The sequence below is a fragment of the Mytilus trossulus genome, chromosome 1 (assembly GCF_036588685.1).
Source record: "Mytilus trossulus isolate FHL-02 chromosome 1, PNRI_Mtr1.1.1.hap1, whole genome shotgun sequence".
NCBI classification, from domain to species: Eukaryota; Metazoa; Mollusca; class Bivalvia; order Mytilida; family Mytilidae; genus Mytilus; species Mytilus trossulus.
Genome location: NC_086373.1, coordinates 20,955,397 through 21,081,163, shown reverse-complemented (window position 1 = coordinate 21,081,163; position 125,767 = coordinate 20,955,397). Strand labels below are relative to the sequence as shown.

At 31.7% G+C, this 125,767-nt stretch overlaps 2 protein-coding genes and 1 long non-coding RNA gene across 6 annotated transcripts; 1 reads left to right on the top strand and 2 right to left on the bottom strand.

Moving 5' to 3' along the window:
* Nucleotides 1–11,942: 11,942 nt before the first annotated feature.
* On the bottom strand, nt 11,943–31,983 carry LOC134718487 (uncharacterized). Its single transcript, XR_010107391.1, has 4 exons — nt 31,894–31,983; nt 25,673–25,745; nt 20,159–20,215; nt 11,943–11,966 (listed from the first exon to the last, which is right to left on the bottom strand). It is a non-coding gene; the product is annotated as an uncharacterized LOC134718487 (long non-coding RNA).
* Nucleotides 31,984–37,104: 5,121 nt separating this feature from the next.
* On the bottom strand, nt 37,105–78,937 carry LOC134704665 (germinal-center associated nuclear protein-like). Its single transcript, XM_063563578.1, has 32 exons — nt 78,768–78,937; nt 74,838–75,588; nt 73,791–74,738; nt 72,684–72,845; nt 72,110–72,208; nt 69,246–69,314; nt 68,751–68,837; nt 67,119–67,324; nt 58,996–59,134; nt 58,096–58,335; nt 57,368–57,457; nt 56,614–56,750; nt 56,102–56,161; nt 54,529–54,678; nt 53,057–53,328; nt 52,371–52,520; nt 50,854–50,920; nt 49,760–49,960; nt 49,369–49,471; nt 48,875–49,005; nt 48,572–48,729; nt 47,764–47,919; nt 46,890–47,419; nt 45,950–46,110; nt 45,576–45,749; nt 44,597–44,845; nt 42,569–42,730; nt 41,695–41,824; nt 41,013–41,211; nt 40,264–40,438; nt 38,803–38,899; nt 37,105–37,931 (listed from the first exon to the last, which is right to left on the bottom strand). The coding sequence occupies exons 2-32, from the start codon at nt 75,532–75,534 to the stop codon at nt 37,453–37,455; spliced, it is 6,678 nt and encodes a 2,225-aa protein (XP_063419648.1). The 5' UTR covers nt 75,535–75,588; nt 78,768–78,937; the 3' UTR covers nt 37,105–37,452.
* Nucleotides 78,938–79,075: 138 nt separating this feature from the next.
* LOC134718400 (suppressor of tumorigenicity 7 protein homolog) lies at nt 79,076–124,475 on the top strand. 4 transcript variants are annotated; one of them, XM_063580903.1, is made up of 15 exons: nt 79,076–79,233; nt 105,953–106,035; nt 109,342–109,525; nt 111,742–111,912; nt 113,796–113,874; nt 114,351–114,405; nt 114,943–115,042; nt 115,738–115,835; nt 116,699–116,813; nt 117,175–117,247; nt 117,828–117,930; nt 118,773–118,923; nt 119,623–119,715; nt 120,719–120,858; nt 121,715–124,475. In XM_063580903.1, the coding sequence occupies exons 1-15, from the start codon at nt 79,083–79,085 to the stop codon at nt 121,808–121,810; spliced, it is 1,692 nt and encodes a 563-aa protein (XP_063436973.1). In that variant the 5' UTR covers nt 79,076–79,082; the 3' UTR covers nt 121,811–124,475. The 4 variants fall into 4 exon arrangements, with proteins under 4 accessions (XP_063436973.1, XP_063436979.1, XP_063436984.1 ...); XM_063580909.1 differs by lacking the exon at nt 79,076–79,233 and adding an exon at nt 91,018–91,636; XM_063580914.1 differs by lacking the exon at nt 79,076–79,233 and adding an exon at nt 101,156–101,180.
* Nucleotides 124,476–125,767: the final 1,292 nt, after the last annotated feature.

Genomic DNA, 125,767 nt, shown 5'->3' with positions numbered 1-125,767 from the left:
GTTTGCATCCATCTGATGAGTTGAGCCCTTTTTAATTTATTTTACATCACTGTCCCAGGTTAAGGCAAGGTTGATGTCTACAAACTAGTTACCCTGCAATATTCGACATATTCCTGTCCCAAGTCAGGAGCTTGTAACTGAGAAGTTGTTGTTTTTGTTGTTTCTCATTTTTTTTACGTTTATTGTTTTGCATTGTTTGTTCTAATAGTGTTGTGCTGTAACGTCACTGTCACAGGTTAGGTTTGGAGGGTTTGTCACCAACAAACTAGTTTAACACTCGCCTATATTCTGTTTGTACCTGTCCCAAGCCTGGAGTACAGACTACTACTATATTTGGAAAAAATAGAGCTACCCATAAAATATTGTATCAAAAGGCAACATTGGAAGTTAGCTACATTCCATATGCAGCATATGCTTTCATCTAAATTTTAAATAGTAATTGAACAAGTTAAACAGAAACAAGAATTGCATGGCAGAATTCTGTCTGAAAAATTGGGTCAAGGGCCATATGGACACTATTACCATATCCCCACCCTCCTCACCATGGACATGATGGGTGCAGTAGACTATAACACTCTGATATTAAAACTTGAACTTAATCTACAAACATATTTGATTATTGTATTCCACATTTACATAAAATCATTTGCTAATAATTTCTTTATCATACATAAATAATTTTTTGAAGCTATGTTCATATACAACTTTAATGGTTCTAATTAAGTCCAAGTAAAAAATGTAGACCTAGTTTGCCACATAAGAAATTGTTTTTCGCTTCAACAAAGATGTTATCTATATTTCAATCACAATGATCACTTATCTATGTAATTAATATTTTATAAATAAGATTTTTAGCACTATAGATAAATGTTTTAGTTAATATAATAAAGGTTCTATTAATGACCAAGCTGTAAAAGATAAATTAATTAGTTCTATCTACAGATTTTTCATTACATGACATTATACTAAAGGTTGAATAACATGCAAACCTTAGAAAATCTCAGCAAATTTTATATATCAGTAGGTAGGAACTCTGTTGTAGCCACTAAACAATGTCAACATCCTTATGTATAGAACCATCAATGTATAGGGGAAAGAAATTACAAATCAGTGTTTGTCCTTTCAAGTTTGAAGGAGACCAGATTTATATCTATTTTTTTAGCAATGATCTCTAAAAAACCCACCAAAGTTTATTTATCTCTATTTAAGCACATGATAAAACAAAATGGTTGAGTCTTTAAAGGACTTTTGATATAAATAACATTTCAAAGGGACATAATTCCTGTCAAAATATTTGGTTTTGACTGTTTTTTGATTTGTAGAAGATATCACTGAAATAATAATTTCACATACATTTCATAAAAAAACAAACATGAAATGTTAAGGTTGACAGCAATTTTTAATAGAAATTTATACCTCCAAGGAACATGTCCTGTTAAAATAACTGACAATCACTGATTCTCAACACAACAAATGTTATCAACTGTCCCACTATGGTATGTCCATAAGTATATTAAATTCTTTTCATTATCTATTTGTAGTACATAACAAAACTTATGAGTCAACTATTTATTGCTCATTTGTGTATTGTTGTGCAGTTGTAATGCTATCTGTAGCTATCAGGTATGGTGTTTTATTATCATTTATGGCTTAGCTACCATATATAATTCATATTGACAGCATAAAGTTTCTACCATAAAATTTAGCTTAATGAACTGTACCAAGGTTTATATTATGTCAGTACTTAAATAGGAGCACATCAAAATTTATTCAGATGGATGGATATACACACTTTATTAATGAAAAGCTGACCTACTTGTGAAACTTTGATCTTTTTTTTATTGATAATTAGTTCCATCTTTATTACCAATGACAATTGCTTATGATGAGGATGGATGAATTGGTGTTTAATATCCAGTGGCAAATATTACATGTATATCAGGACTAAAACATGTTAACATGTATTGAATATGATTCACAAGGTCAAAGTCTGGATACCTAATCCTGACTTTTAAAGTTCACCAGTCTTGGCTCTTACTTCTCAATGCTGTATGCTTAATAACGGAGAAGCAGCAAATACTAAAATCAAAGACTTTGGTTTGAGTGGCTTGATAATAAACCCACACCCTCCCTTCACTCAAGGTAAATTATATAATACAGACCACAAACCATATAAATATAAATTTTCTTTGCATTTTTATGCAAAAAAATAATACTTAAGCTTATTGACTGGCATGTTTTTTTTACCCATCCTTTAATCTATATTATATATCAGGAAAAGTGAAACTCACCTAAAAATCTATGTCATTGTCTACATGAACCTTTTCTCAGGTAATCCTAGGTTTACAATCACACAAGATCTGAAACAGGAAACCAGTAATATAAAAATTGTCTCAAGCTCTACTGACCATCAAATAGATTGAGAATCTGTGATAAACAGAAAATAATTTATACATTGTCAACAATAGAGTATATATATGTATTGTACTTAAACTCTCTAACCATAGCTTATATTTTTCATTACTACAAGGTCCAAAATTACATTCATAATGCTCAACTTTTTTCCAATGCATACAAATAAATAAATATTTATCAAACATTTTAGACACAATCTAACTTTTTGAAGAAGTAAAAGATGAATTGCAGGTTTGTAAAATGTACATAAAATTTTTATTTTTAACCAGTATAAGTTCTGCCATTCCAGCAAGAGTTTTATAAATTCACATTTTTTTCTTTCTAAATAGGAAAGATCTGATATCTGTGACAGTTATTGTACCTGCTTAAGCAATGGATATTCCTAGCTATGACAGTGCAATCAATGAGCCAGACGATTTCTTGACATGACACTATATAGTAATGTCCTTGTGTATATGTGTAAAAATACAATTAATGATAACCATAATTATGTATAACTGAATATAGAAATATATTATTCACATAATGCATGTATAATATTTCCATCTGCTGAACAAGCACTTAGTCAAATCCAACACCCAAAAATTCATGAAAACAGAATTGACATATTTCAATATCAAAACAAATCTTTACAAATTTTTAAAAAGCAAACTCATGTTTAATTCACATATATAGCTCATATTATAAACACATATATAAGAGACCTCAGACTAAAGATGTGCACTTTTATACAAACTTAACAGTACATAACAGAGTAATGTTGTATACATTTACTACCTTCATCGACCTTTTAATAATAGGGGCAAATATCAATGTTACTACCAGTATAGACTCAAACTGTTAAAAATATAACTACAGTTTACGAGGGTCAGATGTACTTATGATTGTGAAGAGTATATCATATTTAAAAAAAAAATCAAAATCATATCCATCAACTTTTTGACTGCTGCATGCATCATAATTTATAAGCTTAAATCTTAAACTTCTACCAGGATCCAAACTGCAACTTTGCCAGACACCTTACATGACATAGTTTAACTCATCCGAAGCACCAAAAAGCCTAATATCGTACCTGGTCAACATACTTAGAAAGAGACTCAAGGAAAATCATTATTTGGTAGAAGATTAATGAACATTTTCTGTACCCAAATTCCAGTTCCTCCGTTAATTACATGATTATATAACATGCAGTAAGAATATTGTCATCCTAATCATTATTCATACAGATCATCAGAGATTGTAAAGCCTGACAAGACAACGCTGGGTAATAAAGTATATAAGCATTCTAATGAGAACTGTTTGATGTATCCCTCCCTTTTGAATATAACAAATGATTTATTCATTGAATTTTCAATTTTATAAAATCTTGCCGATTTTCCATTATTCTGTTCATTGAAGTATACACTTCCTGCACTTTATTAGCTTTATAGACGTAATTCTGTTATGCAGTCTTAAATCATTCTTAGCTAAGCAAGTCATTTCCTGTGTTAGCTATTCAGGGATACAAAAAACTTTAAAACTTGTCAATATGCACTAACAGCATTTAATGTTCCCCTCATGTGAAGATTAGAAAGTGACAATGCATCAGATTATGGTCTAACTGCTTCTTTATGAATTTGTTTCCTTTTTCATACAATGGCAAATATTTTTTATAAGCTCAGTATCTGATTAATCTACTTTTAATATAAAGCAACGCTTAAAACCCTTTATTGGTAATTTTCCTTTACAGACCCCGTTAAAGATAGGCTTGGGGAGACCACTTCAAGATGATAGGATGTGCCACTGGATTAGGTCACCTTTTCAAGCTTGAAACTATTTGAATATGTCAGGGAAAATTATCAGAAATATATTCTAAGCTCAATCTTTCTTGGTGTTCCCAGCTGTGTTTGTATGTCTAATTTTACCAATAGTTCAAAGAGATGAAATAACTTTTACGGCTCCAAAATTTTTGATGAAATATCACAGAAACAGGTATGCATTATGAAATCTGGATATAAACTTAATTCAGTTACGTAATTTTTAATTGAATATCTAGTTGGTATGCTAACAGATGATTAGAGAACATCAATTGGCAAAAGTTCCAGTACAGAGAGTCTAGACTTATATGTATATGCATTTCATTCAGATTGATATTACATCCAAAACTGATTTGAAACAGGGCTGAATTACAACTGTTTATAAAATTGTCAAGTAAAGTTGTCTCCCCAATATAAATGCATGCAAATATCGAAAGAAAAAATAGTGTAAGATATCTACTTTGATTTAGTTTTACAGGGAATCTCAATGTGGCAAATCTATCCTACCGTTATCAAACATGAAAGAAATGGAAAAAAAATAGAAAAGGAACTTGAAAAAAGAGGAGTCATTATAATATTGAGATGTGGAATGATTGTCATTAGACAGCTATCCAACAGAGACAAAAAGAAGAAGATGTAAACTACTGCAGATGAGTAAGGTGGAGTGATTTTGATTTTTATACAGTACAGTATAAAGAATGCATCTCTCATTCAAGACCTAGCTGTTTAACTGTACCACTTTATGATTTCCCAAACTTAATCTGAAATTAACAAAGCTATCACTAATATATTTTTTTTTCAGTTTTTCTGTTCAGTTAAAAATTGGTTTTCAATGACTATAAATTGTCAACTGGAAAACTTATTATATTCCCTTTTCACTGTATTGAGTAATAATAAGTGACTATATTTAAAGCTGTTACTCAATAACTCTCAAAGTATTAGAATAATAAACCAATCTAAGTTTTAGGCCAAAAGGACCTAGAAGTGTCAGTATGCAAAGCTGTTATCTGACTCTAAGGCATTTCAATTAATGAAAAAAATAAATGAAAAGTTGAAGACCATGGCCATAGGAGAACTAGATGTGCAGATATAACACAACTGCCACCATTTGCAGCATATACAATATGAAAAAGGCAATTATTATTTATGGGGCAACCAAGAGGAAACTTAAAATTAACTGTTTTTCAGTTACTTTACGTGAAATAAAATCATTTCATTAATAACAAAAAAAAGTGCAGAAAAATACATTTTTTATGCAAGTTGAAGGTCAATAATTTTGCACAAAGAAGGTCAACCATGATGACAACATGCTTTTTTGATTTATAAGTCATGATTACACAACAACATAACAAATTGGTCTTCGTTATGATATATTTCATCTGATACGGTCATTCATTTTAGTCAGTACATACTTCAACTGTTATTGTGACAAAGGACTCATAACAGCCCAAATACTTTCAGGTTGAGAAAATATTTCCTTTCCTTTAAAATGATTTGTCCTAAATTCCAATGCAAATCATTGATAAACTACATAACCTATACATCAAGGCCATGAATACAGCAGTAACAAAATCAAGAAAAAGATATGAACCACTCAAAGTTCTGGTTATTCAAAATTGGCAGGATTTTAATAAAATCCTGGGTATGAGGGTGAAATTCTTGGGTGTGACCTGCAGGATACGAGTCAGTTGACAGGTATATCATTAGGATCAGTAAAAACGAGTTTTTGCTGTTGCATTAACTCCTTTTTGATTCATTACAGAGTCAATGACCATAATTCTCTCTAAACATTTTCCTTTAATATATAAGGGTTTATACTGAATAACCGACAACCGAGGAATGATTCAGAGTGATAGTAATAGCATTATTAACTCAAAAAAGGGACTATGGACAGGTAGAAAAAGAAGGCTGTTGTTTTGTTTTAGATTAAGAGTTTTGAAAATGGAATTTACCATGTACAAGCTTCTTGAAAACCATCAAATTAATTGATTAAAAACTCCCTTTGGAAGACCTCTACCAATATATGGTAACAGCAGTTTTTGGTTTTAGGGTTCCACATTCTATATTTAATGAACTATGCCATAGTCTCTAACTTGCTATAGCAAACTGGAGTAAGAAACCAATACTATGTCTTTTAAATAAGTACAAGCCTTGAGGAACATGGGTAGCAATAAAAACAATGATATTAGCAAAGACCAATACACAATACCCTGACCATACAATAGTAATAAAACGATAAGAGTATTAAGTATAACTGTGGTATGTTGATAACTGGATTAAACTATCAGATAATCAATTAAATACCCTTAAAGGAGACTGTAATACTAGGGCAATGACACCGTGACATCTATAGATAAATAACGGTATCTTTAAATAAATTTAATTATCTTTTTTTATTGATTTTGATTGCTTATCAGAAATTTGAGAACTTTACCAACTGTCGGGAATGCTTATGTACTCAAAATTAAGGCAAAGACTTTAAAAAACATTCACATTTTTGAGACATATATTTTTCAATAGGACATCAACCTACTTGTGTTATCAAAACTAGGTATCAGGGACTCTGAAACTAAACAAAAGTACATAGTTGTCCAGGATTTAAAGGAGAGGTGAATTCAAACTCATAAGTCTATGAAAAACTGACAACATGGCAGAAAAAACAAAATGACAAAAAAAAACACACAAGAGAAAACTTAAGACCTTATCAAAACCAGGGGTAATCTCAAGATGCTATGAAATTGTTAGCAGATCCTGCTCCACATGTCATGAAGACATTTTTAAGGTTGTTCTTGATATCATTCATTGACCTCTTGCAATGCAATGTATTATAAATGTATAATAAGTCTTCCTGGTTTTTTTATTCAAACATTCTAAATACCTGCCTAAGACTTGAAATCTTGTCAAATATCTTTCAATTTTTATCTTCTGACCCCCTACAAAATTCTATTCGATATATTGTAAAATGCAAAAGATTGTGTTTTTTTATTAACCGGATTCACTCAATGTTTCAAATTTTTGAGAAAAGAAGATATTTTTATATTCTACCAAAGCTGGTAACAGTATTATTGAATTCATTATTGAAATGCACTATTACTGATCAAAATTTTTGTCTGAGTTTTTTTATAAGATGATTTACTACACCCTGATATTAATAATTTGTCCAACATCTAGATTTATAGCGTCTTAATCTAAATCAAGTTAAAAGCAAGCTGGGGAGTAATTGTAGGGTAGATTAGTAAACCAAAATATTTATAGCTTTAATATACAAACATTTCTTACTTTATGATCAAATTTGATCACAAGTATATTGAATGCAAATATATGACAAGTAGTTCTGTAGTTTATCTAAACCAAATTTAACATCCAAATCTATTTGAGTGATCTTTGAGTTTATTGCTGTGTACTAGTACATTTGTACTTCTCCCCAGCAAGGGAGATAATTTGCTACAAATATCAATTTATAGTTCTATTCATGATTCAAGCCATGTGTCTTGAAAATGCTCTATATAAAGGTTTACCTAGCTTGTGTCCATGATGAGAGATTAACCTAGCTTTCAAGGTATAAGATATCATGAGATGTTCTTCAACACAATTGCAACACCTTTCCAATTTTTGGTAGGGTGCTTACCCGACTGCAGAAGATATCCCTTGATTCCCAACCAATCAAATCAAACTGCAATATGGTATTGACAGCTGTGTCATCTTGCAACTAAGGAGTATTTAAGAGCAATTGTACAATTTGGTTGTTTCAGATTAATAACAATATTACTAATATGAATGAGATAGTACAGACAATGTAATATCCAAGTAGGATAACATGCCTTTCTAAATGCTGATACCTTGTGAGCATACCAACAAATGTTAAAATTGACTCTTCATGTTTAAGCTCTTGTCAAAAGTACTCTATACAAATATAAAGTCGTTATCATGCTTTCATCCTGGATATGTTTTTTTGTTTTTGTTTGTATGTATATATATGTCAGAACTATTTCTCATTCTTGTTAATGGGCCAACAGAAGCTCCACCTCTGGCTGTAGGACACTGTTTTTTTGCTCTTTGTTTGGGTTGTTGTCTCTTGGACACATTGAAATTTTCCCCATTTCTATTTTCAATTTTGTTTTATATTGGACCCTTGCTGTTCAGCAGCCTCCAATCAATTAAACAATAAAATAATCTTTTTTTTTTCTTTTTTTCTTGGAATAACATACATTTGGGCCAACAAAAAAAGCCAATTAAGTGCATATCATAAGAATTTGCACTAGACTTATGTGGACCTTATAATGCAATGATATTGACTGCAAGCCTTTAAACACTACTTGAGGTAACATGTGTACCATAAATAGACAAGAAAAGCAGATCTTTGGAAATAAATGTACTAGGTATATCAAACAACCAAAAAGAGGAACAGTACAACATTTTATGATACACAAAATTTCAATCCAACTAATTTCAAAATACACCTGTTATTTAATTTACAAAATGTAATTATAAACTAGTATCTCAATTGTTTGTAAAACAATTGAAAGGTCTTTCCTGTAAAAGTGACGTTTTTGTAATGTACTTTGTACGACCTTTCGTTTGATATACGACAAGCATACCTTCTCAAACTTTTCGCTTTTAACACTTAATGACCTCATCCGCCTACATTTTTGAGATTGGAAGTATGATATATGTAACATAGAGTAGATGAGCTTTCATTTGATATGCGACAACGCCATGTTCTAGAAAGTTTGAGTTTTGCACTAAATAACCCTATCCAACTAATTTTTGGAGGTCAGGAATTTGATATTTCAAATGTTCACATCATGACCTTTCATTTGATATACAACAACCCTACCTTAAAAGAAAATTTATTTTTGCACTCAATAACCCCATCCAACCCATTTTTTGGAAACCTCAGTTTGAAATTTGAAATGTACGCTTTATGTTCATTCATTTGATATGCGACAACCTTACCATCTGAGAAATTTGAATGTTTGCACTTAATGACCCCACCCGTCCCCCTGGGATGACAAAGGGGTTTTAAATTTTCATTTTTAAGTAGAGTTTATAAAGACCTTCAATTTGATAAATCAAATGACCCCATTTGACAAAGTACAAATAATGATGCAATATCAACTATATAAATAGAACTTATGAAACTTACAAAGTCAATGCAAAACTTGAAAATTTCAAATTGAATTTTTGGTGTTTTTTTACATGGAATGTTTTTAGTATTTGGTCAAACATATAACTAAGTTAATCTCTTCAATTTATAAAACATTTTAAGTGGTAAGCTCTTGTTAATTCAGAAATACATGCCTCCTCTCGCAAAATTTCAAACTGCATTATCTCTAAAACGATAAAAGATATCTCAAATCTGTTAAATGATAAATGATCTACAGTTGAAGGAAAACATTATAGGAAAGAATTGGGACAATTTCAAAGTTCACCAAGGTCACAATTATTCATCAAATATATGATGCAATACCAAACTTGAGAACCGGAAGTCGTGGAGACATGGGACTACCACCATTCAACTCAGCACCACTTGACCTTTCAAATATCTCAAGGTCAAGGTCATAGTATACTGTGAAGGTCAAGGTGAAATTTCATCATGACCTGACATTGACCTCAAATTGACGGTCTTGAATTATTGATCATCTTTAAAGTTTATAGTAGGTTGGTATCTGTTACCTTTAAAAAGATATACACACAATACTATACTTTTAAGAATCATCCCGTCGTAACTTTTGAACAGACAGTCGGACATTTTTGGACTTATCATATAAAATGTAGAGCTTGTCGAGAGGAACATTTTATACGCTGTATGTATAGAGCAAAGTCTTATCGTTTTCCTAATATTTAAGCTTGAAATTGCAGCGTAATTTGTTTTTGCACTCAGTGACCTTTGACCTTGACTGCATATTAAAGGTCACATGAATTAAAGATTATTGGTGGAGGTCCCAAGTCTCTACGACTACTGGTTCTCGAAATACAATTTTTCTAAAATTATGTACAATTTTTCAAGGGGAATAACTCCTTATAATAGTTAACAACAAAATGATCGTACATGTTCATTAACATTGCCATCTGTTCCTGTACATGTTGCTGTTTTCAAATCGATACTAGCTTGAATACTTTTTGAGAAAAATGTAAAAGAAAGAAATTGCTTCAAGGGGACATTACTCTCATAGGGAATGATGAAATCCTTAGCAGCCTCATATGGTAACACATCATGATGAGATCTAACTATTGTCTAAATAAAGTCATGATATCTTTAAAAACAACGAGGGGGGGCCATGTTGAAAAAAATCAATAAAAGGGAGATAACTTCTAAAGGGGATGATGAAATCCTACACAGCCTCATCTGGTAATACTTCATAATGAGGTCTACCGATGGTCCATATTTGGGTTTGATAACTCCAATAGAAACGAGGGGAGGCCATGTCAAACAAATGCTGGATGAAAAAAAAAAAAAAAAAAAAACATGCGAAAAACAATAAGGTCTTTCCTCACGGAGAGGAAAGACCTTAATGAGACAAAAACAGGGTGCAAAATGAAACTGAAGTATCGCTTTTTTGCCTGTTGCGAAACAAAGTATTATTTTAGTTCATGCTCATTATTCATTTATCAAATGGTTAACCTTTTTAATTAAAGTGACTTAAATAAATAATGTATTAGGTCATTTAAAAACAAATTAAAAATTTAAAACTGAAATAACATTCCATACCCAACAGACAGACAATAAATGTCTGACCCAGAACCGAATTCATTCAGAACTGGAGTTTATAAGTTCATCAGATAACAGTTCATACTCGGTGAAACATATAATAACCAAGATCAACTATTATATTAAAAAATCTTCAGGTTGAGTGCATGAAATCAAACATAATAGGTATACAATAAAACTTTATGAAAGATGAACTGGTAAACAATCAATCTATTTATTAGGTTTTTAACTGACATACATCTTAAACAATTAAGAGTGTCATTTCTTTTTAAGTAGGATCGTCATGCAAAGGAACAACTGTCAAAAGAAAAAGGTTACAAAGTACATAAGTCAGTACAAGGAATTTACTATGTGGCTAACTCAATAAAAGCTTTATTATGAAGTGAAAGGAAAACAACAAATAAGCATTTTACTTCCTTGAATTTTTGTGCTTGCTTTTTTCTTGTAAAAATTGTTGGAGTTTCAACTTCCTTGGGCAAAGTTGACTGTAGAAGGATTGTTCTATTGTTTTAGGTTCTTTTTGTTCATATAGCTCTTTACATGCTTAGATTCATATGCATCCTTGACTTTTAAATATTCATATTTGAGTGTTCCTGATGAATGTAAATCCAGAAAAGTGCTTCAGATGCTTCAAATTCATAAGTGGTAGTTTTTATTTTTTCCCATCCCAAACCAAGAACCTCTTCAGCGGTTGTAGTTTTTTTTAATAAAAATGTTTTCATTATTTAGATGCTTTTTAATAACATTTGTTCAATCAGTTACAATTTTTGTAGAAGCAAAATAGCGAAACTGTAGCTCTTGTGTCCTTTTGAAATTTTTTAACAAGTTGCAGACCATAGATCAACAAAATCAAAAAAATATATTACATACCATAAGAGTTACTATTCCACAGCTAAGTAATTTAGGGCTTGACATATAAATGTTTTAAAGAGATTTTTGACACAGAATTTTTTTATAAAGTGTTTGCATACAATTGCTGTATGTTAAACTTAGAATAAGCATTAGAGTACTGCATATATATACACAGAAAAGTCTTCAGATGCCTGAAATTCATAAATGTTGTTAATTTATTTCCCATCAAAAACCAAGAACTTCTTTAGAGGTTGTAAGTTTTATATTTTAAATGTTTTCATGATTTGGTGAATTTTAAATTGACTTCAGGGAGCTTATTCACAAAGCATCCGTTAGCTAACGGACCCGTTAACATTTCCGTTAAATATCCGCTAATTTTATTTTGTATTCACAAAGCCTCCGTTAATTAACGCACCCGTTAACGTCTCCGTTAAATGTTCCGTTAAACCCGATAACTAACGGGTACGTCAACGTATCCGTTAAACGAGCACTATGCATATGAATACGGAATTTTTCAATTAAATCTCAGTGAAGAGCCACCATAAAATATTCAATGTTGATTAGGGAAAAACCCCAGGCGTTAGCAATTTCTTTTGTTATTTATAAAGCAAAACTGTTAGTTGGATGCATATGGCAATTCGTCTAGACCTAACAATTATTTTTCACTCGTTAAGCTAGATTCACACTGCCGTCCAGACAAGCTCGATCAATCTCGATCAAGACAAATTAAGCGATCGGGAGACTGGTCTGACTCAATCGACAAGAATGTTCGGGATAGTCTACCTTGCTCGTCATCGACCTGACTTTTTATTCGAGTAAGGATCGAGAAGCCAGACACTCGAGAAGAGATCGTGAATTCGTCGAGTATAGGGATCTAATTGATCGGGAAAGGATCGTATAGAGACCGAGTTTGATCGGAATACAAATAGTTTACCGATCTGTATTCGATTATTTCGATATTTGCTGGACTAATATCCGATCATTTCCCGATCAACGACAACCTATATATACGATATATGGTCCAACTTAATTCGACCAATGCCCGATCGCTTCATGATCACTACGACTTCTTTATTTTTTTCATCCCAGACTAACTCGATCAATACCCGATCTCTACGCGACCACATTCGACAACTCTTGGATCTCTTCTCGGTCATACACTTCATGATCACTGCGACTTCTCTATTTTTTTTCACCCCAGACTAATTCGACCAATACCAGATCACTACGCGACCACATTCGACAACTCTTGAATCTCTTCTCGACCATACACGAGTATACATGACTGCTACACGATTCCCTTTAAAATGTGTGCAGCTTTGATTAACTCTCATGACTTTGCTTTTGCAAAAATATATTGTTACTATTCATTTTAAACTTTTGCAAGGAGGTGTAAAATTCTAAAAGAGATAACAAAGATACAAAAGGAACATTCAAACTCAAAAGTCAAAAACAAATCAACACAGCCATAGCGAAAAACGAAAGCCGACGAGAAAACAAACAGAAGTCTACATAACACAACATAGAAAACTAAAAATTAAACTTAGCAAAACGATACCCAATAAAACCTTTGATGATCTGAGGTGTTTCGGAAGGGGAGTAGATCCTGCATTTTAGATGACTAATTTATCCTTCAAAGTTAGTTTTTAAGAACATGAATATTATATTTTACCTGTTTAATGGTCATTTTTAGTTTGACTGTCCATATTTTCCATATGTACAGATTTTTTGGCAGTACAAAAAAAGGTGTAGTATTATTGCCAACAAGACAACTCTCCACAGGAAACCGAATGACACAGAAATTAACAACTATATGTCACCGTAAGGACGAATGTTTACCAACTTTTTTCTTTTTGAAACAGTTTTATAAAAGAAAATAACACGAAAGACAAATGATTTTTATTTTTATTTTTAGTTAGTGATAGATAACAGTTTCAATAAAGGTATTTTTGGGAAAATATGTGACAACTTTACCCCCTTTTTGTAATATTATTAGTAAAAACAAGCAGTTTGTTGCCATGGATACACCAAACAGAAATATCTTGAACCATTCAACTACTTGGTATCAAATCTATATAAAAAAAATACTGATTGCATACATATGCACATATATGACAAAAACAGTAGGCTTAATTTGTAAGGAAGCAAGGAAAAGGCGATTGCAAAATGTATTTTATAATGCTATCTATAACATCAGTAATAATCCAGTAACAAATCTCATTTTGAAAAAAAGAGCAGTAAAACTCCCATAACCATTTGGATCCTCTTTGTTCAGCTCCTGCAAGGTTTAGTATCTCATACTTTTGATTTTGCCATTTGATTAGGGACTTTCCGTTTTGAATTTTTCCTTTGAGTTCAGTATTTTTATGATTAAAATTTATACTACACACACAATAGTCGCCGTGTCAGCGACTGCATCACCTAGAATTCTTGGCACCCTCTGCTGTCTCCCCCTTTTTGTTCGTCTTCTACGCTCTCTGCAAGTTCCGTCACAGCTGTCTGTCTGCGCTCTAACCACATTGCAAAACATTCCAACTGCTTTAATTCCATGTACATGTAGATATTTTAAATGTACTCAGACCGTCTGTGAACTACCGAATCAAACCAAATAAATGGGGAACGTGTTCATTGGACACAGAAAATGCACCGGCTTGCATATAACGTTATGGATAGTCATTACCCAAGAACGGATAAAGTGACACAACCCAAATTCGCACTTGATCTGTATTTTATTGTTTTACGTTTGATAAAATTTGACTTTGAGGCAAAATAAAATTAGGGAACGGAAACTAATTGTTGGGACGTACGTATACGTACTTACGCACGGACAAGGGTAACACTTTAAAATGACTCTTCCGCTGCAGCGGGTGATATAAAAACATCATTTGTTTTAAAATAAAATTGTACATACCCGATCAATGCCCGACTATCCCTACGACCCCTATACGATCAAATCGATCTGGTCTAGCAGAGATCAGGCTGTGGTCGAGTATAGATGATTTGGTCTAGCTAGTCGAGTAAAGATAGTGTAGAGATCGTGAATTGGTCGGAATAATAGAATATGTATTCAATATTATGAGTGCCGGATTGAAGTCGTAATGGAATCATCAAGGAGTCTTGAATGGTCGAGGTAAGCTCGTGTACAGTCGGATAGAAGTCTGGTAGAATTCGTAAACAGGCCCGTTCAAAATTTTGGTCACTCTTGGTCGTGGAAATGTGGACAATCGGGATAATCGAGTTGGTATGATGTATATGTGATGTGAACTTAGCTTTAGGCAAAGCTGTTAACTTTTTTCTCAAACCCCTTCTCTAATCATTGATCAAATGCAATACAATTATATTTCTGTTAACAGTTATATAAATATGATTAAAAAAATAACTTATACAGGAACTTTACAGCATTTTTTAAAAGGTTTTATAAATAAACAAAAAATATTAATACATATATTTGTGGAAATAAAAAATGATTTTTCATCAATTTTTTATAGGTGCACCTGAGACATACATTGTGTGTGTGTGTGTTTCCCCCCTATGACAACGACAATGTCCATGTGACGAAATTTAACCTTCGCTCAGGGAAACGTTTTCTTTTAGAACCAAAATGTGTCTTGAAAGTAATATACAGAATATATAGCGAATTTCTGAACAAAAAATAATATTTGTGTTTATCTTGTGAAAAAATAAAAATGATCCACAAAAGAAACATATATATAACCAAATAAACAAATAAACTTGTGACAATTCTGCTTTTATTGGTACAAAGTTGCTTAAAACCAAACCAAAAATGGCCCCAAAATATATTTTTGCAAAATTTAGTTTTATATACAATATATAGGGAAAAATCTCAACTGACGAATACTTATGGCCCCACTCTGTGGTTATAAGCCTTTCTATCAGTACGGCCGTGCATTTAGCGACCCCACTGATCCTCGTACAGTACTGATACATAATTTGTTTTGTATATTTTTTTACTAATAATTGATCGTAGAAGCTAAACAGCAATATTTTTTTCATCAAATATAAAATCAATGCAGATCAAAACCTTTTAAATATTTATTCTCATTTTCCCGTAGTGCTCTTTTGTCTGGTTATTGTCCCTTTGACATATTCCCTATTTCGATTCTCGTTGCTTAAGTATGTCCTTTAGTTATTTTTTGCTGTTGAGTTGTTGTATCATTGGCGTATACTCCTTATCCCATATTGTTCATACAATTCAAATTCCGTTTGCTGTACCATTTAAAATCGGATCACCAAAAATATTAACCCAAATGGTTATGGAAACTACCTCAAGAGCTTTTCTTTCGGTCAAAAAATGTGCAAAGGAGGGGATGACTCAAACCTGTTGGACAAAGTAAAAAAAAAAAAAAAAACGTAATATTCTGTTTTTTTTTATTTTTTCAACACCATCCATTATATTTCAAGTGCATTCAGCTTTCAAATTTGAAGACATTTTTCATTCATATGAAGAGATTTATCTTTATTGTTTAGGCAAAATATGCTTCCTATTTGGTCTCCGGTGGAGAGTTGTTTCATTTGCAATTCATCCGCATCTTCTTATTTTTTTTATCCTAATTAAATTTAGTTCCAGGAAAAGGCCACGAACAGGACTAAATATTTAAAACGAGAATGTGTACAAAGTACACGGATGCCCCTCTCGCGCTGTCATTGTATCTCTTAAATTTGCCGTGAAATTTGGATAAGAACTCTTATTTGGCATTAAAATTAAAACGGACGAACGAAAATGGGGCATATAAACAACTTGATCAATATCATTTATATATATAGCACACATCATTTTTCAAAGATAACAAGGCATAATTATCTAGTTTGATTTTAGGAAACTGACACTTTTTATTATCTTCGTCGATGTAGGAAGAAGCTTGATGTTTGCTTCACGTCCAGTGGCAAATATTTAATAAATATCCAATGAATGAGAACAAATATATCTAATAAAAACGCAGTCAAAGTAGTACTTTGTCAAGGATGAAGGGCTAGAAACTAATTGTATTTGTATTCATATTACATATGTTTCTCTGTAAACTTGAACTTAGTTTTCAGAGAGTTCAATAACTATCTCTCTAATTTGCATGGAGCAAAACACTTTCCATACATGAAGCATCAGGTTTACTGCCCAAATTTTGACAGGATATTTTTGTGAGCGTATATATTCATCAAACTACGAAAAACGGATGACAAACTTACATTTTTTTTGTATGTAGGGGGTCATACCCAGCACAGAGACACTTGGATTATTTGAATACACCTGTCGGATACTCCAAGTGGATAAGTTTGAAGTCCATCTAATGCCCTTCAACATCCTTATACATATATACAATAGATTCATAGCTTATGGCTAATGTCAGAGATAGGTTAAGCTTGAATTAATGACACGTACAATATTTAGAGTTGTCAATACAGTAGAAAAGTAAACACATAACAATACGCACATTAAAATTCAGTTCAAGAGAAGTCCGATTCTGATGTCAGAAGATGTAACCAAAGAAAATAAACAAAATGACAATAATACATAAATAACAACAGACTACAGCAGTTAACTGACATGCCAGCTCCAAACTTCAATTAAACTGACTGAAAGATTATGATTTCATCATATGAACATCAGGCACAATCCTTCCCGTTAGGGGTTTAGTATCATACCATCATAACATATATGAGAAGAACATAACCCGTGTCATGCCAACAACTGTTTTTAGAATACATGTGTTTAGTTCCGACGCAAAGACCTTATCAGTGACTCAATATTAACGCCAAAATATGCATCCTTCTGTAATAATTCGATCTTTCTAATAGATTGGATCTGAGAAGGCATTCATATTTTCTCGCAAAACTTTCCTGTGATATTCTTCATCATGCGTAAACACAATCTTTCGGTAATTTGGATTTGTTATAAATTGATATATATATGTCGTGTACAAGTTGCGATTTTGTACAGGTTATAACATGTACAAATATATTGTACATGTTATAACTTGTATAATGCTAAAATACAAGTTATAACATGTACAAAAGTACCTCATACATGTTATAACCTGTACAAAATATTGCTTAAAACTGGTGTTAACTTGTACAAAATATAAGATACATCTTAATGGAGTAAAATATACATTTAAATTCACCAAGGCATAAAGAAAAACAATAAAAAGGCCAAAACGTGTCTTTTTCTGTAGAGGACAATGATCACATAGTTTCAGAAATATATGTTTGATAACTAATGTTGGCAAAATAGGTTTTCATGTATTGTATGTTTTATGTAGTCCATCATAAGTTTGACACTATTTACTAAAAGCTTTTATTTCCTCAATGACAACTACATTATATACTAGTAATCAAATTCTTCCAAAACCTTTGAGAGCGATGCCTAATAATTTTGGGTAATACTCCTCCTTCTCTTTTTATAGCATGCAAAGACTAAAACAATGTCTTGTATGCTAACTCTGTAAAAGCAAGTGAGAGCTGAAATAGTTTTCATTGCACCACACTTTATTATCAATATCTTTGGATCTACTCTTCAACATTTTTTGGCCTTCAGCAGGACTTATGTAAATTTACAACTCATTTTTTTTCATAAACTATGAGATCATTGCATGAGGCGAAAGTTATTTTAATGTTTTAAATATATTATCCTCTACTTTGAAAGCATGTATGTGTGTCCTTTGGATGTTGTCTGCTCAATGGGCTTGTTTTTGTCTTTTAGACACATACATGTACCCATTTCCATTCCCAGTTTTATTTGTAGAAACATCTGTCCTGGCTATCCTCTTATGTCTTTTAGCGTGAAAAGTATTTTACTATTGCCTTCAAAGTGGACACTCACAATTATAATTCATCAAATAAAGATATTTCCATAGATAGGAATAAGAGGATCATAAGAGATGTCCTAAGATATATCGTATGACAAGTCTTAGGAATGCTTCGTAATACCGACCCCTGGACATTAACTGTATCAAAAAAGGACAAAACACACTAACATGAAGGAATAATAATAAAGTTATGAAAATATTATTGAGGTCAATAACATCTATTGCGATAATAGAAATATATCCTTATTTTTCGATTTTGTACAAGTTAAAACCATTTTGAAGCAATATTTTGTACAGGTTATAACATGTTTGAGGTACTTTTGTACATGCTATAACTTGTATTTTTGCATTATACAAGTTATAACATGTACAATATTTTTGTACATGTTATAACCTGTACAAAATCGTAACTTGTACACGACATATACATGTATTTCCCACGACAATTAACACATTTTCAAATTATTTATCTATGTTCTCAAAAATAATGTTCATGCATATTTTTGGGTGAAATCGATGTACATAACAAACGATAAGGAATGTTATTTTGCGTTTAGTTATCAGTTAAACACAAAAGCCACGTGGGTAGAAATGTTTGTGGCAACAATACACTGAAATACCCTCACGGTCATTTGATGTAAAAATCGATTTTACTTAAAGTACTATTTGCACCATTTACTTGAGTGTACTTTTTTTGTGTTTTTTTTATTGCTCAGTGGCATACCGGTATGTTGTTCATATTCGTTAAATCGAGAGCAAAAGAAGAAAAACATACTACCGTTGGTAGGTTTTGCATCAGAGTTGACCGAACGGTATAAAGGGCGAATCAGTGAACTCCCTAAAAATAATAGCGTATCCACGTGGATAAGAGGAGACATTTTTTTTTGTAATAGGCATCTTTCAGACCACTCGTGCAGGGTGTGTACGCTACTTATATCACAAGCCTATTAAATTAAATAAAACATATAAAAAAAATAGTTAAATGAACAAATTAAACCTAAACAAGTTTGTTTTCGATTGAGGTTTTCGACGTATTGTAGCATATTGTCTTGAATGCACAACCGCTGGAAAAAGTTAACACTATTATTATAAAAATGTAAATAAACTTTTTGATCATTGTAGTGTCGAGTCGATTTATAAACCAATGAAAACACCCGACATATCAATTACGTCTAATGTGCATATTAACGCACCCGTTAATAGCGCACCCGTTATCTCAATGTTAACGGACACGTTTGTGAATACCACGTTAATTTTTAACGGACGTACCCGTTAACGTCTCCGTTAAGTTAACGGGTCCGTTAGTTAACGGATGCTTCGTGAATAAGCTCCCTGATCTTTTATAGACTCAATTATGTAGTTTACAATTTTTTTCTAGAATTTAGAGCACCTCATGTAATTGAAAAGAGGGTTTTGACACGATTTGTTTATGTTTTTACATACAATTGCTATATGTTAAACTTTGAATAAGCATTAGAGTACTGCATATAGAAACTACCCATAGTGATTTGTCATAAACATTTTTTTAAAAGAAGTCCAGAATGTAGTTTAAACTAATTTACCTAGAGACCTTCTATTTCTTTTCTTTTTTCTGCTGCGGTATAGAATATTCTTTACATCTGAAAAATGAAATTGATTTTCTTATTAGACAGAGAACATTTAGATTTTTTAAAGATAATTCTTAAGACTTCTAAAACAATTTAATCATTAAATATATATTTTATGGTTATGAAGGTATTTACGAAGTTTTAGTAGTTAAGAAATCTTTATTTTGTTGATAGGCCAATATTATCAACATTTTTATAGCAGCGAATATTATTTGATCTATAAACTAAATATCACCACAATCTACAAGTTACAATCATAGTAAAGTATTACATCATCACTGCTGTGCTCCCACTACTTTTAAAAGTTTTGCACCTGAATCACAAAATGTAAGAACAACAAAAGTCTGTACATTTCACCATAAATACTTTTTTTCAAAATCTTATTCCTGGTTCAACAAATGGCTCATTATATAAATTTTTGTTTAAATGTTCAAAATATTACAAAATTATTTTGAAGTAAATGGATAAGCAGTGAAACATGATATCTTCCTATATATTTCTACTGTATAAGACTATCCCTAGTCGCAAATAACCAAAAGTCAAAACGCTTGCAAAGTGCCACAGAAGAAACTGCTCTAAAGGGATAAAGGAAGATGTGGTGTGAGTGCCAATGAGACAACTCTCCATCCAAATAAAAATTTAAAAAAGTAAACCATTATAAAGGTATATTTTTTGCCTTTGTAGTTTGTTTTCTTCAGATAAAAACTTGATAAAATTAGAATGGAAATGGGGCATGTGTCAAAAAGACAACAACCCAACCAAACTGCAGAAAATCTGATGGTCACAAATGGGCCTTTAACACAGCAAGAAGAACTTTCACTAGGAGGCATGCTTAAGAACATATTAATCAACTAGCTTTTTTTAAGGTACATATGGTAAGCAAATTTTTGTTTCATTTTCTTGAGAAATTCTAAAGAATTGAAATGAACAACAGATAAGGGGTTTATACAGAGAAGTATAGCATAATCCATGGAAAAAATAAGTGTCCATTACAAAAACTTTACAATACATGTGACATTGAAAATTTTGTGGCCATGTGAAGAAAAACATTCTACATCATGTCCCTTTGTAAATCAAATGCTGGCAATGTATTTCAAGCAAAGTAAATACCACAAAAAAAGCCATATTTTTTTCAGATGTCCAATTTCCTGTTATAAATATACTCGATGATGAATTATGTCTGTTTCTTGACAAATTTTGATGAGGATAAAAGATATAAGGTTAAAAACTGTTATCAAAACATCAAATAGATATACACTAAAACTGGACATGGTCAGTTGTTTGACCAGAAGGTTGGTCAATTTGATTTATGTATCAGACACATTAATGTCCATCAGGTTTTATTACCTGTATCTCACCTGGACAGGTAGTTAACGACTTATTTTATGTTAAGTTTATTGACACACCTCTGTTCAACAGATTAGTTCCCTGTGGTCCTGTCATTAAATCATGATAGTACTGACCAACTCACCAAACAGATGCTTTACAACAAGTATTAATAACCAATGCAACATAATCTTAAAAACCATGTTTGGTTAGAAAGTATGGTGTAAAATTGTAGGATAAACAGAACTTTTATTTCTGGCAAAAGTTCAATGAGCCTCACAGATCCTTGCATCCATTGAATTCAGATAAGCAATTGTCAAGTGCGAGGTTTAGCATAAAACCAGGGTCAATCCATCTTTTTCTAGAGCTTTTGATTTTGACATTTGATTAGTATGATTATAGGGACTTTCCTTTTTAAACTTTCTCTGAGTTCGGTATTTTCATGATTTTACTTTTCAAACAAATTTTATATTTTTGTTGGACAAGGGCATCATCCATGTTTATTCTGTTCAAAGAAAAACGCAAAGTTGATTTTTGTTTTTAATTTCAATGTATGGTTTCAATAACTGCAATACCTTTCATAAGTTTTGAAAAGAATTGATTTTAGTATGTTTACTAATAATTAATTTGACTTCACAAAAAATTGTCAACCCCTTGGTGGGAAAAAAAAGGTCCTTTAAGGTGGTACCTAACACTACAGGGAGATAACTCTGTAAAAACAGCTGAACGTTTTAATTACGTGGTGTTGTAAAAGGAATATTAAGCTTCTCAATGATCAAAATTGGTAATTGTCAAACTGCTATATAACCAGTGTATTTTTTTCTGACAAAACAGTTGGTTCAAAATTTTTGATTTTTTTTATATTTTTGTTAAAGGGTCAAAGTAAGTACTTTGATAAAATTTTATGAAAATTAAACGAGCCAAATTAATTTTAGTCCAAGTGTTGGGTACCACCTTAAAAGTTAATGGAATTTCCCTGCTAATTATCAGAATAGATAAACCGTAAATCCTTAACCCATTAACTTTTGAAAAATGATTAAATCAACCTTAGTGACCAACCATTATTTAACATGTACTGTGGATTCATTTATTTTCGTGGGTACCAATTTTCGTGGATTGAGGAAAACTTACATGTTCATGGATATTTGATTTCGTGGTTTTGCCGAAGTCAGCATAAAAGCCATGAGAAAATTGTCATTCGTTGAGCATTTAATTTCGTGGTTCAACTGTTTCCACGAAATCCACGAAAACTGGTATCCAACGAATAATAATGAATCCACAGTAAATGATCTGATCATTGGTCTCATGCTGTAACATATGACATTAACCCAATTTTTATTATAATCTTTGTCTTATGTCAGACAAGACTTCAAACAGAAAATCACTAGTAAATAGAGTGTCCTTGTCAATAAACCTAATTAAACCAACACTTTACTTGCAAAAAACTAATTCTAGGTTTATGAATTCATATTAGAGCTTTTAACATTGAAAAAATGTGAATAATTTGTTTCAAAAGTGTGCAATATTCTAGACTTCTGTGATAAGTATTGGGTTGATGATATCAAATAACTTTTTATTCAGTTATCTTTCATGATGAAACTTTTCTCTAAGAACTCTAAGTGTCAACTCAAAGGTATTGTATGTTTTGTTCCTAGTGACAAGCTTAGTACTCAAGCTTTTCTACTCTTTCAACTTTGATAACACTTCAATTAACAATTGACTCAAGAATTTGCACCAAGCATGTCAAATGTGGAACAATATTCTACAAGAATCCAGCAAGAAATAATGTAAAAAGAAACCTTACAAACTTATTAGGATGGTCAACAGGCAAAACCACATATTTGATTATAAAATAATTTTATCAAGTCAAATTAAAGGGTACAATACTGTGGATGACACGAGTGGTCACTTTTAACTTAAAATTTGTTTATGGCACCTTCAATAATCTGGTCAAAACCACAAATAACAACAATATCACTAATAACCATAACATGAAGAACAACAAGTAGCAAAAGAGGTGGAGAAGTAATTACTGACTTTTTGTATCTTCAAATTTTATACAGTCATAGGGCAGGAAATAATAATGAACTGCTCACCTTTCAATAATGTTGGTTTCAGTTTTTTGTGTATTGGATAAAATTTCATCTTTATATATATTTAATAGGTAGAAAACAAGTTAAATTAGGTGTAAATTGTAATAACAACAAATGGGATGTCTACTTCAATTATGATACAAATGGGATGTCTACTTCAATTATGATACAATATATCATCACTGAGGACACGTAAGGGGAACATAATAACACTGAAGGATAATCTATTTGTCCATTCATATAAAAATTGTCCAAGAATGTGTATTGAGTCTTGACCGAATTACTGCTAGGGAAAACAAGGTTAACTTCAATGATTATAAGTACATGGTCAATTGCTTAAGACTTAATCATCAAGTCAGCCATGTTCTTGTGGGTGTCAAAAGTCAATTTTCAGACACTAACAGACCTAGCTTACTTGTTTTTTTTTCTCATTGTTAAAGGTCGTTTGGTGACTGTAATGGTAATTAATACCTATGACCATTTAATTTCTAGTTTAGAGGTGTCATATTGGCAAAAAATTTCCTATGTGTATTTCAATAATAATAATGATCAGTAGTTATATGGCCGTGGGTTTGCACTATCTTTGCCAGTTTTATGCCTCTGAACGTCTTGTGTAAGATACAGATGTGAAGCCTACCCCTCCAGAAAACCGAGTTTTAGCCAATTTCAATTTTCCAAGTCCGTATTTGTGCTCAAAATGCTTCTTATACATGAGAAACATGAATATGGATAGCCTCAGGTTGACGGAACATGCATAACTTTTAAAATAAGTATTATAAAGTGAACTTCTAAAAGTATGGAACGCCATTGGAGCCAAATAACGATTATTAGGGTCCGCCCGTCAAATGACGATCACCGCATGGTAAGGGTTAATTGTATTTTGATGAAAACCTAAGTTTGCACTATACCCTTACTGAGGCAATCTACAACAATGAGTTTCATTTGACCTTCATCATACTAAAAAGAATATATGATTGCCAATGAGACCAAATACGGTAATATTGAAGTAAGCAATTATAGTTTAGATCAATGTACAACCTTTTGAACAATGAGCAAAAGCTACACCATGCAGTAAGCTATTGTATGCTTTAATGCTAACTGTAGTCGCCCTATGTCCCCCTTGGGACTAAGTGGATTAAGTCAAGTTATGTCAATGCTTTGCATAAGTTCATTTCTTCAGATTTATATGCATTTTGTATAGGTATCTAAATTTCCATTTTTTTTTACAGGTAAGTGGAAGTTAGTTCATATGTTTTGACTCTCAGCAATGGAGTAAAATAATTGGTTCAACTATGTTTTTTAAACGATGAACAGATGCAGACATGAATATGGACCTTCTAAAAATTACTTAAACCTGTCTTTTGCCCTGTGGTCTTTATTTTTCACATTGAAGATTTTTTTCTATACAAAATAAAATAGTAAAAACATAACAATGTTTAACCCTGCCACATGTTCATGTGCCCATCCCCAAACAAGAATGTCTCCAGTGGTAGTCATGGCTGGCATCTGTTTTATTCATTCAGGGGCATGCATAATTACCCTACAGTATGTGGCACAATTTTCTGTTAGTTTACTGAAGGTCATGGATTAAATACAAAGTACGTTGGTGTCTATCACCATGTAAACTGATCTTAACTAGGTGCAAATTCAGATTGAGCAAAGCAGCATACCGTGTCCCCCTCCACCTAATAAAGAATCATATGAATAGAGCCTCCAGGTGCTGGATTTTCTTACTGTGTTGAAGACTTACCGGTGGCCTTGGGCTGTTTTCTACTCTTTGGTTGGGTTGTTGTCTCTTTGACAAGTTCATTTGTCCATTCTTAATTTAAATAAAGTAGAAAAATAGTCAAAATAAGGTCCTTTTTAAGTTTTTAATTTCAGGAGCTTCAGCTGGAAGTTTCTTTAAAAGTATTGCAGGAGGCATAAAATAAAGATATGAAAGTATCATAGAGGTGTCAATAAGTCCATCTGTCTATGAAGTTCCTACAATACATCAGTCAACAACTGAATACAAAACCATGTAACCAAGTCTGATAAACACAATACTTACTGGTTTTACACATACATATACCAATATTTCTTCTTTTGCTACTGAGGTTATTGGCAATATTCAACTCTGCCAACTACAATAAGAAAAAGTTTTATTTTAAATGTTTGTCTTAAGGAGGTCACATATAAATATATTTAGTTCAATATCAGTCAACCACCTCCTCCTGGAGGGTTGGGTGCCCTCATGTTTAACCCCCGCCACATTTTATATGTGCCTCTCCCAAGTCAGGAGCCTGTATGTCAGTGGTGTTGTTTGCTGTGCTACACATATACTTTTATACATTGTTTTGTACATAAAGTTGGTTATTATTTTCTTGTTAGAAATGTTTTGTGCTTCACAGTTTGTACTTTCTGGGCCTTTTAGCTTAATATGCGATATGGGCTTGGCTCATTGTTGAAGCTGTACAGGGACTTATTTCTGAATATTCTAGTCTCTTGAGGAGAATTGTCTCATTAGCAATCATACCACAGCTTTTATTTTTTATCCAAAACAAGAATTTTGCTTTCATTCATGCCCAATAAAATGTTGCTTTCATTCATGCCCAATAAATTGTTGCTTTCATTCATGCCCAATAAAACGTTGCTTTCATTCCTGCCCAATAAAATGTTAAGTGTATTATACTACTTTTTACTGGAACAAAACCATGCTTTACCTATTATCATGTAGAAGTAAATGGGGATGGTGTATAAAACTAATTATATACTTTCCACACTTTGGACTACAATTGTAGACAACTATCAAATGGCATACAATCCTCATCTAGTTACATTCTCTCCTGACACTGTTTTTTTCAACCAATAAACCCTGGACACCACAATATAGACAACCTTTCATAATTTGGGATTGTAATGGTCTTTGTAAGATTTGTTGGACTGTGACAAAAAGAATTATTATTGGCCTTATTACAGCTCTCATCAACATCATATTTGTTCTTCGTTATTATTCAATATCAACTACAAATTCTTTTCATCTTGAAATATAATCTAAAGCTACTATTACACAGACAATATCATTTATCAAAGAAAAAAATATATTAACCAAATTTATAGGATTTAATATCTGATAAGCAATAATTGAGGGTAGTAGAGTGGCATCAAATTAAGCATACCAAAAAGTAATAACTTTCATGACATTATAATGGATGGGGGCTGGTATATCTATGAAAAAATAAAATCTTATTAAATTCCTTAGTTCTTAACACTTGCCAAATTGTAAGAAATTTGGTTTATGAAATAATAAGCTGTTTAATATGTAGGTTGTGTAGGTTGTTTTTAATATGTTGCAAAATTATTGCTATGTCTTTATCAATGAGAGTAATGCTGAGATTGGGAATGCATATCTACAATGTATCAGCAGATTTTCCTGAAAAAATACAATAATTTAGCCTGCATATTAGTCCATTCTCCAAAAATTGTAAAAATAGATGCACAACATTATAATTTCGAAATTTACAGTACTTTAATCTTGTTTCATTCCTAGTGTTTTTTCAGATATTATGTTAAACAAAATATAGTATGATTGCTATTGAGACAACTTTCCACCATTGAACGTGATTTTTAGCAAATTATAGGTCACAAACATATATGTTTATTGCTTTTATCTTTAATAGATTAATATAGCTAAATTAATGTTAAATGAAAAGATATCTTTACCAATAACATATGTTAATCATTTTAGAAACTTTGTCATTGAAGTGAATAGGTTAAGAGTGTATATTAAAGTGTAGATTAACTAAAAGTCCTTCAAAGTGCTTAAAACTCTTATTGGTATATTATTCATTCCTTTATTTTCTTTTACATAACTTTTAATTTTAAAGTCATGAAAATTTTCCCTAGCATATTGAATTTTCACTGAACTGTGTCATTTCAAGAATTCTGTAATTTTAGCACTTGTCAACACTTAAACACACATTTTAATTGTTAAAAGAAAGCCAGAATATAGTTTAGACTATAGTTTATCAAACTTTAAAAGATTTTTAAAGTAAAGCAATTAAGGCAGTCTGGTATAGACTTAAGTGAAATGTAATAAATTGCAAGTTCTATTTTTTTAGGTGGAGAGGAGGGGGGTTCTCGCATAGTATAAAACAAGTTAAAAGGAATTAATTGATGGTTGTTTGAACACATAACAAGTTACATTTTAGAAATATCAGTTTCATTATCTAAGGGGAATAACTCAAAGGATACTATTGGACTATTTACAAACAGTCAAGAATTATAAAGGGTAAAATAAAGTTGATATTTTTATACAATTGTATTTATTATAATATTGGTCAACAAATCTTTAGACTTAATACAATTTTTCCTGTATAGTACTTTCTTAACTTTCCATAAAACAAGCATTCTGTGAGTACTGTGGATTCATTTATTTTCGTGGGTATCATTTTTCGTGGATTGCTTAAAACTTGAATATTCGTGTATAATTGATTTCGTTGTTTTGCCAAGCTCGGTATACAAAGTATACTGAAAATATGATATTGTTGAACATTTGAATTTGTGGTTTACCTGTACCCACGAAAATTGGTATCCTACGAATAATAATGAATCCACAGTATTAACTTGCATAACATAATCCTCTACTAGTTAAAAATTTTATTGTAATGGAATTAAGTTCTTACTACATCTATAACTTTTCATGGTGTAAACTAAATAACAAATATCAAGTCAATTTATTCAAGCATGATGGGTAAACATTGTGGAAAATTCATAATCAAAGGGAATTTTCTAAGTCCAAAGACCATAACTCTGCGCAAAATCATCATACCCGAACAAAATTTCGACTTGACCGGTAACTTGTCATGATAAATCTATATACCAACGATCAATAAATCTATATACCAACGATCAAATCAATATCTTCAAGCATGACGAAAAAAAGTGAGGAAACTCATTATGGGAGTGAATTTTCCAAGTCCAAGGATCATAAATCTGCACAAAATCTCAGACTGGCCCAAAATTCCAATAGGTCTGTAACTTGTCATGATAAAACAATATACTAGTATACCAAATATCAAATCAATCTCTTCAATTGAGAAGAAAACAATTGTGGAAAACTGATTTGCCAGACTGACAAATGGTCAGACATACAGACAAACAGACAGAATGAGTGCAAAAACAAGAGGAAACTGGCAATCATAGCTTAAACTACACATTCTGACCTAAATACAAGAACATTGTATTTAAAGTGTCATATAAAAATATTAACATTCTAGGTCACATATAATTTCCCCTGCTACAGGATAAAATGTTTCGTTTGTCTACCTGTATTGTAAATTCTGAAAATTTTACAAATTATTCATTATCACAAAAATATAAGATTGTATTAGTGATGGGGGATAGGAACTTTATCAGGACTCTAGGATTCAGTGTTTTTAAGCTTCGGATCTGGGAATTCTTTTTTCCAATCTGGGGATGCTGGATTTAGATTTGTTTAAATTCAGGACCTCAGGATATCGTGCCTACAAGCCTAGACTTGGGGATCAGGAACCCTCCAAATATAACAAAATGAATGAGGGTGGTAATGGGGGTACCTTCATGACGAACAACGGTATAAAAATCTTTAAACATTACGTCAACACTAATTTTTAGTGCATGACGATTTACACTTTCTTTTAGACGGTAAAAAATCAATTGATTTTGCCAAATCATGATAAATTCTTTCCAAAAATAACGGTTACGATAATTATTTGAGACCTCTGGAGAATGAAGACACGAGTGCACACACTGAAATGTCTCGCCTTCTTTACAAATCATTGATATGATGTTGATAGTCCTAAGTATAAAGCTTAAAGAAATGAGGTCAAAGTCAGATGAACCATGCCAGGCAGACATGTACAGCTAACAATGCTTACATACAACAAATATAGTAGACCTATTACTTATAGTTAAAGAACAACAGACCAAAACACAAACATTTAACACTGAGCAATGAACCGTGAATTTGAGGTCGAGGTCATATTAAAACCTGCGAGACTGACATATAGATCATAAAATATTTCCATACACCAAATGTAGTTGAGCTATGGCATATAGATTAGATAAAAAGACCAAAACTCAAAAACTTAACTTTGACCACTCAACCATGAAAATGAGATCAAGGTCAGATGACATCTGCCCGCTAGACTTGTACACCTTACAATCATTCCATACAACAAATATAGTAGATCTATTGCATAAAGTATGAGAAAAACAGACCAAAACACAAAAACCTAACTATATAAACCACTCAACCATGAAAATCAGGTCAAGGTCAGATGACATCTCCCCGCTAACATGTACACCTTACAATCATTCCATACAACAAATATAGATTTATTGCTTAAAGTATGAGAAAAACAGACCAAAACACAAAAACTTAACTATAACCACTGAACCATGAAAATGAGGTCAAGGTCAGATGACACCTGCCAGTTGGACATGTACACCTTACAATCATTCCATACAAGGAATTTACTAGCCCTATTGCTTATAGTATCTGAGATATGGAATTGACCACCAAAACTTAACCTTGTTCACTGATCCATGAAATGAAGTCAAGGTCAAGTGAAAACTGTCTGACGAGCATGAGGACCTTGCAAGGTACGCACATACCAAATATAATTATCCTATTACTTATAATAAGAGAGAATTCAACATTACAAAAAATCTGAACTTTTTTTCAAGTGGTCACTGAACCATGAAAATGAGGTGAAGGACATTTGACATGTGATTGACGGAAACTTCATAACATGAGGCATCTATATATACAAAGTATGAAGCTTCCAGGACTTCCACCTTCTAAAATGAAAAGCTTTTAAAAAGTTAGCTTAAGCCAACGCCGGATCACTATCCCTATGTCTAGCTTTCTGCAACAAAAGTTGCAGGCTCGACAAAAATTCAACACTGAGCAATGAACTGTGAAAATGAGGTCAAGGTCAAATAAAACCTGCGCGACTAACATATAGATCATAAAATATTTCCATACACTTAATATAGTTGACCTATGGCGTATAGTATTTGATAAAAAGACCAAAACTGAAAAAATTAACTTTGACCACTGAACCATGAAAATGAGGACAAGGTCAGATAACATCTGTCCGCTAGACATGTTCACCTTACAATAATTCCATACAACAAATATAGTAGACCTATTGCTTAAAGTATGAGAAAAACAGACCAAAACACAAAAACTTAACTATAACCACTGAACCATGAAAATCAGGTCAAGGTCAGATGACACCTGCCAGTTGGACATGTACACCATCCAGTCCTTCCATACAACGAATATACTAGCCCTATTGCTTATAGTATCTGAGATATGGACTTGACCACCATAACTTAACCTTGTTCACTTAGCCATGAAATGAGGTCGAGGTCAAGTGAAAACTGTCTGACAGGCATGAGGACCTTGCAAGGTATGCACATACCAAATAGAGTTATCCTATTACTCATAATTAGAGAGAATTCAACATTACAAAAAATCTGAACTTTTTTTTCAAGTGGTCACTGAACCATGAAAATGAGGTCAAGGATATTGGACATGTGACTGACGGAAACTTCGTAACATGGGGCATCTATATACAAAGTATGAAGCATCCAGGTCTTCCACCTTCTAAAATATAAAGCTTTTAAGAACTGAGCTAACACCGCCGCCTGATCACTATCCCTATGTCAAGCTTTCTTCAAGTTGCAGGCTCGACAATAAAATTATTAGAAGAACCACGGTAAAATTTTATCCAATTTGACGCTAACGATAGGCGAAAATGACCATTTGATGCCTGACAGTAAAGGGCATTACTCTGTTAACTACTACCCTCAGTAAAAAATATATACAAAACACAGGCACTTGTTTCTATCCATACGAAGGTCGACTATCCATACTTCTATTTATATGGATAGTCGACCTTCGTATGGATAGAAACAAGTGCCTGTGATACAAAATATCAAATGGGAAGGTTCTGCCAAGCTTGTATTTCAAAATAAAGCATGGAAAACTTGACTGTCACTTGGAAAAATTACTCTGGGTACAGAGTCGAGACCCTTACTTGTTAAACATTGACAGTGAATACATATTTATTTTACTTTTTAAAAATTTTAGTTTTTTTCACTTTTTCATTCAAATGTTATGGCTTACAATATACTAATTATAATCTAGGTGTTTTTATAAGGAGCATCTTTTGTTACAAGCATATTTTTATATAACAGCAACAACTGTTTTCAAAGTTTTAAAACAAAACGGGAGCAAACCTCGTTGACTCAGGGTTTCTGAACAGTGAGAAATCACTCGCGTGTTCTAGTTTCACTTTCACAATCACATGGCCAATCGTCGTTTTCCGGTAATTTCCGTAGACATTTTCCCGCGCTAATCATAGACTGGTAATAAAAAGCTCCACAGGGCGCAGCTTTATACGGCCGCAGAGGTCGAACTCTGAACAATTTGAGTCAGTATGCCATATGGTCTATATGGACACAATATTCAAGCTTGATACAGCTCTAAATTTGGATTGTGATTAAATATTTGACACAGAAAGGTTTTTGACACAAAATAAATGTGGTTTTATGAACTTAAAATTATTTTTTTACCTTTTATGGTCCAATATTCAAAAAAATAAATACATGAATTCATTTTTTTTTATGAAATCTTACAAAGTTTAATTTTGGACCCTTTTGACCTCAATGTGAACCAATTTGATAACAGGGCCTAAAAATCAAAAATCGAAATTCTTGGTTTGATTCAGCATATATCAATGAACCCCAAATATTCAAATTTTGTTAAAATCAAACCTGAGACTACTCTCAGATCAAACTTAGTTTAATTTTGGACCCTTTGGACCTTGATGTAGACCAATTTAAAAAACGGACCTAAATTACAAAACAACTTAATACACAGTTAGATTCAGCATATCAAAGAAGCCCAAGAATAAAACAACCATTGAAATTGGTTAAGAAATAAGCAATTAATACAAAATAATAGAAAAGTATTGTTTTTGGTCCCTTTTTGGCCCCTGATTCTTAACAGTTCGGACCATAACCCCCATAATCAATCCCAACTTTTCTTTTTATTTTTGGTCTGGAACCTTGTGGCACAATTTCAGAAAGATCTATCACTTACACACAAGTTATTGAATTTGTCGGGAAACTAGAAAAAACCTTATTTTGACCCCTTTTGAGCTCCTTATTCCTACAGATCATGGCATATCTGTAGCCAGGGGGGTTCAGGTGGTTTGGACGAACATCCCCCCTTTGGAAATCAAATAAGCACTGTTAAATCCAACGTTCTGTGACTGTTAAAGTCGAGTTTGTGAGTCCAAATAACCCCTATTAAATATTCCTGGCTAGGGGCCTGCTTGGATTGTTCTATCGTTGTACACACTCAGTCTGGTAATTTGCCCAAATCTGCAAATTTGTAGACAAATGTGCAATTTTATTGGTTATACTGTTTATTTTTATGAGAAAAACTGGCTGATTTATTGCATGATCTAAAATATTTTAAACAAATACCAAAAATTTGTGTTTCAGAATCATTTTTTCCCCCAAATAAGCCATTTTAAGGGGAGATAACTCTTTTAGTAAAAATATAATTTGGACTGATAGGGAATTTTTTAATTTTTTACTTGTAGCAAAGAAACAAGCTCGGTGACACCATTTTTTATTTTTATTTTTTAAACAATTTTAAAACCTATCTTCTCACAATTCATTTCAAAATTCAATCTTATAGATTTCTTTTTGTGAACAAAAATGTTTTTTCATGATCACTCTTAAGAAAATTTAGGCAATTTTCAAAGACTCATTGCTTGAAAAAAAAGCATGATGACCCATCCTTTTTTATAATATATTTGAAAAGAGCATAGTAAAATCTTCATTTTGGTTAAGTATCAGAAAATTCTATCTCTGTAAAAATATACTGATGATATACCTTAAAAGCACAAAGTTTTGTAAGATCCTAAAGTCAATAATATTTGACACAACTGGTCTCTTTTTGTGGAATTTGTTTCTTATCCTGGTGCTATAATTTCTCTGAGTATTGTCACACTGTACATATTTGGTACAATCTAATAAATTATTTATTGCATGTGTCCAAGGATAGTACTATACAAATCCTTGATTTGTTCAAAAAAAAGGAAAAAATAGATGAAGTTAAAATACTTCACAGAATGACAACATTGATATGGAGACTTGTGGCTTTTTTTCTATCTCTAGTTTTTACTTTTTTTTTCTCATTTATTGTTTTCCTTCAATTTTTCTTTTAAACATATTTTATTTGAAAGCAAAGCCTTTCAATATTTTTAGGTTCTCAATTCTGTTTCTATTTGAGTGATTAAGTACTATATTTTAGTTCTATTTGAATGCATATTTATATAGGATAAAACATGTAAATCATTGTACTAATGGGTCCATGTAGATTGAATCAGTCAATCAAATGGTTTACCCTTTTTTTATACCCTCAATGTTGACTTTGATTTTCTTTTAATAGCAAAACACATAGATCATATGCAACCATGCATCTCTAACTTAGGAGTTTAAAAATGGAGGCCACATGAATACGGATTCAATGAGGTAAAATTATTCACTTGCTAGTGAATATTTCATCAGCAATGTTTGTTGACCTATTTTGGAAAATTTGAACCAAATTGACTGCTTGAAGTGAATTATTAATTCACTATTTCACTCATTTCATAAATGATTGAGAAAAAAAATCATCTTTTTCATATTTCGCAGCATATTGCTACTTCAACAAGAGTGCACAAGCTGAAATATCTCGCCTTCTTTACTAATCATTGATATTGTGTTGATAGACCAAAATATAAAGCTCTATTACAACTGTCACATAAACTCAACATTAACCAAGAAAACTAAACATTGATCAATGAACAATGAAAATGTGGTCATGGTCAGATGAACCATGGCAGGCAGACATGTACAGCTAACAATTCTTCAATTCAACAAATATAGTTGACTTATTGCTTATAAATTAAGAAAAACAGACCAAAACACTAACACTTAACACTTAGCAATGGACTGTGAAAATGAGGTCAAGGTCAAATAAAACCTGCATAACAGACATATAGATCATAAAATATTTCCATACACCAAATATAGTTGACCTAATGCATAAAGTATTAGAAAAATACACCAAAACTAAAAAACTTAAATTTGACCACTGAACCATGAAAATGAGGTCAAGGTCAGATGAAACCTGTCAGCTAGACATGTACACCTTACAATCATGCCATACACCAAATATAGTAGACCTATTGCATATAGTATAAGAAAAACAGACCAAAACATAAAAACTTAACTATAACCACTGAACCATGAAAATGAGGTCAAGGTCAGATGACACTTGCCAGTTGGACATGTACACCTTACAGTCCTTCCATACACCGAATATACTAGACCTATTGCTTATATTATCTGAGATATGGACTTGACCACCAAAACTTAACCTTGTTCATTGATCCATGAAATGGGGTCGAGGTCAATTGAAAACTGTCTGACAGCATGAGGACCTTGCAAGGTTCACACAAACCAAATATAGTTATCCAATTACTTATAATAAGAGAGAATTAAACATTACAAAATATGTTTACTTTTTTTTCAAGTAGTCACTGAACCATGAAAATGAGGTCAAGGACATTGGACATGTGACTGAAGGAAAGTTCATAACATGAGGCATCTATATACAAAGAATGAAGCATCCAGGTCTTCTACCTTCTAAAATATAAAGCTTTTAAGAAGTTAGCTAACGACGCCGATGTCTAGTTTGTCTCATAAATGTGCTGGTACTCCACTGTTCCATGTTAGGGGAAGGTTGAGTGCTTACACACATGGTTAACACTGTCATCTTCTAATTGTCCCAGTGGACTGTTGAACAATGGTTGTTGTTGGTTCATGTCAAACTGACTTATTTTTTGCTTGTTTTGTAATAAATAAGGATGCTAATTTTCACATCTTAAATGTTTTACATTTTTCATGTTGTTATTTTTAAAGTAGATTATACTCTTTGGATTGTTCTTATTGTTATAACTGCTAACTTCTACTTAATTATACTCTGGTGGATAGTTGTCTCTTTGTCTATCATATCCTGTGGATTCATTATTATTCGTTGGATACTAATTTTCGTGGGTACAAGTAAACCAAGAATTCAAATGTTCAATGAATAACATATTTTCTATAGGCTTTGTAAACAGAGATTAGCAAATCCACAAAATTAAATATATATATATGATGAGTTTATAATTATACACGAATATGCAAGTTTTCAGCTATCCACAAAAATTGATACACACGAAAATAAATGAATCCACAGTAAGACTAATGTGTTAAATTGATTAATTTTTAAAGCCAGAAAGGGTATTGTTGGTTAGTGCAAATTTATTTCTCAAGTATTATTTGGCCAATTTGCTCAGAATTTATAGTTTCAAGTTGTCATGAGAAAAAGAGGAATAAACAAGTTCTGTAAGATACAAGATTTATTTTCTCTGGTGGCCATGCATTCTATCTAAATGGAATTCCTTAGAAGGGGACCTTCTGTGATTCCTGTGAACTCTAGGTAAACTTGGCTCAGGCTGAGTAAAATAGGAGATGAAAATGTGATTTATTATAGGGTTCTACAGGTAACTCAGTGTCATAAATGCTGCCCTGTTGCCATCCAGTCAACATCATAATATTATGAATTGTAGTTTAAAGAGATTTTTTAAATCAACTAATCAGAATTAAAGATTTCATCCACAGTTTTTCATTCAAATCAATCAAATGAAAAGTATATGTAAAATATATCTTAAAATTAAAATTGGATAAAGTGGTTTAAAAAGAAATAAAAAAGGGGAAGAACAGTACAAAGATAATAAGTGATAATTGATGCCAAATGATGAAAAAACTTACATAACACATTTGGTCAGGTAAATAGGAGTGAGACAAGTGACACTTTTTTTCTGTTCATGAACTTTTTATCTTCACAATTTTTTTTATATTAGTAGATCTTGTATACAGGAACAAAGAAAAACAATGCTATATATGTATAGTTTATTACAACAAATCATTATGGCATACATTATAGGATGATTCCACTAAGTAAACACATTTACTTTTCACAAATCTTCATGATATTTGCTTTTGACAGCATACCAGCAACTGTGGATCAACAAATATTTCACAGATAGATATCTCTGCATCAAATATATTAAGTAGATCCAATGATGCATAGCAGATTAAAAAGTAACTAACTCTGAGCTTTGTTGACATTTTTGAACTTGTTATAGACAAAATTCCTCTCATGATTTTTTTTTTAAATCATGTGCTAATTAAATAAAATATATACACATTCATGATCTACTTAATATATTAAGTAGATCATAATATATCAAGTAGATCCAATGGTGCATAGCAGATTAAAAAGTAACTAACTCTGAGCTTTGTTGACATTTTTGAACTTGTTATAGACAAAATTCCTTTTTTTTAAATCATGTGCTAATTAAATAAAATATATACACCTTCATGATCTTCATTATTTATCTGGTTTTGGCCTTATTTAGTGTTTATTAAGTTCATCAAACCCACTTGTTCTTTGGTGTTTGTTACAATCATAAATAAATAACAGAATTAACTGTTTTTTGGTATAGCACTATTGTTAAAGTATAAACACTTAATACATGATTCAATAACAGTAACACAATGTATTTTCAGTCCTTTACACAAATTGCAATGTATCATTAATTGTAAAACAAGTATAATGATGGTTCACAAACATGAATTACATGAATATATATTAACAATGCCCTTGAGTTAATGAAGAAGTTCAACATATCATACAGGACTACCTAACCATTGTTTTAACCGACTTTCAAACAAATCACTAGCTCTTCTGTTTGTATCTATTTCTTTTTTCAGTTTGTCGACTTCATCGGTTATTAAAGGTTCACTTAAACTTTCCAGGAGTGTATGATCACCTGACACAGTTTTCTCCGGAGAATCAAACACACTCCAGGGTGGTAGAGCTGAGATATCAGGCATTGTTGTATTGTTCATGTCTCCATTCAACAATGCATTCTTTAGAAACTCGTCATATTTGTTTGACTCTCGCTGTTCCTTTTTAAGATCAGATGTCAGTGATATTGATATTTTACGAGCAGCCTGAACACACTCAGGTTCTATTTCTAGAATGATGTTAGCATTGTTTTGTGTTTTGTTCACATGATCAGGTTCATATGATAAGCTCTCTTCTGCTTTCTTTGCTTTTGACTTTATTTTTGCTATCTGCATTGAAGATTTCATTGATGTAGTCACTGAAATAAAATAAATGTTAATCAAATATTAGACTTAAATTTAATTTGAATCAATTTTAACTAAAATGTTGTGTTTTAAAAAAAAAAATATATATTTTCAATCAAATATCCGTGTTATATTGTTACATCAAGAATCCAAGCATTTCTTGGTGTATCCTGTAATATTCCACTGATTACCCATGTAAGTAATAAGCTGTTGATAAACCTATGTCTGCCAAAGAGTAGAGAAAACTGAAAATTCATACCTTGTCCATTGGATTTCTCATGATTAAGAAATACCAGGCATTAGAATATCTATAAAATGCCTACAAAATTAGCCGAACAATGTTAGATCTGATTCTTTACTTCTTCCCCGAATCAGAACCTGTACTATTACAAAGGTAATTTGTTGTATATTGTGTGAGATATTAAATCTCAGCAATGTTACAAATATTAATGTATACATACCAAAATAGATGCAATGGCATCAATTCACTGTAAAAATATAATTTAAATAATAGGAGAATGTGTTGAACTTGGTCTGTGTTTTAGGGTAAGAAGCATGTGTATAAGTATCTTAACATTTGGTTGAGGCAAACTAAAGATAGAGAACTGAAACTTATTTTGGGATGCACATATGAATGCACATATGAATGAACGGACAAGGGTAACAATTTATGCCCACACTACTGAAGGGGCGGCATAAAACCTTTGGTTTTAATTACAAAGCAAGTTACTTATCCACACATGCTCAAAAACTCAACACAGCACATATTATATGAAAACATTCATGTTAAAAACTTATCAATATACATAGTTGAATTCCTACAAAGAAAATAAAATGCAGTGTTGCATCAATGGAAATTAAAAGAAAATCAGAGAAATACCATACCATTAAAATCTTTGACAGATTCCATGAATTTCCAGCTATCAGGTGGACGGTAATCATCTAGTTCTTTCTTTAGGTACACTGCCAATAGTTCATACTTCTGTAAACATACAAAATATATCTGAAATTGGTGTCAGTATTCCTTTAAACATTATGATTGTCAGGAACAAATACCATTTGTTCAAAAGAAAAAATATGTACAAAGCTACTATTGAATTGATTCGAATTGAAGAAAAACATCTAAAGCATTTTATAATATAATAAGAATATATATTATAAGTGAAATATCTTCAGTACACCAAAAAAATTGACATATCCATATCCAAAGTCACTGTAGCATGAAGTTGATCCAAAAAATAGTTATTTTGTTGAACATGAAAAAAAAAAAGACTGTGGTAGGGATTTTCAATAGATCACAACATGCACTATAGGACTCTGAAATACAGATTTGAATGCAAACATAAAACCTATTTCAAATTTTACTTCCATTAAACCATGGTCTATAGCATATCTTAACAGTTTTAGTAAACGACAATAGCCAAATTTCATATTTGCTAATAACTTTTTTTTAAAAGCTTTGTACAAAGATCCTCAGGAACAAAACATTTATGTCAAGTTTGTTATATTGTTTGCAACTGCTTCAACAGTATGTGCTTGTGAGGTTTGAGAATTTATGATGGACCTGCATCTGATAAATGGAAATACAGAGAACAGAACATGGGTACAAAAAGAGAATATCTGAAGTTTATAGTGTTAAGAATTGGGCATCCAAACATAAATTTTATTTGAGGATGTCAACTTATCAAACATGATACTCATATGTTGGGTAACAGAAAAGCTCAACTTATGATGATCAGCAGCAAATTTCAGCTGTTAAAAACAAGTGAAACTGCAAGCTACTGCTCACTGATGATAACACCGCCGCAAGTGGATAATATTAATAGTGTAAAAATATGCAAGTGTTCGGTAAACAGGAAGTTGTCGAGTGATGAATCTGATAACGCATCACACAGTATAGCTGACTTATATAAATCCTGAAACCAAATTTCAGAAATCCTTGTATTGTAGTTCCTCAGAAAAATGTGACGAAAATTTTCAACTTGGCTATCATGTGTAAAATCATACAAGTGTTCGGTAAACAGGAAGTTGTCAAGTGATCAATCTGAAAACGCATCACACGGTATAGCTGACTTAGATAAACCCTAAAAACCAAATTTCAGAAATCCTTGTATTGTAGTTCCTGAGAAAAATGTGACGAAAAATATTCATGGGACGGACTGACTGACAGACAGAGGTAAAACAGTATACCCCCCCTTTTTGAAAGCGGGGGTATAATGACAGACAGAGGTAAAACAGTATACCCCCCCTTTTTTGAAAGCGGGGGTATAATTAGGATTGATTATTTTCCCCCAACAATTTCAATTCTAGAAACTCAATGGTATTGATATTGATAACTTATCCTACATCATTCAGCTGTGTATCATTAAACTTGGTAACAGTTAGTTTATAGTCTATACAAGCTGATATGACATCTGACCAGGGAATATTTTCATATGAAGGTTCACATCTTGTCTCCTTCTCTAGTAAGTAACAAATATCTTCAAAATCTCTCTCTGTGTTCTTCAAAATTAATCTTATCCTATAAAGAAAATTACAAAATGATTAAATGTGAGTGTTTACAGTTAAAGTCTGAAATATATATATAATGATATAGTCTACCATATGTTTCATTTTTCAAATTGTATACATCAAAGGTACAAAATTTAATATCAAGATTCAGTGTTCTATTCTATTTACAAATCCTTTTTGATTTTTTGTTCGTTTTGTAACCTTAACTTCATCCTTCTGGCATTAGACCATATGGGGACCCATTTCTATGCATAGGTTTAAAACTATTCTCAAACTGGCCATTGAAATAATATCCTTTTTTATTTACAAGACATGAAGTTGCTCAGTAAAATTTCAATAGGATTGATGGAACAGGCAAATAAGAAAGAATGAATTAAAAGATATATTTGCTCTTCAAATACTCTTCGTGCCAGAAAAAGAGGAACACACTCACATCATTGGTAAACTTTTGGTATTATGAATTAAAGAAAACAAATGTAACATATTATTAATTTTAGCTTCCAACTGACATATTTCATTGTGTTATTTTTCCAGGCTTTTTGAAGTGTGAAAGTAATAGATAAAAGATTGATGACATTTCATACTTAGATGATAGGTCTATTTTGGCCTGTCCTGAATGGTCATCTATGACTTTGTCAATATAAATCCACAATACTTCACATATTTCTGACCAATCATCTTTCTCAAAATCATCATTCAGAAACCATGGTAACTGCAGTGATTCTATTAATTGTTCTATACAATATAAATGATCTTCAGTGTTCCAATGGGAAGCAGGTATACCTGAAATATATACACACCTATGTACTTTAAAATTTCATATGCATTATAATTATAATTTAAAAAACAAAAAAACAAGAAGCTTTGGAATTATTTTTGCTGCTATAATATTACTCTTTAATTTCGCAACTCTCAAATTTACTTGATATAGTTAAGTTAGGAAACATCCTAGTCTAACATATTCACAAAACTTTTTCTACTTGTGAAAGTCTCAAAAATAAATCGCTTGCCAAGATCAGTTGGAGTTGTCTCATTGACCCTCATACCACATCTTCTTTTTTTATATTTACAGTATGTCTCAGGCGAGAACGAAAAACTAAAATTCTATAGATTCATCTGCTTGATCTCAGTGTGTATTGCTGATTAAATATCTCATTTATTGTAAAATTTCATTGAAGATAAAGTCACTAGAGTAGTTGACCAATTATTAAAGAGGACAGGTAGAAAAAAACACTGACAACAAATACAAAATATACACCAACTTACAAAGAGTGGGGCTCTTTGTTGAAAAGAATTCTGCAACTGGCCAAGACTGGTCCTTCAATGTTTCTGATGCTAAGACTTTGGACATGTGACTAATCACATGGTTATATAATATAACCAACTGTTCTGGCATCTGAAATAAGATAGATATATTAATTTGATCTTCTATGACAGTTAGAAAGTAAATGCAAAAGTAAAATAGACTCAATTTATCTTAAAACCTAATTTACTAATTACAATTTTTAATTTTGTATGTACCTTCATTACCATATAAAATTGAGAATAGAAACCTGGGAATGAGTCAAAGAGACAACATATGCAGCAGTATTAATGAATGACTAAATAAAGATGTTGTCTCGACACTTTTCCCCATTTCCATTCTCAATTTTATGTGAGCTATAACAACTTCTCGCAACTGCGCCGAACAGCATAGAAGATTATCTTATATTTCAATGTATGTTAAAATCACAAAATTTTTCCACACACATTGTAGATATGAATTGACTACACCTACAATAAGATTCCAGGCTGCTCTATTCACACACTTTTTCTTTTTTATGCTATAGATTAGTAATAAATGTGGCTTTCTGAACTTTTGTAGAAGGTTGGTACCCTTTAGTTTTGTCCAGCTTCCTCCACCAATAAAAACTGGTCCCCATGAAATAGTCAAACATTCTGAAATGGTGCTAAGCACCAACAATCAATCAATCCATCCAATCTTAGTCTCTAGTGTGCCTAATGATTATTTCAGAAAAATATGTGACTGGATTGGTATCAGTATCACACAGACTAACCTTCATGATATATGAAATGTAATGCACAAAGATTATCCCAAAATAACTAAAATGACCTGATTATATATGTAATGCATTTATACCTGATGCAGAAAACCATTCTGCTTCCTTTGTTTAAGGTTATGTAAAACTGGACTAAAGAATTTCTTTAGTATGTAATCATCTATAAAATCTTTTAAATATTTGACTTTGATGTCTGGCTGTGGTGGGTAAGCTTCTGCTAAAAACTGGACACATTCTTGTAACTGTAAGAAAAATCACATAGTAAGCTAAACCAGATGCTCCGCAGGGCGTAGCTTTATACGACCGCAGAGGTTGAACCCTGAACAGTTGGGGCAAGTATGGACTCAACATTCAAGCTGGAGTCCGCTCTAAATTTGGATTGTGATTAAATAGTTGACACAGCATAGGTTTCTGACACAGAATGAATGTATTCAAATGAACTTAAAATTTTTGTTTTCTCTTAGAGCAATTCACTATGCTGTTGAATATTAATCCTCTCAAATAAATGTTTGAAGAAATTTTCTTTTTGTTTATGAAATTTCAAATGAGAAAAATTGAACCCAATTTTTTAATCACATCCCCCTTTCCCTTATTCCAAAACTAATTTCAATTAAGATATTCTAATGGAGTTTGCAACAATTACTACTCATTTAAATACATCATAAAATATTAAGATGTAAAAAAAACTGCTTGTTATCACTGAATTTTTAAGATAATTTAAATTTATCAGTTGGTAGTAAAAAGTGAATATACATTGTATATTGTATATAACGAAGATTTAAGTTGATTCTGGACAAAGAAAGATAACTCCAATTAAAAAAAATTCTTGCAGATATTTCTTGCTTACTTTACTGGACAAAGAAAGATAACTCTTAATTAAAAAAAAATTTGCTATTTCACAATATTGTGAAATAAGATATTTCTTGCCATTGCACAATACTGTGCATTTGAAAAGACTTGCTATTGCACAATACTTAATATAATAATTTTAGATCCTGATTTGGACCAACTTGAAAACTGGGCCCATAATCAAAAATCTAAGTACATGTTTAGATTCAGCATATCAAAGAGGCCCAAGAATTTGATTTTTGTTAAAATCAAACTTAGTTTAATTTTGGACCCTTTGTTCTTTAATTTAGACCAATTTTAAAACTGGACCAAAAATTAAGAATCTACATACACAGTTAGATTTGGCATATCAAAGAACCCCAATTATTCAATTTTTGATGAAATCAAACAATGTTTAATTTTGGACCTTGATTTGGGCCAACTTGAAAACTGGGCCAATAATCAAAAATCTAAGTACATTTTTAGATTCAGCATATCAAAGAACCCCAAGGTTTCAATTTTTGTTAAAATCAAACTTAGTTTAATTTTGGACCCTTTGGACCTTAATGTAGACCAATTTGAAAACGGGACCAAAAATTAAGAATCTACATACACAGTTAGATTCGGCATATTAAAGAACCCCAATTATTCAATTTTGATGAAATCAAACAAAGTTTAATTTTGGACCCTTTGGGCCCCTTTTTCCTTAACTGTTGGGACCAAAACTCCCAAAATCAATACCAACCTTCCTTTTATAGTCATAAACCTTGTGTTTAAATTTCATAGATTTCTATTTACTTATACTAACGCTATGGTGCGAAAACCAAGAAAAATGCTTATTTGGGTCCCTTTTTGGCCCCTAATTCCTAAACTGTTGGGACCGAAACTCCTAAAATCAATACGTATAAAAAAAAATAAGTAATACATGTACCTTAGATATATTAAGGATAAGTGGCTATAATGAATAAAACAATCAATAAATCGTTTTGTGCATATATCCAAAAATTTAATAAAAAAAAAGACAACGAAATGAATATTCTGTCCTGCAAAATAAAATCGAACTCATAGTTTTAAGAGCATTGGCCTTCAGTCATAGGGCATTTTCTTCATATATGGCCAAAACTATAGCAGTTTTACAACAGTGTGCAAATAATGTTTTGTGTAGCTTCCGACAGGATTACTCTGACCAGTTTTCCCTTTTCAATCTGTAATTGTTTTACTTATTTATAACTTCTGTCATCATTCTTGTATTTATAATTTATGATATATAATAAACTTACTTCTTGGTTGAGTTCTGGTTGTGTTACATCCAATGAACGCCCATAATCTTGTAGATCAACAGGTCGAAGGTATATAGTGGACACAAACTCTTCGTCTGTAAATGATGGTAAATCTAGACCAGTATAAACTAAATCATCTAAATCATCACTGATTAACAGTGGAATCATTATCACCAAGGGTACAGGTGGATATAATGGCTTCAACTGTAATAATGTCTGTAGCCGACTTCTTGCATCCTCCCAGTATTCCTGTTAATGTAACAATATAGGCATTAGCAAATTAGATTCTGACCTTATCACTTAAGGTAGATAGGATGTTGTTTGTGAGCATTCTCCCAGGAAAAATCACTAAATTCCCTTCTTTATCATAATTTAATTTGTTCATATATCATTTATTATATACAACACAAACCTATAAAATTTGAAATCAAAAGATTTAACTATAAAAAATTAAGTGTCAAGAGTGCTTTTTTTTTTTCAAGAAAAAAAAAATCTTTTCCTAAATCAAGGGCAGATAATTATATTGAATTTGAGAGGACAATTTGATTTCTTTTAAATTTTCAAACAAATTAAGCCTGTGACCCCCTATTTTTATTTGATATTGAAAGAGGCATAACTCATGTACAGTATAAGTGACACAACAAAAATTCAAACATGATTTGTGTTTTGTTATAATAAGCATTGTGCATAAGTTTCACAACATTTGGTTGAGGCAGACTCAAGTTAGAGAATGGAAACTAAAATTTTATAATTTTTCCCTTATAAAGGGGCATAACTCTAACAGTTAGAATGATGCTACTAAAATTCAAACTTGATCTGCATTTTGTGGTAATAAGCATTGTGTAAAAGTTTCATAACATTTGGTTGAGGCAAAATTAAGTTAGAGAAGGGAAACCAATTTTAGGACAAACAAGTAGAAACGGACAAGGGTAAAACTTAATACCCCATCCACTACGGCATGGGCATAAAAAGAACTTACTGCAGATAAATCATCAGTTACGCCAGGAGGGAGAACAAAAATTATTCCATTTGTTCCAAGGAGGTCACTGTGACCTAATTCTTTATCTTTCACTGCTTTAATGCAAACTCCTAAATCTTTCACTATACTGTTGTGACTATATTGGATCTCAGTTCTGTACAAGCTTAACATATCCTATAAATATAAATCAAGATGGATGTGAATCTGTCAATAAAAAAGTAACAATTAGCTGTTTTTAAGAACATACCTTTCCACTGATATTCATATAAAGGGATTCAAATATTTCAGAGTATATGATAATTATAACTTTTTCTGAATGCATTTCTTTTTAACTTATTTAAACACTCACAATATTTCATTTATTTTGTTCATACCTTATCTTTATCACTTGATGTTTCATCTTTCCCTTTAGTGAACTTTGACCTCAACCATTTTTCCAGCAGTCCTCCAACATCTTTTTCTTCCTGACCTCCACATAGCCTCAAATCAGGGAGTGATAGTATCAACTTCCAATAAAATGTCCTAGATTTACATACTGAAATAAATCAAGGCTATGTAATATCTACTACAGGGTTTCCAACCAGATCAACTTGTTTGTAGTCTAGTGTTTTCCCTTATACTATTGATTCATTTATTTTCGTGGGTAAAGGAAAACTTGTATGTTCGAGGATATTTAATTTCGTGGTTTTTCTGAGGTTTAAATACAAGCCTATAGAAAAAAAATTGTCGTTTGTAGAACATTTAATTTGATGGATTACCAGTTCCTACGAGATCCACGAAAAATTGGTATCCAATGAACAGTAATTCAATGGCGCATATGCTTTAATGTCAACTTGGCTTTAAATTTTAGACTTTTATCAATTAAAGAGATCTGATAGACAGAAATATCTCATCTACTACAGAATAATTCCAAAGTGCATTGAACTAAGTAACAAACTAATGATCGGCTGTCTGTTCTAGACTGGTCAGAAGAACAGTCACTTGCCAAAATCAATCTAAATACCAACTATCGTTTGTTTACCATGAACAATTTCTGACAAACGGAACTTAATCTGAAAAATTTACTCTGAAACTAAGGTCAAAGTCACATGACAATGACATAAAGAGGAGGTTTCATAATAAACACCTTTATAGAATGTTTTTTAACCTAAATGAGAGTGATAAGATATGAATGCATTTACAAATGGTCACATCTGCCCCTGCACAAGAAAATTTAAAGAAAGTTTAGCTGACATCAAATTAACTTTGGGTACATGGAGACAAAACTAAGGCATATATATATTAATTTTACATCCAATAATATAATAGTCTTACTTTTAAAATGTTTCTGGAGCTGTGGACCAGCTGTGGTTACAATGTCAAGTGGCTGCCATGACTTTAGGTGGCAAATCTTTCTGTATAACTCATGAGCACTTAACATTAGATCAACTGCCCACCTATTGGTTAAATCTCGTTCAGGAGTGTCTATCTTTAACTTAGCAAGTTTATTAACATAAAACCCATTGTTATCACAAACATCATTTTGTCTTTCAGGAATTAACTTCTGCACTGTATCATAACTATTGTCCATGGCCACAGCAGGAGGGAAGTCTAACATTGACCGTTTCAGTTTAATTCTGGCCAAGTACTCCTTTTTCCATCTTTGAAGAAATCTGCCAGCTCTCTGAAGTTCAATACAGTGACAAATATCATCTAACTCCTCTAGTCGTTCTACAACATCCTTCTGATACACTTCCTCAGCAACCTCTTCACACATCTCACTCATAACAAGGTCAACAAGTTCATCTGATATTTCAATAGCACCTCTGTCTATCTGTTCTCTCTTTAGTTGTGCCTTGACTTCCCTGTAATTAAAGAAATGCAGAAATATTACAAAGAGGCCCACTTACACACATTTTGTGTGAGACACAGAAACAGACAAAGAAATACATGTTCAAAAGGTATTAATTTGAAAGGATTTTTATTACAATCCACATGAAATTTAGAATCTATCAAAATCAATTTTAAGTATAAAATTCTACCAAGATATAAAATTTAGTTGAAAATGTAAGCTCTTTGAAAATTTGCATATTATTTATAAAAAAAAGTGGCAGCTGAATATATATTTCTAGCACAAATAGATGTTTTACAAAAAAAAAATTGTAAATCAAAAGGATTGATAGGGTGTAAATTTAACATAACAACCAACCTTATTTCTGCTGTTGCCAGGTTTAAGACTTCTTGATCAACAACATCTTTTATAATCACAGAAGTAAAATGGACAGCAGAACTCTGTATCAGTGTCTCTTTATCTTTCTTCTGTTTTAATAAAGTCACCTCAGTGTGGTATGACTGTGACAATGACCTAAAAACATAAATTCAAACTTGACACCAGATACATTTTGAAATCTGACCACACTGGTCAGTAGATAATCACAAGGATGATCACATCATTAAAACCATCCCTTCCCCAAATACATATTAATTTACTGTTACAAGGATTCATGCAATATTATACTTTTTCCTAAGTTTATTATTCTTCTTCTCTATGGATAAAAATTATGACGCCCCTAATATATTATTTCAATTTTCTACGTTTTACAAATGTTTAAATAAAAAAAAAACAATTGTAACTTTTTATCTAAATCTTAGCTAATGCTTCTTTAAAGTAATTTGAAAAGTTCCTAAACATCAATAACCTTTTATTTTAAACAATTGGTGTTTAACTTTAAAATTTAAAGACATTCATAGGCCATTATTGCAGCTTCTGGTATTAATCCATGCAAAATAGGACTTACACTGTTACTATATTATTGGCAAAAAATCGGACATTCAATGGCCAACACTATAGCTTCTCGTACCTAACATGCCTTTTAGATATAATCAGTCACAACATATTCTGTTATACAATCAAAGATATTCTCTTTTTTTGAAGCTCAACACATGAAAGATTTTAACGACCTTGACTGGCTATATAGCCCTCGCAAGGTCAGAACTTTTGTAGCTCCTATACATACCCAACATATTCTGTGACCACTTCCTCTACAATGATGTCACAAACATCCTGTGTTCCATTGGATATCATCATAGCTCCTTGTATCAGATCTTCTGATACTTCTTTTGCCATGTCCCCAATTACCTCCCAGAATAAATGTTTGGCTAAATCCTTCACATCCTAAAATACAAAGGTCTTATACACTTTCTTATTTCATGAAATTATAAGTGTGGTGTAGTACTTTATATATGATGAATCTTTCTGGAACACCATCCAGAACAAATTAGCAGTTGTTTTCAAGGAACCATTTATTAGTTATACTTACATCATTAGTGTATTGCAGTTTCTGTGGTCCACTGTCTGGTTTGACTTCAGGTTTGACCTCTTGAACTACCTCTGGTTGAGGTACAGAAGGTTTATCCTGAACTACAGGCTTTGTTTGTATCTCTGATATATCTGAAATATAAGAAACATCGTTTTGATCTGTGAAAATAATAAAACAAAAAAACACAAAGTAAAATTTGCTATAGAAATGCTTTGAAAAATATCAAAATCAAAATATATCCTCAGCAGACTGCATGATTAGATTAAATACAACTGAGGCAACAAGCAATGAATTAGAATACAAACTCAATGAAAGCTCAGTATATATATATTCATTGATATCTTATGTATGACTTTCCTCTTTCTTTTTAAACTTTAAATCTGTTTATTATCATCCTCTTGTAATCCAATTTCACAATCTGGCCGTTATTTCATAATTACAAAAGTTGGTGATAATGATTTTGCTTGTAAGATACAATAACTTTTATTACATACCAGAAACATTAACATCTAGTTTACCAACAAATCTAAGGTTGTCATCAAAACTATTTATAGGTGTTGGTAAACTTAAAGGTAACAAAGGCTCTCCATTCATTACCTGTAATAAAAAAAAAGGAACAATGTAAAGCTTTTGCCTATGTATCAACCTGAAATTAAAACTGATTGAGCTATGTCATAAACTTTTTAGCTTCAATCTAAAGATTGATATATTTGATCTTTATCTGTTGTTGGCATTAATTAAATTCAATTTTACTCATTAGTGGCAGTCTATCAGATATAAATACAAACTTTTTTTTTTTTGTGTCACCTTCAAAAAGTATAATCTATAGAAAGTAATGCAATAAATTATTTTCCATTTTTTGACAATGTAATTTGTGATACTCACCTCACCAATACGACAACTAAGTTTACTTTCTATTATATTCTGAGATCTTCTAGGCAGCCATGATTCTTCTGGCTCTACATAAGATGTCCTATCTAAGACAACAATCTCCTCAGTCACATTCAATCCATGGAATTTACAGAAGTATCTGGCTTCTATCCTGCTCTCAAATCCTAGACATCTCACCATTTCATTTAGAGAATACTACAAATATACATTTGTCCTCCTTTTATTCATATAAAGTAACAACAAATACTGTAAATTCATTTGTTTTCTTTTGTACTGTTTTTCGTTGATTAAAAAAATATTGTATTACATTGATACCTAATTTTGTGGTTTTGCCAAAGTTTGTATGCATGCCTACAGAAAAATGTATTTTGGTAGAGCATTTATATTCATGGTTGTCCTTAACCTATGAAATCAACAATACTATTGTGCCCAACAAATAATACTGAATCCACAGAAGTTAGTTCAAGCCTTATATTTCTGTCAATAATATTATAGTTTATTATATACTTAGTAGTAAATACAGATAAATTGTATGTGTAATACAATCATTGGCAAGCTTGCTGTATCAGCCACCCGTGATGATATCGATATCAGCACGGTTGCAAAAGCTTTATCACACATTTGATCTGTATGACGTCATGTTAAACCTATAATCTGTATGACGTCATTTCAAACCTCCTTATCTGTATGACGTCATGTCACATAAAAAACATCTTCTTAAGATATATGTATATAATAAAGTGTATATGATATGGCTTTTCAATGTCACACACCGTATCAACCCTCAACCAATATAATCCCTCGAGCAGAGCTCTTGGAATTATATTGATGTCTTGGGTTGATACGGATGCAATATTGAAAACGCCATATGATATTCTCTATATATTTTCTATTGTGGACCAGGAATATTGTTTTTTTCCCGTCTATATAAAGCCTGTTTTCTTCAGGAAAACATTGGCCTTAGGTGTTTGGACCAAAATAAAAATTTATTTAAAAAAAGCTGTTATACATAAAAATATTTTGAAGAGCTATCTTTATATAAGATTCACAAAATATCATTATCAATTGTCTAAGGAATTAAAACTTACGTGTGATTTAGGTCTGTAAGCCTTTATGAGTGTCAGCAGAGCTCTAGATCTAACTTGGGTGTAATATCTATAGTAATAAATGTTTCATAATCATCAGAGGGAAAGATTCTTTTTAATGAACAACAACTTAAAGAAGAAGTAAAATAGAATGGATATTTATAGAATAAATAATCGAAGAATTCAAATAGAGAAAAATATTCAACGAGTGACTGAACAACACATTAATTCCCTTATGTGCGTAGCGCATAAGTTATTTTTCAGTGTTGTTTGGTCACCAGTTGACTATTTTTCGATATTTGAATTCTTTAATTAGTTATTCTTTTTATTACATTGGTAAATGTCTTTTTTTTTAAAGAAATTTATGTTAAACATGTAAGGAACTATATCTTTTTTCTACGCATTCACAATTTGTTTTGAGCCACTGTTATTGACTTCTTGATAACGCCTATTGTTGTATGACATCAGAGAGTGAAATAACCACATTCACATGTGAAATTATCGATTTTTTATTAACTAAGATCAATGTAATTCATTGCAAACATCATCATGTGTCTCTCATTTATTAGTTTTCTACTAAACAAGCAATGCATTTTTGTACATATATCAACAAAATATAAATAATGACTGATCTACAAAAAAAAATTTTGTTGTACAACTGTTTGTGAATTATCTAAGATATTTACTTGTTATTCTTTGACCTTTTAAAAAAACATTTGGACATTGAAATACATTCTATGTTGCAGCTCCTTATAAATCTAGATTGTAAATAAACTGTGTAATTTTGAATTTAACAAGAATGTGTCCAAAGTACATGAATGCCCCACTCGCACTATCATTTTCCATGTTCAATGGACCATGAAATTGGATAAAAAATATAATAAGGCATTTAAATTAGAAAGATAATATCATAAAGAACATGTGTACTAAGTTTCAAGTTGATTGGACTTCAACTTCCTCAAAAACTACCTTGACCAAAAACTTTAACCTGAAACATGCACTTTCATTTTCTATGTTCAGTGGACCGTGAAATTGGGGTCAAAAGGTTAATTTGGTTTAAAAATTAGAAAGATCATATCCTAAGGAACATGTGTACTAAGTTTCAAGTTGATTGGACTTCAACTTCATCAAAAACTACCTTGACCAAAAACTTTAACCCTAAGCGGGACAGACGGACGAACGAACGGACGGACGGACGCACAGACCAGAAAACATAATGCCCCTCTACTATCGTAGGTTGGGCATAAAAATGTCTTAGTATTTTATTTTATTATATTATACAGTTGCTTCGGCTGTTTGGATGGTAGAGTCACCTGTCATATTTTGAAAGGAATAACCTTAGGAGCATTTTAAGAATTCTAGGTTTTAACAGAATAATTGAGCCTAGAGCTGGTTCTGCTGTTAGATTATTAATTATGACAACCAATACTAAGAGTTTAATCTTAAAACTGACACTTAAATTTTGGGCAGACCACCTACTTACTTAATCAAATAGGATAATTAAACATTTAATGACCAACCTGTGCATTATACAAGCTTGAAGAAATGATGCCTTTTTAACCAACTTGAAGAATCGTACAAAGTTGTTACTGTTTAAGGCAGAATGAACTTGGACAGCAAAATTGATGAACTGTGTATTCCTCACTGCTGGTCTTAATTGTTGAGTTTCTCTGGAAAGTAAGTAAAACTTTTTTTTAATTAAATTAAGTTTTGTCATTTACACAGTTTTATTTTTTTTCTATGAAAAAGATACATCATCTTAATCAATTTATTGAAATAGCAAATTTCAACATACAGGTTTTTGATTCACTCATTGAGATTAAAAAGTCCTAAAGCTACATTAACACTATCATTTGTTAAGGTGGTGTCTAAAATGAGGAAAACTGTCAATCATTGTTTTTCTTTATATCTTGCATTTTTTTGTCTTGTTTGGAATTCAGCAGATCTTTTATATTGTCCATATGTCTGGATTATTTTCAGTCATAGGGTTGTATCTCACAGATGAAACATAACATAAAAATAACATTTTTTTAGCATTCAAAACTTCACAAGATAAATATAGGAAGATGTGGTATGAGTGCCAATGAGACAACTCTCCATCCAAGTAACAATTTATAAAAGTAAACCATTATAGGTCAAGGCTCGGCCTTCAACACAGAGCCTATGTTTAACTATTCTGTGGCATAATTATAAACTAGAATGTTACCTGAGAATGTCTCCTTCATTCAAATTCATTAGGACCATATAACTTCTTATTTCTGCCTCATTTCTACAAAACAGGTTCTGTTTCTTATCAAGATCATGATAAAACTCCTTCAAGGTTTGTAAACACTTGGTCATATTTTCATTGTTGATTTTAAGGTCAAATGTATGCATGTCCTCCTCACACAAGCGTTCACTACAGAAGATATGGAATCTGACACATTTCTCCAGAAGTTCTGCACTTTCTGGTGTAGTCAACTGTTGTTGTGTTATATCCTGTAAATAAAGGAATCATACAAAATTATCTATACAGGGAATTTGTACGAGTTAGTATTTTGTTGTGACTACAATGATGATATTTTTCAAGTTGTGTTGTAATGAAATCTAACTTTCATGATGCTTGAGAATTTGTTTTAAAAGTGTAAAACTAAGTAGAATCTATATATTTATGTACGTGGGGGAAGAATTTTATCGTATGATAATTCTATTAATATAACAATAGAATTGTAACAGGTTTTATGAACCCGAGTGTATTTAAATACGGTGGACTCGAATTGAAATTATCGATAAGGGCGTTGACCATTCGCATGTACACACATAGTTTTTGTTAGTTAAACTTAAGCACATATATATTCGAACAGTATTAAATGTACTTTTTGTAACATTTTTTGTTTGTTTTTTGTAGATTGTTGAGACAACCTTTTTAAGTTCATTTAAACAGAGGACATATATATATTCTGTGATGTAGACTGTATTTGCAAAATTACAAACATTTGTAATTTGTTGTTCATTTGATAAACAAGTATTGTAATGATTTGGTATTATATAAAAGAGAATGGTCATCGTGCCTGACAAGTTCTAAAACTAGTGTTTTAGTTATTTATATATGAATAAGATAAGAAAAAGATTGGGCAGAGGTATATAGAAATTATATAGTCTAGTACATAAATAATTTATATTCGTTTGAACGAAGAGAATTTAGAAAATAAAAAAAATTACTACCTGGTGAACTAAATTTCTCCTTTTACTAACTCAATATTTGATTTCACTTTGGTGCTTAATAAATGCACCTTTTGCTTTAAAAAGTAACTACAAATTATTCATTATAGATTTTACCCCACCTCTGATAGCAAAATTACAAGAAAATTGACAGAATATTTGCCTTTTTAGAACCTAAAGGACTATGGGTAATCTCATTGTTTGTTCACCAAAATGAAAATAACGTTACGCCGTTAGTTGAATTTCAATTGTTCGGAATTTTTGAACCATTCACAAAGTTTTAGTGTACGCTTTTGAAAATATTACTCAGAATGTATTAGATTCTGAAATGGTGAATTGTCAATGCTACATTAGGCACTTTTCTTAATATCACAAGCTATTAATTCCTTTCCTTCCTAAACTCTGCACCGCCCTTCCAAAATCTTCTTTTATTCTTATTCAAATCTTTTATCATAACTATCAACATAAAAGACTTACTTTTCTGATGCCTCTAGTTCTGTCCCACAGGAAATCAAACCAACCTTCCCATTTTCCATCCTCTCCTCTATCTGCTATCTCAGTCAGTAGGTAATTCATGGTAAGTATCAAAGCAGGCAAGGGACGTAACTCATGTGGTAAAGGTTCTTCCTATAAAACATATTTGCTAGCATAATGTAAGTGTTTCAAAATGATCTTAAAGTTATAGTGTAAATAGCCTTAGCAAAGGCTAAAAATAAACCTATGTATGCCTGTTCTAATAAAATAATTCAGGGAAAATCCTTAAAATAAAATGTTATCCTGTTCATGGATAAAACCTGCAAACTCCTTCTATAACATGACTTATCCTGAGATACTTATTCTGAATGTTTTCTTAATATGCGAGATCTCAAAGCAGAAATGTTCACAAATCTGTAAATATCAAACCAAATTAAATATGCAATGTGTTCAGGGCCAAATTTGAAGTAATTGCACCACATAAATCATGGTTGTCATCTATGTTAAACCAATCAATTCATTCTTAAAATATGAGTTCTGTCCATGATTTTTTAGTATAAACTGTTGTAAACTAATCAACAAATATATCTTATGACCAATTTATGTAGTATTTCGCAATAAAATTTTTAACCATTTTTCAATTGCACTCATAAAGGAAGTCAAGTTATTTTCACATAAATACTGTAAATTCAGAAATAAGTGTGATGTTCTCATTATTGTGAAAAATTTGTAAGGGTTCCATGGAACCCAGTGTCTCGCCTACTTTCGCTGTAAATCTCTGGCTCAACAAAAATGAGGAAAAAAATCAATAAAAATATTCCTCTTGATACTATCTTTTGATTGTAAAAAGCTTCTGTCATAGTTTGGTAAAATCCAGGATAGTTTTTGAATATAATAAATGTTTTAAAAACTTTAACTGCAGACTGTATGTAATGTTAACTGGAAGAAAATATAAGTCCATTTAAAAGGAAAATACAGCTAAAAAAGATTTATTTTTTTACAAAATTTACTTATGGATACTTTCTTATCATCATTAACAAGCTTCTGTCCAAGTTTGGTACAAACCCAGGATAGTTTAAGAAAGTTATTTAAAAGATTTTAAAAACTTTAACCACAGAGTGAATGTATGTTTCCCCGCAGAAAAAAATAAGTCTATTTAAAAGTAAAATACGGAAAAAATGGATATATTTTTTTACAAAATTTACTTCTGGATACTATCTTATGATCATAAACAAACTTCTGTCCAAGTTTGGTAGAAATCCAGTATAGTTTAAGAAAGTTATTAAAATTTCAAAAACTTTAACCACCGAGTGAACATTTGTGTGCAGAGTGAACAGACGACGACGGCAACGCCAACGGAAAGTAGGATCGCTTAGTCTCTCTTTTTCGACTAAAGTTGAAGGCTCGACAAAAATACAAGAGGATTAAAATTGCAATAATTTTGCATTTTCATTTTTACTTATATGAATTTAACAAGATTATTCTCAATATTGCATAAATCAATTTTAGGCTCAAATGACAAAATCGCAATAATAAATGCACACTTTAATTTCTGAATTTACAGTAATATTCTCACCTGATCAGCTGAAGATCTGCTATACTCCTTAACTGCTCTGCTATGATCTACCTGAGGATTCTGACAAATAAAATAGACAATACAATACTAATTAACATTCTGAAAGTTCATCACATGTAGACTGGAAAAACAAAAAGAAGATGAAAACATTGTTGAGCTACCACGCATACCACAACTCATAATTAACTGATCGGAAAACAAAAAGTGTGTACAGGAAAAATATTTTGCACTGAAAGCCTTTTGTTCAATAGTAAAGTTTGCTGAAAAAATGCTCTTCAATCAACTTTTTGAAAAATTAAAAGTATCGGCAAACAGGAAGAAAGTGTCTGATAGATCATGAAATTGTGAAACTGTCAAACTGCTTTCTGTTCATAAGATTTAATATTGTCTCTCCAATAAATGGTTATTTGACTATATATATCCTAGGAGTTATCTCTCATGTACATTAACCCCATATCTCCTTTTCACAAAAATTACATTAGTCATCATCAAAGAGTGTTTACTTTACTTACTGAACTTCCAGGGTTAAGAGATTCAAACACATGTAGTCTTCGTTTCACTTCCCTATCATAACGTTCTCTCTCAGGACACATATCTGTACAGGTACCAACAAATGCCTTTGACTTCAGATTTGCTGTTTTCTTCATTCCTTCAAAATGAATGTAAACGTTTCATGGAATTTTCAACTTTATCTATTTAGGCTATGTTTAAAAACGTAACAGTACGGATAATATCTGAATTATATTTACTATTTCAAAACAAATTGGAATTTCCCACCTAAAAGTATATGTTTTAAAGTAACAATAGTTAGGAGATAACTGTATTGTATTTAAGCTCCCAGGGCATCAATTGGTGATTTGATGGTCGATATTAAGGTTACTGGTGATGCGTTAGCAGAGACAGTAAATGGGTATTTGCAACCATCAAATCACCAATTGATGTTGTCAGAGCTGAAAATACAATAGTGTTATCTCCATTCTAATGAAACTGACAGAAAAAAAGGTAAATAATACATTTAAAGTCTGTCATACATCATCTGCTTGATCATACATTTGCATGGCATCGATTGTCAATCGCTACCATGAAAATTTGTGATGTTATCCAATCAAAATCAACGTTACAAGGGAGGTTGCATTAAAATTTAGGTGTTAGTAGGCCTAACATAGAACAAATTTATCATTTCATGGTCATATTAAGCTCAGATCTGTCTAATCTATAACATCAAAATAAGGAGAAGTGATATTTACTATTGAACTATAAACTTACCAAGTCTTATGATCTTATCTCTAAGATTGAGGATCTGTAACTTATCTGCTGCAGTGTGGCATACTGTATTTCTTAAAACTGCCATTGATCCTGAAAAAACAAAATAACATTGTGAGTTTCTACTTCAGTAACTGCAATTTTCTGAAAAAATTGTTTATGTGAGGTTCTTTTTCAGTTACTGTAGTTACCATATATTTGTTTATGTGAGTTTTCATACTGTAAATTTAGAAATTTTGGCGTGTATTTATTATTGCGATTTTGTCATTTTTGACTTAAATGTGATTTTAATTTTTAAATTTTGAGAGAAAAACCTGTTTAATTCACATAAAATATTTTAAAATTCGAGTTTAAATTATTGCGTTTACAACTATGTCACATTTTTCACAATAATTTCTGAATTTACAGTTTTAATTTACAGTATGTTCTCCTCATAGGAATTTTTATATCTCAAACAATTTGTAAAAGTTGAAAGATACAATATCTTACATATACCTGAAAAGTCATATATCTTACATGATTATTTATCATCTAAATAATAAAGAGAGATCTAAATTTATTCCAGTAATATGTTTGAATTTTAGTTAAAATCATTATTGACAGCATTATTTCAATATTCTAATTCTGTTTAAGATGATTCAGACCAAAAGGCTACCGTACCCATGCACATTCAATGTTCTACAATTTAAAGATTAAAATTCATCTACACTTCATATTGTAAGAGCACACACCTTTATCTACATGAGTTGGTATGGTAACTGCATTCCTAGATGAAGATGGACCTGGACTAGAACTTCTAACAGGGCTACCAGGTAGGGAAGACTTGCCAACATCATCAGGTCGGTCCAATACATTCATCTGTTGTGACGCTATATCACTGGTCCCTGACATACCTGCTAACTCATCATCTAAATCATTCTTGGCCCATCGGAATTTGGCACTTTTGGTGGTTGGTTTTATACCAGCAAATTCTGTAATACAATATTAAATGTATATTTATAATTAAAAGTGGAGAAAGGTTAGGGGGGAGAGTTGGATAACATGTTTCAACCTGCCACATTCTGAATATATGTGCCTGTCACAAGTCAGGATCCTGCAATTCTATGGTCGTCTTTTGTTGCTGTGTCACATATTTGTTTTATTTTTCATTTCATTTATTTTTTACATTAATTAGGCTGTGAGTTTCTCGGTTGAATTTGTTTTACATTGGTCATTTTGGGGCCTTTTAAAGCTGACTATGTAGTATGGCATTTCCTCATTGTTGAAGGTCCTACGGTGAATTGAAGTTGTTAATTTCTGTGTCTTCTGTTCTCTGTTGAAGAGTTGTCTCATTGGCAATCATACCACATTTTCTTTTTTATATCATAACATCTTGTTGACGTAAACTTAAAATTAGATACCAGAAACAAAAATTCAGCAATTTTTCCATGTGAAAAGTGGCATAACTGTTGAAAGGAACACCACCTAAATTCAAACTTGATCTGTGCTTTGCGGTTATAAGTTTCATAATATGTGGTTGAGGCAAACTCAAGTTAGAGGACAGAAACCAGTTTTGGGACGAACGGACGGATGTACAGTTGGACAACAGTAAAACCAAATATGCCACCTCTGTAGAGTCAGTTTTGTCTTACCATGATCACTTTTTCTTTTGACAGGTGTACTATCAGATTCATCGGTAGATCTTTGTCTGTAACTACTCCAGAATATCTCCATAGGTCGTACACCTTTGTCCAGAAACTTCCCTCTAGCTTTAGCCTCTTTTGCAGCGTCCTAGAAAATAGAACACAAGTCTTCTTTTATACATGTGATCAATCATAAATGTACTGCAATAAAATAATGGTTATTAGTCTGTCATTTAATATTTCTTAAGAGCTTAACTTAGCTTTCAACTACTAAAGTAAAAGGAGCAAACTGTAGTTTAGTGGTTGTCTATGGTTCAAGACAGTTATATTGGTCTTTGATAAATTGGTTTGTGACAAATTAGGCCTTCAGTTTTCTAAATTGAAACATTTCATATTTTTCATGTTGGGACCCTCACATTTGTTGAAGGCCAAACAGTTGACTATAATTGCTTAGAAAGATATCATTTGAACCTTTGGTATATCTCATTGGCAATCATACACCATCTCTTGTTTTTTTTTTAATTTTGACCAATGAAAAGTGATTTCTGTTATTCAAAAGTTCTTATTGGTTGCTGTCTGCAATATTTGATATTTATACATTAGACCTTCAGTTTTATCTTTTATGAATTAATTCACATTTTTGTACATGGGATCTTTGATAGCTTTTTATATTGTATGGGTTTGGCTTGTTGTTTAAAGAGTAACTATGACCTTTACTTGTTTACATCCTAATCATTTAGTCGCAGATGGGTAGTTTCATTAGCAATGGTATGGTCTTTCAAAATTTGAGGATAGTACTATAGGCATGTAGTTCATACCATTCTTTTATATGTATTTGTGTGCTTCATACCTAGATACATTCTTAGATAAAGTCAAATATTAACAGCACATGTAATTCACATTTACTTCTTTATAAATCAAACTTAACAATAAGCTTAACCATTTGGGAATGTATAATTCATTTTTTTCAGCGAAAAAGACTTTTAAAATGAAGTGACTTAAGTACAGCTCTTTATAAGAACCAGGCAGTGTGCCATATACATGTGATATATGGGGGGTTTCAGATTTTATCTATATTTTGCCTAGTAGAAGCAACAAATGAATTCTGCTCAAAAAATAATTTTGATTGGCAAAATATGAGTGGTTGCCATGGTAACGGACACACAATTTTTTGGCTGTTAAGCGTTGTAAAATCTTTCAAAAATCAGCTAAATCACCACATTTCAGAGCCTGATTATGAATAGAATCATGCATTTTTCATTAATTTTCATATGTAACATTGATAGATCTAGGTTTAAGCTTCATTTTAGTGAAGATTGCATGTCAACCAAATTTGAAATTTTTTTGTAAAATTTTGTAAAAAATTCCTATTTTCAACTTTTCTGAAATTGGGATTTTTGCTGAATTACCACATTTTCTCCGGTGTTTTTCAGAAAAGTGCAAATGTGTACAGAATAGTTAGCACTGTAGTTATGAAGTTTGGATACTACTTTACCAAATTTAATAGAAAAATGTGTGGGATTTTTTTTAGTTTTATCACCATAGCAACCGATTTTTTCCTTGGAAACGGAGTTTTCATTTGCAGAATATTGCAGTTTAAGAGCTTAAATGTCCTGATTTTTTCATAACCGATAAGAAAAATACATAAAAGCTAACGCAAACCTTAAATTACAATCGTCAAGTGTTGTTGACTTCAATTGTTACCACGGAAAGACATGTTATCCATAGCAACATCCACTAAAAACCTGCATAAATAGAAATTTATGTAAAAAAAATATATAAATAAAGGGTATAAATTTGAATGTGCTTTTATTCTTTGCTTCACTAACAGTCTTGTCTGGGATTTTTTCTTCAGATTGTTCAATAAATATAATATGTCATGAAACATAAGGGGGGGGGGCTTGGAAAAAGGGGGAGGGTGGTAAGTTGATTTTTGTAAATGTTGCATACAAGTAGATATTTGATAAGATAATTGCGTTTCGTAGTCCAAAGAAACATTGGTTTTCGCACTTTAACTTCAGTTTAAGTTTATAATAGAAATCTATGAAATTTAAACACACGGTTATTTACCACATAAAGAAGGTTGGGATTGATTTTGAGAGTTTTGGTCCCTTTAGTTTAGGAATTAGGGGCCAAAAAAGGGCCCATTTAGACATTTTTCTTGGTTTTCACACAATAACTTCAGTATAAGTAAATAGAAATCTATAAAATTCAAACACAATGTTTAAGAACACAAAAGAAAGATTGGGATTGATTTTGGGAGTTTTGGTCCCAAAAGTTTAGGAATTAGGGGTCAAAAAGGGGACCAATTAAGCATTTTTCTTGATTTTCGCACCATAACTTTAGTATAAGGAAATAGAAATCAATGAAATTTTAACACAAGGTTAATGACCATAAAGGAAGGTTATGATTGATTTTGGGAGTTTTGGTCCCAATAGTTTAGTAATTAGGGACCAAAAGGGTCAACATTTAACTTTGTTTGATTTCATCAAAAATTGAATAATTGAGGTTCTTTAATATGCCGAAAACTGTGAATGTAGATTCTTAATTTTTGGTCCCGTTTTCAAATTGGTCTACATTAAGGTCCAAAGGGTCTAAAATTAAAATTACTTTGATTTTAACAAAAAATGAATTCTTGAGGTTCTTTGATATGCTGAATCTAACCATGTATTTAAATTTGGGATATAGGACCATAATAGGTAAGTTTAAGTTCTAAGACTACATTCATTCTGTGTCAGAAAACTATGTTGTGTCAACTATTTAATCGCAATCCAAATTCAGAGCTGTATCAAGCTTGAATGTTGTGTCCATACTTGCCCCAACTGTTCAGGGTTCGAACTCTGCGGTCGTATAAAACTGTGCTCTGTGGAGCATCTGGTATAAGGTTGACAGATGATGAACTTCATGGGATTGCAATAGCCGGGCCAACCTGGCTTATGTAAAGGCAAGATATATATGGCCCTAACAAATGTAAGAAAATTCTTAATTTCTTATGGCACACATCCGTCTGAGGTGTTATTCCACCAGCATAAGTGACAAAATTGACCAGTAACATAATATTAACAAACCAATAATAAAATCATTTGGTCAAAGCATTTCTAAACTGAAACTGAAGTGTGATGGACGGGTGGATATAGACGGACAGGCAAATTGAACACATTTTAAGTTGGTGGTGATTTTAAAAATAATAATAGGCAATGGGTGATAGCTAATATCGGAAGTCCAGTATAATGGAATCCTCTTAATATATACATGTAGCTATTAACATATCATTTATGACTGCTTTGTTGTACTACTATCCCGCAAATGAAATTCAGGATCTCCGAGATAGCCAAATAGAATACATCTGCTAAGTTGGAATTGTGCTAATCCCGGTAAAATAATTACGCTATTACCGGCAAAACTATCAAATCAGAATTATCAAGCAATATCATTGTATCAATAATGAATCATTCCTTACTATGCGTCGTTCTACATATATCTCACAAGTTCTTGATACCGATAACATAATATCTTGTGGTGTGTGTGTGTGTTGGGGAGGGGGATTCAGCTGAAGCACACTTCTTATCCTTCTGAAATCTCCCTCCCCTCCTTTAAGATAGTAAACTGGTAGATAGAGGTATCATTTTTTTAGGATGAATCTTCAAAAAAATTGTTTTGTTATTCTCAAAGGTGTTTTTTTAACCTTTAATTATACATGAATTACGCCCTTATTTTCTGTATCTGTCTCTGTAACCTTTACAAAAGAAAGACTGCATTAATCCCGAAATTTGGAATGGAACCACTAAGCTGAGAATGTCTGCATTAATACAATATTAATAACACTAATAATTTGAATACAAATTCCACACATTCAATTAAACTGCAACACTAGACACAGCGCAGTACATACTAATCTTATTTTTCTTTTAATTATCAATGTTTTCTAGTCCCAACAAGTTGTAAACATTCATGAATACAAGACTTAAGTGTCCCATGTGAAACAAAAAAAAAAAGTAAATATCCAGTGTCCCACTCTTTGTACACACATTTGCTTGATTCAAGGAACAAGGGCAAACCTAAAATAAACACTTTCGTGTCTTAATTTTTATTTATTTGGGTTGCGCGGGGGGAGGGGGGGGGTTGTAGTAGGTTTTACCCATGTTCGTCAGTACATTAGTTGTCACAAAGTTGGTTTCTATTTTATAATTTTTGTTTGCCTCAATCAAATCTTATGAAACATTTATACACAGAGATCAAGTTTGAATTTTATTGGTGTCACTGTTAACTGTATAATTTGCCTTATGTGGCCTGGTTACCTAAAGAAATTTCTAAAAGTTACCATTTAATCTTAGGAGAACCTTTCTGGAGCCCCCTTTTCGTCATCAATACACTACTATATTTTTCGACTTTCATGTAGATTTGTTTTTATCTTTTCGTAATAATGGCATGTAACCGAATCATCAACAATTATACCACATCTTCTTTTTTTTTTTAAATTAACAGAAAAGATAAAAAACAAAATCTACATGAAAGTCGAAATTATAGTAGTGTATGCATGACGAAAAGAGGGCTCCAGAAAGGTTCTTCTAGGTTCAGATAGTAAATTTTAGAAATTTCTTTAGTTAACCAGGCCATATAGATTACATGCCATTATTCCGACAGCCCATTGGTCCGACAGTCCATTAGTCCGACATCTCATTGGTCGGACAATCCATAAGTCCAAAAACGTATTTGTCCGACAGCACATTAGTCAGATAGCCAATTAGTCTGACAACCCATTAGTACAATAACCCAATAGTCCGACAATCCATTGCTCCGACAGCCCAATACTCCGACAATCCATAAGTCCAACACGTATCAAGTCAAGCAAGGATAACAGGATAACAAAAAAATGTCTGTCTGTGTTATTACATTTAGATACAAAAACATGTTTTTAAAGAAATAACTCTGTATATACAAATGTATAACATCAGGCTTAGATAGTTCGAATACTTTCTATATACTCAATTCGAAATATGTATATAGAATAACACAGAACAGAATATTTCATTTTTCCAAATTTAAGGGTCTATAAAGAGCATATAAACAATCAGTGATGGTGCAAAATACTGATGATACCTCGCCCAAATATTTCGTTGTTGAGTTTTGAATCTGAAAAAGCATCACACAGTATAGCTGACTAATATAAACCCCGAAACCAATTTTCAGAAATCATTGTTTTTTGTTGTAGTTCTTCAGAAAAATATGACGATATTTTTTTAACTTGGCTGTCATGTGCAACGTGTTCGGTAAACAGCAAGTTGTTGAGTGATGAATATGAAAACTTATCACACGATATAGCCGACTTCAATAAACCTTTCAGAAATCCTTGTAATGTAGTTCATGAAAAAAATCAACGAAAATATTCATGGGACGGAGGGATGAACTGAACGGTTGGAAGGACGGACAGACAGACAGAGGCAAAACAGTATATCCCACTTTTTTGAAGCGGCGGTATAATGATTGGAACAACATAAAGACTTTACAACAATAATAATATGATATAATTATCTTTATAGCACCATAAGCCTCAGTCACAATCGGAGACAAAACAAAGTAGAAAAAAACAAACTATATTTATCAAATAACAGTCAGTATCAAGATATGTACTACATAATTCAAAAGAACTATTTTTTTTAACAATACAATCGTCAGTATTCCCCGTAATAGTCAAGTTTTCTTGTGTTAACACCGAGATGTGCTTGAAATGTACTGAAAGAGTTCCTCCCTCAAATTATTATGAAGTGAGCATTTGATTGAAAAATGACACTCATCCTCAACTCTATCAGCTGTACATTACAATTTTTCAATTATTAATGTAATGGGTGAGCACCGATTCTTAACTAACATATACACTACCTTTCTTAAAATCGAGGGAAGCGTATTAGCGCCACACATTTTTTAATTTTTTTCTTCCAATGTTTGTGCTACCTTTGTTTTATCTTATTTCTTATTTAAGATTCAAAGGAAACCGTTATTATTAATAGAGGAGGCTGTATATATGTATCACTATTGTAGTCATTGCAAAGTAAAATCCTTGAATAATTAGATCATAATTAGATCATATCATTAACTTCAATAATGAGCAGAATATTATAGAAAATGTGGTATGAATGCCAATAAGAAAACTCTTTATCTAAGTCACTACTCCTAAAAGTAAACCATCATAGGCCAAAGTACGGTTTTCAACATGGAGCATTAGCTTACACTGCATGAACAACATACTGTAAAGGCCCCCCAGAAACGATATCCTTGTTACTACTAGTATAAATATATTACAAAGAAAATAGAGAAAATTGCGGTTATACGGAAAAACAAAAATCAACCCTGCTAATATAGCTATAACCGAATAAAATATACTACCAAAGTAAGCTCTCGTTTGTGTAAAGTAGGTTGGCAAGAAATATATATAGAATGAAGATGTTTTATTAATAAAATTATGTTCTCTCTATTCATGCTATTTAAATTGCTATCCAAGCATCTTAAAAATACTTCATTATATCGAAATGAAAATTCAATTACTTTCTATCAAAGAATCTTGATCATATTCTGAGATTTAAAAATAAAATGTTTCCTTATAAAAAATTCATTTTAAGCAGAAAGATAAATTTGTCCATTTGACTTGGAGTTTCACAATTGTATGACATCATTTTGGATCTTTCAATTTAAATATAAGTGAATATCGATAGGGGATCAATAAGGGAATCAAAAGAGTAAAAAAAATTAAAAGATCAATGTGCTTGATTTCGAGATATTAGCCATTGAAATTTTGGCGGGAAAATATTCTCTCTTGACTTTTCATTGCTATTTCATTGATAAGTTTACATTCTCAAAACTATCAAAGAATAATTTGAATTTTATAAGACTTTTACAGATTGCTTATAATTATACATGTAAAAGATTTATAAAAAGATAAAGGGGGGTCAATGCCATTTTTTTAAGGCATTCAAATGAATAAAACCTGAGGTTTCGGAAATCTGACAAAAACATCAAAATCATGACAAGCGAACTGCAATGTACCTAAACTAACCTCTGAAGCTAAACCCAAGTTATAGATTATCGATCTTATATGAAATGTCTGGAAAAAAAATGATTTTATTTATAATCAGGCTCTCCTCTCCGACCAAACATAATCTTTTCAAGAATCTACATGTATGTTATCTTTAAAAAATTAACCTACCACCCCCCTTTTTTCTAACCTTCCAACCATAATATTACATTATATATTACATTTGTTGAACCTTATGAAATTAATAGAATAGACTGTAAGTGAAGCAAAGCAGTCATATTCGGATTAGAAAATAAACACCCTCTATTTATGTATTTTTTTACAAAAATTTCTATTTCTGCAATTTCAAAGTGGATTTTGCTAAGGATAATGTGTGTTTGCCGTGGTAACGATTGAAGTCAACAACACTTGACGATTGTAATTTAAGGTTTGCGTTAGCTTTTATGTATTTTTCTTATCGGTTATGAAAAAATCAGGACATTTAAGCTCTTAAACTGCAATATTCTGCAAATGAAAACTCCGTTTCCAAGGAAAAAATCGGTTGCTATGGTGATAAAACTAAAAAAAATCCCACACATTTTTCTATTAAATTTGGTAAAGTAGTATCCAAACTTCATAACTACAGTGCTAACTATTCTGTACACATTTGCACTTTTCTGAAAAACATCGGAGAAAATGTGGTAATTCAGCAAAAATCCCAATTTCAGAAAAGTTGAAAATAGGAATTTTTTCACAAAATTTTACAAAAAAATTACAAACTTGGTTGACATGCAATCTTCACTAAAATGAAGCTTAAACCAAGTTCTATCAATGTTACATATGAAAATTAATGAAAAATGCACGATTTGATTCATAATCAATCTCTCTGAATTGTGATGATTTAGCTGATTTTTGAAAGATTTTACCATGCTTAACAACCAAAAAATAGAGTGTCTGTTACCATGGCAACCACTCATATTTTGCCACTCAAAATTATTTTTTGAGCATTTTTCATTTATTGCTTCATGTAGACCAATTATAGAAAAAATCTAAAACCTTCATGTATCGCACTCTGCCTGGTTCTTACAAAGAGCTGTACTTAAGTTAACAAAAGAAGACTTACATGTGTTTTAAAGTGTATAGTGGTCATAAACTTCCTTGGATTAGGAAAAACTTTAGCTACATCACCAAACTTAGAGAAGTGCTTCTTCATGGAGAAGACATTGTTATATTTGTTAGGCACATAGTGACAGACTATTGCTACTCTATTGGACATTTCTTCAGAACTAGAGAGTCTTCTGATTGGTCTCTTTGATTGTGGTTCTTCATCTGTAAAACAACATTAATTCTTATAGTTTCTTTACAACTTATCTGTACAATATATAGACATATGTTCAGTAGACCTAGAAATCATTCTTAGCTTTAATAACTACCTACTCTAAAAGTAAATATTAACCAATCAAAAGGATATCAGTATTGACCTTTACTTTCAATTATCTCCATTGTTAATGAAAAGATTATGGTAAATATGGTAAATAATCAAACTAATTAGAAACTCATAGGATTGAGCTGTAAATGAAATATAGTTACCCACTTCTTATGCTATAAGCAATAAATTGTTTGAATTAAAAGCAGCAATTTCAAATTGAAACTTATTCTGTATTTAGTTTAAACATATTTATTTATAGAGGATTGGGAAACAAGTTTTGCAACTGATATTAATCCCTTTCCACTTTGTGGGTGCAAGTGCTGCCTTGTAGCGGCATTAGCCTGCTCTTTTTTGAAAACTACAAGGGTGTCTTTAATGTGCAAGAGATATATGGCTCTCTCTTAACAGGGTCAGCCATTTATCATCCTCATCCGATGGACTATCATCGTTTCCTCAAGACCATACTCGCAAATGGTGTCAGACTTGTTCTGTACATTACACATACCAAAGATTTTGCAAATTAGCAGGTTATTTTTTATTTAATGAGAATAAAAACTTATAAAAAATGATAGAGAAATTAATTGTGGCCACTTAATGATATCATTGGTAATGTCCTGGATATAAAATTTATCTTTGTTTTATGTTTTCAAGTAAAAATCCTCTTTTTTTGGATTATGGTTTGATTATCAGTGCAATTCATCAACACAGAAAATATGAAAAAATAACATTCTCAATGTTTATTTTGGGTCACCTGTCTTGAGCTAAATAAATTACACTAATTTCAGTATAAACAAGAATGTGTCCATAGTACATGGATGCCCCACTCGCACTATCATTTTCTATGTTCAGTAGAAACTTTAATTTTGAATTAAAATTAGAAAGATCATATCATAGGAAACATGTGTACTAAGTTTCAAGTTGATTGGACTTTAACTTCATCAAAAACTACCTTGTCCAAAAACTTTAACCTGAACTTCACACTATCATTTTCTATGTTCAGTGGACCATAAAATTTGGGTCAAAACTATAATTTGGCATTAAAATTAGAAAGATCATATCATGGGGAACATGTGTACTAAGTTTCAAGTTGAATGGACTACAACTTCTTTAAAAACTACCTTGACCAAAAACTTTAACCTGAAGCGAACGGACGCACAGACGGAAGAACGGAGGCACAGACCAGAAAACATAATGCCCCTCTACTATTGTAGGTGGGGCATAATAAAAAATGTATAAAACTGCACCTCAACAGGACTGAATGTAAATTTAAATAGAGGAATTATTATAAAGAAAACTATTTAAATAGAAGAGATTCCAATACATTACCATTTTCTTTGCTAGGTTTTCTCTTTGTTGTCTGGTCGTCAGTGTCAAAACTGGTTCCTGGTTGGTCCATTGACCGTCTTCTAACACCTGGAAATATGGAATGTTAAATAAGTCACTGGAATTGAAATGAGTCTATTCACTACATTCGTCAATTTGAAGGAGAGTTTAAAACAAGATTCCTAATCAATACCTATCAATCTCTAAAAATCTGTGTCATTGTCTTTAAAATAGACATAAAAATTATGTACAATAGTTCTTAATAGTATAAATTCATTTTTTAAATTCCTCATATGAATTACTAACCTATACAGTGTATATCTAAATCAAAGTTCCAGGTATGATAACCTTTATCTAACAATACAAAAACTTATGAAATTATGTAACTTGCTATCCATTGACTAAACTATATAAATATGATGAAATTTCGTCTATACACAATTAAGATAGTCATGGTGATATGTTGTTTTTTGCCATCTGATTTATGAGATAGGATACCTGAACCAGCAACAAGTTTTCCAAACAACATCTTTTTAGATGACACTTTCAGCTTTTCATCTTTATACATTTATTAGTACTATAAATTCGCTTGTAATTCTTCAATATTTATTTGGTATTGATACAATGTAACACAAAAGGCCTTAATTTCTAGCATTCTACATGCAGATAACAGACCTTTTATGAAGACATGTCACTCTAACCAGGGACAATATTATTACTCGAATGATCAGTCAATAGTCTAACTTCATAATTTATAAGCTTATAATGTGACCTTCAGTCAGCTAGAGTTTTAAATGTTGATGTGCATTTGTTGGTCGAACCCATGACAATTTGCTGTAATTTTGTTAAAGTCATATGAAACGAGCGAGTGGTGAAAAATAATGTTTGTCCAATTCTTGAACCAATGCATGAATACATCATAAACTTAGTCCTCTGTGCATGATTTTATCATTATTTTCGCAAATATATCATATAATCGTCATTTTTTTTTCTCTCTGTTTGATATGATTTAACAAATATGGCTGCTCATTAAATGCCGTGTTTTGAAACCGAGTTTTACCGATTGTCACCTTATAGTAAATAAATCACAAAAAGCATGGGTCTTGAGCACGTGTTTAACATGTATAATCAGATATTTGTTTATTTCAATGACAGATCCATGCGTATTGTGGTCACCGGATTTTTACGAGGAGGTTTACGCTCGGGTCACTATGCATACGAAAAATATGTCGTCGAATTGCTTGCTGGAAGCAAGCAATTAAAAATAAGTAAACTTCTTCTAAATGTGGAAAAATTAAAGAATTTTCCTCAGAAAAAAGTATATGTACTTTAAAAGTTGTATAATGAAAACTATCCATTTAGTTATAAAAAACATATGCATATTTTTTTTTAATTTGAAGTTTCTTATGACTTTAAACAGGTTATGTTTCAATGCTTTAAAATTGTTAGTTGCTTGCAGGGCTTCCAAAAAATGTTTGAGCCAGCCGGACATTTTATATCTGATCCTGATTTTAATCCCTTGAGACTAAGTCACAATTATGGTAATCAGATGGCTTTTCCAATGATTAACATTAGATTTAAAAAGATTTTAAAAACTTTACTTTGATATGAATTTGATGTCGGATGTAAACTGTTAAATTGGCAGTGCATCACTCAAAGTGTGCACATCAGCGTGCTCATATCTGTCTTAAACTCTTTATTTGTGCAAAATTACATTGTCAAAAACTTTACTTTTGTTTTTAAAATCACATTTTCCTAAACCGGATGTTGACTTGACAATGTTAAGATATGGACCATAAACGGATACGTAAAATTCGTGTATGTTTTACTTATAAAGCACGAATGAGTGAAGAAGCTCTTTCCACGTTATTTCTTCAACCAAATACTCGAAATGAATGTTAGATACAGGTATCAATGATAATTTTAGTATTTTTGAAAAAATGTAGGATGCATAATTAAATTTCACAACTGTGCACTTTGCACACCTGTTCTGGTTCATACAACATAGTTCTGAAGAGTTTTCATTTAAAACCTTTTTAAATTTTTCATCAAATCATATTGAAAAACTAATTTCTTATAATTATAATCTTTTTGACTAAATCAATTAGATACAAACCCCTGAAATATAAGAAAATGATTGAGAATAGACTGATTATTTTTACGATGTCCGGTACTGAAAATAGTTTACCCGTTACCTGAACAGGTAGATTTTAGCTGTCTTACAACTAATTAGCCTTGATTAAAATTAGAAAGTTTTGAAGTAGGGGTTGTTTTGATAGTAATTAATCATCATGTCACTTTTATTAAACCAAGAGTTCCAAATGGTGAAGTTGAAATTATCCATTCGTAAATTTTACAGATGCCATCACGAGTTGGTTGACCGTTATGGAATAACCTTTTCACAGATGATATCGGATATGTTCCTTACGTCTTAACTACAATTCCCTTCCCTTTCATGAATGAGACCCACCAATTAGACTCTTTACCAGATTTGTTATCACATAAGCAACACAATGGGTGCCACATGTGGAGCAGGATCTGCTTTCCCTTCCAGAGCACCTGAGATCACCCCTAGTTTTTTGTGAGGTTCGTGTTGTTTATTCTTTAGTTTTCTATGTTTTGTCATTTGTACTATTGTTTGTCTGTTTGTCTTTTTCATTTTTAGCCATGGCGTTGTCAGTTTATTTTAGATTTAAGAGTATGACTGTCCCTTTGGTATCTTTCGTCCCTCTTTATGACCGGAAATGTGTGGATGTTAAAGGCAAAAGGTTGGGTAAAAAAGATCGTGAATTATGTTAAAATGACCGAAAAAGCCTTGAAAACTAAAAAGAAGATGACCATTTCCTGCTTTGCCCAGTTGGACTTTTACTGGACATTATAAAAATAACCAGAATATATAAAATTGAGAATGGAAATGGGGAATGTGTCAAAGAGACAACAACCTGATATATGACCGTTTCAGAAGCCCTGGTTGCTTAGTGGAGTTTGACATCCATTTCCATCAATTGCATATAATCATGGCTGTCTGTGAGAGAAAAAGAGGGCCAACAGCTTAGACACATACATGTACCCAACAGAAAGCCTGTCACATACAGGTACACTATGCAAAATTTGTGCATGCCTTATGAGCCTCCTCATGGGTTTTTTAAGAGTCTGAATGCTTGGCTAATTTTATAGTGATTATTTGATTACTAGACTAAGTATTTCATGATTATTTGATTATCTAGGGCTGTATTTTTGATAATTTGAATATGTTGTCAACTTGTTTAAAAAAAAGATTAATGACTAGTGATTATAATGGCAGAAATTTTGTGATTATGTGATTACCTAAGACACCCCAATGAGGGGCCTCACTTATTTATAATTACCTGTAACATCAGGTCTCCCAAACATACCAGCACCTGATGTAGATCCTTGAGACTGTAATCTACCAAAAACAGAATCTGTAGGCTTGTTGGATGCTGCAAAAAAAGGTTTTTCTTACACTGAATCTTGTATATAAATATATTAAAGTTTATATTAATCACCTTTTTGTACAGTAAGAATAAAAAATTTAAAACTTTCAAGAAAAAGGTATACATAAAATGATGCTATATTCAGAGGTCCTATACCACAGTGCCACCAAGTACAATTTCCAGGGTGGATTCATGTGGCACACATTTCTACAGAACTTTTGTTACTCATGTCTTGATTTGGATTTTGAACAGTTGTTATATTTTGATGGACATTTAAATGCGTGAATAAAGCCATCCAAGTGAACCAACAAAATTTGAACCCCACGAATAAAAGAAGTAAGTTATTGGTTACATAACAGGCACTGGCTGGTTGGGCAGTCAAAGCAAAAGCTTTCACTGAACATATGCAACAGGTATAGAATTATTCCCAATAGGTTTATAACAACACCTGAAAAATCCTTTGCTTAATATGAACACTTACCTGGAAAAGCATTGCCAACTGTTGACACAGGACATAAAACTGTACTCGGAGGACTCAGTTCTGTTATGGGGGCTGTCATTTTCAATTCTGGTTTTCCAAACAAATTTTTTGCATTGTCTGACTTTTTCACATCCCCACCTATCTCAGATTTACCAGCTGTTCCTAATAAGATAATAAAACATTGTCACGCCAGATTCAAATATAACTTACTTCTGAGTACAATGTACAAGTCCCCTAAAGGTATCACCATCCAAGTAGCTGGTACTTGGTACTGGCATGAAATTACAGATTTTATGTTATCAAAATTTGCTGTTGCAAAATTTTGGAAATTGTTTTAAATTTTGGGAATATGCAAAGCTCTGATTCCTTCCCCAACTTTGGCTATTATTTAAGTCCTTTTAGGTTTATTAAAAGTTCTTAATTTTTTATATCTTACTGAAGAGTTTAATGACTCTAACTTATAAAGCAAATTTTATGTAGGATTAAAATTAAAGACAGACTGACTATTAAGGAACTGTTTTCACATTTTTCATTTGCATCCAAAATTTGTTCTAAAAGTGTTAGACAGCAGGGAACACAGGTTTTATACATGTAAAAGCAAATAAGCATTATTTTCCTATGTTCCATATTTTAAAGTTTTAATCTTTGTCGACAGTAAAAATTAATTGATTGACTGTTGTGTTTTTATGCCACTTTTGGGGTATTTTATGGAGGCCAGTTTTTATTGGTGGAGGAAGCTGTACCTGTACCTTCAACAGGGAAAGACACTAAAAATAGACTGATTCAGAAAACCTTACATAAAAAAAATCAATTGCTTTATGAAGGCATTTATAAAATACAGATACTGTGTGAATGATTCTTTTATAAGAATTTGACAACGATCTATCTTCCTTTCTGTTCTAAAGATCTTTAAGGGATTCTCACAATTTGTTGCAATAATATCATTGTCATCAACCTTAAAATAAGGGAGTAGGATTTTTATCAGAACATAATATATTACTGTCAAATTTTAAGTAATAGATTATCAATCAATTTAAAAGCACTAGGAATTTGTGTGTAAACAAAATTAATTGCAAATGATTGATTTCATATAATTAACATAGTTACCTGAAAGTCCAAACAGCCCTGTTGATACTGAAGGTGCTGCACTAAAGGGATATGGTCCTTGTGTTGATTGAATTCCTCTCTGTCCTGATACCCCAGAAGACTGCATGCCTGACGTACCAGTTACAACTGACTGTGGACCTGTCTGACCAAATATTCCTATAGATGCTGTTGTTTGTGTGTTAAAGGAACCAGCAGAGGTGGTGACTGGTAAAGTTCCTCCACCAAATGTTGATGACCCTGTCTGTAATCCTGTACCTCCAAATACAGAAGACTTAGTTGTTTGTCCAAATACAGTCGGTGCATGAGATGTTCCTAAACCACTTGCACCAAAAGTTGTTGCTCCAGATGAGGTTGCACCACCAAACCCCCCAAATGAACTCTGAGCCCTAGTGGAGGTGGCTGTTGCAAAACTAGAACCCCCAAGTGTACTTGCTTTGGTTGTAGGTCCAATTGTGTTATTCCGAGTTGTGGTTTCGTATGAAGGACTACCAAAAGAGGTTGTTTGAGAAACTGTTGCCTGTGAGGAAAAACCAAACATACCAGTCTGAGTTGTAGCTCCAAACGAAGGAGTACCAATTGTACTTGCTTGTGACACAGAACCAAAAGTGGGACCACCAAATGACTTTGGTTGAGTTGGTATTCTGCTAGCTTGAGTAGATGTTCCAAAAGTTGATACCCCAAATGCATTGCTTGTATTGGACTGATTTTCAAAAGCAGACCCTCCTAATGAGGCAGTATTTCCAAACAACCCAGAACTAGAATGAGATTGAGTTCCAAAACCTCCACTTCCAACAGAGGAAGCTGTTGTTGTTGCACTACCAAAAACAGGCCCAGTTTGAGATTGGGTCCCAAAACCTCCACTTCCAAAAGAGGGAGTTGTTGAAGCACCAAAACCAGAGGCAGATTGTGGTCCCGTTGTTCCAAAGCCTGTACCTCCAAACATTGAACCTGCAATTCAAACAAAAAAAGATTAAGGAGTAAAAAAAAAGTATCAATGCAAATCACTGGACAATTAAAAGACTTTGTTTTCCTTAGTAAAAAAACTACCTTGAGGTCCAAATCCAGGAGTGCTGGTTGTTGTTCCAAATCCACTAGATGCTTGATTTGTTCCACTTATACCAAATCCACCAGATGTTTGATTTATTCCACTTGTACCAAATCCACTAGATGTTTGATTGATACTTGTACCAAATCCACTAGATGTTTGATTTGCACTTGTACCAAATCCACTAGATGATTGATTCATTCCACTTGTACCAAATCCACTAGATGGTTGACTGATACTTGTACCAAATCCACTAGATGTTTGATTGGTACTTGTACCAAATCCACTAGATGGTTGATTCATTCCACTTGTACCAAATCCACTAGATGGTTGATTGATACTTGTACCAAATCCACTAGATGGTTGATTGGTTCTTGTACCAAATCCAACAGATGGTTGGTTCATTCCACTTGTACCAAATCCACTAGATGGTTGATTCATTCCACTTGTTACAAATCCACTAGACGGTTGATTCATTCCACTTGTAACAAATCCACTAGATGGTTGATTCATTCCACTTGTTCCAAATCCACTGGTAGCAAATCCACTTGGAGTACTTCCAAAACCTCCAGATCCATATGCTGGGGGAGGTGTTCCAAATCCAGATGACTGGCCAAATGGGCTTGCCTGTCCAAATGCAGGTCTTTGTTGTTGTCCAAAACCTCCTGTTCCTTGGCCACTAGCAAATGGATTGGCCATGGTAATATTGGTACTGTCTTTTAACTTACTTATTCAGACTGCAGTTAAATACATCTGAAAATAGAATTAAAATTTCTGAGATATATATTGCTATAAGCATCAAATTAATTAAAGATGATTTTATAACTGTTAAAGGGACATTACATGTACATGTACAACATGTACAATATAGCTTTATGATTAAGATTAAAATTCAAAATACAATTAATTTTGTTTCAAATATCAATGATACCTGAATTTAGAAATATTTGTTGTTACATGTAGCTCAGTGTGGCCCACATAATAGCCACATTCATCAATAAAAGCCCAAAAACATCACTTATGCATTTTTTTCTTCCATGTAAATAGTTTAACCTCATTGAATCCATATTCATTTGATTTTCAGTATAACTCCTTAATAGCTGGAGATGGGTTAGGCATGTAGGTAATTTTTACCCTATACAAATACATTTTGTAACAATATATTTCTATAAAAGAAGTTTTTATGTGTAATAATTTTAAAGTGGATTTTTATTGTGCACTTGTAATATTATAAGTTTTACTATCTATGTGCGTATTGTGTCCATGTTATAAAAGCCTAGATTTTAAAATCTTTTGGATGTGCTACATATTAACGAGGTTGGTAATAGGGGTAACTTCATGATGTACATGTATTACGGTAGAATTTTTTTTCCAAATGATGTTAATGGTAAATTTTGGCATGTGAAGATGAAATGTACAATGTACCTCTTATTTATATAAAAAAAATGACTGATTTTGGCATATCATGTACAAATGTAACAATGTTTCTGTTCAAGAATAAAAGTAGCAGTTAAAATTATTGAGATTTCTAATTCATTTAAATTTTTGTAGTCTGGCTCTAAAAAATCATAAGGATAAGTAGTACAGTTCTAATGTTTTCACAAGTGGGGCCAGTTGGTTAAAACGTGGGGTGATTTGCCAGTGTGGCGATTTATCATGGGTGGAGCACTTAATTCACCTGTTTTATTGACTGAGTTGTTCAAGATTACTCTGACGTCCAACGTTATTTTAATTGTAATTGGACTGTGACAAATATTTTATTTATGTGTTAATTTTCTACCACCATTTTCATGTACAATGTACACAAACATGATAAAACTACAAGATATTCCACACTCCAGTGCAGGAGTCATTCCTATAATCAGAAGAAAAAGAAGACTTCATAGTAATTTCGTACAATTGACTGGGTTGACTTGATAATACTCAGTGTAAAATGTTTGATGGATTTTTATCTTTTGTATATGTAGGACTCGAAAAGGCGATGGTACTCTAAACTGCGATGGTCAAGCTGAAGTGCAATGGTCCACACTGAAGTGTGATGGTTAACATGCTGAAGTGCAATGGTGATATTGTGACGATAACTTGTTGATATACGCTGAAGTGCGGGGGTGTTTGTGCTGTGACATTGAGTAAAAAGCAAAATGAACATGAGCTGTTAAAATGAAATCACATTATTTTACAAAAGTAGCTGCTTGCCTCACATTTGGAAGATCTTGTAATTTCTGTTCAAGTCAAACCAAAGACTTTAAATTTTGATTTATTTTTAATATAATTCTAAATTTGCCAATTTTTCAATTAGCACGCAGTAGACATGGTAGTATAAAATTAAGAAATTGATCACAACATTTATTCCTATTTATTATTTTAGGAAGTACACCATGTACACGTAGGGAGCAGTCAGGTTAATTTTGGCCTTCCGTGTTGCAGACATTAGGCTTAAAAAAAAGTATGTGTTTCTAGTAACATCATTTTGAAAAATAGGGTTGGTAGGTCGGAATTCTTCTTTTCTTTTTCTTTTTTTTTTTGACATTGAAAATGATCAAAATTATCATGGCTTTTCCAAGTCAGAGTCCATAATTAGTTTCAAAAACAGGAAGTGTGCCATTTGCAATGTTTTTGAAGCACCTGCTGAGCAAATTTCTTGGATTTTAACTTACATTGTATTTGGAATACCTTTTGACATTAATAAAATGTTTTACTGGCTTTTTATGCAAGTAGAAGCAAGAGAGAAAAAATATTATGTCGTTTAACAGAAGCCTGCGTCAAAATCAGGGTCGGTTGATACAATTTTAAAAAAAAATTTGAAGAGCCAATTAAAAAATTAAGGTCAGGGCTAAAAAACAGGGTCAGTCAGGTTACCGGAACTCAGATCTTTTTTTTCTCGGCCTTAAAACACTGTAACCATAATAAAATAAGACAAGAGCAACAGTGTTCTTACAAATCAGGATTCTTCCCTGGATTAAACAGCATTAATAAAAACATTGCTAATACTCTCAATTAATTTTTTTTTATTATTAAATTGTCCACATAAAATCATGAGAATCTAATTACTTATAGATAGATTAACATGAATATTTAAAATTATATAATCAGTATACATTATTTCAGTTGCATTTATCGTGTAGCATTATGACGAACGAAGCATGACGAACAGAGGATAGCCCATTTGGTAACCAAATTCAGCATTCAGTCCTGTTGCTCCAAAAAGTTCCCCATATTTTACTGTCTGACATGGTTAAAAATATTTTTTGGAAATTTCACATGTAATGCTCAAAACTGTTATGGACTTGAATCATTCATTTCTTTTTATTTTCCTTTCATTTCCTTTGTGAGCATGAAATATTCATCTACAAAACCCTATCCTCCTGCTTGCAAGTGAATACCCTTGCAAGTCAATGTTGTATTTGAACATTTCATGTATATTGACTTATTGCATTTGGTGGGTCTTATTGGGGTCTAAGCGTGATTCGGGATTGCCAATTTTTTGAACACGTTTCAAATTATTGTGGCGTGAAAACGGGAAATGAGGTCTTGCCGGACCCGGGAAATGAAAAAAAAATGAGATTTGCTTACGTACATAGTGTAAGCGGGATACGGGAATCTGACAAAACAGTAAGCAGGATCCGGGATCGGAACCCCCCAATGAGACTCCCTTATTGGAAGACGTCATGCAAAACCACTGCACTTCAGCAAAAGGATCATTGTACTTCTGCGTGGGCGATCCCACTTCAGCGTCTCCATCGCACTTTTGAGTCTCACATATATAGTTATACTCTTTATTTTTTATACATTTATGTTTTTTAGCCATGGCATAGGAGATGTGGGGCACACTCGTAGATATACGTTGATAGAACAAGTGCCTGTGCTGTGGGGATATTTTTTTAAATCTTTTTCGTCAATCCCGATTCAGGCGATTGGCAAACAAAATTTACCTTTGCATTTTTTCTCACTGCACATTAAAGTCCTACAAATAATTCTTGCGCTGTAATGTTTCGACAGCAAAGAGTCGATACCGAAGACGAAAATAATGTTGACACCAAAATTTCTTCTTTCAGTTTGAAAACTTCCGCCACCTGACAACTAGGTCGAGGTAACTGATGATAAATTAAAACACCAAAAGATAAGAAAGGAGAATGATTTATACACGGTCTGAAATTTTTCATGTTGTTTATAATTTTTCAAAATTAAATTGATAACATTTTGTATTTATCGTTTACACAATTTTCTCCGTGACTGTGAATTTGATCATGGCAGGCTTCCTGTCTAGGATTTTTGAGAAAGTTAAATCTTGGATTCACTGGTCGTGGACTTATCTTTGGGCCGTTTGGTTTATTTTGGTAGTGTTTGTCGTATACATTTTGCGAGGCCCATTAAAATTGACAGAAAACCTGTCCTATGGTATGTATAAAGATAGTTCAAATGCCCTCCCCCTTTTTTTTCTTCTAGTTTTGAGTTTACTGAAAACACTACAACTCTCAGCATTCAACTTGAAGTAGAGTAATGTATTTTGAAAGTTAGACCAGAAGTCAAATTAGTGCATATAACATCCTTAACCAATTACACTAATCCAGGCCTATCTCAGCCTCAGGTGGCGAACACAGGCACTTATTTTTGTCAAATTATGTGTGCAATTTACTGTCAACACTCTAAATGAACAATACTGGTGTAGATAGTTAAAACGGTGCATTGACAGAAACAAATATTTGTGTGCTGGAATGCTATCATGTCATTCCTGCCCCAAGGTTTACGCAGTCATAGATATACATTAGGGCAGGGTAGTAGTAATGTACTATAAATTGGTATCCGGACCGTTCGCCCTGATTACATGTTCGCCTAAGGTTCGTTCGCACTGAGTTTGTTCGCCCTGATAGTCCGTTCGCCCTGGGTTCGTTCAATCTATATTCATTTATGATATGTTTATGTTACATTAATGAACGAAATATGTATATATTAAAATTTATGTATATCTATTAAAAGTAAAATACAGATTATTTGCCAAATTTATACTAATTGAATAAAATTCTTGGCTGCATTGTTACACTTTATTTTATAATTACTTTTAATTACTGTTGATTGAATTTTGATTGCTGATTAGGTGTCATTTGAAACCTTTGATATACAATGTAGTGTTGAAATTCCGAGAAACTTATTTACTAATAGCAGTACCACAGAATACATCATAAATAAAGATTCGGTGAATGTAAACTTCAACATATTCAATTACATACAAATAGTTTAGTCTTCAGTTGTTTTACATTTAAAAACACAATGTAGTGCTGATATTTACAGAAACTTATATTTCTTAGTAACGTAATTACATACAGATATAAACTTAAGACTCAATACCTTGAAGTCACAATATCTTGTAGTCCTGAAATGTACTGAAACTTATAACCTAGTATAGCAGCTAGCTTTAGACAAGTTAACATGAAACATTTGCGTAAATATTCGGCGAAAATTGTAGATTGACTTTAACAATTTCAATTATATACACACACCGCAACCCTATACTAAAAAATGAAATCAGGGCGAACGGACTCAGGGCAAACAGGTATTAGGGCGAACCAGAATCAGGGCGGACGGACCCGGATTCCATTAAATTCTGACAGGTGTAGGCAGTAATTTTCGGTAACCAATTCATTATCGTCAATATCCTCATTGTGATATGTTAGAGGTCTTAAATAATTACTCTTACCATCATGACTTAGGTTTTTTTTTTAAATTGAACAAGATTTGTCATAATCATTTGCTGTGTTTATTACCTTTAAGAAAGTGTACATTTTATCTTAATGCAACAAAAATTACTACTAACATTATTACAAATTTTTTGACTGTTTAATTTTTCTTCATGAAATACCCCAATTATGCCCCTGTTACATTTTGACTGTTTTTCTTCATGAAATACCCCAATTGCACCTCTGTTACATGTAGCCTGTCAATCTGGCCAAACCTCCTTATTGCGATAGTACATGTAGTATGAAAAAGAACATAAATTTACGGAATATATACATTGTAATGAAATGGTGATAAACAAGGGGAAGTAATTCAATTATTTTTGTTAAACATTTTTGAAATACACAAATCATCAATGACCTAAAGCTAAGGTTATTGGTGTTAATTTACAATGTGTTTGACATCAAAGCTGTGAGATGAAGCCATGAACTTAATGAGTCACTTAAATTAACAGTTTACAGTTGGCTGAACTTCTTGTTCATAGGAGCATTACAAATTTGCTGGTAATTCGAAGACCATAAATGCCAAGATTTTCGCAATTAAAACGGCAGGGCGACTGAGAAATGACAGAAAAAAGGAAAAAAAACAACAAAAAAGGGCGAGCTGTGCCCTGTTCAAACTTCATTGCTAAAACACTGATGCATCATTCTAACATTCAATTAATGAATACATGTCTTTATAAACTAATTTTGTTTACTGTCAAGCAATGAACTAGGATCCCAGGCTATAGTTTATATAGACTGATTCAATTTCTACTTCTGTATTTTCCCTACATTCCCTTTATCACAGTGCTTATGTCATTACATCTCGGTATAAGAACTGATTGTTCAATGACATAATTAACATGAATTGATTGAATTCTGACAACCAAAGTAACTCTTTTATTAAAACAAACTCCATGTGATGTACGATCTATTTGAAGTCAATGTGGCTCCTAATAGAAATAGCACATTTGCATGGGTCTAATTTTAGCTTTTTTGTGTACTGGCCAGCTGAACATGTGGACTGAAAACTCTACTGGTCCAGCTCCAAATCTACTGGTCCTGCAAAAATGGCATTCATTTGACAAACACTAATATAAATGATAGATGTTTACTCTTATTTTCATGCTTTCTTTTACATATGTTAGACCAGAACAAGAGAGTCTTGATCCTGATTTTGATAAAGGCTGTGATAATCTAAATGATTTTTTCTTCTATCAAATCAGGATCAAGGACAGAAATAAGTGTCTACAGTGGAGTCTGCAAGAAATATGATGAATAATACAGGACTCACACTACTTCAGAATTATAGGGAGAAGTGACTTCTCTTTTGGGCCATAATATATTGATATTAGTATAATAGTCTCAGAGTTAAGCAACTTCAATCAATAGTTTGAAACAATCCATAAAAAATATAAGGAAATATTTACACAAATCAATTAGATGTTACCAAAAGTCTCTTATTGTGTGTGGAATACTTAATTTTTCCCTTTGGGGTCAATATTCTATTGTCAACTGTTCCATCCGTGCGTCCATAGTAATTATTGTTAAAGTTTGGATTTCGCTCATAGCTAGTCCGGTTGAGATCCGTAGTTTGGAAATCGGTCTGACAATGGCGGACGAATGCAAGAAAATTTACAAAAATAATCGATGTTTTACAAGTGATTTGGAAAGGAACATGACGTTTTTAATGCAATAAATGGATTAAACATTTACTGGAGGCAACTCTTATCACGATTAAATGAAGTAACAAACTTATTCTGCTGCCGAAATTTAGGTTGATGTACTTTTTCGAGTAACAAGCACCAGAACTTTCAAAAATGCATGAAGTGATGAAAAGTTGAAAAGTTGTATTTTTATCAAATAACCTGCTACACACTTCAAAGACAATGCTTCAACCTCTCTACTTAAGATAATGAATCGTTTATGTTTAAATTTCCTTAATTATCAATAAATAATTGATGTTTCATCAACTTTTTATACGACCGCAAATTTTGAAAAATTTTCGCCGTATATTGCTATCACGTTGGCGTCGTCGTCGTCGTCGTCGTCGTCGTCATCGTCCGAATACTTTTAGTTTTCGCACTCTAACTTTAGTAAAAGTGAATATAAATCTATAAAATTTTATCACAAGGTTTATGACCACAAAAGGAAGGTTGGTATTGATTTTGGGAGTTTTGGTCCCAACATTTTAGGAATAAGGGGCCAAAAAGGGCCCAAATAAGCATTTTCTTGGTTTTCGCACTATAACTTTAGCTTAAGTTAATAGAAATCTATGAAATTTTGACACAAGGTTTATGACCACAAAAGAAAGGTTGGGATTGATTTTGGGAGTTTTGGTTTCAATAGTGTAGGAATTAGGGGCCAAAAAAGTGCCCAAATAAGCATTATTCTTGGTTTTCGCACAATAACTTTAGTTTAAGTAAATAGAAAATAATGAAATTTAAACACAATGTTTATGACCACAAAAGGAAGGTTGGTATTGATTTTGGGAGTTTAGGTCCCAACAGTTTAGGAATTAGGGGCCAAAAAGGGACCCAAATAAGCATTTTTCTTGGTTTTCGCACCATAACTTTAGTATAAGTAAATAGAAATCTATGAAATTTAAACACAAGGTTTATGACCATAAAAGGAAGGTTGGTAATGATTTTGGGAGTTTTGGTCCCAACAGTTTAGGAATAAGGGGCCCAAAGGGTCCAAAATTAAACTTTGTTTGATTTCATCAAAATTGAATAATTGGGGTTCTTTGATATGCCGAATCTAACTGTGTATGTAGATTTTAACTTTTGGTCCCGTTTTCAAATTGGTCTACATTAAGGTCCAAAGGGTCCAAAATTAAACTTCGTTTGATTTTGACAAAAAATTAATCGGTTGGGTTCTTTGATATGCTGAATCTAAAAATGTACTTAGATTCTTGATTATCGGCCCAGTTTTCAAGTTGGTCCAAATTGGGGTCCAAAATTAAACTTTGTTTGATTTCATCAAAAATTGAATAAATGGGGTTCTTTGATATGCCAAATCTAACTGTGTATGTAGATTCCTCATTTTTGGTCTTCTTTTCAAATTGGTCTACATTAAAGTCCAAAGGGTCCAAAATTAAACTTAGTTTGATTTTAACAAAAATTGAAATCTTAGGGTTCTTAGATATGCTGAATCCAAACATGTACTTAGATTTTTGATTCTGGGCCCAGTTTTCAAGTTGGTCCAAATCAGGATCTAAAATTATTATATTAAGTTTTGTGCAATAGCAAGTCTTTTCAATTGCAAAGTATTGCGCAATGGCAAGAAATATCTTATTACAAAATATTGTGAAATAGCAATTTTGTTTTTAATTAGAGTTATCTTTCTTTGTCCAGAATAGTAAGCAAGAAATATCTAATTGTAAGAATTTTTTTTATTTGGAGTTATCTTTCTTTGTCCAGAATCAACTTAAATCTTTGTTATATATACAATATACAATGTATATTCACTTTTTACTACCAACTGATAAATTAAAATAATCTTTACCATTCAGTGATAACGAGCAGTTTTTTTACATCTTAATATTTTATGATGTATTTAAATGAGTAGTAATTGTTGAAAACTCCATTAGAAATTTTAATTGAGATTAGTTTTGGAATAAGGGAAAGGGGGATGTGATTAAAAAAATTGGGTTCAATTTTCTCATTTGAAATTTCATAAATAAAAAGAAAATTTCTTCAAACATTTTTTTTGAGAGGAATAATATTCAACAGCATAGTGAATTGCTCTAAGAGAAAACAAAAATTTTAATTTCATTAGAACACATTCATTCTGTGTCAGAAACCTATGCTGTGTCAACTATTTAATCACAATCCAAATTTAGAGCTGAATCCAGCTTGAATGTTGTGTCCATACTTGCCCCAACCGTTCAGGGTTCAACCTCTGCGGTTGTATAAAGCTACGCCCTGTGGAGCATCTGGTTAAAAATTGAAAATGTCCGATGACGGAAGCGACTGAAAGTGAGTATCGTCAAGAACAGGGTGACTTGTGTTCGCTTTTGGGGGTCGGGGAAAGCGAAGTGACGGTCAGGAAAGCGACTTTTTCGCCCAAGTCGCCTGGTAGCGTGAGCCCTGAAAATAGATATCTGATGACAAAACAGTTATGAAGACAAAATATTGCCAAACTTATCATTGACCCGTCTCACAAAGTATCAAAAAATAATGAATGGTCACTCAGTATTTCGCTCAAGACTGGAACTCTTCTATAAATATTTTAGTAATTGGCAGAAAATATTTGGAAAAACATATTTTTTTTGTTTTAATAAGTAAGCACTATATTTATAGGTTGATTTCACCAACCTTAAACAAAAATGTTTTTTTAACTATAGCAAGGACTTAATTTGATCTCTGATTTGGAAAAAAAGGTTTTATTTGTTTAGGAAAATGAAGTTTATTGTGTCTGATCTTTTATACAACCACACAAAATTTGCAGTCATATATTAGTATCACTTCATAGACGTTGTCCTTGTCCGTGACGTCTGAAGACATTTGGTTTCAGGAACTTTAGTATAAGTAAATAAAAAATCTATGAAATTTAAACACAAGTTTTATAACCATAAAAGGAAGTTTGGGACTTAATTTGGGGTTATGGACCTAACAGTTCAGAAATTAGGGACCTTAAAAGGTCCCATTTAAGCATTTATCTAGTTCACTTGTGGAATGATATATGAATCTCTCTGAAATTATACCACAAGTTTCCATACCAAAAAGGGATGGTTAGGATTGACTTTTGGGGGGTAATGGCTCAAACCCTTTAGGAATTAGGAGCAAAAAGGGGGGGAATAAGGGTTTCCTGGTTAATAGAAAATTCAAAAGCAGTGTAAGGGAGGTAATCCAAACACATTTTAAGTAAGATTTTGTGTAAGTTTAGATTACCTCCCTTAATCTGCTTTTGATTTTTCCATTAATTAGGGACTTTTCGAATTTATTTTCCTCTGAAGTCAGTATTTTTGTGATTTTACTTTTCACACTGCTTTTGAATTGTGTTTAAAGAAATGTTGTATTGTCTTGAGGTGATTAGCTAATCAATTTAGTTTTAGAAGTTACTATTAATGGAATATTAATTTTAGCCATGATTTTGTATGTCATTTTCATTGTTACAAACTTCATTTGAAATTTGAATTACTATTATAATTATATCTTGAGGGAAAGATTATTTTTGGGGAAAAGGGGGTAGGTGAACCAAAATATTGGTGGAGGGGTGTAAAAAAGAATTTTGGAAGGGGGCAATTTTTTTCTCCTTTCTAATTTCAAAAATTAAGAAGAAAATTTCTTAAAAATTATATTTTTTTGGCAAAAATGCAAAATGATTAAGGAGGGGGAGCTTAAGTTGGTTTTTTTTTGGGGGGGAGGGGGTCAATTTAGCAACAGCATACTGTATTCCACTAAAGCAAAAATTTGAATATAAATTGACCAATTTGAATATAAATTGTTCTTCATTGTTCTTTGACTACAGTTATTCTGTGTCAAACATTTAATAACAATCCAAATTCAAACCTGTATCAAGCGCGAATATTGTGTCCTTTTTTGCCCCAACTGTTCAGGGTGGGACCCCTGCTGTCATATCCAGCTGTGCTCAGCGAAGAAATTTATTATAATAGGTATTGCACAAAAGCAAGAAATCTTCAATTGCACAGTATTGCACAATTGCAAGAAATCTGCAATTGAACAGTATTGCGCAATAGCACAAAACTGCGCAATAGCAAAAAAATTCAATTGCTCAGTATTGCGCAATAGCAAGAAATCTTCTTTTGCACAGGTTTTGCACTATGTAATATTCTTGTGCAACATCACATTATTCTACAATATCACAGTAATATCAAGCTGCCCTCGGCAAAGCATGTTATTTTAAATTGTTGGCTTTCAGACAACAATTCACAGACATGTTTTCTGTATGCAGTTACCTCAGTGTGACCTGTCTCGTAAAAATCCAGTGATAGTAATATGGAAGTGAAAAGGGTAGAGATTCAACAGACATAAACATAACTCTGTCATTGAAATAATCTATATCTTATTGTGCAGTGTACAATAAGATATAGATTATTTCCTTGATCACATCATGTTATACATGTGCTTACCTAAATAACCATGCTTCTTTGTTGATTGTTGACAAAATTTACAATTGGTAAACTTTGGCTTTAAAACACGATCATTAATTGGCTGCCATATTTTAACAACAATATAACAAACAGAGTGAAATATTTTTTTGATGATTATATAGAATGGATGCCAAAAAAATGATATAGAATTGTGTACAGAAGACTAAGTTTATGATAATAATATGCATGCATTGTTTCAAGAATTGGATTAAATCATTTTTCACCAGTCACTGGTTTTATAAGTCTTTAGGTAAGGGACGACATCAAAAGTTCAATGTAGGATAAAAAAAAACTTAATTCACATAGTTTTTTCACTGACACCCCAACCCCCTCTTAACTTAATTTGGGAAAAATTGATTTACCAATAGGGATATGTGTAAAAATCAATTTTAAATATACCAAACTTGCAGAATTTTAACCCCCCACCCCAAACTATTTGATATTAGTTTTTATCCTACATCGATCTTTTGATGTTGTCCCTAATATCATAACAAAGAATATAATTTAGAAGTATTTAAAGAAATAATTCAGCAGTTATTCCCCTTTGTTCATAATCTCTGGTGATCTGCATTTCATTATTTAAGGAATTTTTTTTGCATTTATAAATTATAGTAGCAAAAGAATTTGTGATTAACACATGTAAACTTTATTTCACCTTGTATTATTAAAAATCAATACTTCAGAACAAATGCAGTGAAAGGTGATAATTTATGGTTTATATAATCCAATAAAAGTTCATATACATATATATTTCATGTGGAAGTACAAATTGAGTATGATTGCTGACTTCATAGTTAAAAATCGTATTTTAAATGTTAAGTTTTCTGATAAAGTGTGAGTGTTTTTACAAAATATTTTATATACATTTTTAGTTTGCTAGTAAAAAGGTTATTTTAAAATATGAACTTGTCTCTAGAAAGTCCATTTGAGTTTGAAATATTATTAAGACATATGGCTTTTGCTAATGATCATATTGACATCTTTAGGTTTTACTTCAATTTGTACATTCATGATTTGCCCATTACTGCTTAACTGCTTCAAATTTTTATTTGACTACCAAATATTGGCATCCATTTAATTGGAACAGCAATGTTGTAATTTTTCCAAAGAAATTTTATTTCCAGACAATAACTGTAGATATCTAAAGACTATAAAATTAAACCATAAGGTTCCTTACCACTAAAGGAAGGTTGGGATTGATTTTTGGGGTTATAGCCTAATCCCTTTAGGTAAAATTAAAGGTGCCAATACTAATACTTTTCTTATGTGTATAGATTGCTTATTTCTTGACCGTTTTTAATGAGTTTACTTTAAAATCTTGAATTCTTGGGGTTCATGTATTTAAGATCCCCCCAAAGCATTGACTATTATTTAAAAGGACAAAACTGCAAACCAACCTGAAATCAAAAGAATTGCAATATACACTGTATAGTACAGTAATGTAGCATTTTGTCTTCTGAATAATCAGTATAAAATTAGGAGATGCAGTATTTGATTGCCATTGAGACAAATATCCATTAGCAACCAAGGTTCCAGGATGTTAACTATAGGTCACCATATAGACCTTGGCAATGTGCAAAACCTTAATGTATAGTATTAACCTATGCACAGCCCTGGCATGGAAAAAATACAAATTGTTATCTACTTAATTTATAATTTTAGAATTTGTTCTGAGATTCAATCAGATAAAAATACAAATAACATAGAATATGATTAAAAAAGAAAAGCTTCTCTATCAATTGTTGAGAAGAAATTGATTTGTAAAATAATCAGACTAATTGCTGCTAGCTCTTGCAGTATAATGCAATTTACTAAAGCAACACTGATTGTATATATATATATGTATACTAAGTTGAAGGTCATGCCGAATCACAATTGAGTGCAAAATGAATAAAAATTATTCATGCAACGTTTATTTGGTAGATATGTAATCATTTGTTGCTGATGTTAATTTCCCCTGAGTAATGGGAATTTATTTTATAGACTATTTCTACATGTTGCTTTAAGTAGATGATTGATTTTTCTGTAGTGTTCTGTCTGTCCATATATAGAGAACAAAATTGACCAATATTTATATCTTCAATCAATTTCATACAGCAAGGTATTAATTTAGAGAAAATTTATTCTATTCTGTTCTGAAAACTTGTCTGTATTAGTATATAAAGGATTTCCATATGTCTGGGCTTCATGTATTATAAAGTTTTGTCTATATTGTGCCTTTGACTAGTTTAAAATGTCTATACAACTGTTATCTTGTTATCTGGGTTGCTGACACCAGCTGCTTTGCAGATCAATATGGTGTTACATCTTGTGAAAAGGTCGTATTAGAAAATATAATGAAGGTAGAATAACTGTTTTTGTCTGTGTTAAAATAAATTCATCAAATTCTTAATTCTTACGAGCAGCAACCCCTTTTAATATTAGATTCATGCAGTGAATAATGCAATATTTTAAAGACAGTTAAAATACGAAAATTGTACTCATGTCTATATATTCCTGGTGTAAATTTGTCTAATAACAACTCAAATAATGTTTGCATGTTTTCCCTCAATCTGATAGATGTACAGTTGCTGGATACAACAGTTTCTTGTTTGCAATGCAATATTTACTTGCTTTCATAAATCTGGTTCAAACAAATTTGTTCTTAATTTTTTTTTAATTCACATTTTTGCAGTAATCAGTTCTGAATGAAAACTCTTTTTTTGGCAGTTTGTCTTTCTGTAGACTCTGTCAAATTGTCCTGACCAAGTTTTGGTAATTTGGTGAGTGTCCAAGAGTGGAGATGCCTTCTGCAGGACAGAAATGGGTCTCAGAAAAACATTATTTAAGTAAGAAAATGTGTGTTTATGTAATCCAGATGAAAAAAATGTATTTACTAGGTACTGTAAATGCTTTATGGAAATCTAGGTTGTCCAGTCAATTTAGCATAAATTTGACCCTTATCAAAAGTAATTGCAATAGAAGATTTTTTAGTTTTAATCTTTAGCATTATACCCCAAATATACACCCAAATAAGTACCATAAAATCTAACTTGAGGAAAACAAATCACTATTTAAAATTCCTATAGTGATTTGCATTGAAAAGGGAGATAACTCTTGCAAAAAAAGCAGAAATATCAATAAAAATTGATTCAAAATTATAACTATTCATCAGAATGTATTGATTCTTGATTTTTAGCAGTCTTAAGAGTATAACATACAGCTCCAAAGGTGTTTTCATATTTGTTATCAAGCTATAATCTAGATTTCATAATTCATTAGTTGACCATTAATTGAATTTTTCAACATGTCAAGGTAAAGAATCTTAAATTTAATAAAAATAATTAAGCATGTATTCTTCTTTTTGTGGTTTAAAGTTTCTTTAGATAAGTAAGTTGCTGAAAATATAATATACAGATATAAACAACACCAAATTTTCACATTATTTTTTCAAAATGGTTACAATTAAAGCTTCAAATTTGCAATTTCTTTAATGAAAAATGCACGAAAAAAATAAAACTACCCATAACACTTGGGATTTGTACATTTCATGAGCAGAAGATCATATAATTTAGTCAAATACAAACTCATAAACCCATCAAAGTATCATACTTTACATTAATATCAAGGAAAACAACCAAAAACTGACCAAAAAAGACCAATTTTTGCAAGAGTTATCTCCCCTTCCAATGTTAATTTCCATAGGAAATTAAAAAAATGCTGATTTTGAGTTTTCCTCAAGTTAGATTTTATGGGACTTTTTTCTGTGTATATAAAGGGTATAATGTAGATTAGAACTAAAAAAATTCTGTTGCAATTAGTTTGAGGTTAATTCTTAGTTTGACTGGACTAAGGGTCGGATCCAATCAATTTTTAAAGGGGGATTCCCAAACCAGGATAAAAAGGAGGGTCCAACTGTATGTCCCCATTCAAAAGCATTTATCTTTTTTTTTTTAAAGGTGTTTCAACCCCCAGAACCCCCCTCCCCCACCAAGGATCTATTTTAATTTAAATAACATGAATTAATTAACCAGTTATAGATGATTTATTTTATTGCATGTCTTTCTCATTCTGTAATTGAAAAACTGTCCAGGCACAGAGAGGTCAAATTATCAAGCAAGAACAAACAATGATAGCTATAGTTTGTATCACCCCTCCACCTTTTCCTTTCTTTCTTTCTATTTGCACTTTTGATTTTAGTATTATATTTAGTTGAGATATTCAATAAACTAGATATATTTTATGCAATTGTCAATAGAAATCAAACATTAATTCCAAGAGTTGATATGTTCAATAGATTTATATGTTTGTAGTGTCATAATTTATCTTCTTTTCTACCTTTTGAGAAAGCCCCCAGGTGACATAAACGTGTCTGTTAGTGATGTATTGTTGTACACAAATCTTGATATGTGCACCATTATAATGGTCAAATCATCACATATGCCAAGATATTAATATTGTTTGTCTGTATAAGTGAAGGATACAATCTCGTTAGGTTAACGAGAGAGTAGTTAACTAATTAACACTAGATTTGGAGGACACCATCAGCTGTTCCAGGTGTGAGGAGTGATTTACCTATAATAATTTACAGGTTTTTGTGTGACTGTAATGACATATAATTGAGCATCAAACAATCCAGTGGCATATATGTGAGATTTATTTGGCTGATTAATCACTTTATATACAAACTTTGTTGATAAAAGTATAGAATACTGATAGTCAGATCTAGATGTACTTGTATTGAGAGTCTCATTTATTATTTACACATTAATTGATCTTAGCCTAGCTAGCATGACAGATTTCATAGCTTAATACTGTAGAATTATTTTCCAATAATACCGTAATTCATTAATCGTTTTTGAAAGCTGAGGACATTGCGGAAAAAAATTATTGACTTGACTTGATTAGCCTCCATTGTGTGCAGAGGTGACATTTTCTCTCGTTTGTGTTGTGGAAAGGAAGGCATTCACAATGTTTAATTTGTTCATGTGTAAGTATTATTCTAGCATGTTCTATCTTTACATTGTTGATCAATATAAATTCATCACATATGGTTCTATTTTTTTACATCCACAATTCATTCGATCTGTATGAAATGTTCACGGTTTTAAACAGATATTACTGTGGGTTTATAATATTCCTGGGATACCAGTTTTCCATGAGTTCGAGCGTTCATTTTTGTATATATGCTTGTTTAATTTTCAGACTGGTAAAACAACAATATCAAATATGATTAAATTACAATAAAAAAGGAAAATAAATTAATTCACAGAAGTATTTAAATATTCCCTGTCAAAGCTTGTCTTGCTCAAAATTATCAGAACATTGTTATATTTTACTAAAATATTTCTATACCACCACATGTAATAAATTGATTTTTACACTGTACACTCCTTGCTGCAGGCTTCTTATTTGGAGAAAACAATTATAATAAACAGGTGACATCATTTTTGGGAGTTAACTCCTAAACATCAATCATTCATACTCCAAATATTTATTCATTTTGGTCAAAGGTTCAACTACTAAAAGGTAAAAAACCAAAACTTAGGGAAAAAAATAGGCTAAACGAAAGAAAAATTGCAGCCAGATATTGAAAATCAAAAACTGCTCTACAAATTTCAATAACCTTGACTGGCTATAAAGCCCTGGCACCTTTGGTCAAATACCACATCTTGCTTTTATATCCGACAGAAGCTAACTTTAATAATTTCGAAAGAAAATTTCCTTAAAAATGAAATTCTTTTTAATATAGATTCTGAAGATCTTTTTATGGTTCGCAAATTGTTCCAAAATATCATAAGGATCTATGAGCTACTGTTCAACAGCTACACATTTCTGAGTTTAGGGTATATATGTTAAAACTCTCCAATGAATATAAAAAAGAAGATGTGGTATGATTGCCAATGTGACAACTCTCTACAAGAGACCAGATGACACAGAAATTAACAACTATAGGTGACTGTACAGCCTTCAACAATAAGCAAAACCCATACCGCATAGTCAGCTTTAAAAGGCCCTGAAATTACAATGTTATTTGTAACATCAATACAAACGGGAAAACAAATGGCCTAGTTTATGTACAGAAACTGCTATGATGAAGAACAGCTATAAAAGTCATGTATTTTTTATATTTGCTAATTTTCTCATTAAATTATGTAGTTATAATTTCAAAATATAGTCCTAAGTTCGTCAAAACTGTTTGTCCTATCCCCAATATTGGCAGTGGTCTGAATATGTATATTTATTCATAGATCATTGTTTTAAAGTGTGGTCCACTGGGTTTCAAAGGTGCAGCTAGTTTTTAGTACAAAAATGACTGAGGTCATATTGATTTAGAAATTGTGGTTAAACTATGTAATAACTTATTGGATATTGAGTATCTGTTGGCCATAAAAAAGACATCTCAGATGAATATTTTATGTATTTAACCATATTTATAGTCCATATTATGTAATAAATCAAGTAATGTACTCCATATCATGATCGAAATGTTTAAAAAGATCTTGTACAATGACAATATCAAGATAGGGCTATTAAGCATCCAGACAGATTTTAGCTTTATTACAAACTTCTTTTCTTATTTTATAGATAGATATATAGGAAGATGTGGTGTGAGTGCCACTCTGCTTTCTGCCAAATACTGGAGGATTCTGTTAGGGAATACCTTCATGACAAAAATCTTTCCAAATGACGTTAACAATAATTTTTGTTGCATGACGATAAAATGTACACTTTAAGACATAAAAAAAAATCAACTGATTTTGACAACTCTAATGGTTGCTATAATTATTTTAATAAATTGAGACATCAGACATTTTGTTGGACAAATCATGAAAGTTATTTAGTGGTTAACATTTTCATATTGTAATTTGGATTGAGAGTTGTCTCGTTGGCCCTAATATCACACAGATCTTCTTATATCTATGTGTTTCAGATATTAGAATGCCAGTTCTTATTATTGTGGTATTAACTCAGTCGCATTATTATTAATAAAAAGAATAACAATAATTTCTGAATTTACATAATTTAACGATAATTAATTGAATATTGAACTAAAGGCATTAAAAAATCCTGACTAGAAAAGATTAAGACTGTCACTCAGATGCTGAAATTGACTTTGCCTTTACATATTTTATATATAATATGTATGTAGGAATAGTACATGCCTACACAAACCTATATATCTAGGTATTACTAAGGCTCAAGCTGTTACATAGTTCAGTATAAACAACTGTTTTATCTTTCTACAGTAGTTTTTATCATAATTGCTTTTTATTGTGTTATATATATATTGCATTTGATGTAAAAATAATAACAATCCAAAGTTATATCAAGAATGCTGCGGATTATAGAAATTTTATTTTCAATTATTCGCTGTATGCATTGGGCATATATATGTAAAAAATAACCTTACACATATATGTGAACAAACAATCTCATTACTGTAAAGGTTATTTTTCTGCTCAAAATTCAGTTACCAGATATTTTTTATGTAAGCTGAAATTTAATATACATTTTTGTTATCATCATAATTATGATTCATTCTAGTGATGGCAAAGAATTGAGCTTAGGTCAATTTTGCAATAACTTTCACTGTATTATAAATGTTTTTTACCACTGGTCCTATTTTTAAAGAATAATGTGTAATGCTATACAGTGATGGATCCAGGGGGAGGGCTCTGGGGGTTGACCCCCCCCTTTTTTTTTGGGGGGGGGGGGGGGGATGATCAATGCATTTGAATGGGGACATATAGTTGGAACCCCCCACCCTTTGTCCTGGGTTGGGAACCCCCTTTTTAAAATGGCTAGATCAGCCCCTGCTATATTGATCACTGTAACCTATTTTTCACAGGATAAGTGATTTTACTTCTTAAGTTTTGTATTAAGGTATATGTATTAAGCCTATCATAGTATAATATGAGATGAGACCATTAAATTGTTAATTATCATTTTGATAGCCTTATGTAAAGCACAAGTCTAAATATATAGGTCACTATGCCATACTAACATAATTCTCTATTCTTTAAGTCTGGGCATCCATGCATGTGTGACCTAAACATCATTTTATATAAATGTATTTGCTATTCATAACATGTTTAGATCTTTTGTCGCTTGCATTTTTAAAAATTTATGTTAATGTTTCAAACTTGAATGACAGTGCAACTATAGCTAGTTATGTATACAAAAAGAATAGTTACTCCATGTTTGATAATAAGGGTACACTTGTTGTTTTTCAAATGTATGCAGACCATAACAGGCTAAAATCTGACGTATAGACAAGAAATGTACTGTGTAGCCTGTGATCATCTAGCTAGGGTCATTTCCAAATAAAAGAAATGTGTATCTGACTATGCGTTATGGGCTTCACACAATGTTGAAGGCTGTACAGTGATCTATACTTGTAGCTGTTAATTTCTGTGTCATTTGGTCTCTTATGTTGTCTCATTAGCAATCATACCACATCTTCTTTTTTATAACCTTACAATTTTTGTATAAAAGTACCGGTAGTTGAAAGTGAACTAGTTTACTACTGGGTCCAAAACTTATATTTATCACTTCTGAAATTGTGTTTCTGTTTTCAACTTAATTGTTTTTGTATGCATAGAGCAGACCAGGTTTTAATATTTTGTACACCAGACATGGAAGAGGTCCATCATAACATAATTATTAGATATGTGCATCATTTTGCATTGAGATAGTCAATTTTCCACTATTACAAACTGTGAAACTATGACTCATCAGAAATAATCCATTTCATTCTTATTTTCCATTTCTTACATAATCAGCTGTCAAAAGTATGAAATATTATGCATGTAAATATTCATGTGTTTGTAATTGCAGAATAATTGATTTTGATGAGAAATAAAAAAAGGCATCTCTTTTTTATCTGTTACGCCTTTAGAAATGATGAATTTGACATTAACAAAAGTGACCATTTAAAAAAAAAGACCTTCCTTAGCCCCCTCACTTAATTCATGATAATATTTTTTAATATTACATGTTGTAATGATATTAGGATATACAAATTTTCAAACTACTTCTGATTTTTCCTGGAGAGTTTGTTGTCTGAAGAATGATTTAACTTCTTTAGTTGCAGCTGACGATAGGGGTGTGTTAGGTGCAGAAAAATGCAAAACTAATCATTGAGAAAATGATTAAGATGAAGATTTATGATCAGATTTGTCATAATTTTTCTTTTTATCTACATCCTATAGATAGAAAAATACCAATAGAGCATGCAGTTACAATGTCTGATAGCCTAGTATTGTTTATAGCTTCTAATATTCGATAAATTGTGAAGTTTTTGCAATGTTTTTATTATTGTGAAAATTGCTACCGATTAGGTTTTGATAAAGTAAAAATTTACAGGTTAATTTTTTATAATAATATTTGCATATGTACATGTAGCATTTTCTGACATCTTTAAAGTTGTTCCTACATTTTTGTCCAGTTTTCAACAAGAGTAATAATAAATGCACGAAACATTTCTGAATATTATGCATAAAATGTATAAATCTTCAGATGATGGCAAGCTTTTTTTTTCAAAAATCAGTTTTAATCTTATATTGTTTTAGGGGAGGGAAGGAGGGGGCTCTTAAACCCATTCTACTTCTTCTTCACTTCAGGTAGGACCTCAAATATTTTAAAACTATGGGTTTACTGTAAATAACTATTTGAAAATGACTGACTTCAAATGAGATAAGAAGTTATAATCTACAGATCTATAACTTGATCTGAACTGATTTTAGAAGGGTTTCCAGGTGTCAAATGTATTTATCTATCTACTGATGTGATGCATTGTATTTATTACATGTCAGCCAAAACAGAAAAATATAAAAAAAGAGATAAGCCACTATGTATGTGCATTATATTTCAAGAAACTTTTGAACAAGCTTCTATGTATTATTAATTTCTGTAGCTTTATATATTTCCAATATTCAAACATAGGCCTTGGGAACTGTTATTCCTAAAATCAAGGATGTAATGCAGAGAAAACATTTTACTTTCATATGGTTAGGTTTTAATTTAGTGGATATACTATATAAGGCTTGGAAATTGAGCAAATACTTGAAGTCAGGGGGATAGTTTGATATTTTTAAAATCATTGACATTTCCAATTCATAATACTGATGTGCAACAACTCAAAATTTCAAATACAAGAAAAAGTATAACTTGCATGCATATTTTAATTTTTTTTGTATCAAACAAACAGGCACTCAATTCTGAGTCATATAATACTCTTCTCCAAGTTTGTCAGTATCATGGCATGGAAAATGACAAAATTTTATGTGTTTATATATTTTTTTTTTTTAAAAGAACACAATTTTTTCTACAATCTTATATGAAGACATTCTCAATTTTATTATTCATTTTCTTTGCAAATTTTTTAAAATCAGAATCTTTCAATGTAAGTGAAATGCTCTTCTCCTGATTGTTAAATTTTCAAATATTGGATGTGCTGTTGTTATAGTTAATTTGTCTTTCGTTGCATGCAGTTATCATTCTACCTATGTCATCAATTACAAATCAGCATATTTTAGATTAAAACAAATATAGATGAATGGGTTAGTGATCTGTATCCAGTCTATGTTAGCTAAAATGTTTGCTTTATGTAATTTGATTTTATGATATTAGGATTGTGGACTGCTAGGGAATTCTGACCTATTCCATCCTGAATGGAGAGCATGCTTTACATTAAATTAAAGTATAAGAATACATTACAGATATTAATATTAATAATGCAGTGCTTTCATTGTTGTGAAGTGCAGATGGTTGAATATCACATTGATTAAAATGCATACTTAATTTGCATGTAAATTTCTTTATGAATTGCAACATATTTATTAATTTTGTCACCCTCTCAAGGGAAGTTATTCTTGTGTAAATAAAAGCAAATTTATAAAATTTTATTAGAATCTACAACAGTTTGTACCAGGCCCGTAGCCAGGAATTTCCAAAGGGGGGTTCGTTTGACTCACAAACTCGACTTTAACAGTCACAATTCGAATAGAACATCGACTTTAACAGTGCTTAATAGTTTTCAAGGGGGGGGGGGGGGGGGGTTCGTCCGAACCCCCCCTGGCTACGGGTATGTGTACCAGTAGAATATTTAAAAAAAAACAAATATAATGATGGGTTTCCCTCTTGAAGGGTTTTACACTAGTCATTTTGGGGCCCTTTATAGCTTGCAGTTCAGTGGGGTTTATCCCCCATTTAAAAAGGGGGGGTGTACCCAAACCAGGGGGGGGGGGGGGGGCGGTCTAACTTTATGTCCCCATTCAAATGCATTGATGGTCCAAAAAAAGTGGGGGTTTCAACCCCGGAACCCTCCCACTGAATCGGCTACTGTGATCTATAATGGTTTACTAAATTTACAATTGTGACTTGGATGGGGAGTTGTCTCATTGGCACTCATACTACAACTTCTTATGTATAAGTACATTTATGTTACTTTTTACCATATAGACCTTTTAAAAGCCCTTAACTGTACCTCTCAGTATGTGGGAAGGCAAAGTTGTCTGATACTGACCATATAGACCTTTTAAAAGCCCTAACTGTACCTCTTTGTATGTGGGAAGGCAAAGTTGTCTTATACTGACCATATAGACCTTTTAAAAGCCCTAACTGTACCTCTCAGTATGTGGGAAGGCAAAGTTGCCTGATACTGACCATATAGACCTTTTAAAAGCCCTAACTGTACCTCTTTGTATGTGGGAAGGCAAAGTTGTCTGATACTGACCATATAGACCTTTTAAAAGCCCTAACTGTACCTCTCAGTATGTGGGAGGGTAAAGTTGTCTGATACTGACCTAAACTGGCTCCCTGTTGAGTTCACTTATCGCTACACTGACAACAGGTATGGCCTAAATCCCGTGGTCAGAATTCAACAAGACTTATAAATCATGGACTATATTTAATTATGTATTATACTGATAGCCAATCAAAGAAAAATTAGCACATTTATTACCCTACTGAGTTCTTAAGGGAATAAAAGATACCGGCTCAGTTTTTCAAGAACATGTTAACACGCTCGTTGGTCATTTATCTGCGCTACTACCGTGGGGTTAATTAACATATACTTGTTTATTTTGCGGCATCAAAGTATTAAAATTTGAGGTCAATTTCCTATCACATTAGTTGGCCAATTTTATTAGCGAATCGTTGAATTTGTAAGATTCGTCCAATTAATGTCAATGTGACAATAGCTCCAACCCGTTCCTTCGGTGCAAAGCTATAGATAGAACGGCGGACCAGTTTAATACTGACCATATAGACCTTTTAATAGCCCTAACTGTACCCCTCAGTATGTTGGAGGGTAATGTTGTCTAATACTGACCATATCGGGGCCTTTTATAGCTGACTATATGCGGTATGGGCTTTGCTCATTGTGGAAGGCCGTACAGTGACCTATAATTGTTAATGTTTGTGTCATTTTCGTCTTTTGTGGATAGTTGTCTCATTGGCAATCATACGACATCTTCTTTTTTATATAGAGAACTTTTAAAAGCCCTTAACTGTACCTCTCAGTATGTGGGAAGGCAAAGTTGTCTGATACTGACCATATAGAACTTTTAAAAGCCCTTAACTGTACCTCTCAATATGTGGGAAGGCAAAGTTGTCTGATACTGACCATATAGAACTTTTAAAAGCCCTTAACTGTACCTCTCAGTATGTGGGAAGGTAAAGTTGTCTGATACTGACCATATAGAACTTTTAAAAGCCCTTAACTGTACCTCTCAGTATGTGGGAAGGTAAAGTTGTCTGATACTGACCATATAGAACTTTTAAAAGCCCTTAACTGTACCTCTCAGTATGTGGGAAGGTAAAGTTGTCTGATACTGACCATATAGAACTTTTAAAAGCCCTTAACTGTACCTCTCAGTATGTGGGAAGGTAAAGTTGTCTGATACTGACCATATAGAACTTTTAAAAGCCCTTAACTGTACCTCTCAGTATGTGGGAAGGTAAAGTTGTCTGATACTGACCATATAGAACTTTTAAAAGCCCTTAACTGTACCTCTCAGTATGTGGGAAGGTAAAGTTGTCTGATACTGACCATATAGAACTTTTAAAAGCCCTTAACTGTACCTCTCAGTATGTGGGAAGGTAAAGTTGTCTGATACTGACCATATAGAACTTTTAAAAGCCCTTAACTGTACCTCTCAGTATGTGGGAAGGTAAAGTTGTCTGATACTGACCATATAGACGTGAAATCATATTATATATTACTCAGCAGCTGCAACTTTTACACAATTCAGTTTTAATGAGATATTGATCATGAACGTAGGTTTCAATTAGAGCTTTGTTATAATGTTGTTTTACCAAATATAATTAACAAGCATCAAGGAAGCAAGACAACTTCAGGAAGTCAGTAGAATATAATGGCTTTAAAGAACTTTGTTTTGTAGCTTTCTAAATATTCTGTCAATACTAATAATGATGTTTTCTAAAACTGAGGGAATAAAAAGATGATAAAAATAGCATGAGAGGATCGTGCTATAAGGTTATTGGGGATGTTGTTAACTATTAAATGAAGAGTTTTATAGATGTTGTTGTTAGCTATCAAGTGAAGGGTAGTATATTTTAGTCCAAAATATAATGCATCAATGAAACCTGATCTTTAAATATTAAAAGGTTTCGTATAATTCACTAGGAAGCATTTGTGACACCAACCTGAAAATCCTTCATGAAAACATTATGATGCTCTAAACAGCACTAAGAATTGATAGTTTTATTCAAATTGGCCTACAGTCTCAGTTTGACATTGTTTATGATTAGAGCTCAAAACCATTGTTTTAGACCTAAGAATCTTTTTGAAAATAGATGTACCAGTTGATACCAAATGTTGTTTACAGAAATTACAGCTTCTCTGAAAGATCCTTAAAACTGTTAGTGGTCCTTGATTGATTCTGCTTCTAGGATAAGATGTTTTTGCAGTGACTCATTGTACTTGGAGATAAGTTTAGAAATGATAGTCAAGATACAAGCTCTCTGGGCCTCTGGTTTAATAAGGTTATCATCTGTGTACAGCATCCTTTTGAAACAAATGATCATTTATTTGAGTGTTTTTTTTTAAATAGTATGAACTTAATCAATAATGTATTGAACTGAAAAATATGGTTGTCGAAGTCATGTGACGCTGAGAAACCTAATCCTGGATTAAGCTGTGTATCGTTGACGATGTAACACAAAAACACAACTTGCTGACTCTCCAGTTTCAGTATTGTGATCAATAATACTGTCTGTGATTCTATATGTAGTGTAGTCTAAAAATTGTCACAGTTTATTTCTCGTCAAGAACATCAAAAAGTGCTAATTACCGGCCAATATCTTAATCATATACTCTGCAATCCTTAAGACATTAAACTAACGACAAAGACAGCATCGGTTTCTTTTTAGTACAATTTTGTCTCAGTGACGTTTATAAAAATCTATAAAAGGTTTTGTAAGATGGTGTTTATATATAGAAGTAACTTTGGAAGAGATTGTTGTCTACTTTAAGGCTGTTGTTTATTTTTTCACAATGTTAGATTGTAAGTTGATCATTTACTTTTTTTATATTTTATTCTTCAGAGGTTATTAATCAATATTTGATTAATTCTGGGTTTATTTTGGTACTAATAGATAAATGTATTAGTCCCAGGTTTATTCTGTACATTATGATTATTGGAAGACATTATATAGCATTGGATATCTTTGTCACATGTTTTTTTAACAGTATTTATTAGTTTTCACCTGTAATACATGTATAAGGTTTTGATCAAGGTTACAGACATTTCATGCTAAACTGGCGCTGCTTCTCGTTCATCATTTGTTTGTTCATCAGTAACAATAAAAATGATGAATATGTACATACTGTTTTGTTGATTTTTTACAAAACAAAACATATGTTTTTCATGTTTCTTGTCTTAAAAAATGTCTCAGGGTCAAAATGATCTTGAACTGCAATGTTTACTAGTTGTAAGTTTGTTTTACAACTAACATGTGTTCATAAGCAGCATTCTATTGCTGTGCACAATTGTTTGGGACATAATTATATATTGGAGAGAGAGAAAAACTTCTTATATCATTGAGATAACATACATGTTTATACTAGGTCTAAGATCAGGGACACAGTACCTTTGTATAGACTGATATAAGAGGGCTTTTGATTTCTAAATATTATCAATTGAAACATGCATTACGGTCCTACTCAAATTAATCTATTGCTTTAATAAAACTGCCAATGTAAACCTTTTAAAAGAAATATTTTCTCTTCTAGCAAGAAAACTGCCTTGCCATGAATCTATGGTTGAACTTTATTGTTTCAGGAATTTTCCTGACTATATGGTATTAAAAAAATGTAGCTGGAATGATTTCACAATATAATTATGTTTGATTTACAACTATTCTTTGCTTTGAAAGTCAAACCTTTGTAAGACATGTGCAGGGATCATATGCATTGTTACAAAGGGTTGAAAAATGAGGCAAAAACACCCCAATAAAAACAAAGTTCTTACAGAACTCTTACATCAGATCTGTAATAAGTGATTACTGAACTATAGTCTGATGTGCTTGAAGTTTTAACATTTTAGAAATTATCATTCTGTAGCATCCAATCATTTAGGTTTCTTTATTCACTTCAGTGGAAATTATTATTCTGTAACATCAAATCATTTAGTTTGTTTTATTCACCTTTGTGGAAAGTTTTATTTTCTTTGCTTGAAAGTTTAACGAGAAATTTATGAGCTGAACTGATGTAATGAAGAATTTATGTGCATCTGTTTGTACAATTCTATCAAATTACTTAATTTTATTTAAATTCCTTTAAATTTGGAAGGAATTCAATGTGAATTCATGATCAATGCAGAAAGTTTATCATACAATCTTTATAGTTGAAGACTTGTTTAAATATCAATTTGCAAAAGTTAAGATTGATTTTGTGATGTCCAAATGGTACTGATATGCAACTTAGAGAAAAGCAAGCCATCAATCATTGAATCCATTTGATACATATATAAAATGTTATTAAGTGATGCCTTTAAATCTATATACATATCTATAGGAGAAACTGACTGTTGATGTATAAAAACCTTGAAGAAGACAATAACTGTTCTGAATATTAAAAGAGTCTATTGAAAATTGAAAACTGTATATTACTTGAAATCACTTTTAACAATTAAAGTATAATCCCTTACAAAGAAGTGCAATAATAGCAAGATAAAAACTAGGAAAATATGTATAAAGTAATTTTTTGAACCGTCAATAAATATTGTCATAAAGAAGCATATTGATGCAATTTTAACCTGCTCAGGTTGAAAGTAATTTGATTTATATAACTATATTAATAAATACTTTTTTTTTATTTTTGTAAATCCTGTAAATTCAGGACTATTTGCCTTTAGATATTCATATATATAATTTAGTATTGAAATTTAATAGTGTTATGCAGATAAAAAATAACAGTGATAGAAAGAACGAAGTCTGACTTGGTATCAGGTTTGGTTTATATGAGACAACCATAACAATGAATGACATCACAGTTGTCATGGAGTTTCAACTTTCTGTATATGTAGGTGTGAAGAAGATTTGTCAGCAAATATTAAATACATGTATACAAATCTTATCAGCATTTTGTTCCTACATAGTCAAGGTTATAGTTCCCACCTTTTCTTGATGTGTCTTTCCTTTTTGGTGGCATTTGGAAATTATGCACGTTTATAAAACAAAATCCAAACAAATAAAAATGTGATGTTTCTAAATTTCTTTTAAATTGAAAATCGTTATATGAATCCATTTCTTGAATCTTCACAAATTTATAGATAGCTTGTTTTCTCTTGTGAGGCTGACAAACCTAATTTTGTATTAGAAAGAACTTCGCCACAAAACCATAATCTAATGTACATCACCCCCAATGATTTACACAATTAAAAATATGCAGATGAAAAGCCTACTGTTATAATAGTATAAAGAAGACCAACTCCTAATTATAGCATTTGCTATGTAGAGAGGGATGAGCTGCTATAATAGTAAATACGTCATTATACAAGCTCATTAATATATGATCAGGGCAAGAAATTTAGATTAAATATATGAAAGGTTGTTGATAACATCATAACTATGAATCAGATCAATCTTTTTTTCGAAGATGCAATTAAACCTCTTTCATAGATTAAAACCATTGTCATAAATTGATCAGATATTTGTCAATATATAAATTAGAAGATGAAATCAATTTCAACTCTCCATGAAATATAGTAATATAGCTATAATTCTATTCATGTCAAATAGAGTATTTTTTTTAAAATATATATGAAAAGGATGGACTACTGGAAGTCTCATCTTCTCAGCCCTTACCACACCTTTTTTACCCCTGTACCCTTTCCAAATGGCCCAGGATGTAAGAATGTAAGACTTTGTAAGTGACATTTATTTCAGTCGAAGAAGTCAAGGTCAAATAATTTATTTTATTCCACACTGCTGTTGTAGATTACATTAAGTAGTAAGCTATATGTTATTTTGAACATATTACTTGTGACTTCAGAGAAGCATATTAATGATGATTGATCTTCATATGTTTTTCATCCTCCATCTATGAACTTAGAATAATTGAGAATTGCCAAAATGTCAAAATATAAAGACAACCATTCTTATTAAGCAGTTTTTTTAACCCCTCAAAGAATATTGAAACTTGTTATTTTCTTCACATCAATAGAGTTAACCTTGCTGTAGTAATATACAGATGTAAGGTCAAGGTCACAGTTTTTTACAAAACTTGTTATTAATGCATAAGTTTGGAATTCTTTGAAGAGCTACAGGTGAAATTTACTGCAAATATTCTATTAACATTATTAGCTGAAAGGTCAAGATCATAGGTAAAGAGATAAAGTCAAGGTTATAGACTTCATCAGAGAAATCAAACTGTTACATAGTGATGAAAGCTATCATTAGATTCATTAACAAGTTATCTTTAAGTTAAGGGAAACTTTCAAAGATTTGTTTCAGTGGATCATATAAACATCAGAAACATGCTATTGATAAACAATTATAATCTCTTTAAAGTTGAGCCTGAAAAAGTCATTAAAATCTATTTGAAAAAGCTTAAGATGCAATTGAAGTGCACCCTGCAGCTGGATTAATGAGATATAACATGCAGCTTTGTATATTTAAAATCTGTAATTAATTTGAATCAAATTACAGTTTTAAAGGTCCAACTACTTCCATGATGATATTTCATTTAGTGTTTTATAAATCTTCACTCTACTTGCTGGTTCAAATTAAGTTTGTATTGGTTGAGTTTATTACATTATTTTGAGAAAAATCAAATTTATTACAGAATAATGATTGTATGTTGTCCAGTGAACATTAATGACATTTTACATGTGCCCTTTACCCTTAAAGATTTTATATTGCTAAATAGTACATGTGACATTCTGAATATGTGTAAATAAGGACTGAGTTTAAGGTATCAATAGCACATACAATGTGTAAATCTTCAGGTAACCAAATGCCAAAGGTAATTTGATCGGAAAAGAAAGGATATTGCATATTTATTTATGACGCAGAATAAAACTTTAAAGCAAAGAAACAGGTGTTATTCTACATCTTTATCCTTTTGAAAATTTGACTCTCTTTGATTGGGATTATGTTTTTAATTATTTTGAAATTTTAATTAATAAAGCAATGTTGTACATTGAAACAAATGCAAAATATACAAAGTTTAGAAAGTTCCACAATATGCAAATCAGCATACCCATACCATAAAGGTATCCACTGATTTAGTTTAGTTTAAACATATTTATTTATAGTGGATTGGGAAACAAGTTTTTACAACTTATATTAATCCCTTTCCACTTTGCGGGTGTGAGTGCTGCCTTGTAGCGGCATTAGCCTACTCTTTTTTGAAATTTACAAGGGTGTCTTTAACGTGCAAGAGATATGGCTCTTTCTTAACACGGGCCAGCAATTTTTCGTCCCCGTCCGACGGACTATCATCGTTTCCTCAAGACCATACTCACAAATGGTGTCAAGGGAGAGCCGAAAATTGAGTTCCTACTATTCAATCAAAGTGAAGTTGAGGTATTACATTTGATACTTGTGGTATGAGAGTTCCTTGGTCTCAGCAGCTAAAAAACTTTTTCCATGATTATTTTTAGAGGATTATTGAATTGATCATAACTATCCTGCTTAATATGACAACTTTTTTCTGTTGGCAGGCAAGCTCTTGTATTACTTTTGATGTTATAGAACTTTAAAAATAAAACTATTTTATTTGTTCTCTTTTGATTCAACTGGATATTAGTATAAACAAATATTTCTTTTTCAGCAACTATGTTTCTGAATACTCTGACTCCCAAGTTCTATGTAGCGTTAACTGGTACCTCATCACTGATATCTGGATTAATCTTGGTAAGTACCAGTTCTAAATATTATTGTACAGAAGATCACAGCTTTGATATAGCCTCTATCAGCCTCTGCACATACTTATAAATTATAACCATTGTACCTTTATTGATCATCACATCAGGAATTCATTCTTTGTCAATCTATGAGAATGTTTGTTTCAGCTGTCTTTTTAGAAAGTTTTTCTGATCAGTTCATTGTTTTCTATCATAGATTTGATACCAAAATATATTGCTTAGCTTGTACCAGTACATGAGGATTTACTTACCACTGGATTAACATAGCCTTTCAAGACGTCATAATTATTTTGACTAAGACTGAATCATACTGTCCCTATCCTTGTGTTCAAATCAGGTTATTTTTATTTGATTTTTTTTCAATTGATTTATGCATCAAGTTTGAATGAAAAACAATGTTGGTATTTGTCAGTAAACCCAACCATGTTTAGAAGTCAAGCTATAGTCTGTAACAGCAAACAGTTGTTTATAAAAATAGGTCACACTCTAAATTGCCCCGAGAGTAATAGTTAATAAATTTATTAGAGATTTTGCAACATCTGCCATCAACACATTATTCCCTAAATGACAATGATAATATTAATTAAAGATGACACATGTACAGTGACAAGTTTCCTAGGGACAGAAACATGTGTCAGGGTTAATTTATTTGTATTCCGTTATTTCTTTCTAAAAATACTACAGTAACAAAGACCTACACTATGTTAAAAGCTTTACAATTTAGAATCCTTAAGTTGAATAAAGATGCCATTAGTTTTCATCTGGTCTGAGGTCCTATATCTTTGACCACATTTGCATGGTTCAATGACCATACAAAGATTGTATTTTTTTTTTATTTTTTTTAATATATAATAGAACAACTATATTTGGTGTTAACATTAATGAGTCCACAATTCTTTCACATGGTTCCCTTTCATGCTTATTGTATATGCTGATTGCACATTATTTACAGACATATGTCTTTGGTTGCTTATCTTCATACATCAATATTTAGTGTAAAATTGCTGGTTTAATTAAAATAACATAAGAAATTGTCTGCATCTTTTCCATATTGTAATCTTATAACTATTGATAATATGTCTGCAATTTCTATTTTTCCAAATTGAACTGTCCCTAGAGAATGTCTATAGTTTAATTATATTTTCAGAAAAAGAAAATTGTTATCCAGCTTGTGCCAAACTGTTTTAGAGTTGTCTGACCAAAAAAAACTTGAATGTTTTTCTACTATATTTTCAACCTAAATATTTCTGTCTTTCTGAATGAACTTTTCTCTGACAATTTGTTGGTAATACAGAGTTTGGAAATACTTCAAATAACTTGATGTTTGAGCATGATGAAAAAAAGTACTTTGAGAGTTTCCTTGTATCTTCTGCACTTTCTTAAATTGATCATATTATAAACTTACTACTACAACTCATTCTGATAAGAGATGAACAATGGGAAACCCATTTACATGTTTAGGTGACACGACTAGTTGCTTATTTCCACACCATTTGGTCTCTGGTGGAAAGTTGTCTCGATTGGTAATCATACCACATCTCTTTATTTGATACAGAGGAAACTGCGTTTATAACAAAAGTTTATATGCATAGAATCATTTGTTGTACAAGTTGTACTTTACCCTTGAGAACAAATGTTTACATTTATCTTGAAACAGGTTTAGAATATCCGTATTAAAATCACATTTGATAAACAGAATCTAATCAACTAGAAGACAAATTAAACGAACAATTGAAATAGAAATGTTGTATGTGATTGTAATCACGATGTCGGATCAATCGATACAGTTACAGTGATATTAACACACATTTAAGTAAGCACTCTTCTGGATTTCATATTGATTATTTTAGCTTCTTCATCTTCACAAAAATTGCCTTTTATAAGATAATTCACAATGTGTTTATTGAGAGGATCAAAATGGGTTCTTTTAAAATGTGACTCATGTTCAAGTCTTCATACACTTACACGCATATGTGAATTCAAATATATCAGTTAGGGGACATAATTGAAGAAACTTGTAATGACGTAATTAGAAAATTGGAGTCATCCTATAGTGGAAATAAAAACCTGCCGTAATGAAATAAACGTTGAGACCACAGGAAGAGCTGACATTTTAGTAAGACTATTATCCCTTAATACTACACCTCATCCAATTTGTCACGTAATTTTCTTGTATCTCCATTTAGTCCATTAGCCTAAGAATAGATTATGTACCGATGCAGAGATGGTTAATTTATAACGATCAAAGACGTGTTTCTTAATACTTGTATTCATCATTACTATCATCTTAATCTAATTACTGACGGAAACATTTATGTCTATAAGTTAGTATACTATTCCTTAATGGAATAGCCAACAAGAGTTTCCTACTCCTTAAATAGCTTTATTTTTGTGACCAGTTTCTAGCATAGCTAGATTATAAGATGTCATATGCAACACTGCAAAGCATCCCAATAATTTATAGGAAAAATCATCTTAAATTAGTTTGTGGAGTTCAGAAAAGCTCTTAGGAATCAATTAGACAGTAAAAATGCATAGAAGATTTTTATTGAATTTGTCATTGTGGTTTTCCAAAAACCTTGATTGTTACGGAAACTGAAGTTTTTGCTTCCAAAGAAAATTCCAAATTTCTTGTGCTTGAGAATGTGTAACCAAATTATGTCAGACTTTAAACCAAATCTGACAGGAGATGACAGGCTTTTATGATAAAATATACTTCTTAACAGTATCATGTGTGAAAAGAAAAATAATTTACTCTTGATATATCTTGTCATCAAATAAAGAATACCATTTGTCTTTGGGCAGTTCTTTTATTTATTTTTGTATGTCAGACGCACATGGTTTTGATAATAATTTCTTATGTGAAATAATGCTCTTTTGCAAACCGTATATTTCACTTAGGAAAAAAGACAACTAAATTAAGATGTTGATTTATAATTTATTTAAAATAATCAGCGAGTATGAAATTTTGTTACATATTCTTGAGCAAGAAAAAATAAGACATGAACCGATTTTCTTCATTTCAATGAATATTAGATTTTATAGAAGATCTCATTTGAGTGTAATTTATGTACAATATCAATTTGTTGATGGAAAGACCAAGGCTGAATGCAATGTACTACAGTACAAAACATATAATTGTTAATTAGGTTCCCCATGTAGGTAATTACTGTTAATATGTTTGTTTACATACAAATATTGTTGCATGCAAAAATGCTATTTAAAGCACATAAATCAAAATTTAGCATTGCAGCATCAAATACATGTATTGAAAATTGATAATTTATTCTTTCAGATATTTGAATGGTGGTATTTCAAGAAATATGGAACATCCTTTATTGAACAAGTATCTCTAAATCACATATCTCCATTGTTGGGTGGCACAGATGGACAACAGAATGACAACAATAATACAAACACAAACAGTAATAACACAACCAACACAACACAGAATCAGACAACACAACAGTCTATGCCAGGTAAAATGTCAGACAACAATCTATGCCAGGTTAATTGTCAGACAACAGTTAATGCTAGGTTAATTGTTAGGCAACAGTCTATGCCAGGTTAATTGTTAGACAACAGTCTATGTCAGGTTAATTGTCAGACAACAGTCTAGGCCTGGTTAATTGTCCGACAACAGTCTATGCCTGGTTAATTGTCAGACAACAGTCTATGCCAGGTTAATTGGCCAGGTAGGTTAATTGTCAGACAACAGTCTATGTTAGGTTAATTGTCAGACAACAGTCTATGTCGGGTTAATTGTCAGATAACAATCTAGGCCTGGTTAATTGTCTGACAACAGTCTATGCCAGGCAACAGTCTATGCCAGGTTAATTGTCAGACAACAGTCTATCCCAGGTTAATTGTCAAATAACAGTCTAGACCTGGTTAATTGTCTGACAACAGTCTATGCCAGGTTAATTGTCAGACAACAGTCTATGCCAGGTTAATTGTCAGGCAACAGTCTAGGCCTGGTTAATTGTCAGACAACAGTCTATACCAGGTTAATTGTCAGACAACAGTCTATGTCAGGTTAATTGTCAGACAACAGTCTATGCCAGGTTAATTGTCAGGCAACAGGCTAGGCCTGGTTAATTGTCAGACAACAGTCTATGCCAGGTTAATTGTCAGACAACAGTCTATGTTAGGTTAATTGTCAGATAACAGTCAAAATCAAGCGGACATCAGTCTATACGAGGTAAATTATCATGCAACAGTTTATGCCAGGTAAATTGTCAGTGAGCAGTATGCAAAATTGATTGTCAAGCAACGAAAGATAGATGAAAACGAATAAACCATTAAAACAAACATAACATTTTAAACACAACAAAATCATTTCAAACAAAATCCTTTAAAAAAGTAATGAGATGTGTTTTGATTGGTAATGAGATAACTATCCACTAAATTCTTTAAAATGTAGATGATAACAAATAAAGTCATATAAATCAACAAATCAAACAAAAAATACTTAAAACTACAAAATTACAACATTTTTTGTCGAGCCTGCGACTTTTGTCGCAGAAAGCTCGACATAGGGATAGTGATCCAGCGGCGGAGCTAGCTCACTTCTTAAAAGCTTTATATCTTAGAAGGTGGGAGACCTGGATGCTTCATACTTTGAATATGGATGCCTCATGTTACGAAGTTTCCGTCAGTCACATGTCCAATGTCCTTGACCTCATTTTCATGGTTCAGTGACTACTTGAAAAAAAGTTAGGATTTTTTGTAATGTTAAATTCTCTTTTATTATATGTAATAGGATAACTATATTTGGTATGTGCGTACCTTGCAATGTCCTCTTGCCCTTCAGACAGTTTTCACTTGACCTCGACCTCATTTCATGGATCAGTGAACAAGGTTAAGTTTTGGTGGTCAAGTCCATATCTGAGATACTATAAGCAATAGGATTAGTATATTCGGTGTATGGAAGCACTGTAAGGTGTACATGTCCAACTGGCAGGTGTCATCTGACCTTGACCTCATTTTCATGGTTCAGTGGTTATAGTTAAGTTTTGTGTTTTGGTATGTTTTTCTTATACTGTATGCAATAGGTCTTCTATATTTTGTGTATGGAATGGTTGTAAGGTGTACAGGTCTACCTGGCAGGTGTCATATGACCTTGACCTCATTTTCATGGTTCAGTGGTCAAAGTTAAGTTTTTGAGTTTTGGCCTTTTTTTGTAATACTATATGCAATAGGTCAACTATATTTGGTGTATGGAAATATTTCATGATCTACTTGTCAGTCGCGCAGGTTTTATTTGACCTTGACCTCATTTTTTCCGGTTCATTGCTCAGTGTTAAGCTTTTGTGTTTTGGTCTGTTTTTCTTAAACTATAAGCAATAAGTCAATTTTTGTTGTTGTATGGAAGAATTGTTAGCTGTACATGCCTACCTGGCATTGTTCATCTGACCTTGACCTCATTTTCATGGTTCAAAGGTCAATGTTTAGTTTTCTTGGTTTATGTTAAGTTTATGTGGCAGTTGTAATAATAAAGCTTTATTATTAGGACTATCAACATAATATCAATGATTAGTAAAGAAGGCGATACATTTCAGTGTGTGCACTCTTGTTCAGAAAATAAGCAGTATTATTGATCCTTTAAATTTTAAGATTTTTTTTAAAATTGAAGTTTATATTGACTTATGAAAACGTTTAAGATTTTTAAAACCCAACTTAAATGTTTTTTCAGAATGTAAAGTATGGAGAAATCCATTGAATTTATTCCGAGGCTCAGAATATCAGCGATATAATTGGGCGAGGGGTAAAGAACCATTAACATATTATGACATGAATCTCTCAGCACAAGATCACCAAACATTCTTTACATGTGAATCAGATGCTGGAAAACAAGAATTTGAAAGTAAGTGGAAAAACAATATACAGCTGATTGCATTGAGTGTGTAGGTAAAGGTAATATCTAAAGTAAGCTTGCTTGCTAGCTGAACTGTGAAGTCATTATTAGGCAAAGTATATTACCCTTTAGAATTAACCTAGTCCTACAGACAGATAGATTGGTTATCTATTGGACTAGTCTACTCTTACAGGAGAATAGTATACCTTACCTAATAATGACTTCAGGGTTCAGCAAACAAGCAAGCTAACAACACTCAATGCAATAGGCTGTAAAAATTAAATAAACACAAGGGGCTTTTATTTTGTTGGGTATAATGTTGTATGGATTTCCTGGAAAACCCCAAAGTTTTAATATCAAATAATTACTGTAGATGTATGTTTCATTATATTATTCTGATTGGCTGCACTGCAATCTTGTGTTATTCCTTAATCAAGTTCATTACACAATAAAAATCATTCATGATGACACGAGGTCCCACAATAAAGTGCACACATAAATTAATAAAAACTTGATAAATTCGTGTTTTCATAATCCTAGCCAAAAAAAATTAATTATAAGTATTGAATGCTTCTTTTTGTAACTTCATAGGGTTGTAAAAGCTTTGACCATGCACACATTTTTAGAATGAAGCACTTCCACGCTTCATACAAAATGTTCTTCTGTCAACGCCTTACACCCCAATGAAGTTGCAAAAAGAAGCATTAAATTCTTATAATGAAAGCTGTATCTTCTTGTGATTTGTTAAATGCAGAGTTTGAAACCACAAATTTATTCAAAAACACATGAATTAAATATTTTGGACAAGTCACAAAAAAATCTTTATCTAGGATTTAAAATTCCTTCATGGCATGTCAAATAAATTATATGATTTACTTTACTATAGACACCTGGTGTTGAATTACTGGATTAAGAAAAAGTACATGTTTTTTTTTTAAGGAAAAAATGTAACAACCCTGCAAGAACAGTTATATGATATGGTTTAAAGTAAAAAGATTCATATTGTTGTCTCTTTGATACATTCCCCATTTCCATTCTCAATTTTATAGTTTAAAACTATAGACAAATGAGTGTACTTTACTCCAATTATATGTCAAAATTGCGAAGTTTTCAATTAGTTGCAAAAATGAAGAGAAATTAAAAATAACAGTGTTGAAAATGTACTGTCAAGTTGGCACAAGGAAAGGGCATTATGTTTAGCAATTATTTGATTTGAAAAAATGAGTATGAAATGAGCTTGTCATCTGATGCACCTAAATAAGGTTTCTTGAGAATAAAATCTGACAGATAGGATCAGCCTGATGTCTTAACTTTTCCAAAGTAGAAGTAAATCAAATTTAGTAAAATCTTAAAGCTCTCAAGTCTGCCAATTGTTCAATAAAAGGTTTGTGATTGATTTGCAATTAACGTATAAGCTTTAGACATGCAAACTTATAAAAAATTGTCAAATCTGTAAAGAATCGTGGAAATATCAAATTGTTAAAAAAATGAATTATGACTGATGACAATGTGGCTTTTTAACCACCTTGACTGTCTATAAAACCCTCGCATGGTAAGATATTATAAATGATATATATATACTGTGGTTTCATTAATATTCGTTGGATACCAATTTCAGTGGATTTTGTGGGAACAGGAGAACCCACGAATTCAAATGTTCAACGAATAACAAACGGAATAAGTGTAGACTTTGCCAAAACCACGAAATAAAATATCCATGAATATGTAAATTTTCATCAAAACACGAAAATTGGTATCCACGAAAATAAACGAATCCACAGTATAAATTAATTGAGGAATGCTCCTATTTTTTTTATAAAGGCGTTTTAAGCAATCTATCTGCTTCTGTGTTTGCTAAATAATTGTAATGTAATTTATTGATATATTTTCAGTAATGCAAAGAGCATGGAGGGAAAGAAATCCACAGTCAAGAATCAAAGCTGCTAAAGATGCATTAGAGAAAAACCCAGAGTAAGATATAACAAGAATTGTAATGTAATGATAATCAGTTGCTCATCCTATTATCAATAGAGCAGGGGCCTCGGTGTCCCAGTGGTTCTAGTAGTCAACCTAATGTATCACTAGCTTGTCAACCTTGAGCTTGTCAGTTCAGTTCCCTCATGGGGAAGGTGCATTATAATCCAATTGTATAGGAGTCATACTGAATGTTATGGTTCTGTATGCGCTACTCTGGCTTCATCCACCATTATAAACTGACTGCCTTAAAATAGCACAATAGTGTTGAAAGTAGCGTTAAACACCAATCAATCAATCAATCAATCAAGCAATCTTCAATAGAGCTGTAAAAGTTGTATTGATTTAAAAACATTAAAACTGAAGTTTCCAACATAGAAAACTTATAAATGAAAAAAATATTAGACCTTTATTGAATCATCATTTTATTTGAATTACACTATATCAATTCAACCTTTGTTTCCTTTTCACAGATGTTGTACAGCTATAATACTGTTAGCAGAAGAAGATACAAGTTCTATAGCAGATGTATGTATATATTATTGTACAGCACAATGATCATTAAAATATCATCAGAAAGATACAGAAGCAAAGCTTGGTTAAGGTTACATTTTCTATCTACAGTAAAAGTACTCTTACTGTTACATTCAAATTTCTGTGTTATTCCTTAAATATCTTTGGTAAAAGTTTTCTTTTGTTTTATGCTTTAAACTTTCAATAGAAAATATTTTTCTAAAAAGAACAAAAAACTTATCCAATTTTTTCCCCCCTTTTTAACAAGACAGTTTTGAGTTATATTATTCATTCCCAAAAAAAACAAACCTTTCCAGTGTTAATTTAGCATTTGTAAAGAAAGCTTCCTTTTAATTTCTAAATTTTCTGTCTTTTTGATTCCATAGTTTTCAGTCTTTCTGTCTTTTTGATTCCATAGTTTTCAGATAATTTTCTGTGTTTCTGATTTCATGGTTTTCAGATAATTTTCTGTCTTTCTGATTCCATAGTTTTCATATTTTCTAGAGTTATGGGACTTTAACCATAAAATTGAAAAAATATTTTATTTTGCAGGCTGAGAAAATGTTTAAGCAGGCTTACAAAACAGCAGAAATATCATACAGAAAATCACAACAGACACAACATCAAAACTTACAGCATGAAGCAACATACAGTAGGTTTATAATATTTGAAATAAGTACAAATATCAAAGATAGTGGTGTTTATACAATCATAACAATGTCATACAAGTACTATGTTTTAATTGCAAACATCAACAGAACTTTCACAAAGATCTCAAGTAAACTTTATTGAGATCTTCCCACTATATTGATTTTGTTTACTTGTTTTCTAAATCACATCATGTAAATTTTGATCCAACACACATAATGATTTGGGGTAATATAGATATCAGTTTGTATTTCTATCTGTCTGTCCCACACATATGATGATTTTGGGTGATAAAGATATTAGATTGATTTTATGTCTGTCCAACACACAAATTATAATTTTGGATAATAAAGAAATGTCTGTTTTCTGTTTGTCCCACACAAATGATAAGTTGGGGTAGTATAATAGATATAAGTATATGCGTCTGTCTGTCCATATCTCTCAAGATTTTCTGTTTTCGCTTTGCCTAAATTTTGCCTCAACCATTAATTTTGATAAAATCCTTTGTAGAAATTAGTTTGATCCCCTTTGAATTTTTTTTTACCACAATACTTTTGGGGGTTCTTTATTCACTTTTAAAGATTCTTAACCTATGGAAATCATATATGTTGAGAAACATTTTCTCTTAAATTTATATTTATAAAATCTGTTTAAACTAAGATGGATTTTAAACGATTAAATTCTTTGAATTTATTTCAGGACGAGACACAAATGTGATAGTTTATATAAAAAGGAGACTTGCAATGTGTGCTAGAAAATTAGGTAGAACAAGGGAGGCAATCAAAATGATGAGAGAGGTGAGAATTAAATATTTTGCAAGTTTTCTAACCACCCAATAAGATATCTACAGTTAACTATAAACTTTATAATGATTTACATAGATATACTTTTTAGGACAATAGTGAAGAGTAATTTTATTATTTGGTTCTTTAAATTAAGAAAATAAGAAGAATAAAAGAAGATATCAGTGTGATTTATTTTGCCCCACCTATAGTTGGGGGCATTATGTTTTCTGGTCTGTGCGTCCATTGTCAATCAACTTGAAACTTAGTACACATGTTCCTTATGATATGATCTTTCTAATTCTAATGCCAAATTAGAGTTTTTATCCTAATGTCACGGTCCACTGAACATAAAAAATGATAGTGTGAGTATCTGTGTACTGGGGACACATTCTTGTTTTTCATCTAACAATAATATGAGATTGATTATTAAATGTGATTCATGTAGAAACTTTTACTCACTTCCATCATGGCAAATTGCTTACCAAATGATTAAAAAAAACAAGACAAAACTAAAGTAGAAGTTTATTTCTCTAATTTTTGTGCTATTTTCACATTTCCTGACCGGTGTGAGAAAAATATTTCTCCTCACTAGTGAAAAATCTATTCTCGGCAAATGATTAGTCGAAATTTGATTATGACATCAAAATGATTTGTTTTCTTCTCAATTTTCCTATTGTGACGTCATGAAAAAAGGCGACCTTGCCTGATGACGTCGCAAATAATGAGCACAACGTTAAAAAAATAAAATTTAACTGTCTCGAGAGGAGAATATCGTAATACACTTGTTGCAGTGTAAGAATCTAAATATCAAATTTATAAAAAAAAATATTTAGGAGATTGTCAGTTGTGTAATTTATTTTTTTATATTTTTGCAGTTAATGAAAGAGTTTCCCACATTAAATTTATTCAACATACATGAGAATCTCATAGATGCATTATTAGAAGTACAAGCATATGCAGATGTACAGGCATTACTAGCTAAATATGATGGTATGTACACAATTATCTCCCTTTGTAATGCAATCTGTTATCTCCCCTTCCATGACTGAGAAAACAAAAACCGGTTGTTTTACAAAAAATCTTTGGAATTTCAAGGATTTTTATTTTTATTGAAAAATCATTTAAGCTTATATTCAATAAAATGTATGGTTTCGAGTAACTAAGAGGTGTGTGTGCTTATGTGAATAAATAGAAAACCTTTAAACTTGGGTGTCTGTCCAGCATGGAGATTTTAAAATTTGTAATGCATTGCAAGAAAATGTGAATCTTACTCAGATTGAATGTTTAGTGTAACATTTATGCATTCTTAAAATCTTAATTATAAACTCTACTGTTTATTTATTCTCTATAGATATCAGTTTACCTAAGTCAGCAGCTATATGTTACACAGCAGCATTACTAAAAGCAAGGGCAGTAGCCGATAAGTAAGTTAATATATGTTGTAATTAAATTGTAGTAATGCATTACAATGCTTTCTATTCTAAGAGATTTAATAAGTAATAGATTGCATAACCAGTTAGAATGGGATATGGCCTGATTTCAACTCAAGTTATTTATTTTCAATATTAAATGATAAACGGGCGTATTATTACTATAATAATACTATTTTGATTAGATAACAAAACGCTGTTATAGCGTCTTGAGATTCTGGATAAGCCAATCCATTGTACACAGATTTTTAAATCAAACTCATCAATAACCTAAGGAATAGCCAATGGAAATGCTGTAATAGTGTCTTGTAATGCTGGATAAGCCAATCAATTTTATGCAGAGTTTCATATCACACTTTGTGCAGTGAGATACAAGAAATATCTATTCATGCAAAAACAGACCACAACAAAAATTGTTCAAAAAGTCTTTAATTATAAGAGTCAAATAAAACTTTTAAAGACATGAAAGTTGGCAGTTATTTTGGTTATTGCAATGACTTTTAGTATAAATATATAATAACTCATTAATAAGTTTGATTGATTGTTTTAGTTTAGCGTTATTTTACTTATATAGATTCTCACCTGATACTGCTTCAAAGAGAGGATTAAGTACAGCAGAAATGACAGCCGTAGAGGCTATACACAGAGCTGTGGAATTTAATCCACATTGTCCAAAGGTATTATACACAATATTACTGAAACACACATTCTCAGGAATAAACTTTATCAAGTATAAATAAATGGAAATGTTTGGTATACTACTACTATAGATTCTTTATAACCCTCTGGATGTTTAGCATTCATTGACTATCATCATACCATGTTATAATTATATATGAAATATCATTTAACAGAAATGTATTACCAATGTTATTTCAACTGATCGGGCGGAGCTTACGTTTTAATTTGCATAAGGACAGTCTATGTGAAGATGTGTGTGATAAGGATGATTACCGTTATAATTATTACTGATTTTTAATCACCTATCAGTGTCATCAAAGGAATTTACAAAACAATGACTGGACACTTCATTTTTGAGTTTATCCTTAAACCCCTAACTCTAGATGAACTGGTTTATTATGAGCGAACCGGTTAAACTCCGCCCAGTCAAGTGAAATAAATTGAGTAATATCCATAGTACATAGATGCCCCACTCGCATTCCCTATGTTCAATGGAACGTGAAATTGAGATTAGAAAAATCATATCATGTGTACTAAGTTTCATGTCGATTTGACATCAACTTCATCAAAAACTTTAAATTGAAGCAAGACATAAAGAACCAACAGACACACAGACCAAAAAAACATAATACCAATAAACAAAGCAAAAAAAATATCTACACAAAATGTAAAGAATTGTTCAATTTTCATGCAGAATATTTTAACATAATCAAGTATTTATCAATAATATATACTTTAAAATAAAAAGATTTGGATTTTATTTGTCCTTGAAGACACTGAGCTGTGACTTCTACTTCCACACATGACCCTTAAAAGAATTTTCTATGTTTATTTTCAGTATTTACTAGAAATGAAGAGTTTAATCCTTCCACCAGAACACATACTTAAGAGAGGTGATAGTGAGGCTATAGCATATGCATTCTTTCACTTACCACACTGGAAAAAAGTAGATGGCGCTCTTAATCTTTTACACTGTACATGGGAAGGAAGTAAGTTATATGCAAATTTAATCATTGAAGACCCCCATTGGTGGCCTTCTGCAGTTGTCTGTTCTTTGGGTGGATTGTTGTCTCTTTGACATATTCCCCATTTCCATTCTCAATTGTATAATTGATCTTTTAGTACCTCCACAAATGTACTAATTTTTGTGGGTTTCATTTGTGGCCCATTGTAAAGCTTTCAACAAATGAGTAATATCTTCATTATCTTGTGAGCACATAAAACATTTTTAAGCCCTTTAGGTATTTGCTGCAGACATTTTTTTATTGCTCATTACTGATTTTAGAGAATCCAAAACTTTTATTTGTGGATTCAATATAGGAATATAGTTCAGCTTTCTCCTAAAAGCCTCCAGGCATATAGAAGATATTCAACTAGCTGAAAAGTAAAAGACGATAACTGTGTCCTTGAACTTATTTGTGATAAATTCATTCATGTTCTTTTTTGTACAGCTCCAATAGATGGCAAGAGATCTTATCTAAAACCATATATTTTATGTTGAAGAAATGTTCTAAAATTCATGTTGAATTTTATTTTTTGTGTTTAAGGGGAGATAATCAAACTGACTTTAAATCAATTATGAATAAAATGGTAACAGTCTTTCTAAAGTGTGTGCAACTCCTCCAAAATGCCTGGATAGATATTTATGAATCTTTACACAGTTGTAGAATTATTACATTATTTTTCAGCTTTTAGAATGATACCATATCCCCTAGAGAAAGGACATTTATTTTACCCCTACCCAACATGTACAGAAAGTGCTGACAGAGAGTTATTACCAGGTATAGAATGCTAATCTTATTGTTAGGCTCCATAGGTTAACTTGCATCATGAATCAATCAGGTTTTTTGCACTTGAATAATTTTATATAGTTATAAGCTGTCATATGCTTAAATATTTTAGCACGTTAATAATCCTCAATAGTTAGCGCAAGTTTATTTCCTTGAATAATTTTTAGGAGAATCATTCAAGTTTTCATATTTCTGGAAGATGGCTGAATAATTAAATTGTTTTGTAATAATTTTTGCTTTGAATGTAAATTATTTCACTTAAAACAAAGATACAATTATGAAAATTTCAAATAATGATAAAAATAATTCATTTAAACAGGAATATGTGTCTATAGGACACCATGCTCTATTTCACAATCATATTTCTATGTCAGTGAATATTAAAATGTGATATTTAGAGTGGAACATGGGGTCCTATAGACACAAATTCTTGTTCCATTCAGTTTTTTGTTATATATAATATAATTTCATTTTGGATGTAACACGTCTTCTGATTGGCTGACGTTATTTTGTTATGAGCCCATAGACATAATTTAGTCATGTGACCGTTACGTCATCAACGTTTTTTCATGATTTTCTACAGTTTAAAATGGAATTTAGAATTAAATTATAAGAAATGACTGTAATCTTTTTTCTGTCTATTCGAATAAAAATAAAAAATGTGGTACATACTGTTAAATAACCCGCTACACGCCTTATTCAGTGTGCACCAAATTTTTTATGTTATTTCTTCATAGACAGAAAAATATTACAGTCATTCCTTAAATGTATTTTTCCTATGCAGTCAGTAAATTTACCTTTTTTAATATCTAAAGATAGCAGTTTCAATTGCGATGCATAATTAATCTGTCTAACAAATGAAGCTTACAGACAGACCAAACTTTTTACTTGCATACTTTTGTAGATTAAACTTTATATTAAAGTAACTTTAATATAATGCTTAATCTATTACAAATAAAATGAATGTATTATAATTCCTAAAATATGATTTCAGCTTACCATGAGGTGTCTGTGTACCCAAAGAAAGAGTTACCTTTCTTTATCTTATTTACTGCTGGTTTGTGTTCCTTCACAGCCCTTCTAGCCCTCCTCACACATCAGTACCCAGAACCCATGGGTATGGTAGCAAAAACAGTAAGTACCATTTAATATTAACATTGTGTAATAGCCAAAAGTTTTGAAAATAAATTAAAAGACATTTTTTATTGTAATGTTATCAACATAATTTAATTAACAAGATAAAAATTATAAGACCTTGCTAGTATAGTGAAAAGTACTAAACTGAAATTTGTGATGAATTTATTTGTGTTTCTTCTTTGTCCAAAAGAGAGCTTATCCAAACCCATATATTTTAAGTTAAATAAATATTCTTAAATTTATTTTGAATTTATTTTGGTGTGAAATGGGAGATAATCAAAAGTTGGCTTGATTATCTTCCCTTTAATTAGAATTTTTATTGACAATATTTGCAATTACCAGTTTGTTTGACTCAAACAAAGTACAGTATAACATTAATATTTCTTGAACATTAAGTGGCAGGTATTCATGGATCAGATTTGCCTTTTTGACAGGCTTCGTGACTGACAAATAAAATAGATGTTGCTTATGGAGCAGAAATTAATTCCACTTTTTGTGAACCTAATATCACCTAACACCCAAAGACCATGTTGCTTCAAATTTGGGTGTGCTATCTTTTTATATACATTATTAAATGTAAATTTCTTCAACCAGTTTATTTTTAATTTTAATTCGACTCATTCTTAAATAGTTCTTCCTATATATTACAGACAGATCTACCCACCTCCCCATTTTTTTTTGGGGAAAATATTGATTAATTATTTAATGAATCACTGGAACATGTCAGGAGCGGGCCCCCTCATAGGCAGTAAGTGCCCCCTCTTATGAACATTTCTAGATCAGCCACTGTATATGATTACCATTACCATGTAGTCCATTACACATTTTCTAATTTTTATTCCCTATTTTTCAGGTAATAGGATGGTTATACATGCCTATAAGTTATGTCTTGGAGAAGCTTGAGGCCATTTTACCATCCAATCTTCTTCATCAACTGTCTCGTATATAGACTATGGATCTGTTTTAGATATAGAATACCGGTACACAGTATTTACCAACGTTGAAGGCATAAGTCACACAACAGAAGCTACCAAGAATTACAACTATTGTCATTACAAGTTACAATAATAATGGTGGCCATTTTGAATTTTTAATCATTATAATATTTAAATTCACTTCAGGGTAAATGGCATTTCATGGCATTAGATACAGGGTAAATACCCATACATAAGGCAGCTTATACTTTATGATTTCAACATTACAGACTTTAAAATATAGGCCAGGGTGAAATTTTTTTATGACTAATTTGATTTTTTTAGCATGCATTTTTGTATTTTACAAGAATTTACAATGGTATCTCCTTGTTAACTGCTTCATAAGATAATATATGTTAATATCCTGGGTAAATGCAAATATAGCACACTTTAAATCATCATGTTCAACCATAGAAAACACTGCACCAAGGTATCAAATCTGCAAAACTATTCTGCCCAACAATACAAAAGTAGAGTCAAGTTGACTTGGATGGAGAGTTGTCTCAATGGCACTCATTCCACATGTTCTTATATCTATCAAGTTTTATACTTATCATCTTGTTAATAACTTGTCTTCTTTTGTATTGTTGGACAGAATAGTTTTGCAGATTTGATGCCTCAAGTTATACTAAGATGATCATTATTGACTTAACCTTCTCATGGTAAGCTTCCAACATTTTAAGAACATACTTCGTTTTTTGACTCAGAAAAATTCAAATTACCGGTAATACATAAAGCTGGTTTTAAAGCTATGAGATAAATCATAAATGTCAACTTTCAACTGTATGACTTAACTTAGTTTCTACTCTTACCCACCTCAGCAGCAATATTTACATAACTTATGATAGTTATATATATAAGTTTTCAGAAAACCTGACAAACTTTTATGGTATTGATGAAATCTGTATGGGCAGAAACCAGAAATTTTGAAACTTGGCAAAATTGTAGAAAAATTAATATATATTTTAGACAATCTTAAGCTAAAAATTATATACATTGTTTGTATTTTACAATCAATAGGAGGAAACTGTATGTCCTTAATCTTCTGAATCTGCCACTGGATGGCAAGTCTGAAGACAAATAGTTATAACTGTAAAAAAAGAAGATGTGGTATTATTACCAATGATACCAGCCTTCATAAGAGACCAAATGACACAGAAATTATCAACTATAGGTCACCATACAACCTTCAACAATGAGCAAAGCCCATAGTTCATTGTCAGATGTAAATGGTTACTTCACATTCATGAGTTCTCAAACATGGCTATAAAAGTTGCACAAGATGATTAAAAATTTTCTCCGAGCGTGTGAGGGTTTACCAGCCATCAAGAATTATTAAACACCACCATTTATAAATTTTCTCCTTGCTAATGGTTAAAAGTTTTTAGGTAGACATTAAATTTTGATTTTATTGAGGCTTGCTGAATAATGTTTGAGTCTCATTTTAAATGGACTGTAAGAGGATACACATGAATCTCAGTAAATTGGTTTTAGGAATATGACAGCTATGTTAAAAATTGTTTATTTTTTCACATTATCCATGTCATGAAATTATTACCTGCGCTTTACAAATTATCAAGACATAGGTGGTATTTTTAATTTACCTTTGTTTATGGTATATTTAATAATTATAGATGTCTTTAATGCTTAATTAGATTTTATTTACATGGATTAGTGTCAGGTTAAACTTCACCTTTAGGCAGAAAGATTAAAATATTTCAGACAAAAATAATTTAAATCATTTTACAATGTGTCAGTCTACCTGCATTAAACTTGGTAATTCTTTTTTTCTCTTTCATTACTGAATTACTCATCAGATTTTGAATCTTACTGTTTTAAAGTAAATATTTTTAGGAAAACAATAAAATTTAGAAGAATAAATTTTACCCTTCCTTTAATGAATGTTGGTTGTTGTGGTTCATTCAAGAATGTTAGTTTGGAGGTGGGTAATCAGGGGTGTATCCAGTCATTTTTAATAGAGGGGTACCTTACCCAGGAGAAGAGGGAGTTTTAACTATATGCCCCCTTTTAAATGCATTGATTGTCCAGAAAAAAGGGGGTTCCCACCCCCAGAACCCTCCCCGAGATTCACCACTTGTATTTCATTCATAATTGATGTCAAGTTGACTTTGTCAAACTTTTATGAAAGAGAAAATTGCCAAGCGAAATTGTTTCCTTGATCATCAACCTTTGAAAGAGTTTAACAATGTTTGGTAAAAATATACTACACAAGACAGTTGATTCATATCTTTTAAAATAGCAAGACATTTTTTTCTCTCTCCTTTTTGAGCAAATTTTACGATAATTAGATTGCTGTTTTTAAAACTTGCTTTTTAGGAAGTAAGAAAGGGATGGATAATTAAAAGGGGGGTTGAAAAAAAAAACTGAGAAGGGAATAAGTTGAAGCTTAATGTCTTATTCAAAGGTATTTTTCTATTGTTATATATTATATTAAGCCATAGTAATGTCTGTATCTTTGATGAATTCAATTTTAAAATCTATGATACCTAGGTAATATGGTAGCTTGTGTTCTTCAGCTTATGACAGAGTAAAACATAAGAAAAGACAAGCTAGTATGAGATTATATATTTGTTATATGTTAAAAATAAACATCATGTCTTCAATAAATTGTTAATGAATTATTTGTCTTACTTATTATGTTTTAAGAGATAACTGTATTGTATTTTAAGCTTGGCCTTTGTAAAACATAGATTTTACTGTCGCAAATTGAGTTTACCTAGTGACGCATAGTGGAGCTAGGTAATTGGATATTTGCGACAGTAAAATCAAGTTTTTACGAAGGCCAAGCTTAAAATACAATGTGACATTGTCTTTAGCAACTAAACAATGTAAAGTCATATGTAAACTCACGATTTCAAACATGAATACTAGACATTTTACACATTTTGTATGCTTCAGAATGGTTTCAATGTTGACAAAAAGAAGATTTTGAGACTCAAATGTAGACTTTCATGTTTATTTTGTGAAAAAATACATACCAAAAAAAATCCGAATTCAAAATGGTGTCTTTCTTAGTTACGGACTAGTAGAACGTGGAATTTACCCCTTCAAAATATTTGTCAACGTCCAATGAAAATTATCATTACAAGCGAATTGCATTAGAATATGATATTATTGGTAGCACCATCAGAAAAAATAAAGTTGAAAAAAAAATATCACAAAAGTTATAATGGACACAACATAGAATTACAAGAAAAGAATTCAAAAGTAAAAACATGTGCAACATCAGATCTGATTGGTTAATTCATAATTACTTTTGTGGTTAATATATTTGTGGGTTTACAATCGGAAACAGGGAATCTGTCAAAGAGCACTTACCGGTATACCCTATGAACAAAAACTAAGACCTTATCTGAACACTCCAGCATAAAATATTCTGACTTCACAATGGATAAGAGCCAGTATTACTTTGAATTGTTTTACATTTGTCCTTTCTGAGCCTTATATAGCTTGCTGTGGGTTTTGCTCATTATTAAAGGCCATACAATGATCTACATCTGCCAATTTCTACGTAATTTTTGCTCCGATTCAGTTATCATTGGTCTCTTTGGCAATCATACCACATTGTATTATTTGGTATTAACATAACCTGTTAGTGCCCTGTATACCCTTTGCCTAACAGCTCGAAGCTGTTAAGCACTTGTAGAATATGAGCCTATATCTCTGTGGTGATCAGAAATATTCATATAATAATCGGCATAAATACTATTTTAATGATATAACCTGGAACTATCACACTAGTGTAATGGTCATGTAAAACTAAGATTTTGAAATAAAAAAAACTTTTTTTTGACTTCCTGCCAATTATTCAACTGTCGGCTTTTAAAAGAAAAAACATGTAATTGTTACAACCAATGCAATCCACTATTAATTAATAGGTTTCTTTTGAGATGGATGAAACCTGGACATGT

Bases quoted from the DNA above. Each gene is read 5' to 3' on its own strand.
- LOC134704665 (XM_063563578.1), bottom strand. From the start codon at position 75,534: ATGGCCAATCCATTTGCTAGTGGCCAAGGAACAGGAGGTTTTGGACAA. The intron at 50,921-52,370 runs GTTGGTCATTAA...TTATTACTATAG, and splicing joins CAAGCTTGTATAATGCACAG to ATATTACACCCAAGTTAGAT. The intron at 47,920-48,571 runs GTATGTATAGGA...TTATGTTTTTAG, and splicing joins GTGGTCACAGAATATGTTGG to GTCATTGTCACAGTCATACC.
- LOC134718400 (XM_063580903.1), top strand. From the start codon at position 79,083: ATGGCAGGCTTCCTGTCTAGGATTTTTGAGAAAGTTAAATCTTGGATT. The intron at 116,814-117,174 runs GTATGTACACAA...TATTCTCTATAG, and splicing joins ATTACTAGCTAAATATGATG to ATATCAGTTTACCTAAGTCA. The intron at 117,931-118,772 runs GTATTATACACA...GTTTATTTTCAG, and splicing joins TTAATCCACATTGTCCAAAG to TATTTACTAGAAATGAAGAG.